The sequence below is a fragment of the Astatotilapia calliptera genome, chromosome 22 (genome assembly GCF_900246225.1).
Source record: "Astatotilapia calliptera chromosome 22, fAstCal1.2, whole genome shotgun sequence".
Classification (NCBI taxonomy): domain Eukaryota; kingdom Metazoa; phylum Chordata; class Actinopteri; order Cichliformes; family Cichlidae; genus Astatotilapia; species Astatotilapia calliptera.
The window spans coordinates 16,024,410-16,159,922 of NC_039322.1; the positions used below are offsets into that span (position 1 = coordinate 16,024,410).

A 135,513-nucleotide genomic window follows, 5' to 3' on the forward strand; every position below is an offset into this window, starting at 1 on the left:
AGCATCATGAGGTGGACTGCAGACACATGTGTCTTGTGCGCCTAGTCATGCTTGATGATTTTAAACATGTCTACATGCTGCAAAGTTTTGTGTTTTTAAATTAGTCATGTGACTCAGTGAGCGGTTCTCAAACCTCTTCTGGCGTGCCCCGCGCTCATTTTCTAATCTGTCATTGAGGTGGGAAAAAAAGGTTAAGAGAAGTTTTAGTCAACTAAAAGTCAGCACCACAGCATCAGCAAATTATGTATATTTTAAATTTTCACACCATGGTTGCAGCAGCTCTCTGCCGCAACAACAACAAGCAGACTGCAGGTGTCAAATAAGATTAATGTTAAGCATCATGTGCTGAAAATGCACCAGGGTGAGAGAACATGCACTGAAGTGTATGAAGATTCATTCATATTAAAAGCATCTTCACTTGGCTGCAGGCTGAGATCGCTCCTGGTTTGTGTTGGTCTTATCTTAAAGGGCCAAACAACATCATTACACTTGTTATTCTTTGCTGATAGTTGATGCATTTGATGACAGATGGCTACGATTCACTTTCCCTCTAAAAATCTCATCAGAAGGAAAGCTTGTCTGACACAGTGAGCGACGGCTGTCTGCCAACGCTCTAGTCTGTTTGATCAGGCCTGATGGTGAATGTTTAATTGAAACAACATCTGTGTCGATTGTGTAAGATCAGATTGTAGGAATGAAAAGGATGCAATGCGACACCCTTGTGGCCAGGCTGAGCAGATTTGATGGCGTTTTATTCGGTTTGCATGTTGTTTGCAAAGCTGAACGTCTGCAGACTTTTCTGTGCCTTTGTAGAAAAAGTTGCTTGTTGTGCAATGGGTGTGTATAGTGTGACATGCATACATACCACTGAAATGGAGTGCATGCCCAGAGATGGCGATTGCACCTAAACTGGCTAATCATGCTCACTTCCAGCTACATTAATTTGATTCTTGGACTGTACTAAATAAGTAATTTATTTGAATTTCATGAGCGGGATCACTCTTTATACCCTCCTCTTCCAATTCTCTTGACTATATATGACCCCACATACTGTCTTTTTGTGCCCTCACTGTCCTTGCCTGTTTCAATGAATTCATCTCTCATTAGTACATGGGGATCTGTTCAGCCTGGAAGCCACCACCAGCACCCTCTGAGGCCCAAACCACAGCCTCAATTGATGCTTACTGCCATTATCTACTAGAAATGAACTCAAACCTCAATGAGGATGTGGTCCTAGCTAGTCAATAAGTATTTATGCAGCCCATCAGTTCCTTCTTTGTGGTGGGGCCAACCCCTGCAGGCAGTTTGAACAGCAGGTGGGTGGGGCCTCTGTGTGCATATTATGCATATCACGTGCTGACATCACATGGCGTATTGGAGTATTAAGAGCAGTCTGAAGCCTTAGCTTGAATCAGTGGTTGTGATGGAAAAGACTTTGAGATGATCATTGAGAGTTCATGTTGTATGGCATTTGTACATTTGTGTTTCATAAAGCCACCAAAACCAATCATATTTTCACAGTTGACTTCTTATAACAGGTTTTATCAGTCTTCTTAGGATTCGTTTTATCAGGAAAATATTCTATAGCTCCATCTTAACAAGGAGTGCTCAGGCAGGCAGCGGTCTGGGTGAGGTGGGGGAAGCAAAGGGAGACCAAAGAGACAGCAAACAGCATAAGAACAAACACTTGATGGAACCAGCGACCCTAGATCAGCAACATTCAGCTCTGCGTGTCAGAGGGGAAATTGAAAAGTTAAAAAATGAAAAGCACTGAACTGCTGCAGTGGATTATTATTATTAAAGATTTGCTCAAAATAAGCTGCCGAACTCGACTCTGCCCTTTCAGCCTTTTCCTGAAATGAAAAACCAAAGTCAGACTTATAAATATGAACAAAATCAACAAAGGTTTCCATCAAGGTCTCACCGTGGAGCTTGGAGTTGAGGAAGCATCGCCACATTTGTGGAGTTTGAAACTAAAGCAAACACGTGATTACATTTAGGTGTTACTGTTTGAGATAAACATGTATAGAAGTCAAAGTCCGCCTTAAAAATGATCATTACTACATTCAGGTTAGACAGAGCACCGATTCCTGCAGGTATTCACTCCCGTTTAACTTACTGAGAACACATTAGTCGAGTTAAATGACATTCGGTATTTTCAGATGTCAAACAGGTAACGTCTCGCCTTTCTAACTGCTGAAGGAGCTGAAACTGAAATGTATCTCAAGTATTGAGCTGTAATTATGGGTCAGAATTTGCTTTGAAACCACACACTAAAAATCTTCTTTTCAAGTGGGACTTAAATTAGTTTTATCTTTTTTTTCCTCCCGCATCTAAGGAAGCACTTGATCAGAACAACGACAGTCAGATCACTTTCTAAATATACTGCCTCTGTTTCTTGGAATAATCTACAGATGGAGCTGAAATTCTCAGACACTTTGAGTTTAAGTTAGTTGTAAAGAACAGCGATTGCTCTTAAAGTGGCACCAAACATGGCTTGAAACTGTTTTGTCTCTGATATTTTATTGCTTATAACCCATTGATAGTCGTCTTTGAGATTGTCTCCTGCTCCCAGGATTCAACGACTCATGAAAGAGATTTTTAATCTGAATTAAACTTTTAGTTATAAGGCGGGGTGGTTTGTGATTATGTATACTGTTAAGATACTTGGAGCTTGCATTCCTTATATTTTGCTCTTAATCAGCTTTGCAGTTGTAACATATACTTTAAAAACAACCTGCATTGCATGAAGCGACCTAATGCAAAGAAACCTCAGCAAAAAAATGTATTGAAAACTCATTCATGTCTTTTTTGTTTTTTAAATTTCTCTTTTAATGTGACTGCCTGCCAGCATCCCCTTTAAACCTGCACTTTAAAGATTATTTCTTACGAGAAGGCTGAGTGGATTTTGCACTGATTAGCTCAGAATTTGTTAACGAGAAGATCTAGAGCAGCGGCCTCGAATGCATGATGGCATTTTTACGCCTATGAGCCTTGAAATAGCTCCGTAAAGCAGAACAGAATTACTTCAAAGTATTGATAAAAATATACGACTTTCATCGGCCTTTTGACTGTGGCTCAGAAATTAAAATAGCAACAGAGGGAAAAGGGAAGTTTAAAAAAAAAAAAGCTACAGCTAACAGGTCATAATGTTCGTACTGATAGTCGAAACGCAAATGTCGACTTCAACAGGCAGCTGGAAGAAATAATGTTCTCCCTGGAGGTTATTGTTCATGAAGCCTTTTTGTTATGTTCGTGCAGCTGAACCACAGTTATAATGAATATGCAGATCATGATAATGCAGCTTTTCACTCTGTCACATTAGAAGTTGTTGTTTTTTTAGTCTCCCACACCTCGGAATTGATGGTAGTTGATTGCATGTAATTGTAGATGGCGATTGTTTACACATTTCTTTTACACAAAATGTTCTGGTACCACTTCCTTTGTTTTTGAGGGGTAGTTGTTCACTGGAGACGGAGTAGTGGGTACTAATGTCGCTGTTCACTGGTGGCTTTAAGTACTTATGAACACTTGTGGGATGACAGTGAATCAGACCTAGTCAGGAGTAAGAAATCTATGGACTGGTGATTTATACATGCACAGGTTACTTCTTCAATTTCAATTCAATTCAGTTCAATTCAATTTTATTTATATAGCGCCAAATCACAACAAAAGTCGCCTCAAGGCGCTTCATATAAATCTATCTTTAAAGCTCGATTCCATATAATGCACAATAATCCCATCTGGACTTCTCCGTCTTTCTAACACAAAAAGATAACTTATCACTTGTCAGTGTGATTAAATAAATAAACCTCTTGCTCATAAAGGAAGCAGAACATTGGGGGTGGCTGTAGCTCAGGAGGTAGAGCAGGTCATTTACTGATTGGAAGGTTGGTGGTTTGATCCCTGCCTGCTTCTGTCTGTCAAAGTGTCCTTGGGCAAGACACCGAACCGATGCAGCCATCAGTGTCAGACAGAGCGCAGTCAGAAACCCTTGTGTAAACGCTGTATGAAGCGCCTTTTGTCCTCAGATATAGTAGAAAAGTGTTATACAAGAACCAGTTTATTTTTTTGTTTTGTTTTTTTCCCTTTCACTGAACTGTTTCTAGTACTGAGCAGTAGGGGGCCTCCACAGTTAGAAAATACGCATGCTTCCCTTTAGCTCACCACAAACATACAGTAGGCCCATGCTGTATGTTCCTATCTTGAGCTTAGAAGGAAGTGAAGCAACAAAAAGGCTGCACCTCTTCTCCATTCAGCAGTGTGTTTCTATTGTCAAGGTTAAAATGCATTGTTCCCCTTTTCTGCCACTGCGCTGAGGTCAACAACGCATCAGCTGTTTGATTTTATGAGTATTGCAGAAGCTGGAAAAATGACTTTCCTCTGATGATGACACACACGCACATGCACACACACTGTGGCCAGTTTATCTGTCAGGCTGTAATTTGTTTTCCTCTAAATGGGCCTGAAGTCATGATGAAGATGATTAAAATAAACCACTTAAGCAGATTGTGTTATTCCGTGACCTGACTCATTCGTGCACTTTCCTCCTTCATTCTGTTGTTGCCACCTCCCCATTTTGCCCCTCTCTGCCCCTCACCTGTGCCCTGCTTGCATTTACTTTATTGCTTCCTTTCCTCCCATCCTCCCTCCTTTCACCGTCCTCATGCCCTGCGACCTCCTTCCCTCTCTTCCAGTTTTCCCCCTTCCTCCCTCCAGATATTCAACCCTCACTCCTCACCACTCCCCGCTCTCTTCTCTCCAATCAGATACATAATGGTGCTCACTCTCTAAAAATCTTCCCACTCCATAGCAACGCGCCTCCTCACCACTGTAACTCTGCTGCTACTGATGCGGGAAGGCGGTGTGATGCAAACTACATCAGAGGGGATTACATATTGCCTCGGCTCATTTTTCCAGCTGTAGCTAGACGTGATTCTCTCTCTTTCACTGCTTGCTCATATTTTATCCCAGTTTTCCTCTTTTTCTCCTCCTGTCACGCTTGTTTTTTCCCCTCTTTCTTCTTTCTTTCCCTCTCATCCATACATTTCTCTGCACTCTGCGCTATCTTTGCAGGAAAATAATTATTTCTACAGGTTACCAGGGAGCGTGTAAATGGAGTCATGTTGGCCCTCTCTCTGTAATTTCACACAATAAAGTCAACAAGCTGGGCTGCTGCGTGGGCTGCTCGTGAACACAGAGAGAAAGAGTTTTAGAAAGAAAGAGAGAGTGAGGGACAGAGAACAAAGTAAAATGTGTTTCCTAAAGAAGAAAATGTACAGGCAACACAGGCGCTCACATGAAGATTGTGTCCTATGCAATATAGTTCAGTATTTTGAGTTCTTGATAATGACGCCTGTAAGCTTAGACATGCAATGAGGCTACTGTTAACATGCAAGTTTTTGTCATCTATAAATCTTTAAAAAAAAAAACAGTAAAATGCATAAACTGTACTTAAAGGATGGACATAGATTCCGGGTAGAAAAAGTGAGACTTGTATTCTTTCTATTAGCCAGCAGGGGGCACCTTAACTGACTGTCTACAGGAAAACAACCCTGAGCTTGTTTGCTGTGTTATCTCACAAAATTGTTGCTTATGAGTTCATAGGCTGAACTGCTACTTTCAGGCAGTACTGGACACCAGTTTTTGTTTGGCTAATGGTGATTGCTAGGCAAAATGATGACATCATAACCTCCATGGGCCTAAGATGTACCTTTGTGCCAAACTTGTTCCTTCTATTCATGATTGTCTGGGAAGAGTTTGCAGACAAAGAAACAAACACACAGATAGAGATTAGAGACACATTGTAGTAAGAATAATTCATCCACCTGGAGGCTGGAGATGAGAGCAAGCCCACATTGACTGAAAGGTGTCCTGACAAAGGCTGCTGGAGCTCATCTATGCTTGCTAGGCCTTATCTCTAACTACGTAGTGTCACTGAGCTGACATCTGTTCACTGTTTGTGCTGTTGGATATTCTCTGACTATTATCGTGGCTTGTTGTTTCATTCAGACCATCCAAGAAGGTTGTGCTTCAGTTCTACTGAGTGAAATTCTAGTATTTCTTTAATCAGTTACTTAGTAACTGATTAAACCACTGAATTGTCAAAATGCTGCATTGAATGTATGACAGTCATGGCGACAATGTATCATCAAGAAGAATAAGCCCCCAGTTGCAAAGGCCTAGAGACCAGTTTCATCGATTTTATCCAGCAACAGCCAAAAAACCTCCTTGACTGCCAACCAGTCAGGGAATACATGAATATATATTTTATATCAGGTACAAAATAGGCAAACAACTATTGCAAACAACATGCGCGACATGAAGTCACACGAGACACGAGAAGCCTTGATTCTGGATCAACTCATCCCCAAGTGGCCATTCAAAGAACTGCAGATGGCTTTAACTTTGCGTCCTCCAGAAGTTGCCCCTTGGTATAAATACACCAACCTGTAAAAGTATTGAGTACAGCCACAGCTCAGGGTGAAGCTCAGCAAACACTCACTGCTGAGTGAGTAATATCAGCCAGTTCTCCAGGGCGTTGCACTCTGACCTCACTCTATAATGGAAAGAGCAAATCGATCAAATATCCTGTTGTTGCTGCTGCTGCTGTTATTATTTATTGTTCTTGTTGTCATTCAGAAGAAGTGAGAGAAAAGTTCACACTGACCTCGCCCTCTGCTTGTTGGACTCTTTTTGTTTCTGATGACTCACAAGGCATCATGTTTGGAAAAAATAGACAATGAAGCGACTTTATGGTTCAAAAATGTAATATCATGAATGTTCCGTTACAATAAAGAGATGTTGTCGTATTTTTCCACACATGCTTCGATTTTGATATTCAGGTGCGGCAAATAACCTTGTAGGAGTCACTTGCTGCATTAAAGAACTTCTTCTTTTCAGAGTTGATCAATGAGTAAACACACCACACACAGCAAACCGCCTCCTACCATATTATTATTTCTGCCTTTTCACTGAGACATGAATGAGAGGTTCTCACAGAAAAGCATCGGTCTGAGTAGTCAAACTTTGAGCCAGCTGAAGCATCTCAAGGCCAAAAACAGGAAGAGCTGGCATCCTCGTGAGCTCACGGTTCCCACGTCACCGGGCTTGGACGGCGCTGACAGTTTCTTCTTTGTGCTTCTCGGTGGAACTGCCGGGTTTCATGGTGGTCAGGATGTGGTGCTATTGAGTGTCCATTCCCCTCAGAAGGATGCCAGACTAACATCATTGTGTGTGTGTTCTTGCTTGCAAGAGACCGAGATGCCAGCGTTACTTAAACGCATGCTGGCTTCAATAATGAGAAGCAACATTCAAATGCTGATGAACTGGAAAGGAGGCATCGGTGTGACTCTGTATTGCTGTGAGAGAGTCTCCTTCTTTCTTTTCCTTAAAAAAAAAACAAATACAAAAAATGTGAAAAACCTAAAGTTATTGCAAATTAAAACTCATATGTGCAAACTGATATTTAATTTCCTTTTCTTTTTTTTATATGTCAGAAGGTCAAACAACCACTTCAGTTTGAAATAGTTCAGGCTTTGCAGGGTTAAATGTACTTACTGTGAATAACAAGGCTGGGTTATACTTTTGGAGTCCCAGCCTAGCTGTGATCTCAGTGCTTCAGTGCCAAGAACTCAGTTTGTTCAGATTAGTTTTGTTTACTTATATTTTGATCAAGCTGTGCTCAGATTAGCTTTGGGAGTGTTGTTGCCGCATTCAGCGTTTTTTGTAGCCAGTGTGTGAAGAATTGTGTATTAATAATGATACCATATATATTTACAACCCTAACCTATGGACTAGCCCATGTGTGATGACTTTAGATCATCTGGAATCTGAATAATGTGACTTTTAAGCTAACTCCTAAATTCAAGCGCCTCTCTTCCGCTCCTTTACAGTGCCTACGGTGAACACCTGAAGATTACAATCACATGATACCATTGTATATCTGCTATATATAGGGCTTTGATCAGAGTACATCAGTCATAACATTACAACCACCCTCATAATCCTGTGTAAGTCTCATTTACTTCTAAGGCTGCTCTCATGTACTGATGCATCAGCGTCACAAGAACTTTGAAGCTGATCCATGGCATCAGACAGCAAGATGTTAACATGAGATCCTGAGCTTTCTTGGGTGATGTCATATGCACATTGCCTGCCATTCTGCAATATTGGATGTGATGCAATCATTTGTCTCAAGGGATAAATGTGTATTTGGTGGACATGTTAGCATGATGGCAATACCTCAATAAGGGTGCTTTTAGTTTAGAAATGGAGTCCACTAAACACTAATGTCAACAAACACACCAACACATAAAATAGAAGCTGATCTGGATGCACAAGGTATTAATACATGTGTATTCTTACTGGACTTCCAGCTGCTATCTCCAGGAGCTAGCCACTCATCAGCTTTATTAGATAAGCCAATCTTACCCAGTAAAAAGTCAGGTTTATCCACTGAAGTCCATCTGGCCTAACTGCAGTCAGACTGCTGGGCGCGGCATCCCCGAGTGCTTGCTCATAGGGGGTCATATTGCTGGGTTTTTCTCTGTACGTATTATTGTAGGGTCTAACTTACAATGTAAAGCACCTTGAGGCGACTGCTGTTGTGATTTGGCGCTGTATAAATAAAGTTGGTATACTGGAGCTGATGTGTTTGAAAATGGCTTTCCAGTGCAGTGCAGGCAAGTTACAGCTTCCTCGTTCTGTGACTGCAGTACTATTTTCCAAATTTATGGGGAAAAAATGGTTTTGTAGAATTTTTTCTTAAAAGTGTTCAGTGGCAGGTATCATTCTGGTGTCTGGATCAATGTCAAATGACAACCAGCATTATTAACAAATCATTCTACCTTCACTGTGTAATTAGTTTCCTTGGCTAAGTTTGATCCATTAATAACACATGAGAAGAATTGCAGGAAATATGTGAAATGTCTTTATATTTAACAGGTAAAAAAACAGTGCCAGGATCATATTGTTTTGTAAGTAGGCCATGCGCGGTTGCTGTTATTAGTCCACGATCATACTTCAGGGAGAAGGACAGATGTGAAGTCAAGGCAGATGTCATCATTCTGGAGTGACCTGATGCAAAGCTAGACTCTGGGAAAGCATGTTTTCATACACATATGCTCACACACACATGCAGAGATTTTTAGTCTGTTTTTAAAAGGCTTTCACGCGTGATGATGTGCTGTCATCACAGTTTCCAGCTCTGCCCCCGTTCCCCTGACCATCAGGGCAGAAAGGCTACAAGTGTAAAACTGTGACCGCTTCTGTCATCCTCTGATTTGGTATACACCCTGAGCCCACTTCCTAATTGTGACACTTTTTATTAGTGCTGTGGTTTGTGTTCATTCTGTACTCTGAGAAATGCAGCTGCAACAGGGAGCTAATGTTATTTTACACACTATTGCCCAACCTTCCTTCCACGTCCCCACCCTAGTTCTCAGAAATTGTGTTACCATATTTTCAACTTGTTTAATCTATAAATCTGTTTGGGGGGTTTTCACCACTGACTTTTAAAATGTTTTATATTTACTGCATTTGTACCTTTTAACCACAGGACTAACACAACCAAAGGCCTCAAAAAGTGGATCTTATTACCGTGGGTAGCACGACCCATTTCGTTTGTCAGTGTCTTCTGTTTTCTCCACTTTTCGATTTTGAAAGTTGACTTCTCCTTTTTGTAGTCAGCAGGTGATGGCTGAAATGTAAACTAGAGGACACAGTGATGTACTGGGAGGCGTGGGAGAGGAAATTGTGGTTTTCAGAACTGTTGCCACCCTGTTACCCCGCCCTGTGGTAACTTTTTTCATTTAGCTTCTGAATCTCCCCAACAGGAAAATGTTTAATGATCTGTTTGAAGCTCGGGCATATCGAGTGTCAGAAATGTGCTAACACACTGAGTGGACTGATGACTGTAACACGTAAAATAAAAAGGCGGGGCTATGTATACATGTGCTGCCTACATGATATCATGCTGCACTGTTTCACTGATCACTTTAAAAGGGATTGGGTTAGACTCCCTTTTACCACTGAATTGATCTGTCTGACTGTAATACAGTCACAGAGGTGTTGCCTGACGGTCTGTTAGACAATCCCAGAAGATTTGTGACATACTGGCAGGCTACACCAAATGGTCACTTTATTAGGTACACCTTGTTAGTAGTATGTTGGCCACCTTTTCCCCCCCAGAATTACCTTAATTCTTCATGGCACAGATTCAACATGAGGTTGGAAACATTCCTCAGAGATTTTGGTCCTTGTTGACATGATGACATCACGCAGTTGCTGCAGATTTCTTGGCTGCACATCCATGATGCGAATCTCCTGTTCCACCTCATCCCAATTGTGCTGTGTTGGATTGAGATCTGGAGACTGTGGAAGCCATTTCAGCACAGTGAACTCATTGTGATGTTCAGGAAACCAGTTTGAGATGATCTGAGCTTGTGACAGACATTGTCCAGCTAGAAGATGGGAACATTGTGGTAATAAAGGGATGGACCTGGTCAGCAACAATACTAGGATACACTATAGTGTTTAAGCAGTGGTCAGTTGGTGCTGAGGGGCCCAAAATGTGCCAAGAAAATATCCCCCACTCCATTACACCACCAGCAGCCTGAGCTGTTGAAGCAAGGCAGGATGGATCCGTGCTTTCATGTTGTTTACACCCAAATTTTGACCCTATGTCACAGGAAAAACTGAGACTCATCAGACAAGGTCTTCTGTTATCCAATTTTGGTGAGTCTGTGTGAGCATTTGCACCTAGAGAACTGCCGCTTCCTGAATATGTTCTCTTTTTCAGACCACTCTCTGTACACCCTAGAAAACCCCACATAGATCAGCAGCATGAACGTGCACCGAGGACATCCGCGTAAATTAAGCACTCAGGGTCACAGACCAAATGCACAGACAGGGTCGAGGTCTGCTGATTCTTTTGCCTGAGCGCTTCAGCCGCCTGTTATCTCTTCCCTCCAGGTGTACCCGGGAGCAGCAGGCCACAGCATGAGTACCGCCATCTCTGCGGTGCCAGCCGGCACAGCCGGCGTGCAGCGGCTGTATTGCGGCCATTGTCTGATGCCCTCTTTGCACTCTGACAGGCACAGAAAGGCAAAGAGTGAATGAGAAAGAGAAGAGGATCCAATTGTGAAGCGGAAAGAATGACAAAATACAATAGCGGCAGGGAGAGACAGGGAGAGAGAGCACAAAAATAGAAAGTGGTGACAGCACAAAAGGAGTAGCAGGCTTCACACTGTTAAGAAGGCATCGCTTTGGATTATCCTCTGGCACAATGCATCGCAGAGTCAAGACATACAACTACATTACGATGAAAAGATATCGATATGCTTACAGTAGGTATCTACTAGTTGTTCTCTTGCAAAGTTACTTCTGTGTGTTTTCATTACCAGCCTCGGATGTTTTCTGCCATCTCACCGAGCTTTCCTGCACACTAAACCACGCAGCGCACTGACGCAATCACAGGCTGCAGGTTTGTCCCAGTGGAAGTCGGTTTATGTGGTTTCTCTTGAATAATGTGAGAGCGGATGATACTTGCAGGATTTCAAAACTCATTTGTTGTTTTAGAAGTTCATTCACTCACATGTTCTCCTGTTTGCAGGCTGATTCATGAAGGATGTAACTCAGCAGTCTGCACTGTTTACATTGTGTTTTATGCACAAGTCATTATATCCACTCTTAGATCCAAAATACGAGTTCTCCTTCTTGGATCTCTCAGATGATTACAACACTATGCCACTACCCTATGCTATAACATATAGATTTTCTCTATAGTTTGCATTCTTGTGGGTTTTAAAGATGTTTCAGGAAGCTGGAGCAGATGTTTTGGCCTGTGTACGTCTGCATGCATGAATATGTGCAGGCTTGGCGGCGGTTTGGTACATCATGGCCGTCTTCCCTTAGTCACATGAAGCCATAATGTGCAAGACACACACTAACTCACACACGTGCACCTCCAATGAGTCAGAAAGTGCCATGGCAAATTGGATTTGCCACGCAGTGCCCTCGTTATTGTTACCCGGGTAACCAGCCACCCATTCACAGTCATCCCATTTTTTCATCTTTCTTATAGAGAGAGAGAAAAGGCCGAGGCCTGGCTAAAGAGAAAAGGAGAAGGAATGAGAGAGGTCTCCTTCCCCCCCCCCCCCGTGTCTTCTTTTTCTCCTCCGCTCCTCATCCTGTCTGGCTCATGCTCACATTAGTCTGTGGGAATGATCAAACGTGAGTTGGCCTGAGGACACTTTTCCACCGTCCTCCAAAAATGATGTGATATTTTTTGCCTTCACCTCATTCCCACCACCTCAGATGAATACCCATCTGTCAGGGTGCAGCAGAGGAAGTCAGGCTGACATCAAGAACTTTTTGGAGGAAAGTTTTCCCATAAGTCTCCTCGTTAAAATGATCAGTCCTGGAGCAGCACAAACTTTACTGCAAAATGCACTTTGTGTATGGCAGTTTGTGTAGTGTCAGCTTATTGTGGGTTGGGCGTATCTTCCTCTTTATTCACATTCTTAGTATTACTGCTTGTTTGTTTATTGCTTTAAGTCGTTATTGCATTATTGAAGAGCTTCTCAGTTAGTGTTATATCAGCAGTTGTTATGCACTGACACCAGATCACAGTTTGGAAATCTTTCACGAGAAAAGCCTGCAAGATGTTTTATTAGCAGCATGTTTGTTCCCTTTAAAATATAGTCTAAAAGAAGAGCTTTCTATAATTTATTTATCCCAATTAGAGCTGCTTAACATTTCTTTTAGAAAGTAATTTTTACACTAATAATAGCAATAATTTGCTAAATTACAGCAATTACAGCACAACTCACGGCCACATCAAGTGTGTTGGGAAAAAATCGTCAGAAGGGAACTTGTTGTGTAACAAGCATTGCTATTTTGCAAAATATCTGTCCTCAAAAATGCCCAACGGAATAGATTGAGTCGACGTCAAGTAACGATGAGCTGGTCCTGATGTCCCTGAAACAGGAAAAAGAAGAAACTGAGATTCTGGGTTCATCTAATTCTCACTAGCAGAAAGCAGCAGGGAGAATTTCATGGTTTGATCCAGGAGATGAAGCTGGATCACGACTGCTATCGTACATATTTCAGGACGTCAGTGAGGCAGTTTGAGCTCTCGTTGGCAGAGTTGGGACCACATCTGAGGAGGAGGAAAATAAATCATTTCAGGGAGGCGATTGACCTGAGTCAGCATCTAACTGTGTGTCTGAGGTAAAATAGTATCATTTTACTATTTGTATGTCACTGTATATTCAATACCTGTGCACATTTTGAGCAACAAGCTGTCACATTGCCAAATACAGTGATCTGATTGGTCAGATCTGTTTATGGTCGTACGTGAGAGTGAAAACTATTTTTGACTCATTAAATTTTCACTCAGATTTAACACATCTGGTGTGCAAAGGCCTTTTCTCTAGTGAGAAAAGTAACTCACAGAAGTAACTTTTTATTTAGCTGGCATGTTGGTTACATGTCCAGGCTTTAACTCATTGCATTTCCTTCATTACATAACCAGCAACAGGCTCGTCAGTTTCCCTCAGAGCAACAGCTAGAAGCTAGCCAAAACTGCTTCAGAGACACAGTCATTCTTGTATTTAACTATTACTGGATTCATTCGACTTGTATGCAGCCGTGTGGAATGTGAGTAACAGTAACAGACCAGTAACAGCTTTCTTGAACAGCAAAACAAACACGTTAAGCTTCTCGCTACAGAAAAAGTTGTTTGCGTATGTGGTGTGCAGTGTTGGTCAAGTTACTTGAAAAAAGTAATCAGTAACTAATTACTGATTACTTCCCCAAAAAAGTAAAATGGCCTGCATTTGTATAGCGCTTTACTCAGTCCCTAAGGACCCCAAAGCGCTTTACACTACATTCAGTCATTCACCCATTCACACGCACATTCACACACTGGCAATGGCAAGCTACATTGTAGCCACAGCTGCCCATTACTTTACTGATTACTTATTTTCAAAAGTAATTAATTACTTAGTTACTTAGTTACTTTTTCTAAACACAATTTACAACCTGAATAGGTGATAAATTGATAGATCTTTCAGCCCAATTCTACTTTTTCTGCATAATCCATCATACAAAATGTAATCAAATGGAAAAGTCTCTTTTTAAAACTTGTTTTATTAGTTTTAATCTTTTAACTTTATCCATCAAGCAAAAATTTAATTATATGCAACATTCGCTGACTGGAAGAAATTTGTTTAATATTTAAACCTATTTTCTGCACATTCCAGCACATAAAAAAATTTTTTTGTGTGTATGTTTACACTCTTTCAAATAGATGCAAGTAAAACACAGCAGAAAATAAATAAAGTCAAAGACTAGCGGTCCTTTTGCTCTATTTTTAGGGTAGGCGGAGGTTTACCTTGGTGCAGGTGTGCTGCGGCGGTCAGTGGAAGAATCCGCGAGTTTCTCTGTGAGTTTCCCATTACATGGTAGCGCACTCGGTGCTTGCTTGGAAGTTTAGGGGTTTTTTTCGCTGTAAAAAGAAGTTTTCTTCCCACGCACAACGGACGCTAATGTTTTTGTCACTTTTTATGGAATCAAACTCAAAGTAAGGTCGGTACTTCCACGCTTTAAACGCTGCACGCTCATACTCTCTCCCGCACTCTATATTAGCCATTGTTGATCTGCACACAGCTGTTGTCACAAACATTGCACTCGTTTACTCACTGTCATGAGACATTCTCGCAAAAAAATCATGGTTTTAGTAACGCGGTATCGCAGCGTTCCTACGGGAAAGTAACAGTAATCTTATTACCATTTTTGCAATAGTAATCCCTTACTTTACTCGTTACTTGAAAAAAGTAATCGGATTACCCATCTCTGGTGGTGTATGCATCAATGGTCCTAACCAGGCTGAACAAAATACCAGAATCTCCAGAAGGAAAGTAAAACTGACCTAAATGCTAACTAAAGGTCTGCAATATAAAGGAAAAAATTTCAATAACAACACTGACTATTTTTGTGAGTATATATGTGTAAGGGGTAGGAATTAGTGCAGTGAATGTATAAGTGGACACTTTCTTTTTTTCTTGTTTTTAATTTAAAACATTAATGTTATCATCTTTGCCAGAGAAGCGTTTAAATGACTGAAACTGGTATAAAAAGACAAAAAAATGGGGTGCATCCATTAAATCTGTCAGTGCAAGCCTCTCAGTGGCCTTTTAAACTTGTGGCCACAGAGACCAGTCACAGCTTTTAATGCTAGCTCAGGGACAATAACAATATAGAAACACACACTCAGTGATGTGCTCTGTTGGAGTCTCCCCACCAGTCCATAAACGTTATTGGTGCAGTTTGTCTTTAATGCAAGAGCTCAGTTGTCAAGCGCCACAGAATTAGCATGGATGCTAAAGAGCTGCTGCTTTCATGCTAATAACTGATATTTTAAGCCGTGGTAACAGGCAACATACTGATGCATATTTTCAGGGCCAGCAGAGCGGCTGTGTAGGAGGCTGAAGCCGCCTATTCAGCCTCCTGGGATACTCATCATCTGGCTCGATTCAGATGCCAAAGAGCTCCATTGTTTGACCCCATTCAAACGGCACCATTGTACAGAGCCGGTCTGATTGTGCGACAGTTACAACTGTGTATGCGTGTTTTTGTGTTCACTTGTCTGTTTGTGTTTTGTTTTGGTGGTATTGTGTGTGTGTGTTCAGTTGTATCATATGTGTGTAAGAGTAATTTGTGCGTATGCGTGGTGTTGTGTATTTGCATTTCCTGAAGCAGGGGCTTTTTCTCTGGTGGTCAGAACAAATAGCCGGCCATTGAAATGCAGCAGGGCAAACGCTGACCCCATTTTCTGGCGCTGCAGGCCGGCAACAGTTCACGGTTACAGAAAGAGAGAGAAGAGAAGCTCCTATATTTTCCGACATCTGCATGTACCATTTTTGCATTGAATAAAGTGAGCCTCGGTTTAAGGGAAAAACAACAACAACAATGTTTTGCACATAATGATGACACAGTCAACAGCAGAACCAGCTCGTTATAGGAGTGCACAGATGGGAGTGGGATGAGTCTGCATAAGACAGTGGGCTTTGCTTTGCATGTGTCACTGTGTTTTCTGTTTACTTGCCTGCCTGACCAGTGACTCTAGCTCCCTGCGACACAGAGCAGCGAGTCAAAATGTCACTGCTGTTAGCCGTGAAGCAGCAGTCTGGTTGGCGAGCATTAATTATGATCCGTCACTTAGTCCGACACTCGAGTTTAACTTGCAGTGTGGTTCTTGTCGCGTTAATCAAAGAGAAAGATCTTTGCAGGGCTGCGTGATTACAAGACAGCATTCAGAAGAAGCCTTTCAGATTGCTCTCATGCACAGTTTTCATCAACATACAGTTACTTAAAATTCTTACTCTTCATTTTATTTGTTTACCGTTTCTCTGAGCATTGCACACTCTGACCTTGGGTGAATTTGCAGGGAAGACTGTGGCACCTGAATGTTGCAGACCTACAAACTATGAAAACATCCACTTTTAAAGAGGTGCTGATATTTACTGGTGCTCAACCTGGATGCTTCCTTACGTCTTAATTCCTATGGAAGCAGCTGACTGCTCTGCATGGAAACGTGGACCCTCAATAAATATAAAGCAATAATTCTGAGTAAAATACAACTAAAATATATCAAATCAAAGGCTTATTTATTCAAATAATTAATTGTAAAGGAAAACATGTTTGGTATGAACTGAATGTATACTAAGTAAAATTCATTTGACATTTAATTTACATTGTATTTACTTAATACAATTACATGCAAAATTTAATGTAATTGAATTGGTTAAAATCAGAATTTGGGGCCAGATTTCTTTGTTTCTCTTTTTTGAATGACTTCATCTTTGGGTTTTGAGTTGCAGCGGCCAGTTTTAGCCATCTTCACAGATTCTGTGTTGCTTCAGATTGGCAGATAAGATTTGAACACATTTCTAACAAACACGACACACTCTGTTCCTCTTATCGACCTCACACAAACAGGAAATACTCTCATAAAGCGAGCCTTTCTCTCAACCCAAAGACGTTCTTAAAACAACTCTTTGGTCTCACATTCTTTGCGCGTCCTTTTGCGATGTGTCCGGATTGTCTGGACTTGCCCCAGTGAAAATGAGTTTATTCCCTCAAGCTTTGGCCTTGAAGGGAGCCAGCGGCTGGGGAGAGGAAGTCTGAAGGAAAAGTGATAATGAACTGACTTTAGGCCTACTTTCTATTTTGGTTTGAAATTGGTTTGTCTAAATGGGGTGAGTCAGAGAAACTGCTTTCTGGCAGATGTAGGCACAGAGTGAGAAAGAGGAAGAAAGTTCTGTCTGCCTGCTATTAAAAAAACAAACCGTTTCCATCTAAGAATAAATTAAAGGTCAAAAAGACACAAAGCCCTGCATGTTAACAGTAATTTAGGAGTGGACATGAAATGCTTGAAAGAGGCTGTTAAAGGGCCTCCTGGGGATGGACCAAAGCTTTTTAAAAAGCTGGAAAACTACTTCAGACTTATAAAGTGCGCTAGAGAGTTTGTCATTATGCAACACAACATGACAGGACTCCAAAAATATATCCAAGCCGTTCTACATGCTTTTGTTTTTCTCTAAAACAGCACAACACATGAGTTCAGTGCCAGTCTGTGCTGTTTAACCCCCTTTATTTCTATTTAGGTCAAGCTGCTAAACATTAGACTACCTGACAAGATTTCTTACAGTTTTAAACAGTTTTTGGGCTTTACTTTGTTAATCTCTTTAAATGATTTGTTTCTTGCATTCTTAATTACTGGATTTAAAGGTATTACATGCTGATACCTGCAGATAAAGACTGAGGATGTCCAGTTGAGGTCAGATGCTCATTTTGGGGTTTGGGGCTTTTAGTGATTTCTTCTGCTTATACCGGAAGTTTGTTGATGGTCACCATAAGCATTTATCTTATATTTCTACTGTATTTCTCATCTGCTGTTTTTACTATTTGTTTTTAATTGTTTTTTGTATTATAATTTATTTTGTTTCTTTAGTTCATATTTAGATTTTTTTTTGTCCTGCAGGGAAACATGTTTCTAACCAATTAAACTTTGAAACTTGAAACTTTTCCACCCAATTATTTTTTTAAAGTCCATTGAAGACGTATGCTGTTTATTCATCTTATCCTGGAAAAACAACAGCTCAAGGAAAACATTAAAAGCCCAAAATTACCACTACATTCATACCTGTGATGAGTGGAGGTGAACGCACAGCTGTATGGTCAATAAGTACCACAGACTTGGAGAGGTGCTAGTATCACTGTAGACTCTAATTCTTGTTCCACCGGAGACATTTACAATGACCATTACATTTGTTTCTGTTCTCTGCGATTTATAGAAAGACCTTAAAACCTTGGCAGTCAGCAAGATTTATCAGATTGTCGTGTATTCAGGTGAAATGAAAAAAATATTCATTTATAAAGGACAAAGAGCTGGAGGCGACATCTCTTTATTCACACGTGCGAACGCCCTGTCTATAAATGCATGATTATATGGAACAGATGACAGAGACCAGGATTAATATCCAGTCCAAAGATAAATTAGTCACTTTTTAGATGCATCACTCAAGTCAAGCATTGCTTCTAAAGAGAAATCTTGTACTAAACAATTGTGTACTGTACTAAAAGTTGACTGAATACTTTAACACTGAGAATGAAAGAATCCGGAGGCTTTACGCTGTTTTAAAGCATATTTGTAAAGGCCAGAAATCTCTGTTTGCGCTTCCTAAACACAGATTTCAAGTGTGTGACTCAGTGTAGTCTTGAGCAAAAGACTGAAATGTAAAAACTACTATTCTGCGAGAGGTTCTCCCACTCTGTCTGAATCTAAATCTGTCTCTTTCAGAGCAGGTGAGTGTGCTTATTTGCTGCATGAGCAGCTCTGTGGAGGCTTTCAGCAACAGCAGATGACAACAGACTTTACCGGCTCTGCCAAGGCCTCCTCACAGCGGGTCACAAAAAAGAAAAAGAAAAAAATAGAGGGAGAGATCAGTGTGGTCCCATGATTCCTAGTGAGCTGTGAAGGAATGACAAGCAGAGCCAGCTTCATGTCTCACACACCATGTCAAACACACACACGCACACGCACACACACACACACAGGGTGTGTTTTCACACCCTCTTTGCATGTCCTTGCTGGCTTAAAATAAAGAATCTAATTATTCTGGTTAAATCACCAGGCGCTTGAGCTGACTCATTGTGGAGAGCCATAATGTGCATATGGACACACACGCACACACATGAAGAAACACATGTACACACTACTGATCCTCCCCGTGCTGTACGCTCGCACACATGCGCACAGTTACTCATACAAGTGCTCTCCAACCGGCACGCTCTCACTTCAGCCTTGCACAGGATGTTATGAAATCAGCACTGTTGCTGAAACTTGGTGAAGGTCGCTGGGAGTCCTCTCTCTCACCCACACACACACACTTCACCTGGCACTTACGCACTCGTTCTCGTGCGGAGAGCTGAAGCTCAGCTCAGTCCCTGTCCCCTCCTGCTTGTGCGAGGAGCCTGCCGGCGATCGGACTGTCGCCTGTAGCGAAGAGGCCGGGCCGGCGTCGATTCAATTTTTACAGCCCAGTCGCTCTCTCTCTCTGAGGCTGAAGGAAGACAAGAGGGTGAGAAGAAGAGAAAGAAGAGGAGGAATAGTGATGGCCGTGACCGACATTGCAGAGGACGACCTGGATGAGAGGATGCGCGAAGAAGCGGAGGACGTCTTCTACGAGGACGGTAGGATTGCCAAGAGTCAAATGTGAAGTGTTTTAAAGCGGGCGTGGGTTTGACAGGTGGGCTGCAGGGCCGAGACAGCTGCCCCAGCGCTGCGGCAAGGTCAGACTGGTTGGTTTGTGAGTTGTGGTTATGATCAGGGTTAAAGAAAGGGTAAAAATGATGGTTGAAGGGCGCCCCAGAGGGCTCTCCCTAGCTGTGTAGGTGGCGTTGTCAACGGCACGGTTGAGTAGCCTTTCCTAAACACAGAGATGGAAAATGAGTAACCTCAAGATAAATAGATTTGTCTCAGTGAAATGAAAAAATCACGGTCAGTGTAATGAATGCTTCAGCTGTGTCTCGAGTTTCCCTTCATCACAGGCGCTCTGTGCAGTTTTTTTTTTAATCGATTTCAAACTTTTACCCTTTTTAGAAAGCCGAGAGGAGCAGTGCCCTCTGCAGCGTGTGGGGGCGTTCTTGTATAACAAGCAGATGTTTTTAACAAGCATTATTCTCCACAAGAAAATCTCTTGTTTGTTTTTGGGTGGGGGTGTTTGCTATTTTAAAACAAAGTGTAATCATAACCTGAGGTGAGCTGGATGCTGGAAGAGTGATGAGCAACAGCAGAACTTTACTGATGATCATTCATGAGAAGGTGAGAAACGTGTCAGCTCGGGTAGTAACTGTTGGAAAAGTAATCTCCAGTATCAGGACTGAGACGACACAATACCAGATATTGATGCTTTATAGTTTCATGTGCATCTCATGACACTTTTTGTCTTTAATGTGCCCCCGTCTATTTAAAGGAACAGCTCGGTATTTTGCAAAAAGCTATTTTTCTGTTTTTCGCATGAAGAAAAATGTTAGTTTTTTAAAAACATATGCTTCATTCCCACGAATGCTGTGATGGTTCTGGTGCAGAATCCTGAACTAGTTTTCAGGCCCTGTAGCTCAGGAGATGGAGTGGGTGGTCCACTAAATGGGAGGAAACACCAACCTTCACATCCTGTAGTCTGAACACAGACGTAACCACGGGCAAGATTCTACACTCTGCTCCGATTCATCCATCAAAGCTTGACTGTGTGAGTTTTAGGTTGAAAGCACTTAGGCGGGAAAAAAATGGCTTGTGTGAATGTGACGGATTGAGGCGTGCAGGAAGAAAGTGTTTCGAGTGCTCAAATAGAGTTTGAAAAGCACTATAAGAACAAGTCCATTTATCATTTCCATCACAAAAAGGCTGGGTCCAGAGCAGGAACCAGTGATGTCAGCGGTTATGGGAAGCGGCTACTGCAAAAATTTAAATGATGCAGAACCTGCAGATTTTGTTGGCCATGAATGCAACTTCTGCTACGTAACATCAGGTTCTCAAACCTGTTGCAATGCAGGCTGGCCAAGGCAGAAGTGGCTCTGCAACATTATCTGCACCGACAGCGGGAAAAAACAGTGTACTTTTGACAGTCTTTACGCTAAGATAAGCTCATCAGACGATGGTGTTTCTTCAAATCTAGATCCTGGCAAGAAAACAAAACACATACTTCCCAAAAACTGTCCCTTTAATTCCAATGAAACTGTTTCCCTTCCTCGTTTTGATAAGCACATCCCTGCATCAGTGGCAAAATGGTCGATTACTCTCATTCACAGAGGCAAACGCCTCACATCAGAGCTTTACAAGTGCTCTCCCATGTTTTGTGTTTACACTGGCTTTTCTTAGCAGTTAAATTACACACTAACTGATTGGATTACACACACTAACACCAGCCCTTTGATACATTAATACATTTATCTTTAGGGTCCGCGCAGGCTTAAAAAGGCTCTTCTGCAGCTTGTCAGATGGCGAGTGGACGGGGCGGAGGAGGATATTCCGAGTTATTTCGTCATTTGGTGTGCGACGTATGTAAATGCCTCCACTGACCCACTTCTGACTGATACTCACCGATGGTAATGTGACGTTCCCTTTGAACAGCGCTGCCAGGAGGTACACATGACTCTGTGCAACAAAGCAGCCAATCACAGCACACGGATTCATGTGCCGCTTGGCCAGCAGGCATGAGTGTGTTTATTCATAGACTCAGAGGAAGGTTGCACAATACGGATCACTAATATTTTCTGTTCTAATTAGCTCTTTGGATTAGCGATGGGCTTATTCTGTTGTTTTGTGTGTGTGTGTGTGTGTGTGTGTGTGTGTGTGTGTGTGTGTGTGTGTGTGTGTGTGTGTGTGTGTGTGTGTGTTTCATTTTTATTGGTGCCAAATGCAAATTTATTACAATTGTCCTATTTCCCTTCTCAGTCAAATCACAGTTAGTGAACTATTTGCATATCTTTCACATCTTTCCTATGCACACATCAGCGTTGTGTTGAATGCGCTCAGCGTAAAGTGTGTGACATTGTTCTGCAGGCTTGTAACGGCCCTCGACACCACAAGGGGTCAAACGGCGAATTCAGGGGGAAAGTAGGAGTTACACTTCTCAAAGCATGAGAAAGACCTTTTTCCTCCTGTAACGTTAAACCTTAATCCTAACCACAACGCAGGAAATAAGATTCGAAGAAGAAATCTGACAAAACACTGGCAAAATTCTTCTTTCTTGGCTCCAGATATGAAGCCTGCTTTCATTCTGCTTCTGTCTAAAAATAAGTGTCCATTCATTTAGAAATAGCTGAGAATTACAAGCATGAAACTCATCACTGTCATCGCTTTGTAGAGTCTAATGAAAAGCATGGTGTGGTGTCTTAAACGCACAGATAAAAGCCAGATGAAGGAAGTAACAGACATCACAGCCCTCGCTACAACAGCTATAACAATACCCCAATGTGGCACTGAACTCAGAATTGCCGTTATAAAAAAGGGAGTGTATGTGAAGTTTTGTTAGCTCTGCGCTTCACAGACGTTTCTGCCTCTGTGCTGAGCTGAATTATGACTAAAGGAGTGCTACTTTTAGCCTGGCAGCAGAAATGTCAGAGTGCCTGAACATAGCAGATACACAGCGACACACACGCACACACTCTCTCTCCTCCTTTTCCTGCCTCTCCTCCCCACTCACACACACTCTGTGACTCCAGTTCACGTCGTATGAATTAACAAAAAGCCTCGGTTAGCTTTGCTCACAGGAACAATGTGTTTCAAAGTACTCTGCCAAAAAGCAGCTGCTTTGTAGGGACGTGATAAGTGTGCTCACAGTGTGCAGATCAGCACATGTTGACCAGATTATACCCACTGTATTCATGAATGTTTGTCTTCTGTAAATCACTTTGTGATAGCTGTCTGTGAAAGATGCTACATAAAGTATGCAAAACTAAATTCTGTGTTTCTGAGTCGGAACACGTGAGAAAGTGTCATGTGGAGGTCTCTTGGCAGATGTTTACAGTGAGATTAAACCTTTGGACTAACTTCACATATATTATCATTGCCACCTATTTTATGTGTTACCCCCCTGTGTTTATTTGTGATACAGTGGCTGAAATGTGCAATCACAAAAATCAACATTAGGAGTTTTAGAGGCGTTTTTTTCACTTCTGTTTAATGTGTCGCAGTATTAGTAGAGAGAAATTTCTCAATCGCCCATTTAAAGAAAGCAGCTACTGCATGAACAGCTATCGCACATGCGTATTTATGTATAATGATTCAAACAGAGTCACGCTCATGAGTCCATGCATAATCACCTCTGCATGAACTCCCACCGGACCTGAGCGTTTCTGCTTAAAGCTCAAAGAAACTACAGTGAAACATCTTAAGTGGTTTTACACAGAGGCTAAGAAACAGTGGGTCCACTTTATACCCTTATCACCTTTTTCTATACATACATTCACACACACATGCGCAATCTACCTTTTTGAAGCCTCTCTGAAAAACAGAAAATTAGATTGCATCAGTAAAAGTGAACAGTAGCTTCTTTGAGACCAGAATAAACTCTTTAACTCCTTCTTTTCCTGTCATGTGAAGTCCAGAGAGTGATTATTGGTCTACTTCTGTGGCTGTGTGCAAAAACAAAGTAGAACAGAGCGGCACGTCTCAAACGGGAGCAGGCATAGCAGGACAGTAAAAATACAGTTGAGCGCTGGATCGATGGCGCCATGGATGGAGTAATGTGTTGGTGTTTGGTATTTAAATAAACCAGTGTTTGACTAACTGGGTCAGCTCAGAAAGCATGAAGAGAGGCTTTCAGTCACAAGTGAGGAGGGTTGTCGGTATCAGGGAGGCCTCAGAGCACCTTGAGTTAAAGTTTAGAGAACCACAAAGGAAGTAAGTCCTTCAAAATATCTAAATCTGTGAAAAAGTTCTTGCTCTCGTGCAGGAATGTTTTTGCATTGTTCCTGCTTCTTGCACAACAGGATTCATCCCTACCCTGACTGCAGACTGCTAATTACATGACAAAACCACTAATTGCTGACCTCACCAGCTATTGTTTGTTTGTTTGTTTTAATGCAGTGCAGTTTTTGAAAGCTGCCCGAAGCACAGTGGATTCTGCAGAATTTCACCGAGGTGAAAGGCAGGTGGAGCTTTGAGCGATAGCGTGAAGTGGCACTACCCCTGAAACCGTTTACGCCTTTGATGTAGTGTTTAAGCCTCCACTCTTTTAAGCCTTTGCCAGGGGGGCTTTTCTTTAAGGTTTGCAGCTAATCAACACCTGAGATTCTAAGGATGAACAAATAAATAGGAGCATGACTCGACACGCAGGCTTCTCTTAAAGGAACAATGTCTCAAGCCCCAGAATTGGGGACTCATTTCCATTGTACAGGAATTTCTCCTGCAACAGGAGGCAGCAGTGGAGGAACTGCATTTCTTTGGTAATAAGGACACGGAAAAGACAGCTGGACTGAGGTGAAAACACTTTTATCCACTGTAAAAGTTGAGGGTTGTGTGTTTTATGCAGCATTAGCTGAATGCACCTCATTGTAATGCGGTTAAGCAACAATATGAGAGTCAGAGGTTTATATATTACCACACAGCCACATGCTTAATTTCATTTCACAAAGTCATAATCAAATCACAGCTTCACATATGAGTACTGATGAGCTCTTATTATGTTATCATTCTGATGACATGAAATCTATCTCGCTTCCACGGTACAAGCTTTTATCTCTTTGCCCTGAGGGTGAGATGAGTGATGCACCCCCACAACACGAGCGCGCACACTTAACACGAGCCATTAGCATAACATACAGAGCTCCAGGAGAAGGCTGTAAGACTAGAAGCCTGGTCGGATTTCATAAATCCATTTTTCCCCTCTTAGCCTCTTGTCTGTACTTGCCTTGTGCAGCAGAGGAAACCAAATCCTTCCCCGCTGACATTGTGCCCGATGACAGTGGATCACGACCAATGAGTGGGGAGCAAAGAGGATATCGAGCCATGATAGCGCAGTGCCTAAAGCTGACTTCAGTTTTAGATAGTTAGCAAATTTTACGTCATTTAAACCAGCACTAGTGCATCAAGTGTTTTTATGATCTACCCCACTTTGTAGAAAGAATAAGATGCCGATAAAATACTGAGTGGTTCCAGGTGAGACTGAAGTGCTTGTGCGATGAGAGAGAACGAGACTGCAGAGAACAAGACCGAAAACTTCTGCAACATATAGTGCGCTGCACTTAGAGTCTGAGCTCTTTGTTGCATTGGAAATCCTTTAAGCCCATTTTAGATCTGAAAAACAGCTGTGCAGTCAAACCTGACTCAGTTAATGACTAGCTTTGTTTGTCAGAACTTGCTCAACTGCTTGTTAATGCAAATGTCTTATCAGCCGATCACATGGTGGCAGCTGAGTGCATTTAGGCATATAGGCATGTTCAAGAGGAGCTGCTAAAATTCAAACTGAGTATCAGACTGGGGCAGAAATTTAAATGCAAAACAGATGGCTGCATCTCCCTGAGCATCCTTTTCAAAGGGAGTTTTTCCTTCCCACTGTCACCAAGTGCGTGCTCCTATGAGACTCATGTCATTCCTGGAGTTTTACCAATCATTTTTCTAGCGATTAGCATCAACCCTTAGCAACCACAAACCAACTGGTCAGGAAACACTCATGTTCCATCATGAAAGGCGGTTTTGGAGCTAACATTAGCTGCTCTCTTTAAATGCCCTCCTTTGCCCTGCTTGTGGCAGGTCTGAGTGAATCACTGCACCTTAGTGCTCTGGTTTAGCTGTACAAACTGAACACTTGATATGTAAGTAACATTTGTTCAGGCCTGTTTAGATAGATTTTTATCATTTGCCTCATGTAAGACAATAATACATATTTTTTAGGTCCAGTCTTTTCGGATGTTCTGATTTCCTCTATGGTTGTTGTTGTTGGCGCTCTTACGTTATGGCTTTGGCATTTACTATTTTGTTATGCTAGTTAAAGTCACCACTACCGTGGAAGTTGAGAATGATTTTGACTTAAAGCACTTTTTTCAAAATGTTTACACACAATATTATCATTTTATCACGGCACCATAATCGCGTAGTGCAAAATCTGATATCTGGGCTAAAGCTTGTCTTGCCAGAGCTTGTTTAAGGCAGTATTTCTGGAGAAATTACACAAGGAATCTCAGTATTTGGTATGATTGTTGCTTATATCGTCTGGCACTAAAATTATATTTGTTTTTGCTTCCCTTTTACTCTTCTTTATAGCATCAGAATCTGTGGCACTGGGGTCTAGCAGACAATACTGTCTTAATAATGAAAACCCTCATACCTGTGACTCACTTCACTGTTAAAGTGTGTAAGCTGCAATTGAAATTCACACCATGATTATATCAGACTTAGATGAAGAGCTTTCCCCGCAGCAAAAACAGAGAGTTCAGTCGGGCAGCACGGTGGTCAGACCAGGCAGTAATTTGGCCGATGTTTGTTGCTGTCTGTCAGCTTGAGCTGAACTTTTATGGGACATAAAGAGACACTCGACCCTCCCATGACTGCCAATCACAAACTGGTTTGTCAGGGATGCTATCAATGGAAATGCATATCTGTTATCAGAGCGAGTACGACAGGGGGAGCGGGCTGAGCTCGAGACTGATGTGAACTAACTCGCCCCGCCGTCAGACACACACATGCACTGAGCCATTCCTGTTTGAAAACTGCCTTGAAAATTCACACACTGGCAGTCCACCCACACACAAAACCTCCAGTGTGTGGCCACAGATGTCGTCTCTGTCCACGGGGATGCAACACGCTAACAGACTAACGTGACAGTCCTGCAGTTCATGCGTCAGCGGCCGCTCTGTGTTGGGGAAAGCTCTGACCTGAGGGGACCTAGTGTAGCTGGCATATTACTGCTCCGCTCTACATCTCCCCTCTTCCTGCTTCTGACAGTTGGCTTCACTGACCTACTTTAGCCAGAAGCCTACAACTATTATTACTACTATTATTTTCTGCAGCTCTCACTGAATGAGAGGCGAGAGAAAAATTAAAAGAGCAACAAAAACAAAGGGGACGTTTGATGGTGCAACATTCAGTAAGCCAGATGATGGAAGAGCAGAAATCTTTCTCTCTCTGCAGACATATCTCAGCCCTTTTGTTGCTCACTGATATTTGCACGTGGTTTATATGAAAGGCGGCAGTTTCACCTTTCGGTTTACAGTTCTCATGCGGTTACCATGGCAGTGTGTGCTGTGGTCAGCACTGGGCGTGCGAGATTTACACTTAGTGGTTTGGAACTACTCTCACAGTGAGGTAACTCTGTTTAGAGCATGGAGCGTAGCAGGCCACCCATGGCTCTTCACAGAGCAGATTAGCGCCTGTTATTTGGCACTGAGTCAGAGTGCATGTAATTTAAATGGACAAGCCACCAGTGAGGGTTAAGCACAAGCATAAATCCTGAGAAAGTTACCTGGATCTTGCAGAGTTCTCTTTCCAGGTATGCCACCCATCAGGAAGAAGTAGTACAAGCTCACATCCACACCTAAGGCCCATTTAGACTCACTAGCTGACCTAACATGAACATCGGCTGGACTGTGGAGGTGGGGGGGATCAGGAGCACCTGCAGAAAATCCATGCAGCTGCAGGAAGCACCTGCAATCATCCAAAAAGGCTCCAGAGGACAAGGAGGTTTGAAACTAGAAACTTCTTGCTGTTAGGCGACAATGTTAACCGAAGTGGTATCATTCCACAGCAACATTTCACTATAAATAACAAATTCCAAACTAAAACAGTTCAAAATGTATTTTAATGAAATGAATTCACCACTTACAGACGTGTTTTAAAACCAGTCAGTCACATTTCTTAACCATTTCTAAAGATGGTTATGTGGTAGTGTCTGCTAAAACCAGTAAGAAGCCTCGCTGCTGAATTCCTTTTCATTTGTGGAGCTTTTTAAATCTATACAGAGTCAGAAACATGCTCTATAACACACATCCACGCCTTGTCGGTTACTCTGACTGTGAGTTGGATGATATTGTTGACACACACATGCATGGGATGCCTCCAAGCCCCAGGGGGGCCAGGAGTCTACCTGCAACAGCCAAGCTGTCATTACAGACCAAAGCAGACAGGAGCCATGGAGCCATGCCTGTACACGGCCTGTAATTGATTCACCTCTGTACAGTACGTCTGACTCAGAGAGACGTACTGAATAATAGGCAGCTTTGTACAAACTTATAGCAGCTTTAAATAAACTTTATTCACAGTAGTGATAATACTTGTCAAAAATAAAGAACAAGATTGTGTTTTAAATAGATTTTATGATATATTTATATGTGTGTAGAAGACATTGAAAATGAGGTATGGGTCCCTCTGATGGGATGCAACCAGTTGCCAAGCCACCCTTGGCCGAGCATATCCCCAGCATGTCGTACAGTGGAACAGATCCAGAAAGACGTGCACTACTGTGGCAGCGCAGAGGTGTGCACAAGAACTGCACAGGAACAGGTTGCAGCACCTCGTTTTGGTGCCTTTGTCCACTTGGATTTCCACCGAGATTCAGACCAGAGATAATTCTCTCATTCACATGCATGCCAGCATCCAGTGTGTCAATACCCTAATGATAGTCTATACACAGAGGGGTTTTTTTGTGCAGTAAACTGAACCAATTCTGAGGTTTATGAGTGTTGCTGATTGTTCCAATCAACCGGAACTGAAAACTAGCCACAGAACATGTTTGATGTACTGAGAAATGGATTTGAAACAAAGACTGAAACATATTTCACAACACAAAGCTTGAGTTTCCCTTTTATATAACTTGCAAAGAGCAGAAGCTTCAGTAATGTTGTGAGTTACACTCGTGGTTACCTATTAAATCTGTGCATTGTTTGGGCAGCAGTAAAAGCAGCTGCATATTTAGAGCACATAAATAAATAGCAAATAATAAAGCGTGGTTTTAATGAAAGTAGAGCTGCTGATGTCGTAATGGGTGTTGGATTCAGAGGAGAAAAATTCAACAATGATTCGACCTAAACGAGGCAAGTAATCTGAGCCTTTCAGTCACACACATATCATCATCAGCTGTGCCTGTACATCCTTTAGCCTTGACCTCCTGGCTCTTCAGTCATGTGGTCTTTTGAAATCATCGTGGCTTTAGCAGTCAAATGCCGTTAAGCAGAGATGAGGGAATATGGGAAAAGGATCAAGAAAAGAGTAAAATGTAAAATAAAAAAGTTTGAATGAAGTAGAATCTGAGCTACAGAGAGAGACAAGAGTTTCAATGCTGCGCTACAGGCCGAGCAGGAGACTGAAGGTGGTGAACAGCAGCAGCGGCGGAGGTTGGTATGGAAGGAAAGGAGCTGTGCTGCTGGGAGGTCAGTGGAAGTTCTTCCATTCATAGTTTGTGTATATGAAAGGGTGTGTAGGTTTATGTGAACAGGGTATGCACCCACGTACGCTTGGCAGCTATACCCACACAGAAACAAGGTTTTAAAGTCAAAGAAGTCAGGAGACGCTGGCAGCCACCATAACAAGTGTGGAACAAGTATGTTTTAAGTGCAGTTTAAATCAGGGAGGGACTGACAGAGCTGGAGCACACCAGAGAAGGAAGGAGAAAGGAAAAAGCACTTCTTTTTTTAAACCTTGATTGAGGGCGTTATGTAACTGTTCCAGCTCATTTGTTTGCTTGTCTGCCTGTTTGTTAGCAAGATGACTCATTAAGTTCTGGACAGGTGCGCACGAGCATTTTACCTGAGGTGTTTTGCTTGGCAGAACTTCGAAGGGACAAACTTTTTAGAGCAAGTTGATTCATTAGCAATATAGGATAATATATTGGACAAAAACTGATTCAGATCCAGATTTTCCTTGATTGTGTAACTCAATTCGCACATGTGGAGGAAATCTTTAGCCTTAGTTTAGGTATGCAGGCTTTTTTTAAAAACATATTGCTAGATGTGTGGTTTTGTTTGTATGTAACTGGTCTGCCTGGTCTATATGTTGTTCTCTTTGTGGTGTGCATGTACACGGAGGTAAATATAGCTGCTGGTCAGGGGCTGTTGATGACAGCCATAATTACAGGCTGGGCTGTCCAACAGCTGAGAGGAAGAGAGAGAGTGTGTGTGTGTTAGTGCTAATCGAGGAGCTCATGGAAACCAACTCTCTGGCTCTACTGGACCTGAGATTTAACAGCAAAATGCACAACACAAAGTACGAGCAAATAAAAATGTACTTGCTGAAAAGATGATTAAAAAATAGGGATGAACCGCTCGGCCACAGTTAGTGTGAAAGACGAAGGCTGAGTAATGATCGTGTTTGAGGTGAGTGGCTGCATTTATCTGGCAGGCTCAGGTGGGGAAAGTTCGCTGACAGCAGAACATATGGAGCTGCTAATGAGGAAGAGATGCCTTAGGGTGATAAAAACAATTCAGAAAGTTAGCATTATGTCGTTAAGCCAAATGGTGGCTTTATGGCTTCCCTTCAGACATAAACACTTTAAATCATCATCTGACTTTTAGCAAGAAATACAATAAGGACATTTCCTCCAAGTCGTTCCTCTAAACCTTTATCCGTCTTTCATTCATCCCTCCTCTCTGTCTGTATCTGTCATCATCGTTATGCAGCCTAATGGCCGGCGTATGCATTTCCCATCAAGTAGAAATTAAATCAAGAATGACTTTGACGATTTGAGTCACTTTGTCAGCTCACTTTACAGATTCACAGTCATCTCATTTCTTCTGTTTCCCTAAAGCTAAGTTACATTCGTGTCATGTCGAAATCACGCTCCACAAAAGCTGTCCGTAAGGTCGATGGCTCAACAGGCTTTGATTTATGACTAAGCTAGCCTACTTTTGTCAGATTATGAGTTCTGTGGATTTCTCTGCCTTTTTATCGATGTTTTAACAAGGAACTAATACACTCGGTGAATCACAGCTGAGCAGTCTGTGGTCACAAGTGAAAGGGTTCCCCTTCCTGCTGTAACTACTGCAGGACGCTGGTGAAATCAGCGATCCGTTCAGTTTAAAATTCTGCTCATAAAGATTGATTTGGGCATGTGTTACACTTTATTGCACACTTATCCAGGAAAGGATTAAAGGACAGCAAACCCAGCTTTCCCTCCAATGCACTGTACAGCTGGCCGATCAGCAGTCCTGAAGACGGAAAGATGTGTTTTAAAGGTGTTTCTAACAATGTTTAACCACCTTATGCATCTCTGTAGCCTCTTCTTGATTCTTTTAGACCTTGTGCCACTTATATCTGATCACAGCTTCTCACCCTAAAGAGCACCTTTGGCCTTTTTTTTAAGAAAAGACAATTAATTTAACACAAAATTAAAGAAACTGACCAATTTCCAACCTGCATGAAAACCTCATGAACCCACCCTCTAAGATTAATCATATCGGTGAGTCTTTTTAAAAGTCCCCCTCTCTACTAAAAACCAAGCTGATGGATTAAAAGGGACAAGCCATTTTCTGCTCCCTTTGCTTCTTGGAAGGGTGAGCTGAATTGGATTTGTATGGACTCAGCGGAACAATGTATCCACTTATGGAGGGCAATTATGTTGGCAGGAGCACTTCACGACGAGTCGCTCTTCATAAGTCGTGCCACAGAAATGTATTTTCCCTCGGCCTCAAATAGCAGCACCTGCGCTTCATGCTGTTTGTAGCTTCTAAAGATGGAAGCGTTTGTCTTCTTCATGGTTCCCTCGCATGTAATTCGGTTAGTTTGCAGCTTGCTTTCCAAGGAAAAGACCTCCCAGCAAACCCCTATTGAGGCAAACAGGCTGACGAGGTGATTTGGAATAATCTGTTGGTGCTAAGATGTACATTCACGGGTAATTATATAATCAGTCGTACAACCTGACAATAAGAGAAATGAAACAGCGAGGCACTGGTGAAATGTTGCAGAATGAGGCATGAAATTATTTTAATTCCTTAAAGCTATGAAAGCTTCCTGAACATGATCCCACTGCTGTCCAGAGCGCACATGGAGATAATTCATAATCTAACTCAATACATTGTTCTATATTTTCTCTAATGTGAGTGTGCATGAACGCATCCCTATTAGTGAATGGTTTATGAAGTGCAGATCATATCCTGTATCTGATAAACCTTTACAAACAGCATGTTTATGAAGGTCTTTCCTTTTAATTGCACATCACTAGCTTGGCACATATTTATTACACATATTTATATATAGAAATAATAAAAATGGTCATTTGGACTATTTATAGATCAAAATAAAAGAGAGACACTCCAAATAATTCCTCAGAGAGGGAAAAATGTTTCCTATTGGCTCCCAGTCTCCCCTTATTATCTGTGCCAAGTTTTTATTATCTACACTGTACACAGCAGATAAAACAGGGCAGCTTCACAGCATGCTGAGACATCAACCAATGCGCGTACAGTGCAGTAACCCTGTCTGATGTCTGTATGAGTGTTAGCTTGTAGATTATAGCCAATAAAAAGCACCAAAAGAAGTCTGCAAAATTGTGCAATAATATGATCTCAGCTGATATTGGCCACCTTTTGCAGGGTTATCAAGGTGAGATATTAAATAACAGAAGTATTCAGTCTTTGAAACTCACGATAATACAGCTCGTTCATTTTCGGAGATGGAGACAAAGGGAGAGACGCGTAAATGAATGCACGTACGGGCACCCCCACCGCCACACGATGGAGTTGGGGGTCATTCTTCAGCCGTGGTTAGGGTACAGAAAAGATCGACCCCGCCCTCCCCGTGACATCCTCCGCCTCTGATTGGCCGTCGCTGTTCAGGAGGAGCGCTGCAAACACAAACTGGAATGTGTGAGTGGGCTCAGTGTTTGCTCTGGTCGGAGCCGCGACGACTGTTCGTCGAGGTGGGGGGGGTGAAAAATACAGCGACGATCATCCATCACTCAACCGGGCAGCTGGTCCGTCTCTCTGGGAATGAGATTTTCTGAACTGTCACTGAATCGGTGCTAAAACCCTCCGCGCAGAAAGCGAGAAATCACTTTTGTGTTTTTTTTATATATATTTTTCTTACGCATGGATGGAGAGGCGCAGGTAGACGGTCGGAGACGCCGCTGAGGAGCCGCTGTCGTGAAGTTTTTCCAGAGGTGGGTTGAAGCATTGTTCGGTGCTACTTCACAGAGGGTTAAACCGGGAACAAAATAGGCTCGTGGTTTGGTGTGGTGCGCTCATTCAGGGGAACTCCTCTTTCCCCACTGTGGAGGAAGGCTGATTCCCCCGGGCACTGGGTTAGTGGATCAAGGCAACGCGTGAATTGATTTCACTGAGGATGGAGCTTAGTGGAGGATAAACGTACGGAAGCCTATAATAATTTCATTTTCAACCCCTTACATAAATCTCTTAGATCACATAATTAAACTTATAGAATAATAATTTGTTTTGGGGGCTTCACGCTTTTCTGAAAATAAACAACTTCAGGAAATTGAACTCCGACACTGTAAAACGGAGAGTATATTTAGCCTCGAACATGTGCGTGCGCGGCTCTTTGTGTCATGTGTCACTCTGTTCTTCTGACAGATGATCCGCTGTGATCAGTGTTGATTGGAAGCATGCAAACTAGGTTTAAAATTGTATTATCGCAGCATCCACACGTGTTGGGACTCAGTGCAAGTGAAATGCCAGAATCAGGCCAGTGATTTTTACAAATGCATCTCCGGGTTTGTTGGGGATGAGGCAGGGTCATAGGGCATCCATTGTCCACTGAAACCACCCACGGTGGATCTTCCAGCTGAACCAGAGCAGATAAATGGAACAGCAGCAGCGCTGAGGAGGAACTGTCTGTGAAGTGAGCCCTGACTGTTCTGTCAGAAGACATTGCCAGTAGTTAGCAGGTTTCTACCTGCCAGATTGCTGCTTCCTGGGCCCTCTAACCCAGAGGGATGCATGAATTTCCTCGAATTTTAAAAATCTAGCCCTGTTTAAAGGCTTTCCAACTGAGCTGACGTTATCTCTTCAGCTGCGTGTCCTCCAAGTTGATCAAAAGGTTCTTCAGGCAATCAGAAGTCTTCAGTTCAAAGCCATCTCCAGCACACATATAAATAACAACAAAACAACATGAAAATCGGCTGCCTATAAAACCACGCAGACGTCCATCCTGGCTGCTCATGCCGTTTCTGAGGAATAGGGCTTTCTTTTTTTTTTCCAGGGCTAAATGCTCTTTCAGTGCAGCGCCAGGCTGACTTTGATATGGTTAAGTGGAAGTGCTTTGCTTCGCTGCCAGGCTGTTTGGGCCGTGGTTAAGCTGTTTGAAGGGGGCTGGAGACGAGGGGTAGGGTGTTTGTGCCAAGCTGAGATGGGCTGCGGGGATGCAGGACCAGCGTCTGTTCCCAGACTCTCACACATGCTCCCCCCCTCACCTTCTCTCCACTTTACCACAACCAGCTTTTCATTCCCCGCATCTGCTGCCTCAACCGTCCCTCCTTTTTCTCCCCCCTCTCTCTCTCCAGCTTTCACTTTCTGAGTCTCACACATGCAGGGGCAAGCACACCCACACGCACTCATTTCCTTCTCTTTCTCTCCAAAAGCCTCATTAAAGGAATTATGACTGTGTGGTTTGGAGGAAATTCAGAGGCTCTGTCATTTTGTTGGGTTTTCCCCTCAACTACCAAAACACAACACTGCAGCGTTGGTGTCAACTAAGTGGGACAGCTGCCAGTTTCACAGAGCCCAGAGATTTATTAGATGTCACTCTTCTTTAAATCTGACCAGAAGTTCAAAACCCAAAGATATTCAGTTCACTATCAGATAAAACAAGGAAGTATGTTTATGGTTTTGAAGCCGTTTCCAAAGAAAGTTTGGCATTGTTGCTTGGAAAAAAATCTAACCATCTCAAGTTAGTGTCGATCATCAACATTATTTTTTTATTGAGCAGCAGCCCTCTAACACCATTTCAAAAATCGAAACCAAGCCCAAACTCTTGGCAAAGTTTTTAATTTAATTGCTGTTAATTTTAGTAAACTGTAATTATCTTGTCAACTTATCAAACCATTCAAATAAGGTTTTGAAGTTTTGTTTGTAGTGCTGCAGAGAATATTTCTTTGTGATGATTTTTTTGTATCGTTATGAAGATACTAAAGAAATATTAGTCATAAAAACCAATAAATCTGATAATAGGTTGTATTTCAAAACCAAAAGAGAGAGCTAGTTTACTACATAGACTGTATATAGATGATGTAACTAACATGACATCACCCATTTGTTTAGAAATACTGTTTTGAAGCTTCAAATTTGAAAATCTGGACGACTCAAACTTGTATTGGTTTGTTTGTTTGTTTGTTTTTATGAGTGTCTGTAAGTGAATGAGAGGCTAAACCTGGCAAGTTATCAGCAACCACTAGCTAGCTGGGCTAACAAAGGCTGCGTGTTACTTACTGTGATCTAAAATAAGAAGTTAGTTTCACTGAGACAACAGCAAACACAGGCTACCCTAAGCATCCACGTTCTGGATAATGCCAAACTTTAAGCTTTATGCAGTAAAAAATAGTCACCCCTGTACAGTTATTAACAAAAGTGATCATTCAAGTGGTCATTTAAGGAACTACATGTTTCGGCACTTGTTCATTGGCTTCTTTTTCAGCTCTGGGATCACTTTCATACTTCAGGGCTAAAAGCAAATCTTCTTTAAATCAACGTATTGGTCACTATGCTGATTTTTCTACCATGGTGTGACCTCACTGACCGCCTCATGTAGATACTTCAACAGAAGCGCATTATGAAGGTTATGCAAATGCCAAAACAGGATAAGCATGACCTGGTAGTCCATTGTGAACACAGTATTTTAGTGCTTTTAAGTCTATCAGCGTCTCACACATGGCGCACTTGACCTTTTTCTTCCTAAGTAGACCCACTTGTACTTCTCAGGAATATTGCTTGTGTGTGTGTGTGTGTGTGTGTGTGTGTGTGTGTGTGTGTGTGTGTGTGTGTGTGTGTGTGTGTGTGTGTGTATTCACTGCATGCACCTACATATGTTTTTCCATCTGTGCGCATATATGTGGGTTTTTTTGGGGGAAACGAAGGCCTTGCATTCTTACAGGAGGAGTGCCTCCTTGAAGTTTTCACAGCTGATAGTTATTTCTTAAGGACCGTAGGCTGCAGAAAGTTAAAGCTCTCCAAGTCCCAGTGGAAGGAAATGAATCCAATTGGAGTCTTTTGACGCTCCGAACGCTCTGAAGAAGTTTGATATTGAGGACGACTTGAAGAATAATGTCTCAAAACTCCTGCTGAGTTCATCCTGACTTCCATTTTTAACCTGCGTCTGGGAAGCTGCTGTGATACAAACCGTGACTTGCAAGAGGCAGATTTTTTTTTCCGGTCCTTTGATGAAACTTGAATGCTCCCTGTGGAGAAAATGGGTCATTCTGATCACTGGTATACTGTAGATGACAGTTGTTTTCAGAGCACATCCAGTCTAGTGTTATTTTAGTAACAGAGTCTCTTTGTAACTTTCCAAAGTTTAGCAGAAATGTCTGTTTGTGTAAAGAGCTTCATCACATGCTGAGCTAACTGAGATAAACCTCCATTTAGGATGTGGAGTGAGATAAAGCTGCCAGCTGTAAGTCAGAGGTTATCTCAGGATGATAGTCTTATTAGGCTGTTCCAACATGCCTGGCCCTACAATCACTGCCTCCTCAGAGGGGGTGTGTGGGAGGTTTTTCATGTTAGCTGGGAACTCTGGTGTCAAGAAGGTGGGTCATAAGCTGTTACACTGGGGTTAAGTGGTATGTGGAGGGAGTGGAGGGTTGACTGAGGCAGAGGGAAGGGATCAGCTGGAAGGAATGAGGAGTGGTGGAGGGTGATGGTATCCTCGGGGAAGGTGGGGGGGGGGGGGGGGGTCAGATGAGATAAGAGAGGAACTTTAAGTTGGACAGGAAGAGTCACTACTGGAGGTCACTTTGATGGTGGTTACACCACGATTAGCAGATAGACTTTTTTTTGAAAAGTCGCTCAGTTATTGATGTCGTATCGCTTTACGTTTATATTTACAATTTCATTTTTGACTAATTATTTATTTTGCAGAACTTAAATACTCACCAGCCTCAGCTGGACGTCCTGCCAGATCAAACATCGTGAGGTAATGATGCCTAAAATGTCACTGACGTCTAGGTCACTCCCTGACAGCTTTGATGGGTGTCCATCCTGGGCTTTCTAGGAAGGGAGAGCTTGTTTAGAAGAATTTCATGTACCACAAGGTGGGATTGTATACTTTCACCTTAAAATGGACCTGCTATACTTTTTCTTTCTTCTGTCATATAAAAGGATGGGTGTCCTTAAGGTTTTGATGGTACTAGTGCTCGGTAGTGTTGGGCGGATCGATCCAAATATCGATTGTATTGATACCAAGTCGGTATCGGTATCAGATTGATACTAGCCTGGTGAGATCGATTTTTTACTTTAGGTTCCGCTCCTGTTTGCAATTCTGTGGTTTCGGCAAAGACTAAACAGCCAGGTCACCGGACTCGCCGCTCCTGTGTCAGCGCAGAGCAGCCCCCCCCCCCCCCCCCTCTTGTGTTTAGATGTTGCCGTCACGTGACGTGACTTAGACGCACAAAGCAAACAAACAAGCAAGTTGCTCGCTCAGGTTCATCAGCACAGAGAAAATGCAACAGAAGAAAGAAGAAGAGTAGCGCCCTGTGGCTGTATTTTTCAAGTCGAAAATGAGACAGCAGCAAAATGTGGGATTTGTAGAAAGCTTGTCAGGTAAACACTACCAATTTATATAAACATAAAAAAACATATAAAATTATTTATGGAAAAGTATTGGTATCGGCGATACTGGCCCATATTTACTTGGTATCGCACCGATACCAAAATATGCAGTATTGCACACCACTACTTATCAGTAGTAAGAAATTAAGAAATTCGTAATTTCTCCAATACCAAATGCCATAAATGGGGGTTAATACTTATACCCATTTAATTCCGCTTTTCGCAACCATAGATGACTTTAAGAAAATCTGATCACAGAGCCGCATTTGTTTGATTTAAAGCACAAGAGGATGATTGTTGGACACCGTGACGGTCTGGAAGCTCATAAAAATATGGAATATAACATCAATATAGTAAAACCTTAATCTTGTGTAGCTTTTAGTCAACTGTATTAAAAGCAGACATGCTGCATTAACCTTTTTATATAAATAATACGATCAGCGTTCATTGGTTTGTGTCTGAGGGCCTGATGGGAGTTTGAGGTGGACACCACGGCCCCTCTGACAGTCTGCTTCATTACAGCGACTCAGTTTTTGCCTCCTGTGACCATTTTCAGTCACAGTGTCACAGCAGCGTTTGTCTTTTCTTTCACTCTGCTTCACTCGTCCCTCTAAGAGAGACACTGAAACCAGTGCTGGCTTATTAATGAGCGGAGCTACAATAAGATTAGCCTATAGAATCGCTACAGAGGACTGAGCTGCCTAAAGACACATCAGAGCTCTTTAGGCCAGTGTTGAGAACAGTGCAGCTTAAACACAATGACTGTGGATAATAGTGCAGAAGCGCCAACCTGTTATATCCCATTAAAGTCACAACACACACACAAACACACAGGCTTGTGTGTACTTTTCTTTGTATGTTTTTGTTTTTGTTTTTCTCCTGACCACACGAGTAAGAAGTGGTGATGTATGAAAAATGGAAAACCGGAACAATTATGTGCCGCTAATGGACCTAATAAGTGTCCAGCTCTGTGTGTGTGTGTGTGTGTGTGTGTGTGTATGTGGGGGGGCATCAATCAGGCTGAGTGCTTGCTCGGCATCCCTTTGGGTTTTCCATCTATATTATTGTGTTTTTCTATCAGTTTCCCTCCATCCCTCCTTTCTCTGGCACTTTCTCCACCCTCCTCCACCACATCTATTTACCCCCCTGTCCTTTCTGTGCCCTCCTGCGTAGATGCAGATGAGGAATTTATGGTAGGGTGTTTGAACCCATTCTCACCCCCTCCTCCTGTTGTTTCTGAGCAGATCAGCTTGGCGTGTGTCTGTCTGAGGTAATCCTCCCCCACATCTGCGTTACTGTTCTGTGAGGTGTGCACCACATGCTGCATGCTCTGCACGACACGTCATGGGAGATCCATGATATCAGACACACTGGCACACACACACACACGCACACACCTCTGGCCGCAGCAGTTGGTAGTAGCAGCGTTATGATTGTCATAAGCGTTTTAGCGTCCTAAGCTGATAATCTGTCTGTTTTGGTGTTTGATGTGCTTCCTCTGCAGCAGTCCAGCAGCTGGATGACACTCTGTTGGTTCACGTCTGTGTGTGTGTCGTGATCTTTTCATGTCTGGGTCTTTGTTTTGACAGCATGACAACATGAGGCTAACAGATTGGTGGCACATCCGGTGCCAGCAGTCCTGACAGTTTTCTTCATAGTTACTGATAGAAAGTCGTGCATGAGCTGTCAGCGTTTCTGGCCTACCAGGGTGATGAATCTCTCAGCTGCACTTGTCTTCTCTGCCTCCTGCCTCCAGTCTTTGCTCGTTGGTGAGCTATCTCGCACCCTTTTTTTCCCGCATGCGTGTGATTACATCTTGTCACAGACATCTTTGCAACTTAAGGCATCCTGAAGTGGGCGTTTCCATTACTCAGCTGCTTGAGGGCATCTGTGACACACAGCTGTGCGGTGACAGATGACTTAAGAAGGTGAAGAAGGGGTTGGAATGTGTAACTCCTTCGTCCTGAGGGGAATCGTTGTAAGGATGACTGAAACCTGCTACTCAAAATACGTTCAGTGTGGTAATGATGTTTTTTTGACATTACAACAGCTGAGAATGCAGTTATCTTTGAACTGATTGTTAAAAATCTATTCAGCATTTTAGGAGAACTGAACTGCACACATGGGGAGGATAGCTATGGTTTTAGGAAGAAAACCAGGCTGGAAGCTGAGGGAAATCAAGTTGGATTATGGGAATTGTGGGATCTGATAATCCCGTGGATGTAAGAAAATACTGGCATTACATACAATATCTTTCTCTGCAATATATATTAGGAGATTTTTTTAACTCTTGCTGCAATAGGACAGGAAAGACGTGCTGTAAATGGCCTCGGGGTGCATTCAAGCCCAAGGCCTCTGCATTAGCTTTATCCATGGCTTTATCACCCGCTCTACCCAGTGAGCTAAACCAGCGCTCCTGCTTTTAGTTTACTTAAAATCATGACTTGCTTTATAGATTTAAAAAATCAATCAGCCTTCAGAGTGTTTCATCTATGCTCATGATTCTTACAAGTCTTTCAGACTGCGATTGTTGCAACTCTAGCTCAGGAGGTTCAGCAGGTTGTCCTCCAGTCTGGTGACTGATCCTCGGCTCCTCCGCTCTGCATGTCTAAGTAGTGTAAAAGTTCTTTAAGTGGTCAGTGGCACCATTTACCATCAATAAATAATCAGCAGCTGAGAAAGGTCAGAGAGTTTTTCCTTCCCTCGTAAATGTTTTGCCTTCTAACTGCGTTGGCTAAAGTGCTAATGTATCAAAGACATAAAATTCGGCGCTGTTGACCTTTAGCGCACGCGCTCACCTCTCTCCTGCTCATCCTCTGCTTCAGGCTGCAGATAAAAGCTGCCGCACTATAATAAAAAAGAAGAAATCATAAAATAAATGTCAGTTATCCGTACAGGAGATCACAGCTGGACCAGATGTGGGCTTTGTGAAACATCTGTGCGTGGAGAGGCTTGGGTGTGAGCAGGTGAGCGAGTTCATGCGATGCCTGGTGCGATGGATGGTGATGCAGCGTCTCTGCTGCCTGTCTGTAGCATCTGCAGCACCATCCACGCGCTTCTCTGTGAGCGTCTGAGTCATCTTTTCGCTTTTGTTGTCATACAGCGACTCTCTGAGCTACACCCAGTACCAAAACTTTAACACGTCACACATCAGCACATAAACGGACCCATGTATTATAGCGTTCACTGGTTGTAAAAGCTGCCCTGCTCCTTACTGAATCTCCTTTATAAGCAGTGCAGAAATCTCCACGTTAACTTGAAGTATCCAACTGTGAAATAACACTTTAGAGGGAAAGGAAAGTTCTCCTCTTCAGTGTGTTTCTGCACCAGAGAAAGTTGCTTTCAGGGACATGATGTTCTTTTTCTGTCATTTTCCATTAGCCTTTTTTTTTTTTTTTTTTTTTTTAAATCCCGCACAGTGTGATTTTTCTCTTTCATTCAGCCGCTGAGTAAGTTTTTGTGTCGTTAACATTATAGTAATGGCTAACTCAAGGCAACAGGAGGAATGAATGGAACAGAAATCCACCATGACTTCTGTTTGTGAAATACACCCACAGATTTGAATGCATTGCTGGTAAGAGAGAGAGAGGGAGAGTATGGGCATATGGTTGTATTATGAAACAAATATAGCCAGAAAGCATGTGCTTTATGGATGTAGGTCATGTTTTGCTTGTTTTCTTAGAGAAAATGTGGTCAGATGTTGCATAAATTTCTTTTTTCTCCTAAGCAATATATCACTGTGTGCAGTTTTTTACCCTATTAAACATTAATAAGCGGTGATAACTCGGGTCAGCAGGCCTGATCTCGGCCCGTTGTTAGTAATAAGTCCAGAGAAATGTTGCACCTCACAGCTGACACAGTGGCAAACCCTGTCGCTGACTGGCTGATTCACACATGGCTGTGCGATACTCTTAGATCGTGTTACCACAGCAGCTGCCAGCGGTGAAAACATTGTTGTCTTTTCCCACTGAAAATAACAAATGGAGCTGAAATAAGCTGAATAATCCTGTTTTGTATGGTAACTGCATTCCAGCGCTGCGGCATAGGTGGCCACTTTCAGTCGGAGCCATCGCATGACGGACAAATCAAAGGACCAGAGGAAGCAGGGAACGGGTTCTCATGCTGACACACATTCAGAGCGCACTGATATGTTAATCAAGCGTACCTTTTTATTTACATGTAGAAGAAGACAACGTGGGGCTTAATCTTCTGCGCTGCTCCCCTTTTTTGATTTCGAGGAAAATGTTTTCGCTCTCTTGCTGTGCCGATAGATCAGTCGGCGTCATGAAGAACAAACACCTGGTTAAAACATATGTAGCCTTTTTTTTCCTTTGTCAGAGCGTAGGGTGATGTTGTTAAGACGCAGCGTTTCCTGTCCGTGCCATCTGTGTCATTTCTGACTAAGCATCACAGATGGGTGGGTTTATTAATACTCTGCAATCAAGTTAGGTGAGCTTGTATGAGCTCAGCAGCAAACGCACTGTGGCTGTGCTGTTGAGGTACTTCATTTTGTTGCAGCATTCAGTGATTTTTGACTGAATCTTCTAGATCATTAATCTGGATGCATTCACTGTTAAGGCTTACAGTGATTGCAGCACGACCCTCCTGCTGAAATGCCTGAATGTAACCTCAGGCCCCACACGCCTCAGTTAATCTGGTCAAATTCCACTTCATATCCTGCTCTTAATTTTTCCCGTGCGCCGTGAGGACCCTGATGACTTATAATTGGAGTGGAGTGACCAAATTCGCATCTTACTGATTTTTTTTGGGCAGATTTTGGCGCACACACTGGTGTCTGAAGCGGCGCAGGTGTCTTTAAATGTTGTGAAAAGGTGGAGAGAAATGATCTTTGACTTTTCTGACAGATATAAATAAATCTATTAATAACTGATTAGTTCACACATCGATAAATCGGGAATAGATCGGGTCGATATGGACTTAAAATACCTGCCAGTGCTGTGTTTCCGTGGTGAGTTTGTGATAGAGCTGACATTGGCCTCCCCCCTCTCTCGCTCTAAAACTCTCTCTCTCTCACACACACACACACACACACACACACACACACACACACACACACACACACAGGCCACCACAGTACCGTCACGTCCCGTCTGCACTGCATCCAGTTCCCAGTCTTTCCCACAATAAAGCGTTTGACTGCATCAGATGACTGAGTCGACTCTCAGCTGATTCTTTTTATTATTTATAGGGTCCAGATCAGTTCAGTGATGACCTGGTAAAGCTTTTTTCTTTTTTTCCCTTTTTTTTTTAAGTAAATCTGTCACCAATTACTAATTAGGTCAGGATTTCAGGCAGAGAGACTATTTTTGGCCAGAAGAAGTGATACGAGTAAAGAGAAGTCAGTCTTTCTTATTGAGAAGGGAAGCATCAGTTTATCATCAGCCATGTTAGCACTGGCTGAAATTCTGTGTGTGTGTGTGTGTGTGTGTGTGTGTGTGTGTGTGTGTGTGTGTGTGTGTGTGTGTGTGTGTGTGTGTGTGTGTGTGTGTGTGTGTGTGTGTGTGTGTGTGTGTGTGTGTGTGTGTGTGACGCTGCAGATAAGATAACATCCACAATTATCAGTGATATCTGTTTTATAACATCAGGTTTACGTTGGCTAAATCTTTAAAAATAGTTTGATGAAGAATCGCTGCACTTTAACATTTTCCTTTAACAAAATAAGGAATAAACAGCAAGAAAAACATGTTGTTATCGTTCCAGCATCCGTAAAAACGGCTTATTTGTTGTTGTCCTGGTATAATTTTGATTTTAAAAGAATCAGTGCGAGCTATCTCCCTAATTGGAGCTCTTGTGGAAGCTTCCTGTTGAATAGTCTCACTGCTCGCTCCAAACAGAAATCGATTCCCTGAACAAACTGAGTTAGTCTGTGTTGTTTTACATGTGTGTTTGGGTGTCATGTTGAACATTTATGTTCTTTCTGGAATTTCCACCATTGTGGCTGTTCAAAGAGATAGCTGAGGGGGGAAAAAGAGCCCTGTGAGCACATGTGGAGACGACTCACCAGGTACCAGCATCACACATGAAGTTTTTGTTTCTTTTCTTTTCTCTGTGTGACGGATTCCTGGACTCACAGGCTGGTGACTCTGAAATGGTGTTTATGATCCTGCACATGATGGTCAGTCATAACAGCGTCAATCTCTCGTTTCAGGTTCAAAGCTTTTTACAAATTCCCATTTGTCCCACAGTCGTGTTATTTACTACACCTTCCTCCTTCTTTCTGGATGTGAGGGTTCGTATAACATGCTGGTAAGATTGGATTACACAAACTAGAGATTTATACCTGTCGTCTACAAGTTTAAATTTCTCTATTATCTCTATATATTTATCATCAGAAAATAAAATAATTGAATATATAAATATTCGTCTTAAGTAAACATTAACATAAAACTTTATAGGGGACCTAATATGTTAATTTCTAGGTAGCAGAATGAGTTCAGATGACTGAATATGAAAACCATATTTATTTTGCTGGCCATATATAAATTACCTCCTCTGCTCTTTTAATCAAAGTTTCTTCTGATTGGCTGCCCCTCTTTTACTTCTTAGTTTTATACATATTGGGCTTTAAATATGTTTTTTTTTGTGTTCATTATGGTAACACCTGGTTTTGGACCCCTTTCACTTTAAGGACATGGACCCTTTAACCAGCTTTCTTGTGATTGGCTGCACTTTGCAAACAAAAGGTCTCAGAAGCGAGTGGTCGGGGCTGCTCTGCTAAAACGGACATATTGGGGACTTGCCTCTATTTGACTGACACCTTGCAGGGCCAAGACAAGAAAAAAAGACTGTCTGAATCAGTGTGAATCCTGAGCTGTGGCTCACACTGATTGCGTGCACAAACACTGGTGGTCTTAACAAAATATATATGGCAGAAAGTAAAGAAAAGCATAAAATATCCTTCTTTTTAAATCTGTAATAACTGTTTTTAGCCACTTAAGGGCACTTGACTGAATGCATTTGCAGCACTTTCCCTTTAACATCACTTTCCCCTCTTCTATGGGAAATTTCTGGCTTTTATGTTGCTGAGTGCTCAACTGTGTTCACCAGTGAGTCTGTATGGAACTCTTTCTCCTGTTTCAGAGCAGACAGCTGTTTTGTGAGATCTTGATTAGCTAAAACATGAGACTGAGAGACTGAGCCGAAACTAAAACTTTAGATTTTGGAATCTAAACAGTGAGCTGGAGGATGTTGAAGTTCAGTGGAGTGGATTCTTACAACCAGACAGTAGTTTAACCCATTGTTTCTTGCTGGTGGGGAAAACTGAAGTGAGAGTCATGCTTAGTAAAAGTGTTTCATCGGCACCTCAAAAGATGACATTTTTCTACTCCACAATGTCATCTTAAAGCACTTTCCTCCCAGCTTTATAGTGAGCTTTGAGAAGCCTTTTCAGTAAAGATGAATAAAACCTTCCTCCTCGGGAGCAACGCACACTCTTTTGCAGCACTGTGGATAATAAGGCTCCCTGTTCCTGAAGTCATTTTTCCTTGTAAAAGTAGCTGTAAATGTGTAAATCCTGAATCGGGTTAAGAAGCAATATCGTGAGATTTGTGCTGTGTAGTAATGTAGATTCACATCTGCATGTGCACCCCGCTCAGGTTCGTAAACATGGCTGTTCTTGTGATTATGCATCGGTGTGTTAAGCACATTTGTCAGTGTCACATATTTTACCTGCAGGGAGTTTTGGATTTAAAACCTGTTCTTTCCGGGACATTCAGTGATAAATGTTCCCTTTCATCATGAAATTAATCTTAACTAACTAATACATGCATGGAATGTACCATATTACTTATAAAGACGTGTCCACGTAGGAAGCGAGCGGCAGCAACGCCGCTGAGATTCAGCGACTGTGAGCAGCGACAGAAGACGAGCATTTGAATTGACTGCCATTGATATGTGGCCTGATTGTAACCGATTGGTCCCTGGCAGATATTCCAGGCTCCGGTTGCCTAGGTAACCCTTGAGCGTAGTTACAAAGTTATTTATTAGATGCAGAAAAGTTTTAGTTTTGTGATAAAGGCTCGATTTAAAAAGATGGGGAGCACTGTTTTTAATCTGCAGTGTGTAGCATTTTGGGAAGTTAATGGCTCATGGTACAAACATGTTAGCTAGCAAGCACGGGTAGCAAGGTGAACTTAAAATCTGTTGTTTTTCATGTCTCATTTAATATAACAGTGATTTACAAATGACCAGTGACAGATGAAGAACTTGGACATCTTGGATCAAATCCTTAATAACTCCACCATTTGCTCAAAGAGTCTTTAAGGTGTAACATCAAGCCTTAATAATTAATCAATAATATCATGATGGGAAGGCGAAGCAAAACTTAAATGTGGTAAACTGTTTATTTGTTCCAGGCTGTAAACACCTCTGCACCTCTGAGATGGCTAAATGTTTCAGCAGCAAAGGTTACTGCTTCATGGATGATTCAGCTGGGCTGAAGGGACACACGTGTACAATTTTGTCACATTTTACTTCCATTTCAGTGATACATCAGGACAGAGACACAGAGAGTCCCAAATTATACAAGGAAAGATGCTGCAACAGCTTGAAATATGGATAAAATATGAACATTTCTTTGTTAAATCATCTCTAAAGATCAAGTTTTTTCTCAGAAGTTTGAGTCATTAAGTTGAAATTTTGAGATTCCTGACCTGAGAGTTTTACTCATTGATGGCAAAAAATGTTGGTGGAATTGATCTTCCGTATTGAAAAAGCTCATTCTTTCTGGAGAAAAATCTGATTGCTTTACTTCCCGTTTTGACTTCTTTCACTCACTGCAATGGAGAACATTGCAGTTTGTCTGGTGCACACTCAGTACTGGAACAAGCACTCAAAATTAGCCAAAACACAGCTAACCCTGAACCTTTTTACCTGTTCTCGATGGGCTGACATGCTCTCGCATATGTGACACACCTGGTTTTTCATTGTGAACAGGAAAAGAAAATCATAGATGGAAACAACATGTTTATTTTTTGGCTCTGGGTTTGCAGCCTGCAGCAAGTTTAGCCCGGCTTGGAGCTAGACCAGCAGTTACCCTCCTCACTGAACCAGTTTATACAAACCTGGACTCATGGATAACTGCGCAGCTTTCAGGCACACGCTTGCAGCCTGCAGGCTGTGTTGGAACATGTTACTTCACTTCCAGTCATCGCCGATCGCTTCAGTTGGTTTTGTTTTATCACAAACTTGACTGTTTCAGCCGGACTGCTGCATCATCTTACATATTTCTGCCTTTCTGCATTGTTATCAGCACCTGCCTTTCTTGTTTTTCTAATATCTTTCTGTTTTTGTACGCACAATGAGATAAAAGAAAAGAAGGAAATAATGACAAGCAGCACAGTCACTTTTAATGATGTATTTATGTGTTGAATGACATTGAAAACAGCATCTTTAAAAGCTCAGGATATACCAAAAAAACAACAGCTTTTTTTCTCCAAATGCAGGTTTGGTGCTTTAAAAGCTTCGGCCCTGTAACACGAGGGTGTGTGTGTGTGTATGTGTGTGTGTCCTACTTCTTGGCAGTTGGCTCATAACTGTTGTTTTACGTAACACACTTCATCCCATTTTGTCTGCTGTTGCCATGGTGAGGCTAATTTATACAGGCATTAAGAATTAGCCCTCTCTCATTAACATGCACTGTGGTTCTGATACTGGTTTTTGCACGTAAATACACACTCGTACACGCTCTCACACTCTGAGGGTTATTCAGAAGTTAAATGTTGATGTTTGTGAGTTTGGGTGAGACTGTTGTATAAGAGAGGACGGGGAACGGAGAACAGCGAGCACAGTGAGGGTGCGTTTTGTGCAGTTTACAGCAAACGAGCACAGCGCGAGCAAGTGCTGTGATTATTATTCAGCAACGTTTTAGATGCACAGCAGAGTTTGTTTACATGTACGATTACACCAAATATTAGTTGGTTTTTTTTCTTGATGAATTGCTGCTTATTTTTGCAGTGCCATATTTTAACACCTTGTCTCCCTTTATTTATGGTTTTACCTCATTCATGCTCTTCATGGGGAGAGAAAAGTGCCCCCTCATGCTTCACCATTGACAGATTTGGCTGCACAGACTGAGGATGAGGGAGTCAGAGCAGAGTGAGATGAATATAAAGGGAGCAAAACAAGAGAAAGAAGAGTCACACTGTCAGTGAAGAAAAGACCATTCTGGGTGAAATCACTTCAGATATCTGAGTCACTCGAGTGAAACCTCACAAACATGAATGAAGGGTGGGGGGGTAAATGATTAAGAGGAACAGCTGCCTCACATGTTCCTGTGGGGGATGTTAGAAAACTGCTGATGCTGAAATGCAGAGGAAGGAAAGGATGACATTGTGAAATGGTTGCATTAAGTGTTCTTTTGTTGACTCTCGGTGGAAGACTACTACATCAAAGGCAAGGATGGATTTAAAGCCAAGTGTTTCGAAGCTAGCGCTCATTTTATTGAAAATTGATAGACTGTATATAAAAGAAGGCCTTAACCATTAGTTTCCAAAGTTCCATTTTGAAGCTTCATTGTTGCTTCCTTTCAGTGCTTTCTAATGAAATTCCGAATTCATTTTTTAAATTAATATGTACTAATTACATGCAAAGCACAACATGAACAGGCTAAAGTTTATACAGCAGAGCTGCTGAGACCTTATATCTTCAGCTGGCCTGTCCGATCATCTGATCAGGTGTTCCACACTCTTATTTTGAAAGCAGAGGTGATCATGCTTTTGAGGTTGTATCATATGCATATATGAATCTTTTTAACCTCCTAAGACTCGAACTCTTTCATGGCATGCATTTTTAATTTCTCTTTGCTATTTGGGCTGATTGGGACCTGGTGAATGTAAAAACAAAGAATAACCTGATTTTTGTTTTTGACAAAAATAAGATTTTGATTTTAAATTTCGATAGAACAGTGGCAGCATAATGTCCTCGTAAGTGGATATCAGGCCCTTGTAGAGCAAAATGCAGTATTTTGGTCTAGACAACTGTGGACGCCAGGTCCTAGGAGGTTAATGTGTTTTTATCCAAACTGTGAAGCACTTTATAACTTTAAAAAGTGCTTGTGGTGGAATTAAGGCACGACGGGACCACAAATCCGTGTTATGAGCCATCTTTATTTAACATTTGCATCACACCACCACAACAAACCCCAACCCCTGAGTCCCTGTGTTTATAACTCGGCAGGCGTGATTAAGGATGCCGTGCAGATGCGTCCACCCTCCCTGCACGGGACCGCAGACCACGCCCCACCACAGTGCTAGACAAAGTTTTGAAAGTAGATAAGCGACATGGAGATCTGACTGAGAAACCAAGAGCTCTGAGTGCTAATGGTGGCATTTCCTCCTAATCATATCCTGCTTGAGCATCTGTTTTGTTCTATTAGTGACCATAAGTCATAAAATCAACATCATGCTGTGTTAAATAAGACTTTAAACGAGCTGTTAAGATCAGAAATTTGTCAGGAAAGTGTTTACTGAGGTTAAAGATAAAGAAAGCAGTAGGTTTGTCCTCGTATCCGTGTCTATGTGGTCTGGTGGTTTATAAACACCTATTAGTGAGCTGGAAAGGCACATGCTGGAAAATGACCATGCTAGCAATCATACTAGCAATCATGCTAGCTCAGCTGATGATGTCAACCACGTGACTCTTGCCAAAACATATCCCACTTTGCTTGAAGAAGCTCTTTTGTATTTGCAGTTGGCTCTCACTATTAGTTTTGAGGCTCTCTCGACCCTCATTAACTCAGTAGGGCTGTCTCTCTCCCTCACACAGAATCACTCAGTGATGGTGCTAATACGCTAATGTACGTGAACATTGCAGAGCTAACAGCAACTGCTCTCTCCAGCCACCTCTCCTTTGCTAATTGCATATTTGTAATTTGTCCAGTCTTGCCAAGGCGCAGCTAAGAGTACTGATTAATGTGATGCTTACAAGACCCTCCAAAAAAAAAACCACAGTCACACAAACACACTCATGAGGGTGTTTAAGGCTGCGATGAAAGACCATTGAATGGCCTGACTGGCAGCTGTATTCAGCATGGGTAACGCCTGGCACCAAACCAGGACGCACTGCAAGTGGGTATTGTTGTTCTCGCTCTGAAAGGCTCTTTAGACGAGATGAGCGGTGACACTAAGAGGTGCGGAGGAAAGGTTTTCATGATTCAGTGGTTGAACTCAGCCCTGTGTGTGTGTGTGTGTGTGTGTGTGTGTGTGTGTGTGTGTGTGTGTGTGTGAGAGAGAGAGAAAGAAACATCTATTTAAATGTTGTGGTTTTTTAAGGGGCTTGCTAATACTTTAGAAAAGTTTAGAAAATCCCAAAGCTTGGACTATAGTGTGAACATTTATCACACTACTCACACCAGCTGTCCCCTACAAGAGAGTAAAAGCTTGATAGATTTCCTATTGCTTTGACTAATTAGCCTTTAAACCATTATTAGAGAGGAATTTAAACTGGAATATATTTAATTTGCTTAAGCTTTAACTAAAGAGTTGGATCTCTTTTGTCTTCAGAGGTGCTTTTTTCTTAATGGCATCGATCCAATAACATTCTGGAGACATTCCTCAGAGATTTCCATATTGACATGAGAGCATTACACAGCTGCTGCACATTTGTCGGCTGCACATCCATGATGTGAATCTCCCGTTCCAGCACATCTCAAAGATCTCTGGAGCCCATTCACACTGAGACTTCAATAGAAACCAGTGTGGATGATCTGAGCTTTGAGTACACTCTGGTCATAAAGGGATGGACAAGGTCATCAAGAGTTCTCAGGTAGGCTGTGGTATTTAAATGATACTCGGTTGGTACTAATGTGCCGAAAATGTGCCAAGAAAATATCCACACACATTAACCACCAGCAGCAACCTGAACTTGTCGATACAAGGCTGGGTAGAGCCACGTTCTCAAGTTGTTTACTCCAAATTTTGACCCTATCCTGCTAATGTTACCGTAGAAATCGAGACAAATCAGACCAGGGAACGTTTTACAAATCTTCTATTCTCCAGTTCTGGTGAGTTGTAGCCTCGGTTTCGTGTTCATAGCTGACATGGGTGGCATCAAGTGTGGCCTTCTGCTGCTGTAGCCCATGAGCTTTGAGGTTCAACACACTGTACATTCAGAGATGCTCTTCTGGATACCTTGATTGTTATTTGAGTTATTGTTGCCTTCCTGTCAGCTCAAACCTGTCTGGGTATTCTCCTCTGAACTCTGACATCACGAAGGTATTTTCAACCAGATAATTCTCTATAAACCCCAGAGATGGTTTTGTGGGACAATCACAGCATATCAGGAGTTTGTGAAGTATTCAGACCAACCATGCAATGTTCCACATCACTTAAATCACCTTTTTTTCCCCCATTCTGATGCTCAGTTTGAACTTCAGCGGGTGATTTTGACCGTGTCTCCATGACTGGACTGAATTGATGCCAATTTCTTTGCCAATTAGATACTTGTATTAATGAGCAATTGAACCACTGTACCTAATGACGTGGCCAATGAGTGTATATACAGTTTCCAATCATAACATATTAAAAAGAGTTAGTTTCTCAAATTCAAGAAACTGTAAATGGCTGATCAAATAATGGTGTTGATCAGCAAATCGATTATTTGGCTCATCATCTCATCATGTAACAAACCGCTGATCTTCATTCAGCCTGTTTGTAGCAGCTGGAGAAACTCACAGTCTAGATATAGGTGCAGATAATTTGCTTGATAATTAAAAGTGAGGTATTTACTTTGTTTCTGAGTTCTGAGAGCACGCAGAGACAAGGTGATTACCTTTTATAAAGCACCACATTTATCCAGCAATGTGTGGGCGAGTCCCTGAAAATGAATGTAGGACAAACACTCTTTGAGTTTCACACAGCCTCTGCCTGACAGGCAGTGCCAGAGTTTTAGTGTGCACGCCGTTGTGAAGCTGTTCTGTGTTTGAATCGTGTGAGTACTCTTATTTTACAGCAGTTTTCTCTGATGGCAGGGAGAAGTACTCCGTGTTATTCCCTTGCGTCCTCACCGTAGGCTGTGTGTACATCAGGATACTCGGGGGATAATCTGGTACCATTGTGTATGGAGTTTAGTGAGCACATCTTCTCGTTCTCCATCTTTGTTTGTCTAAATACAGTAGATTTTTCTGAAAGTGCTGTAAACAGTGTCCGGCCTGTTCTGTTATTATCCAGAGAGCATTAGGTAACTGGATGTACCATCATTTCCCTCCCACTGCTCCTCTTTTAGGAGAGTGAGTCAGAAAGTCCGCGAGACATGTACAGAAAGGCAGAAAAGTGTGTTTGTTGAACATCCAGACACCAAAATGGACCAAAAAGCTTCAGAGAATTACAGCAAATTGCAGCTCTCGTGTAACGTCTCTTCCTTTGCTGTGTTTTGGCTAGTAATGGTGATTACCGCCTCTCAGGAGAATCATATCCCGATAATGTGACCACATCACATTATCTAACAAATCTGCTTTCCAATTGTATATTTTAGACCAGAAGCATTACTCTGGGTTTTGTTTTGCACATATCAGTGCGAGTAACAGTAATGAAGTGCAGGTAAGTGGTTCTAATATCACAGATTTTTAGTACTCTTAGCTACATCAAAGTTGAGGTGTGGAGTGTCCTTGTGTCGTGACCATAGACTGTATATATAAGATGGATGTGCTGCCAGCTTCCAAGTCTGAAAAGCGATGCTGCATTCTTTTAACGGCCAGCAGGGGGCAAGTCATCTGGTTTGAAAAAAAAAAAAGACTTCAAGTTGTAAAGAAGTCTATGGGGAAAAATGTCTTTTCTCGGCTCAGTCACTGAATAAAACATTTTATAAATTATGGTCGACGGTATCGTTACAGTCAGAAAGGAGGACTATCCAGGTTTTGTTTACTGGCTAATGAGTTGTAATTGACAAGTCATTATTTAAGCGCTCGCTTGTCACTTCAGGGTTCAAAACACCAAAATGACATCGAGTCTTCACACTGAGACTTCGCTGACCATCTTTAACACCATTTGTGCTCTTGAGAGAAATAAAACTCTTTTGGATCTGTGTTTTTTTTTTCATTGATACAGATGAAAGTGTATGTGGATTCATTCTTGTTCATTTATATATGTAGCAGCAAATAGAGAGGTGAAGATCCAGTGTCGCTTAAGGCAGAGAGAGCAACACTCGTTTTTAGTAAATGTCTTCAGTGAGGCAATGCTGTTGTTCTATGTTGCAAGAAAAGTGCCACAAATAGTTGGGTAACAAATGAAAACAGAGAACCGAAGACTGCAACGCCCTCTTTGTTCTCCGCGCAGCTATACAGTGGTGGTGCAATACGAGCGAAGGGGGTATCTGATGTTCAGACATAGTTTCGACACCAAGACCTGAGTCCTGCTCGAAATGATAGTGCAGGGCGGAAGTATAGAGTCAGTTTATCACTGCTGTACTTATTCTTTAAAAGTTTCTGGAGGGTTCTCAGGCTCAAACTTCAAAGCAGTGAGCAAAAAAAGTCTGCAGATCATTGGTTGGAGGAGAACTGCAAAGGCGTGCAATAGGAGTATCAAGTTTTACATTACGCAGTAATTTGATCGGCTGGTAATGTAAAAATATTGATTTATACACCTTTTAGTACAATTGTGAAAATGGCTTTAGCCACTTTTAAAATATAAAAATAAACATAAAATATTGGGTCTTCTGTCTGTAAAGATATATATTTTATATTTTCTAACTAATCCTGACAAAACTAGGATTGTAACGCCTGTCTATGCAATGGTCCGAATCGCCTATTTACTCGGTCACAGCCACCAGGGTCTTCTGTGTTCTAGGCAGCTAGCTGCTATTAATAGTCGCAGCCGTATCAGTCTCGCTACATTATTGTTGCTTCTCTGCAAAACAAGGATCTAGTCTTTCCTCAGACCGCGTGCTGGTTCTTTGTGTGGTCCTCAGTCCAAAGGAGCTGATATCAGGTTGCTAGTTTGGCCGCCTGTAGTACCACAGACAGAGGCTTAATGTGTGTGCTGCCCTGCTCCACCACCCCACACAGACGTCCTCTGGAGAAATAAAGATGGATCCTGTAGGACAAAAGTGGGGTATGATTACAAGCAGCAGCACAAATCCAGAGTTTTCTTTCATTTGGCAAAGTTGTTTTAACTCGTACGCCTGGGGGATGGTTTGTGTCGCTTGTGAGAGGAGGGGAAGCAGACGCAGAGGAGAGCTGAATACTGAGACAAGCTCCTCTGCTTGTTAGTAAAGTTTAATTTGATGTGACAAATGTGTCTCTCTGTTCTTCTCCTTCAGGCATTTCTGTATTAGGCGAGAAGCAATACAGATTAACAAGACAGATCGAGCCTCCTCTGACTCACACAAAGTTTACAGTTATCATGTTATTGTCACCAACGTTGAGATGTTGTTTGTTACTCGGGCATGTTCCAGGTTGCCGTTTGTCTTGTGATGTTGCAGAGGGAGTTGACATTAAAGCAAGGAATAGCAGCGTGTGCAGGAAAGTTCAGGAAAGCGTTGTAGTATGTGAAGATATGTTTGCACACCTGTGGAGATGGCGGGGTATTGCTCGAGTAACACGGTGCTTTCATCTCAGTATATGAATAGAATTTAACAAGCATGTCCTGGTATTTAAAGGACCTGATTTCAGTCTCTTCTCTCATCCTATCACGGTGTCTTTCTGCAACATCTATAACCTTTTCCAGCTGTTCTGACCCATGCTGACCTCTGACGCACCAAAACAAAAGATTTCACTCTATAAAGACTTTCCTCTATTTTCCTTTCTTTTGCTTTTTCGTGAGGTATGAGGAAGCTTTCCTTGGTTAATTCTTTGAACTTTTTCTAAACTGCGCTTTGAGGTTAAATGTCAGCCTGCTGCCACCGAAGCACAGCGATCTGGACAAATTCTCACACTGCTGTTTGAAACTGTGATCCAGTTATCTCAGTGGATTCCTCCTTTGGGCGCTTGATCTCTGCTACATCATTATCTGACCGCTAAATTTGGCTGTTTCGCCATCTATTTTCAGCTTGCTCCCCAAGTGCCCACGTGAATCATGTTGCACTCCACATCTCCGGCTTAAGGAGAGGCTAAAAGCTGACAGACTGCTGCTGGTAAATATAGGCACAGTGATTTTAAAAAAGGAAGAAAAAGCCTTAACTACAGAAGTGGAAGACAAGACACGCCAAACACTGGGCTGTCTGTGGAATTAATCAGTCAAATGTGGTGATTAGAAGGCAAAAATGGCCCATTGAAGCAGATGTGTGGCGTATGTAGTGACTTCTGCGTGACGTTAAACAGCTGTCAGTCTGATGAATTGCTTATTGTCACATAGTTGATTTGAAGTGACAGACGTCATGATTTGTGACACACACCTGAGGAATAACAGTAACAGTTGAGGTATGTGACAAATAAGTCAGAGGAGTTGAGGCATGTTAGCACAGGCTCCGAGTGCTAAGCATCACCAAGTGTGCCTTCTTTGTGCTCGCGGCACTCCAGGTAACCTCACTGTTGACGATGTTTCATGCATTACTGACCCCGATCCTAAATCCTGCACATGTTGTGCCTTTTCTGCAGGAGTGTCGTCACGAGTCCCGGAGATCATGGCGACCGGAACCCACTCCCCCGGCGGGCCAAATGGCATAATCCGGAGCCAGTCGTTTGCGGGTTTCAGCACACTACAGGAACGGCGCTCACGGTAAGCGGAACTCTGCTAAGCTGTTCAGCAATGATCAGCTGGAGTTACTTATTTCTAAAACTGTAATCTGGGTCACACGGTGAATAAAAGACTGGTTTGAAAATGACACATCATGGTGCTACTTCTTTACTTCTATGTCAGCATTTAATAAATAGGTTATAAACAGTACAAAAGTAAGTACCTCAATACTTCTAAAGCAGGGGTCCCCAACTCCAGGCCTCGAGGGCCAGTGTCCTGCAGTTTTTAGATGTGTCCTCGATCCAACACAGCTGATTCAAATGGCTAAATTACCTCAACATGTCTTGAAGTTCTGCAGAGGCCTGGTAATGAACTAATCATTTGATTCTGGTGTGTAGACCCAGGGTGAGATCAAAAACCTGCAGGACACCGGCCCTCGAGGCCTGGAGTTGGAGACCCCTGTTCTAAAGCATCACCTGGATGTTGTTGTTAGATGTTCTAGTAAAGGAAAGTTTGAGTTTTACTGTTTATAAATTACAATAAAACAAAATAAATGAATGAAAAGATTAAGACAAACTTTACTGAGCTAAAGGATTACACATGCAGATGGCACCATTCAAGAGTCTGTGATGCCGGCATCATCGACGGAGAGGGGATAACAAGGAGAATTTGACAAGTGGAAACAGAAATGGTGAAAGGGAGATTAGACCCACAAAAACAAAACTCTCTATACAGTCTCCATACTAGTGTCTATACACGGAGAAGACGTGTACATCTGTTCGCATCCATGTACGAATCATATTAGTTATCTCTTCTAAAAGACAAAACAAAAGAGCTCATTCAACAAAAGGAATTCAATGACTCAGGGATATGGAGCCAGTCTTCATGGTGATCCACGAGCCAAAGCAAGTCTTGAGACCTGTGAAAGAAGCGAATTCTTAAGCAGTGATCGTCACTCTGTCACATGATGTATTCTCGTTCATAGCCCGGGGTTGGTTTCGAAAAGTTAGAGATGGATAAAGTTCTCGAGAGATAAGAGTTTCTTCTGTGTGCTTTCCTGTTTGACTCATCTATGACGGCGCTCTCCATCATCATCACAAGACAAAGCCTGCTCACAGTCTCAGATATACCATATCTCTTATAATCTCACACTTCTGATTGTCGGTGTCTGGGCTTCTTCAGCAGTCCTGGTCCTGCAGAGAGAAGTGGCTCCTTTCTCTCTGCTCAGACAGTGAATGGAGTAATTGGTTCTAATGAGTCGCTGTGTGGGCGACTGACAGCAACAGACAAGTTATCATCCTGATAATGAGCGAGGTGGAAAGCTGCACAGATATAGCTCCTGAAGCCGCTGGAGTGTGCCAGCATCTGTGCACGCTCCTCTGTTACTGTAATTGAGAAGGGACTTTCCATGTGTGTGTCCATGCGTGAGTTTTGTGTGCACTTCTGCGCGTTTGCATGATGGAGAATTTGCACTTTGTGCGCGCACAAGGATAAATTCATCATTATGCATGATTTCCTGTATGGAAGTGTTGACATGTATGCTTCTGTATATGTCCCTGCCAAGAAACCCTACTGCACCAGAGCTCGCATGACCCCACGGCTATGCAGCGCTCTCGTTCGGTGTTGCCCTACATTTGTGGCAGCTATAAGCTTCACTTGTGCCGCTGCTGGCACACAGCAAAACGCGGCACGTTCCAGCTCGTCTAGTGCTGGAATTGGTTGTCGCTGCGTCCCTGGAATGACTCTCAGATCATTTCATTAAGACTGGGAAAATGTCATTTGTCAGCTAAATCCGTAATGGTTTTAAAAGCTGAGATGTGCATGCGTGGGAGAGATGAGTGTGACCTAAAATGGATTAATGTGAGGAGAAAGAGACTCGTGAGGTGGTTCTGCCACTTAGAAAACTCTGCCCCCTTTTTTTCAGCCGCAGATATGAGGCTTAGAAATGGTAAAGTCTTACCCATGAAGACTAACTGAAAACACATTCAGCTTATCAGTTTGTTCCCAAAAGCTTGTTTCAAATCGAACGGAGGCAGTTGAGGTGGTTCGGGCATCTGGGATTCCTCCTGGATGCCACTGTGAGTGAGGTGTTCTGGTCTAATCCAAGACCCAGGAGACCCCTGAGAGATTACATGTCATACAGCTGATTTGGGAACACCTTGGTGTCACCCTTGGAAAATCTGGATGATGTAACCATGGAAAGGGAGATCTGGGCATCTTTGCTTTGACTCCTGACCTCAATACTTGGACTTGGATAAGCGACAGATGGATGTGTGGATGGGAGAAACCTTCCTTGGTTGCTGGAAAAATCTTTCTTAAAGGCTTCAACCTGAATGCATACAGAGGGTTGTACCTACAACCTGTCGTATACGGTTATGTCCCCTATGGCAAAGGTCAGTCAATGAAAAACCATACAGACTTTTCAGCCAATCAGGGCTAAGCTCTCTATCTCTAATATAATAACATCTGCCCCAGCACTCCTTTCACTCTGCTTGGTTGCAGTGAATTATCACGAAACACAAAAGGCTACCATTTGTGGCACAGTCAGTCATTTGTATATTCATCTGTTATCCCTAATATAATAACAACTTGCAGTTAAGCACAATAATTACTGAGAAATAATACTAATGGGCCTCTTCTTCATCATCAGTTTAAATGAGCGAAGAAGCTTCACATGAAGCTTCGTCTGTGTGGTTTCTCTGGCTGATGGAGGGCAGCTGCCTGTGAAGCTTTTACTGGTGATTATTTGTCTAGTTATTTATTGTTATTAGTGGATCTAAAATGCTCACGCTCAAAGCATCGCGCTTTAACATGAAAGTCAGCAAAACATCCACACAACTTGGGTTGCTGATTATTTTTACGTACGGTGGCCCTGAGAGGTCAAATGCAAAGCAACTTAAGAAAAGCAGCAAATACAAAAATGCCGCAGAAGCACACAAAACATGTTGGAAGGGTTTCTGGGGACATGATAAAATGATAGACGGCGTGTGGAAGTGACAGAAACAAAAACATGCGACCGATCTGTGTTTTTAGGGAGAAACAGACGCAGGCAATGTGTGTTTTAGTCACATGATTAAATAAAACTGTAGACACACGTCTGCTGTTAGCCGTTTGCCGTTTGTCACTTCCTGCAGCTGGGCTGTCACGTTATTGTCCGTTTGGCCTCTCGGGGGCCACCGTGGATGGGACATGAAAACTTTTTCGAAATTCGCATTCAAAGACGTCACACGAACACTTCTGACATCTCTGATATATCAGTTAGCTTCAAGTCCACAAAATGCAGACATTTATAGCTTTAAACCAGGCCTTCTCCATTAGATTCGGTGCATCCAAAGTAGGAATGTTTTGAAAATGCCTCCCTTTTCAAAGATGGTCTTTTACTGCTGGATTAATCCTGGAAGGCTGCTAATATCTCAAGTTCCTCCTTATGTCAGTAATGACTGCGATTGTCTGATCAGGGAAAATTAAATTGAATAAGAGCATATCTACATAATAATCCACCAATGGACCCCTACTGGTGGTTTACAGAAAACTGTTCCTCCAAATGATTACCTTTAAAAAAATGATGTGTGGTGGTAAAAAAATGAAAGAAAGCTGAAGCTCCACACAAAGTGTCTGAGCCCATTTCACTGCCTTTTATACAAATATGACAACTCTCTGTAACTGGATCACATTTGTTCAATTCTCCCACTTGAGTCGGTCACACATTTGGTCATTTGAGGGAAGAGACTGAAGATCACTTGAATGTCGTTAATCGCCAGGAGGATAAATCTGCTTGTTTGTTTGTAAGTTCACTCCAGCAGAGGATAAACGGCAGCTAGGAGTCGGGGAAGCACATGTTTGCATGTGATTGCACGCCCGCGTTAAATGCTCAGAATGTATGATTGTATTTGTGTCTGAATGTCTGAATAATATGTAGGCTAAATGCGTCGGTCACATCTAAATGTGTATGCGTGCGTGTATGTACGAGTTATTTTGGTGTGAGCAGAGTCAACAAGGTCAATGCATCTGACAGATGAGATGAACTCATGCTGTAACTGGCCCAAGGACGTGTTCAGGATGGTGTAAATAATCTAGAAATATAACTCCTTGCTTTTATTGGCAGCTGGTGGCCTGACACTTGAAGTGCTGCAGAGATCCTGTGATAAATATTAGATAAATATAATATGGAAGGTGGCGCCTTTGGGCCTGTGTGATGAGATTTAGGAAATTCTTGTGAGGCACAATCAGCAAATGGTAACTTATCCCGTGTTTGTGTGTTTGTCTGTGTGTGTGCAGATGTAACTCATTCATGGGGAACTCTGCAGTGCAGAAGAAGCCTCAGTCCAAGCCTAAGAAGCCCCACCTGTCAGGCCACAAGGGAGGCAGCAGCTCCAGAGAGCCGCAGCCCAAGAGACTGGAGGAGGTTTACACAGCACTCAAACAAGGCCTGGAGTGAGTAACTCATCCACTTGTTCTATGCACACAATTACCGTATTTCCCGGACTACAAAGCGCACCTAAATATTAGCCGCACAAGCTAAAATCAGGGGAAAATCCTGTTTTGTACATACATTAGCCGCACCTGACCAAAAGCCGCAGGTGTTTCAATGTTGACTTATCATATGTAAGAGAATATGCACAAAGGGAATTGTCAGGAAAGAGATGGCTGTTTGGAGACATCACTTTTATTAATATTTTGAAAAACAAGTTATGGGTACATATTTGCACATGTAGTACATAACAATAACCTACAGCACACCAGAACAATAGATTCGGCCTACCTTTTAGGCTCAGGTGCAGTGACACAGCTTTAACAAGAAGAAAAGTCAGTCATTCACCACCATCTTTCTCTTCTTCCTACGCACTAAAACCACCAAAGTCCTCTTCTCCAGTGTCGGATACAAACAGGCTCATGATGGCTTCGTCATCCACTCTTCTTCTCTCCTTCGTTGTCACTTTCAAAACCAAAGAAATCCTCGTCAGTGTCAGAGTCGAACACCCTCAGAAGGGCCGTGGCGGTGTCCTCCTCTCCATCATGCAGCAGTCCAGCCCTTCAAAATCCGTTGGTGATCGTGGATGTTTTCACACTTTTCCACGCTGTCAGAATCCACCGGTGGAGTTGGGCATAACTTGCTTTTGTGGGCATAACTTGCAAGTTTATCGCCGCTCATCATCCACGACTCCCGCTGAACGCGTAGCGCTACTTTGAAGTTTGTTTTTCGCGCTACTTCGTACGGCACTAGTTGCCTGGCGGACGGACATGTGACTAACATACCACTCTTGAACCCCGATCCTTCCGCCAGGCAACGTAGTGCCGTACAACAGCGGAACACACAAAACAAATCGTCTTACGATATGACAAAAATCACGGACAATCCATAGAAAAGCCGCACCTGACTAAAAGCCGCAGGGTTCAAAGCTTGTGCAAAAAGTAGCGGCTTATAGCCCCTACATTTACGGTAAGTAGTTAATATGAAGCAAATTCACTTACAGTACACACTATGAAGTCTTCCAGAGTACCTTGAAACCTTGAAATGCTCCATTCTTTTTCGACTTGGAAATATAAAAAGAAAAAAAAAAGCCTCTAGACTAGATACTTGACACAAATTCTGAAACACAAGAAGCCTTTCTATGTTTAATGCCAGACCTTTTAAAGTTAGTAGATATATAGAAGCCATATAGCAGATAGTCAGTAAGTACAATAAGCACTGTGTTGTTCTTGACTACAGATTGATTAAACAGATAGTATTACAGAAGTGCTGCTTACATTTCCCACACGGTGCATGTGTCACTCTTTCTGGCCTTAAAAAAATGTTGATGGTTGTGTTTTTATAATGGATGGAGTCTGGTCTTGTCATGAACTGTATATAAAGAATGTTTATGCAGTGAGTTTTCCTGGTATAGGGGCTTACTGAGTAATTACCAGAAGCTTTAGTTTGTGCATTTACAGCCTGTTTGAGCTTGTTGACGTTTGCCTCTGAATGCATTAACAGACCTCTGTGGATGTTTATGTTCCACATGCATTCTTTGGTGTCATTAAGTGAATTTGTAGCGGTGAACGTAACGTTAGTGAGCGTCTGAACTTCTGCAGTCGTGTTTTAATTTAATTCATTGTATTATGCAAAGACTGAAGTGTTTCTCTGTTTCCCCTGTGAAGTGAATATCTGGAGGTTCATCAGACAGAGCTGGACAAACTCACAGGTCTGATGAAGGACATGAAGAGAAACTCCCGCCTGGTGAGAAGTTACTCTGCATTAACTTACATCGTTCCTCGTAATGTTTACAGCCTGTGAGACTCACAGCTTAAGCCGAAAATGCTTTATAAAGAAAATGAAAAATTCACATATATTACATCAATTTTTAAACTAATGAATAATAATAATAATAATAATAATAATGGATTGGATTTATATAGCGCTTTTCAAGGCACCCAAAGCGCTTTACAATGCCACTATTCGTTCACTCTCACATTCACACACTGGTGGAGGCAGCTACGGTTGTAGCCACAGCTGCCCTGGGGCAGACTGACAGAAGCGAGGCTGCCATGTCGCGCCATCGGCCCCTCTGGCCAACACCAATAGGCGATAGGGTAAAGTGTCTTGCCCAAGGACACAACGACCAGGACAGAGAGCCCGGGGATCGAACCGGCGACCTTCCAGTTACAGATACGCTTCCCAACCCCCTGAGCCACGGTCACCCTGAACGCACACATGGAAATATTTTTCATTGTCTATGCCATCGTGGCTGCCTGATGTGTGCACACAGGAAAAACAGTTTCTTCCTGATGGCAGATAAATGTGATCTTGGATAAGCTGCCCTACCTTTTAGTAACTCTGTAATTTCACGTGTGTGTCTGCGTGTGTTTTCTCTCCAGGGAGTGCTGTATGATCTTGACAAGGTAAGATGATGGGAGGGGAGGGGCTACTGTAACACACGCTCAAGTTTGGAGTTTATCGTGTGAATCTTATAATAACATATTTGTACAGAACATTGTATTTTCTGCACATTTTGCTGTATAATATGTAAGTATTACCTTGTTATAATCTGTGGTGCAAACAAAAAACAGATGAAGCCAAATTCTGACCTGTAAATTTTTGCGCTGTCTTTCTACAGCAAATCAAAACTATCGAGAGGTACATGAGACGTCTGGAGTTTCATATTAGCAAGGTAAGGCTGTTCGGATTTCTTTACAGCCATATTTATTGTTTTGTCAGTCTCTAAACCAAAGAAAGTATTTGAGGCGATCTATATGGGAGTCTTCGGTTGGACTTTTTAATGCAAGTCCGTGGGGCATTTGATTAAGAGCTTATTTTAAGGCCTCATCCCATCCAAGCATTCACCCAGGAAACAGAGTGCTGATGCATATTTTTACCTGTTTCTAAGTAAATGTTTGATAGTTTTAAATGCATCTATTTTATTGGTTTGAAACCGTATCGGTGCGGTATTAACTGTAGCACTCAGCGAGTTGGCTGTTCAAAGGTAACACCTACCTACCATCACATGAAAAGCTCAGAAAAATGACATCTTGCGTTGTTTTGTTTTGTTTTGTTTTTTGAGCTGTGCAAAGACTAAAGTGTGAAAGTAGCTGTTGATCATGACAGAAAGCCAGCTACCTGCACAGCACTAGCATAAACACAGAAATCAGAAACTATTAAGGGCCCATTTTTACTATGGATTTACACACAAGAGAGAGTTTGATACATGTTTAGATGTTGATTCTAGGTGGAAATTGTTATCTATGGACAAAGTTTGGTTGTCATGGTCGCAGACAGTTTGCGTGCACTTGGTAAATCTAGTAAAAAAAAAAAGTGATGCAAACTGGAAACGGAGAATGTTTGCCTTCAGAATGAAAGCTGTGCTTCACCACTACAGCTAAAATGTTTCAAAGTTTTACTTTGAAGGCTATTGTTGTCACATTTTTCCTGTTTTCAGCACCACTCGGAAAGTAGTTTGTTTGCATGCAAGTTCAATGCAAACTATGAGTGACCACAGCAATCTGCTGTCAACCAAAGCAATTGCAAAGAGATTTTTGGTGCAACACTATGTCGAGGTTTCTCATGCACACATTGCTCAAGAGCAGCCTGCCATATTGGGTGCTTTGGTTGCTAGCTACAGTTGCCTGTAGTTTGCCTTATGACCAAGGATTGCATAATGGTCGCAGACCAGTTTCTAGGGCTTGGTAAATGGTGCCTTTTTCAATACTTCCTGTATTGTCACAGTGAGCGTGATGTTAATGACACACAGTTAGTGGTGTTGCATCTACAAAATCTCAGCAGCTCTTTGTGACCAATTTCACCCAGCAACCTCCAGCAACGACTCGCCAACCGATTAGAGAATACACCGCTTTTTATCAACCTTTGGCTCCCAGCATGTGACTGATATTTCTCAGGCCTTTGTGACTGAAGCGTAACTCTTAACAAAAACAGACAGACAGACACATTTCTTAAAATGTTTGTTGTTCTCACAACTTTTCTTTCCACCGGTTTCACGTTGAGTTTATTGAGTGAAGCTGCAGTTTTAGGCGTAACTTCACCTGCTTTTTTGCTGCCAGGCATTAGCTTAGCATTCCTGCTCTTCTAATCTGTTTATATATTAGGGAAGTTTCCAGCTGTTTCCATGGTTGAGGTAAAAACATCCTTTCTGAGGTTGCCAGGTAGGGATTTTTGGCCCCCTGCATCCTCTTTGTAGTCACCTCACAGGTTGCCATTTGGGGACATTAATCCCCTACAAGGTTTTGACTTTTCTTCCACATCGCCTTTTGTAGAGCTTTAATGGTCTTCCTCGCTGTGCGTCAAATCAGATGTGACAGCAGGCAATCAGAGCACACACGCCCAAACAACAGCGCAGCTCCAAAGGTAACCATGGTTACCCGGAGACAGAGCCTTTGAAGTCCCGATGAGCTCGATGGGGCCGTCTGTTGGGTGGCGTTAACCCTTTATGTTCACATGCATCTCGACTACAAAACCCACCTTCAGAACATTTGTCCCAAAAGCATACACAGGTAAACAACAACACAGCAGCATGACTGCGATTCTGCGGGGATGAAGGCGACAGGGAATCTGGGTCAGGGCAGTTTGCAGCGAGGAGCGATTGACACGGCCCTCAAAGATGGGGGGAAAAAATGAGAGGGAACTCAGGAAGTGTATCTGCAGCTTGCTCCACTTTGACTTTGATAAGAGAGATAAAAGAAGTCGGCGCTTGTTCTGTCTTGTGACGGATGATGTTAAGCAAACACGTACTGCTTAGCGTTATTCTTAAGCTCTTCTGTTCTTTCAGGCTTCATGCAAAAATAGATTTGAATGAAAGGGTAAATATTTGAAATAGCAGTGAAGTGTCTGATTTATTGTGCCATGTAAAAAAACTCAAAAGCTGAAGCGTAACTAAAATTAAGCCTAATACTCAATCAGTTTTTATTTATACTCACTATCTGACTTTGTGTAGCTTATCAGAGATAAAATAGTTTAAAGAAAAGACTCAAACTTGTGACTTGACAAATGGTTTGTCTTTATTTTTAAATTAATCAGATGCTAGTTTCTCTTCTAATTAAAAGTAATACAGTTGGTATTAAAGGGCCCAAAGTGTCCAGAGAAAACATCCTCTTGATCCATGTGATTGGCTGATTAGATACTTGCATCAACAAGCAGCTGACCAGGTGTTTCTAATGGAGTGGCCGGTGAGTTTGGAAAAGAAAAGTCATTTTCAGCCCAAACTTTCTTTAATCATCACTCACTTTCACAGAGGTGCATGTGAGAGCACAAATATCTGGTTCACTGGGCGCCATGTGTGCTGCTACCCACTGTAACCAGACTAACAGACATGTCTGCAGGGGACTGTCACCTGCTGTGTGCTACATGTGTTCAAGGGCATCTTTGGCCAATGTCCCGACCTGATTTTTCCTGACACTGGGCAGAATGTGTGAAAATATAATGTAGAAACAACTTCAGCATCACACAGACTGACTTAAACTACGCATCAGTAACCATAAGTAGCTGTAGTGGTAAGGACATAAAGTCTAAGGGACGTGTGACTTGTATGATTGCATTAGAAGGCTTATAACACGCTGGTTATGGTCCAAACAAATCAACAGTATGTAGGACAGGGCAAACAGGAAGTATGCATTTTTTATCAGGCAGCTGATGCTGATTAGTTTTTGTTTTTTTTCTATTTTTTTGCACCAAAAGGGACAGATGAGGACTTCAGAACTAAAAGCAACATATAGGATGGGGAACAATAAACTCATCTGGACTACTCCGCATGTCTTAAACACATGTACGTGATTGGTCAGTGCATGTGTAAACAAAACATTGTTCAGCAAAGACACTGCGAGTGGAAAAAAAGCGAAAGAAATGGCGTTTCAGCAGCTGAGCTACAGTAAGCGTGAACATGTTTGTCAGTGTTTTTGCTCAGGCTCAGGCGTGTCTCTTTGTGTAGGACAGCTGCCGTGAGGGATGACTTAACAATCATCCATCAGCAAGTTGTTAGTTTGTGAGTCACATCAGCTCTGCTCTTTTGTTCCTGCGCTGCCTGCAGATGTCTGAGTAGTAATTGGCACACATGGAGGAAGCAGGTGGCACGATACAACCCGTATGATGTCCTGCATGGGACAGAGACTATATATATCTGTGTGTGGGGGTGGGGGGTGTTTGGGGGAGTGGGTGTTGACCGCTGGTATCAGCAGGGCATCATTAAATAGACTGAAGGTGAGACGATCGTCTGCCAGACGTCTCCTCTTCCCCTGAGAGAGCGCGTGTGTGTTAAACACGTGCCAAATTCAATCCAGAATGAGTGTGCATGCTTTACATGTGATTATTTGTAATATAGGGCATTTTCTGCTTTCCCCACTTCCCTTGAATGCTAATCTTGCCACTGGCACGCGCGCACACACACACCCACAGCTCCCCAGAGAGCTTCATGTGTGTTTGAAGCTGTTTGGTGTGGCCCGCCTGTTTTAATCTGCTTATAATCACTGGTCCCCCGGCACAAAGTGTGTGCACGTGCGCGAGGCGCCATCTATGATCCAGAATAATGGCCATATCTTAAGAGGATTGCTGCCATATCTGAAAGATTCACTGCTAATATCTAAAACCCCACGTTTTTAAATCATACGCACTGATGATAGTGAGATAATCCTTTAAAACGTTCAGCAATTCTTAATCACAGCTGCCTTTCAAACTACCAAGAAAATGTTATTAGGAGTGTTTTAGGAAGGGATGCATTCAAAATGGTTTCAAAATGCAAAATTTTTTTTATTTTACACCAAATACATAAATATGCAATATCGTGCTCACTCTGAGCATAACTGATTCCCCAGTAATTCCAATAATCCCTCGGTCTCTGAGCCGTGCAGGTTATTTGTCATCGCAGCGAGCTGCAATTAGCACAGTCCAATAGAGGACTTAATTTAGAATACATTTCCATTTAATGTCTCTATAGAGAGGTGATTTAAAAAGGTTCAGATGGTCTTTACGGGCGGCCTGTTAAACAGTACTCTTCCTGTGATTAAAGAAGTGCTTTAAATGTTCATATTTTATATTTTTATTTTAATTAATGTTAAAATTACTGTTATTAGCATTGGTGTAACATTTCCAAAAGATTATTTTTATTCCTGAGAAATCTGCAGATTGTTTTTCTTTGTTGATCCACAGTGGGGAAAAAATTGATTTTTACTATTTAGGGAAGCTTCCATTAAAAGAAAATTGATGTAGTGTTTTGTTTTGATTTTTTTTTTTTTTTTTTTACAATTTTTTGTATATTTTCTGCCTTTGTCAAAATTACAACCATGTAATGTTTCAGATGTATTCTTTTTTTAATTTATTTTTTATTTTAGTTATTTATTTTACGGTTCTTGAATGATACATAACCGATGGAGACAAAGGGCAGAAAGGCGGGGAGATCTCCACAGGAGCTGCTATCAGGATGTATAACACATGTCCGTCTGTCTGTGTGTATGCGCGTCCAAAAGAGCATCAGCGCTTCTGCCGGGTGCAGTCCTCTCCTTCCTCCTGTGCTGAGGTTACTCTTGTTTCTTTGTGTTTTGCCTTTCATGTTTCTTTGGTTTTTTTCCTCTGGGCTGAAATGTGCCCAAGGCTCAGCAATATGCTGACGGCCACCCTCTGGAGTGGAGGAGCCTGGCTGACCTTCAAAAGGACGTTTCCTCGAAGGCAGCAAAGGGCTTTTTTGTAATTGGGGACAAAAATTGGCACCATTAAGCTGATAATATGATACGGCTGCTGATTGCCTCTAAAGAATGATGGCTTTTCATTAGGCAATGAATACCTCGTTGTAGTCGTGTCTTTATTTATGTGAGGTGTAAAAAGTTTCCTTGGATCATGCACAAAAACACGTTTTGTGTTTTTCCCCTTCATCGTAAACAAAACCCGTTATTTTCTCCAAGTGCTGAGAATAACAGTTGAGGTTTGAAATTGTTTTCCAGCCGGCTCAGCTCAGCTGCTGCCTCCCCGCCACATACATCACATACCACAGACAGACAGACAGACGGGCTGGGTCCCGGTTGAGGGTGGGGGGTGGTGAAGGCTTAGTTGGTATAAGGTGGAGTGGGTGGGTTTATGCGTATGTGTGTGTCAAAAAGAGTTACACACTCTAATATCCATCCCACCGCAAACCACTTTCACTCTTTTTTATTAGAAGCACTCCTTTGCCCACCCACCGCTTGCAAAAACTCGCTCTCCATGCACATGTCAGCACGTCGGCGCGTGCAAAAAGTCTGCACTCACAAACAGGCTGGCAGCGTTCGGCTGATGCACAAAAGATACACAAACAAACAGTTAGATAAGCTGTTGGGACGACAGGAGCCAGAATAGCCCATTTTCTCCTGCTTCTCCCTAATGAGTGCCATAAAGAGCGCGAGGCATCAATATTTCAGCGCTCTCGTCAGGCGGCCGGAGATATTTCCCTTTGATGAGGCTCACCAGAGGTGTTTTGTTTTTTGCTCGCCTGCCGCTTCATCACATGTGAATTTTAGTTCAAAATAAGCCAAAAGATTCAAAGGACAGGACGCTAAAAATCTGGACTGCTGCTAAATGTTGTTGTTGGTACAATGGCTCTGAGTGAGTCAACCGCATCCTCAAAAAGTGCTGGGATTACAGCTCAGTGTTGTTTCATAATGACTCGTGTCTGTTTTTGGAGCCTTTTAAATGTTTGAATTTTAATGAAGTATGTGAAAAATTTAGGAAATACAAATATTGATGAGGAGAACTTGATTTTTATAGAGTAGGGTTGGTTAAGGAGCACTTGTGTTTGTGAAACAATTAAAAACGTTTGAAACAGCGTTATTATAAAGAATTATAATGACTTCATTACCAAAGCTTTGCTCATAATAAAATCATCTAAATCTGCTGTGCCTGTGGCTTCACGGTGGAGTGAATCTGTTGAGCTGAGCTTTTTGCTTCAGCATCATCGTGATTTGATTTCAGCTGAAACGCTGACATTTTAGCTCACACTGAGACAGCAGGATGTTGATGGAGTCGTTCCCTCTCCCTGCGGGTTTGGGTTAGGTCAGGCTAGTGCTGCAAACTGCAGTCGGGCAGACAAATGAGCTCTAAACCCCGTCTGCTGCTGCCTCGCCGTGGGAGTGTCCCACTGGGCTCGCAGACTGGGACAGTGCAGGCGTCGGGTTAGAGTTACACAGATATACAGCAGCTGCATGTGCCAGCTTACTTCAGGACATTTTTATCCATTCTTAGTTTATCCATTTGTCTCTCCTGTCGGTCTTGATGACTGTCTTTCTGTCTGTGTGTGCAATGTCAGCCTTTTTACTGTGTTTACTTCTGCAGGCCTTTTCTGTTTTGGACTTCCTGTACAGTCTTATTGACCATGTGACCAGATGTGTATCTGAAATAAAGTGTAAAGCAAAAGTTAATCATGTCTGTGCTTATTTCTGCTCTCATTGCACAAGCCTGAAGCTGTGCCATCCGTGAATGAAACCCAGTGGGAAGCAAACACAGAAAAATTCACATGGCAGTTGGAAGTTTTTGGGAATTTGCTCCTTGCCCGGGGATGTTTTCATGTATATGGAAGTTTATAACTTTATTTCATAACTGCACAAGTTTCTGTCTCGTGTGTGTTACCCCGCCTACAAATTCGTGAGGGCCGATTAAAGATGGAGGGGACTGTGTGTGTGTGTGTGTGTGTGTGTGTGTGTGTGTGTGTGTGTGTGTGTGTGTGTGTGCGCAGGTTGATGAGCTATACGAGGCCTTCTGCATCCAGAGCCGTCTCAGAGAGGGTGCCATCCGGATGAAGCAGGCCTTTTCGTCCTCGCCCTCCACCAAAGGCACCAAAGAGAGTATCGTGGAGGTTAATCGTCGGTACAAGGAATACACCGAGGTACTCAGAGCTGTCAGCTGCAGACTCTTAGTCCTGTAAAGCGAATGGAGCTGTAAAAAGTAACTGTAATTGTAGGGTTACAATAATTATTATGACATTTAAACAGAGATATTTGCAGATTATATATAAACGCAGAACAGGGCGCATTAAACGTAGTCACGTCTGACAGCACCCACTCTAAGTATATGATACAGATTACTGCTTACAGGGATTTGTAAACACTAACCTGCAAAGCCAGATACTTACCTTTAAATCCCAATAACAAGCGCACCTGTCGCCACCTGTGCCGAGGGCTTAGACCCGCCCTCCCGTCTCCTCTGTAGTTTGGTGTTGACCGGCTTTGTCAGAGCCTGCAGAGATAACTTGATTACTGTTGTTGTTCTCGTTTTTGTGAGGGCCGTTTGTGTGATGAGTCTTATCTCTCTCGTTCCGTCCTCCAGAACATGAGCGCATTTGAGAGCGAACTGGAGAACCTGCTCGGGGAGTTTCATATCAAAATGAAAGGTGGGACGTGAATGATTTACATGAGAAGTTAATGCAAGTTTAGTCATTTACACACTGGGATTATTTAGAATCCAGATGTTTTGGTGATGATTTTATATTCATTGGAGCAAAAATCCTAAGATTTCTCACTCATGGACCAAGTTAGAAACCCTGAATCCCTGAAAAGTCATGACAAAAATATGCTTGACAGTTAAAAGCAGCTTGTTTCATTGTGCAATAATTCATTCTGAATAAGAAAGTGAGCTAACGTTGCTTAACTCATTGTAAACCCCCCCTGTCACTTCTATCTGACAGGTTTGGCAGGATTTGCTCGACTCTGTCCTGGAGACCAATATGAGGCAAGTTTATTTTCTTTGCCCTAACTGCTGACTCTTGGGTCTACTTTTAACAGGATTGAGACAGATAGACACAAGTGACTCTTTCAGCTGGAAACCGCTGTAATGATATTTATGTAGCAACAGCTTTGGCCATCTTTCAGTGAAACACCACTGTACACTCCACCCAGCTCCAAAGTTAGCACTTAGCTGGTTGGTTTAGTGAGACAAACAGTGAGCAGTTAAAAAAAATTAGCTTATTAGTTCAGCCATTATAAAGTTATGTGGTTAAATTTTTTTTTTTTGCTCCTTCCTTTAGATCTTCATGCGTTACGGTCGCCAGCGGTGGAAGCTGAAGGGGAGGATTGAAGTAAACTCCAGGCAAAGCTGGGATGGAGACGAGATGGTCTTCATGCCCCTCATTACTGACCTTATTAACATCAAGGTCTGTACAAACCCAGATAGCCTCGTGTCTAACACGTTGCGCTGTGGCACTGAAATGAGAAACAAACATAAGTTTGTGCCCATCAGGTGACGGAGCTGAAGGGTTTGGCCACACACATGCTGGTGGGCAGCGTCATCTGTGAGACCAAGGAGCTATTCACTGCCGTGCCTCAGGTGGTGGCTGTGGACGTCAACGACCTCGGGACCATCAAACTCAACCTGGAAGTCACATGGTAGTAAGTAGAAGCTCGCTGAATCTAACCGGTGTTGCACGAATTAGGGTACATAATGAGTTGGCAGCTGCCAGATGGTATCACTGCTGGGTAGCAGGATTGTTCAGAGGTAGTCCAGAACTATTTTAGTCTTGTTGCTGGACCGGCCATATGTTTGGAGCATCTACAACGGTTGTTAGTGTCACAGCATTAAAGTCGGGGTCTGCATGCCTTGTGGGGTCCTGCCATCTGCTGGTGAAACATCATAGTAACACCCACTTCATACTTTGTTTTTACACAACCGAGATGCCTTGCTGTGCACACCTGTGGTCAGAGGTCTCCAAACACAGCTCCAGTGCCAGCACCAAATGTTTCAGTACTGATTTTCAAAAAGGAGCACCTCATCAATGATGTTTTTACCAGCCCATGTTGAAAACCCATCATGAAATATTGTTGTTTACACTGCAACAGACCACCTCAGGAAGTGGCTTGAGTGACTGCATCACAGTGAATCTTTGTGGTTGTTTACACCACATTTTTAGGGCTGCCCATTTGTAGGTTTTTGAAACCAAATGTAAGCAGTGTCATTAAGAGCTTTGTCTTTTTTTATCCTCCTCTCCAGCCCCTTCGACGTGGAGGACCTGACTCTGTCGTCTGGCAATGTGAGCAAAGCTGCAGCTCTCCAGAGACGAGTGTCCGTCTACAGCCAGGGCACACCGGAGACCCCCACCTTCCAGGACACCTCCTTTTTTGTGAGTCAAGCAAGTTGTTAGCATATTCTGTGATCCATAACACACTAACCCATGCACTGTCTGCACCGTGATGTAAATCATGCCCCATGTTATTTTTTCCAGTTGATGCTTAAGCCGTGCAGGCACCACCCTTAAACTAACCCTCGCCCGTTTCCCTCCTTTTCTTTGTATATTCCCATTATACCCACACTCTGCCCCCATCTTGTATATCCTACATTTCACCCACCTGCCCTCAAATACCCAACACCCTGTCTTATTTCCCTGCCTTTACTGTGTAAAGAAGTGGCAGCCCTACCCCGTGGAGCGCCAGCGCTTCTCCTTCCTGCACATGCTCCGAGACACCCTGCTAGAGAAGCTAAGGCGCAGTCGTTCGTTTGGTGACCTGGCCTCACTGCGGCCAAGGCCCAAATCCAGTCTGGAGGTTTATGTGAGTGTGTTGTGGCCCCTGTGACCCTCCTAACCCGACTCTGTGTGCCCTCTTACCCCCACTGACATGATGGGGATGTAGTTCTCTGCTCTTGTGGACACACTTGGGTTCACCTTGTCCCTTTGTTTAAGGACTACAGAACGCCATGTGTGGCTCTTTGCACGTCTGTTTGCATGTTCGTTAAGCTGTTCCTATGTTTTCTGTTTATATTTACCTCACTGTTCGATTCAATTTGGGTTCAGATCTGATCACAAGTATAGTATCAGTATAGTGTGCCGTCGCTTTTTCTATCTTGGAAAACAAGAGGAGCTTTCTTCTGAACTTTTCTGTCCTTCATTCACTGATTTCAGCCAGATCTCAGTCCTTTATCTTGTTTGCAGCACAGATTTATTCTCCTGTCTCTATTTTCAGTCCACACTGCCCGACGATGTCTTCGAGAACGGCGGCTGCGGTGTGGCTGAGTGCAAGCGTCTGTCCTTCACCTTCTCTGATACGTCTGGTTCTACGCCCAGCCCCAGCCCTGCCCTGAGCTCCTACTCCCCGGGCCAGTCCAACCCTGAGATTACTGTAACTCCTCCGGAAACAGAACCATTACCTACGCAAATCTTCCCAACTAGGGAGGACTCCATCGCAGAGGAGCATTTAGTGGAGGAAGAGGAGGAGGAAGAGTATGAGGAGGATGGGGAGACGGGCAGTAGAGGAAGCAGGGGCAGCAGGAACAGTGCCAGCATTGCCAGCGATGAAGCCGAAGCGGCCGAAGACTCTGAGTGGGAGCGCACAGAGTCTCAGCGTAATTCTAGCTCCAACTGTGGTTCAGCTGCCCCGTCCTTGTGTTCAGATGGACAGCTGTCCGCAGTGGCTCCCGAGGATGTCTTCCTGGATCACGCCGATGAGCTGAAACCTGTGGAACTGGACACAGAGGAGGCGGGCAGCCTGACGAAGCAGCTCGTGAAGAGGCTGACTTCCTCAGAAATGATGCCGCCCAGTGGGAGCGCTGCTGAGGGTGAGGGAAGTCTGAGCTGGGCAGGAGAGGGAAGCAGGGCTTTCCTGGAGAGCAGCCTGGAGGAGGCCATCCACAGCCTGCTGACCAGATTAGAGTCGCTGACTCATCGCTGCAGAGAGCTGCAGGACCTGGAGCAGGAAGTGATGCGTCTGGAAGACCTACTGAAGGTAAACTCCATCTCATTAACATCTACAGAACCTCTTGTGCACTAAAATTTTCAGAGAAACTGCCATCCTAGGGTTCATTTAAACTTTATTGTCTTGTTTTTATACTCTTTGGATGCCCATCATCCTGTCTTTTCCCCCCAGTGCCGTCTCCCGGGTCACAGGAGTCGATCCTCTAGCCTCAGTCTGACTGTGGAGAGTGCCCTGGAGAGCTTTGACTTCCTCAACACCTCTGACTTTGACGACGATGATACCGGAGACGATAACGCCGTCATCAGCATTCCCCCACAGAGGTCTCCGATCTTTGATGCAGATGGAGAGAGGATCGGGTGAGTGTAATATTTTGCATTGGCTAAAACATTACAGTTTCATTTATTTATATATACACGTGCAGGTTTTTTTAAGGTCCCATACCAAAACTTTTGTGAGAACTTTGAAGTGCTTGGCAGCAAATGAAGAGTTTAATTCTTAGGATTCTTAGGATGACTGGACTCTTTAAAAACAAACTCACTACACGTACAGTCGGTGTGTTACCGCTGCCCCTCGGTGGTGACTCTTGTATGTTGCTGCTCAGGGCTCAGCATCCAGAAGCCAGAGGACACCTGAGCGAAGCCCTGACAGAGGACACCGGGGTGGGCAACAGTGTGGCAGGAAGCCCCCTCCCACTTACCACTGGAAATGAGAATCTGGACGTGGCTATTGTCATCCACCTTCAGTACTGCATTCACCTCATACAGGTAGAGCTCCTTCTGATAGTTGATATCATAATTACCATTCATCCTGCTTAAGTAAAACACCAGCTACCTTCTGGAAATTTTAGCATCTGACATGTTTTCATTTTTTCTTGGTAACATGGCAGATGTTGACCAGTGGGGTCAGTGTCTGGCAGCGTCGCAGTGTCCTCCTTAAATTGTCAGGACAGACCCAGCTGCTAGAGGAGTTAGCAGAGATCAGCGTGGACAAACTGGGAGCAATAACATCTGCTGCTGATGGTGGGTATCTAAACACGTAGACCAGATTTCCTCCATTTTTCCTTTCTTTTCTCATGCTTCACCCCTCCAAGGTTGGCTCTGTAGTTTTTGCATAATCTGGAAACTTATCCCAAACAGCAACATACATCTTATACTTTAAAGCAGAAAAACAAATCGTTACGGTGCATGAAGGAGGTTTGAGGGTTTGTGGTCTGACCTCGTGCTCTGCCCTGTTTTCCTCAGTCCTCCCGGGCCTCGTGGAGCGCCCCCAGCTGATGACTCTGTGGTCAGAGTGCAGCGGCTCTGAGGGACTTTTCCACACCACGCTGGACAGAGTGTTCAAACACATGAATCAGCGCTACACGGCGGTGCTGCAGGAGAACCGCCCACACGGCGCCGATACAGGTTCGCTCGTCCCTTCTTTGTTTCTGCAAACAGACCACGGGTTATACTTAAAATTTCATCTTCAGTCAGGGCTTCAACTGACTCACGTATTCAGGGTGTAAACAGGTTTTAATGTGCTCCTGAGGGGGAAACGAGACATCTGCATTTAACTGAGAATATAATGCAGCTGATGAAAATGGATAGAAACAAACTGCTTTATGTTATGAGGTAAACTGTGACTGCAGGCTGTGTGAACACGGCATTGTGATTTTGTTTTCTTTGGTTTTTGTTGTATAGCTGAAACTAAATAATGTTATGCCGTTATCTTGGAACAATACACCGATCTCTTCTCTCCTCTCCAGCGATTAGCATGGTAGTGGGTGAGATGGTGGACAGGAGCGACTTGCTGGCGGCACAGAGTGCTCCCGCTGCTGCGCTCTCTCAGGACGTCCTGACTGTGTTTCAGTTCTACAGCTACATCTTACAACATGAAGTCCAGGACATGGAGACGCACCTGCTGCACCTGGCCAGAGAGGGTGCGCAAAAGCTGTGATGCTTACATCATGACACGAATTCCTCTGTTGTTGGCTGCGTCCTGTAATAATCGAATTATTTTCTTAACCTAAGTCGCAAAATTGGGATATTTTGTGCTACGTGGCATATACGGCCACCTGTGCAAGTCCAAGATTTCTCCAAGTTAATCCAAATATTAGAGCTAACATTTTGATGCTTTATCCACAACTTGGGGAAGAGCAGCGTTTCATGATTTATGAGATGAATCATCAGCAATTTGCAAATTCTGAGCTAAATCACTGTGACCTTTGCTTTCCACAATAATTAGTTAACACAGAAAAACGCAGCTTTCAGCTTTTCGTGTGTTTTGAAGCTGTGTGTTTTTTTTCCTTTTGTTTTTTTTAATGTAATGTAAATGTGCCAGTCTCTAAAGCACTCTGGGTCAGTTTCTGTTGTTTAAATGTGCTATAGGCTATAAATAAAATTGACGTGACTGCCAACAGTATTGATGCTATCATGCTAGTATCAATCCAATAGTAATACCAGCGTTTGCATCGATGTATCTGGATCGATCACCTCACCTCTAATCAGGATTTAGTAGAAGTTTGTGTGTAGATAAGGCCTGTGAGTGTTACAGCTGGCCCTATCCTTGGTTTAATCTGCGTGTGTCTGCGTTGGCTTCCTCCTCAGAGGTGTTTGCAGAGGTCCTGTGCAGCGGAGACTATCCTCGCTGTCTCGCAGAACTGGAGGAGGTGCCTTTGTCATCTCTCTGGCCTGGAAGCAGAACCCTAAGGGCCCTGGCATCCCTCCTCACTGCAGAGGACCCTCAGGTCAACAAGGCAGCCGCCGACTACCTCTCTTCTGGAGCGTCAAACAAGCACTTCAGGACCAGGGTGAGTAATGCTCAAGAGAAAACGGTAGGCGCACCATTTCTGCTTTTTGAGCCACATTTTTAATGGTTGTTTGTGTGTCTGCAGGCAGTGGAGTGCTACACCCAGGCACTGTCGGAGGCTGGAGTGCAGAGTCAGAGGGCAGCCTGCTCAGCTCTCAGCTGTCTGGAGGTCAGTAGTTGTTTACTAAACTGTGCAAACAGCAGTTTTATGCAATAAAGAGAAACATGTCCTTTGGATTTTTACATTTTTATCTTGTTTGTGTGCGCAGGCAGTCGAGAGCATCAGAGCAGTGGTAGCGCTGTGCGATTCAGCCGACGAAGAGCTGCGTCACGTGGCCATAGAAACCCTGCTCACGTTCGGTGCGTAACAAATCCACTGCATTTTATACACAACTGCCATGAGGTCATTTACACACTATAGTGCTATTAAGATGTGTTTAATTGCAGTGTTGACGGTAAATTCCAAGAAAAACACGTTTTCTCTTGCTTGTTTTCTGGGGCAGATGTTTGAGCTTCAACACTTTCTCTGCAGACGCTTTAAAATCTTACATTGAAGGCAACTTTTCTCAAACGCCGAGGGTTTTAACTCAGCATGCAGATTCTTATATTTTCTTTTGTCAATTTGTTACGTCCTTCCGTTGCCTTCTTTCTGCCATAATCTTGATTGTGGGGATACGAATACTGCCATCTGAGAAGTAGGTGGTCATTACTAACAGAAGCTACTTTTAGCTGCTCCTTCACCACAAGAGATCGCCTCAGCAGGCAACGCTGCACGTTTGGTTTGGCAAAGCCCTTCCTGACGCAAATTCAAACCAGCGACCTTTCATTTGCCAAGTGATTTATTCTCACTAATATTTTTAGAAGATTCTGTTGCTCCTTCTGGCCTTCGTCCAAAGTTTCATTCTTAACCCTTGTCAACCAGTTTTACCCGATTCCCAGCAAAATATGCAGGCATCTTGCTGGAGACACCAGTAAGTTCAGCGCCGAGTTTGATGCCATTTCAGTGAACATTGTGTGAAACAGTCTTTGTGAAAGTTAGACAATCTGTGACAGTCCCACACACACTTAGTGAATGTATCTGTAAAGCTGTCCTCTCTGCAAAACATTCACTTTTTAACTAACTGCGCATGAGGCGTTTGTGTACCATCAGTAAATTGTAGCTTTTCCCCGTTCTCCCCTTCAGTAGTTATGTGAAAGGTGACTATGGACACATTATTTCTAATAATCTCTTTTTGCTGCTTGCAGGTGAGGAGGGGCGCCTGGCGTACGAGCAGCTGGACACTGTGCCGGGGGAGATGATCCGTCTGGGCACACGGCGAGGAAACACCGTCACCACTGCCTTCTGAGCCATCACTGAAAAGATAAAAGGACTGCACCCGGACCTCCGAGGACAGCACTTGCCTCCTTAGCTCAACCCACACAGCACACCTCACAGGGCCGTTAACGACTAATCTGTTCATCGATCTGCTTTCTAGCAACAACAAACGTTTTCACTTAAACTGCAGTTAATCACTGTTACTCACTGCCTCCTGAAAGGAAGTAACACCAAACAAGTTGTCTTAACCACAAGGACACACAACCTAGACCCCTCCTGACGCACGCTTACACTCCTCCTCCTCACCCTGCTGTCTGAGCCAGGCACACACCGGTCACGTTAAGTTGAATTGAAAAGCACAAATTTTGACTGGACACAAAGCGGCTGAGAGCTGCTCCAAAGACTGTGGAAATCAAGCACCGGGTCTTCACCCTCCTGTCAAAAAGGCTTCCGAGAACACCCGTCTCACGCACTCTCTGAATAATCTCAAGTTTTACAGATTTATTGTACCACGCAATATACTATGATCTTTGTATAATCACTGTTAACATGCGTTCACCTAGATTAGAAGTGCTTTCTGACGCTTTCGGAAGACCTGCACTGTTGTAAGGCGTGTAAATACGGCTTAGTTTACGCGTGATACACGTGGTTGTGTTCAAGACGTAATTTTCAGGGATCCTCGTGTGGTTGAAAGACCTGTGTGTTTTTTGGCAGGGAGGAACATTAATAAGATGAGGTCACAGCGGTCCAGGGGAGACGGGGGTTTAGCACAGTGCCCAGTGTTCACTCACGCAGCAGTTTGCGTCTGAGATTTCTCCTACTTGCAGTTTAACAAGTGCAATTTTTTCTGTACATATGTGATTTTTTTTTTTTTTTTCCTTTTTTTTTGCACCTGGCTGACACGTGAAGCCCATTTGATATCGTCAGCTTTTGACCTTTTGAGCCTCGTTGTGGCTGAGCTGGCACATTACACAAATACTCTTTGTAAATGTATGTTTTGTTTGTTTTTCCTACAAGGTCAGGAGCCAGTCGAGGGCAATAAACTAGGCAGAGGACCTCATGAGAATGCACTTTCTTGGCAGTTGTGCAGAGAGGATCAGTTGAGGCAGCACGCGAGCTGATAGCAGGATAAGACATTAAGCTTTTGGCCTGCTCCATGCGAACGGTTTAATGGGAACACTGACCCAGGGGAGGCATCTATCTCCAGCTTTTCTCATTGTAACTGTACTACTGAGTCTGGTGCTGCTGCACAGTGACAAAACTTAGAAGCTCACATGTCATATATTTATTATTTACTCCTTGTTATTCTAATATTCTGTCAAGTTATTTTGTATTAGAGCAGACCACATTGTTATGTAAATGATTGTATATTTATGCTCTACTTTCAGGTCTGGTATTTGAATTAATGTCTTTTGTTTAAAAAGGCCTCTGTGTTTTTACCATACGACTCGTGTTTGATTATAATTGGAGTTTATTTTCAATTTAATTATATTAGATTGTTATTTTGGAGAATATTAAGATTTGCTAATAGTAATTATAGATTTTGTTTTCCCTAAAAGGTCCCCAAACTAACGGGGCATTTATATGATAGAGATGTTACTTTATTAAGTAGATTTACTATAACCAAAGGAAAAATCTTGGGATTTTAAAACGGTCTTTTAATAAGAGCTCATCCAGGAGAATGTATTTTCAATACAGCGTGTACATTTGGACCAGAACCCTCAGACTTATCTTTGGAAGCACAAAAAGGAAAAAAAGGCAAACCCGTAATATGAGGATCTCATTACATCTGGTTGTAACTGCACAATCCAAAAGCCATATTAAAAAGCAAGCGGTTAGTATTTTTATGAAAGGTATTCTTTTTGTAATATAATCTGTAAATGCGTGAAGTTGATACTAAAAGTTGTTTCTTTTTTACTTTCATGCAGCCTTTTGCAAAACGTGGTCCAAATTTAAATTCCTTTTCGAGATGTGAACAGCATTACAGTATTTTGGTCCAGTAACTCACTCTGTCTAATTTTCTCTCTTCACAAACTCGCTGTTGACCTGTTTAACAAGTTAATTGGTGGACTGTTCAGTTCCTTAGCACCGTATATAATACAAGGTGGCGAAATGTGCACGTTTAATTTAGGTTTTAATAATAACTGCTGAAACTGAACTTCATCCATCTTCTTGGTCAATAGCTTCAGTACTGATTCATGTGGTTGCACACTGCTCTTCTCCGTCGTGGTTCCTCTGCTCATCAAGAAGTTGCAATAAAGTTTATTTTTGCATAATTAAAAACTGGATTTCTCTTTCCCCACACGGAGTCCATCCATTCTCTTCTGCTTATCCTTGTCAGGGTTGTGAGGGGGCTGGAGCCCATTCAGTCTTAAATAGAATGTTTTGTTTTTTTTAAGTCCTACTGCTGTTTTAAATTAATACTAATGAGTATATGCAAATCCATACGTAATCGGACTGTTACAACTACACAGCAGCTAGATTTTATACGGAAAAGTGGGCATACAAGCTTAACACACCAAAAAAAAAAAAAAAAAAAAGTTTTAGTTGAGTGTAGATTTGACACCCCATATGGAAAAGATATATAAATCTTATAAAGTTTGTATCTGTCTTGTGTGAAACTTGTATGAAAAGCATGAGTGAAAACATAAGATCCCTTGAAAAATTATATAACGAAACTTGTATGTTTTGGATACTTACTAAGACAATATATGAAAGTAATGAGAACGTGGCCACTTTCATGAGTAATCACATAAGTTTACCATTTCTTTTCCATATGGGACAGCCTAAGCCAGCGATGTCAAACTCATTTTACATTGTGAGCCACATACAGCATATTCTGATCCTAAATGGGCCGGAGCACCAGTGCAAGTCAGTTTTTCCTTCCATAGCACAGTAACAAAGACATCTCTAGTTGAGGTCAGTTGTGTGTCACTTTGCTGTAGTATGACAGGCTATCGAGGAGGTCTTTATCAGTGAGAAAAGCTGCAACGCTTCTCAAAATACAGATAAAAGAATCAAGATTTATCCCAACACCACCAAGTGGACCGACTGGAGTCTTCACCCCCCCCCCAGCATACCCATTTATAATTTTCTCATTTCTGTAGCAACTTCACCCTTTAGGTTCAGCAAGAACTACAAGCTTCAATAAGTGTCAAGATTTAAAATATAAAGTTTATTTACACCAACTTCAAAATTTTACAGTGAATGCAACATTTCAGGGTCATGCTCTTTGCCACATCTGGCAGTAAATAACTGACCAACAGTGCACATTTAACTTATCACAACAGGGAAAAACAGGTGTTCAAGTAAAATTTGTAAACACTGTCGCTCAACAGGAGCCACAAGACAAATCAAGTGCCAAAAGAAGCACGTTGGACAAGCATTTTAGTTTCACCTGGCCAAGGTAAACTTCTTTTAGACTAATGGTTGTGGACACCCTGACATGGAAGTCTTTCAGGTTCCAGCAGCTTAGTTCACATCTGTACTTTTCTTACTATGACACATCAAGGGGTCTTCTGTTAAAGGAAACCGTCACTGGCTTAGTTTCTTAAGACCCTTAAACTTGAGCAATGATGAAAAATATATTTAAAAAAAATAAAAATTGCAGGCTGAATTTAGAGTACATACACATCTTTAAAGCTCATCTCCTTCAAACGAAGTACTCGTTGCAGTCAAAGCTTACTCAGTCATGCAGTATTAGTTCTGGAGTCCTGAGGGTCCTGGTTCTTCATCATCCGATAGCTCTTCTGCAGAGCCGTAACTGTAGTCTGGATAGTTTTCACTCTGATCTGCCAAGTCGTCGCCTTCATGTTCAGCCTCATCTTCATCAAAGGCAATCCCTCTGAGCTCATCCAGATTGTCAGGAGATTTCCCAGTCAGTCTCTAAAAAGAGAGTACACCAAGTTTAATTTACCAACAGACCCATCTGTGCAGTCCTGTCCAGTTTATCCATGCAGCTCTCCACCTGGTTAAGTACTCTGCTCAGGGAATTTGGGTTTAGCTCAAAAGGCTGAAATTTTTACCACCAAGTTACTACTTTGTGCCCACTGATTAAACAGAATGAGTCCAAAATTGTAATTGCAATGCTGCAGCAAGTAGCCAGATTTGTAAAACTTGATCAGACGCATATAGTGTTAAGATTTAATTATGCAAAGCATCTCTAGACAGGATGGGCAGTTTATTTTCCCCCGAGTGGAAAAAAGAAGACACTGAAACGGTTGAGGCTGCACCAATAAACTGAACTCCAATCTGTTTAAAGTTTGTTTAGCCATACATTTTAAGCTTCCTGGTGCATCCCTCCAGTTCCACTTTCTCAAAACTGTCCACAGTAATGTTGGTACACAACTGATAAGATTAACATATAGTTTTTCGCCACAACTCAATGTGCAGTCAAATTTTAATACTTACCTCAATCATGTCAGCCATGTACTGGACATGTTGAGCGAGCTCCTGCAGCTCTTCATTTTCACTCTGAAGCTTCGTTAGCTGCTCATCTCTGGCCTCTATGCTTTTGTGGAGCTGAAACAACAAATGCAAACACAAAGTTAAGACAACCTCCTACACATGGAAGGTCTAAACCAGAAAACTGCTTCACGTTAATACACTGTACAGGCAATCTAGCCAAACAATTTAGGAGTTACAGGAATCGTGAAGTAGTGAATGCAGAAAAATGCCAGCATCAGCACCTTTTATATAGAGGAGAATTCAGTGAGCTTCAGAGCTACTCAAGTGCCAGCTGGTCAGTAGCCAAAGGTCAAGTGTGTCAGTGGGAGCGTGGGAACAGCTCAGTTTGCAGCTAAACATTAGCAGAATCTCAGTGATTAACTCACCTTCTCATTCTCCTGTAGAACATTGTACAGTGCTTTCCGTCGCTCCTCTGCTACCTCTTTCCAGTAGGTGGAAGGTGGAGTTTCTACAACAGCAGCAGAGGGTTTAGATCAGAGTTTGAGATAAAGTGAAAATTTGTGACCATCTAGCGCACCGTGCTGCCTTCTCTACCTTTGACCATGAGCTCATATGCTTCTTTGGACATGCCATCTATTAACCCATCAGCTGCTTCTGTTTGAGTGGATTTGACTTCCATCTTGACCCTCTTTGATCCTCTGATTTGCTCAGCTGTCCAATTCTTCCGCTTTGGACCAACCTTTCCGGCCTAAAAAAAAAAAACAAATCATTTCCAAAATTTAGGCTTGAAAGATGCAATTTTCATGAGTGATTCAACATCTACAAGTCTTAATCTTATGCAAGCCAATTTGGACAGCTACTACAAACCTTAGCTGACCTCCCCAGGTCTGAGTTAACCTGACGAACTTGCAGGGTTTGCCTGGCAGGTCCCATAGTCTTTTGAGAAGGTGTGAGAAGGCTCTGAAAGGCATCCAACACAAGTAACCGTTACTGTATATCTGATTAGATTACAACATGCTAACAAAACAGAAGGTAGACTCCCCCTCCCCCTGATTAGCCTTTAGAAACTAAAGATTGAATCACATGGGAAAGTAGCAGAACCCATGTTCTCATTCTCAAAGCTTCTATTCAGCAAGGATTAGCATCACTTCACAAGCTTTACTTTAGTTACACTGTCACCAGGAGAAAGGGCATAAGTGAGGTGCCACAACAGCAATGCCATGTGCAACAGACCTACAGGTGTGCAAAGCGCGGGTAGGGCACAAATTCTTAACAGCCGTGGGAAAGTCTCTCCAATGATCGTTACAGAGCAGCCAGAAAACATAATTTGTTAATGTTTGGCCACAGCTTCACAAGACTGCTGGGGTGTTTTGTATAATGGGTGATTAAGTTGTGAGTGGGCCTTTTCCTTAAGGAACAGCAAAGTAGAAACCAAAACAAATGTAATTTTGTTTAAGTGTAAGCAATAAGACACCGAGCTGCTCAGCAATATGACGAATTTAAATACCACTTTACAGGAAATACCACATTTAAGCGCCTTTCCACACAACCCAACCCTGAAGTGTCCTTTAGGACTGACCTTCAAGCCACTTACAGTAGATGGCTTTGTTCTGTTGAGACTACATGTCCAGAGACTGCTGCAGCTGGATTATACATGTTAATATAAAAGAATTAAGACAACAATAAATGGAAGAGGCAATCTTGGCCTTCTATATTTACATGGAAGTTTTTGGTTTTGGAGTTTAAATAAAAATACTGACCCTCACCCGAAAAAAATAAGAATTTCATGAGAAGCTCTCTAAAATGATACCAGTCACCCAAGAAAGGTAGTATAGGAGATATTTGAGCACTACTAGGGAAATAATTACCACCAATGTTTACACTTGAAAGACAAAATGACGAAACAACTTAAAAGTCTTTGTACTTACCTTTATGTTCTCATTGGACTTCTGGTGGCTCTGCTTTACTTTTCCACTGACGTTCATTTTTTTTCTCGAAACCTGAGCCAGGACAAGTAGTAGACAAAGAACTTGATTTTTAATTAGCAAAAATTATATTTAAAAAAAAATTAAACCTCTAGCTGTCTAGCTTACCATTGACTAGTGATTCTACCCACTTAGAAACGCTACTCTATAAGGAAAGGATCATATGGTCTAAGTTTCCCCACTTTTAAAATAAGCCATGGTAAGAAGGCCTCGAGTCAGCTGAATCTTAAGGAAAACCAATCAGCCACGTTTAAAGAAGGCAAATTAGCCGACGTGAACTATACTTAATGTGATATAACTGTAGATAAAAAAAATTAATTAATTAAAAACATTACCCGAACTTACCCTGCCTGCTTTTTCTTAACCTCGGTTTCCCGTTCGCTCGACTCTTCTCCGATACTCCCGCGCCAGAGGCTTAAATACGCCCACTCCGTCACGTGAGCAAGAGGCCAGTGAGGCGCATGCTCACAAAGAATTATTTTTTTTGCACCGTTGTTTTTTTCCCCTCGTGCGGTCACATGTCAAGGCACGTCATATCTTTGTAGTTGACTGTGCAGCCATTTTGGGGGAGGCTGTAGACCGTCTAGCTTGTATGTGCCATTATTAGCTACCTAAAAAAAACACGCAAACAAAGAAACCAAACGGAAAAAACGTTGGACGACACGTCGTTAAATATGGGCCCGCCGGGAGACAGAAAACTCCACATGTCGACTGAAAGAACGGAGGACTTGAGCTGGATTGTCGATTTATCTTGACATGGCATGCGGCAGGGCGAGCCGGAGGTTGTGACGACTGAAGAAAAGGAGAGAAAGAAAACAAGCGCAGCAAACACCTCGAAACTTCAGACGTGGAAAGCGGGGGGTTGATTTTTTTTGTTTAGCTAACAATTATTTCGCCATTCAACTGCTGTCGTTGATTGGCTATAATTGATTCCCCTGGGCTGATTCTGTTTTTTTGTCGATGAAGTAGTTAACAAGGCACGACTGAAGCGCATTACATTTAGCGAAAATGGTGTAAACGGTTAGTGAGTGAAGCCCGCTGGTTTCTTAGCCTCAAACAGCACTGGCAGTCACATTGAGCCGAGGAGGTGGGGGAAATGTAAACGCGTTTAAAGATGACTGTACGCTAAGCTAGGTGATCACACATAGGCCTCAATTAAGCCAATCAGTCAGATGATAAGATGTAGCTATATCGCTGGCTCACTACTAGTTAGTGTCGGAAGTGAATGCCTAGATTAGCCTGCTAGCTCACCTTAGCTAGTGTGCTAAAAATACGCCCACATCATGACTATCGGCAGTGGCAGCAACGACACAGGCTCTGGGCCAAATGAGTGGCAGTAAAAGTCACGGAAATGTCAAGTTACTTTCGCAGTAGTCTTCGATGTTACCCGGTGCCAATATCTCCTGGCATCTGTGTTTACCTGCCATCTTCGTCTGTATCCCCAGTCCGTCTATAACACGCACATAACAGTGTCTGCACGGAAGCAAAAAGACAGCCATGGATGAGGGACTTTGAAATGACCCAAACGATAGAATATTTGTCTGCTTGCTGTAGTCCACAATCTCAATTGCAGAAAACTAGCGATATGGGTTTTTGCAGCAGCGCTTTCTGCTGATTTCAGTACCATCTATAGGAGGGAAAAGTTGAGTCATTTGAGTTGCTGTTTTAATTTAAATCTTTGTTGTAATCCCTCCATGGCAGGTTGAAAAACGAAGCTCACGGTCCTTGAAAGTCATGTCTTAAAACATGGATTTCTGATCAAGCATAAAGGAGATGTAGTCTTAGCTTGTCGACCATTCCCCCCCTCCTCAACACTGCCCTTTTTTTAACAAAACAATCGAAATGACTTAGTTTTGTTTAAGATTTTTATGACCTTTTAAGTTTGTAGTTGGTATACTGAGGATTTAGCCTAGAGTTTTGATGCGTTGTTTCTGCAAAGGGTAGCCAGCTCCATCCTTTATCAAACAGAAAGTAGAGAGTTTAGCCAAAATATACTGCAGAAGAGGAGAAGACACTACCATCGAATTCCAACCATGGGGGACCCAACTTCACGCAGAAATCAAACACGAAATCGACTTCGAGCTCAACTTCGGAAGAAAAGGGAATCTTTGGCTGATCAGTTTGACTTCAAGATTTATATAGCCTTCGTTTTCAAAGAAAAGGTTTGCCAGCACTACAGATCCACTCATGTTTGTTCCTCATTGTACAACCAAAGCAATGCCTTAAAATATCCCCCCTCCAATTTTTTTTCATTACAGAAGAAGAAGTCAGCACTTTTTGAGGTAGCCGAAGTTGTGCCAGTGATGACCAACAACTATGAAGAAAATATCCTACGAGGTGTGCGCGATTCCAGCTACTCTCTCGAGAGTTCAATAGAGCTCCTGCAAAAAGACGTTGTGCAACTACACGCACCCCGATACCAGTCAATGCGAAGGGTGAGACACAATACCATTTGAAAGGGGGAGTGTATGGAAAAGTAAACATTTTGTGTCATGTTAGCTGTCTGTGTTTTTACAGGATGTGATAGGCTGCACTCAGGAAATGGATTTTATCCTATGGCCACGCAACGATATTGAGAAGATCGTCTGTCTGCTGTTCTCCAGATGGAAGGGGGCCGATGATGAACCCTTTAGGCCTGTTCAGGTCAGTCCTTATCACCTTAGGTTTGGTCAGAACTATAGAAAGTTAAAAATATCATCTTTGTGTACACTCTATTTTTTTAAATCATCTTCACAGTGTAGCAATTTTAAATAGTAAAAAAAAAGCATCTTATCAGCAAATTCAATTTTGCAGCCAGTTTCCCAGATATGTATGAAGTTCAGTCCTCAACTAACACGAAACACTGCGAGTTTGTAGCCTGAGACTAGGCTTAATCTGTGTCTGGGAAACTGAGACTTTACATAACAAAACTTTGTCCTTAGTTCTTAAGTCTGTCTTATTTACAGGCCAAGTTTGAATTTCATCATGGAGACTACGAGAAGCAGTGCATGCATGCTTTGGGTCGTAAAGACAAGGCTGGAATGGTCATGAACAACCCAACTCAGTCTGTATTTCTCTTCATGGATAGACAGCACTTACAGGTATGTCGCATCGCTGAAAATAAAATGTAATTCTCCTAAAAAGAGGAGGAAAAAACCCTGAAATGGTCTTGTTAACACACTTTATCACAAATGTTGTCCACATTCTTTCAGACTCCTAAAACCAAGGCCACAGTTTTCAAGTTGTGCAGCCTCTGCCTGTACTTGCCCCAGGACCAGCTGACCTGCTGGGGTGTGGGAGACATCGAGGATCACCTCCGCCCTTATATGCCTGATTAAGGCTTCTTGCTCCACCCAGCCACACGGAGGGGGAATGAAAAAGAAAAAAAAAAAGCCTTTTTCCCTTCCTCTTGCCTAAGCCTTCAGAAGCAAATTGATGTACTCATCTCCATCCTTTTTTCCCTTTAAGATGTGAACTTATGCTTGGATCTCCTTTTTTGTTTCTACTCGTTCTACCTTCCCTGACCTGAATCTGATTGAGTTCCCATCCTTCATTTTTTTTCTGCCTCATGCTCCCAGTGTGCCCCCACCCCTCTTCTCCCTACCATTTTTGGATTTATCCCTCACCTTTTTTTCCACTTCCTCCTCATTCCCTGCTTCTCACTCACCTATTTTTGTTCATTTGAACCTGCACGAACATTGATTTTGAGTGGTTGGTTGTTCTCTTGGAGCTGCACTGTCAACAGCACCGGTCATTGAAGGAACTCTTTATGTTGCATCAGAACAGGAACAAACAATACACAGGTCATCATGGTGGTTCTCACATGGACGCGTTTTATATCCTTGTTGTCATAAGAAATGATTGTTAAAGTTTGTAATGTCACGCAGGTGTCTAGAACAACTTTACGCAGTCTTGTGACCGAGGACAGGTGTGGAGAGGTGTTTAAACACCCGTGTAAGCAAAGAGATAATGAGATGAACAGTATTTGTCAAATCATATGGTGTAGGTATCGCTTCTTTTAAACAGCCTTAGTTATTTTGCTGGACTTTCAAAGATGGTTTGGTGTCATTTGCTTTCCTCTGAAACATGCTAGGCAAGCCTTCGCTAAAACCTTGAGTGACTTGAAAGGTGTTATACACACAAAGTTGGTTAGACGTTGAGGGTCATGTTCACTGTTCAAGCACTATTCCATTGAGCTACTGAAATGATGTTTTTATGTTTGTTTTATTGGGGATGTGGGTTGGTGAGTAACTGAAATGGCGACATTTATTGTTTAACATACCTAACAAAAGTTGCTGAAAGCTAATTCTCTTATTTTTATTTGACCTACTAAAAGTTAGATGATTTGCCACCATGCTCATCAAATTAAATTGGGTTTTGCAGGCTTGCTTGTCAAAGAATATTACGCACATATAATTTTGCTCCTTGTTGATTCAGTGTGTTCACTTTAAAAGGATGTAAGGCGTGTAACTTCTGGAGTTTTTTTTTCTCTGTTGGTTCTCAAATCAATACTGCTGAGCATATCCCAATACAGTGCAAATTCTGAAAGCATCACTCTTTGTCCATTTTCTTTTATTGCATGCGCACAAATCATTGATACAGTCTTTCAATGAAGAGGGGCTCTGATCATACAATAACCACTGGTGTCAATTTAAGTTATTGGCAAATATTTAACAGCAGGAAATAAGCATCAAGTAACCACCAGCTCGTAGCCCAAGCGTTGTGACACCCACCACTGAAGTACTGATTACAAACTTATTTACAGACAGAGAGAAGCTGTTTACATCGTCACTCTTGCTTTGACACTACAGACAGATACAGAGTGGAGAAGCTTCAGCTGCTGCCAAGATGTTTGGTGTGTCTTCCTTGTGCGATGATCTTCCCTGTAACCTTGTTGGTGAGGTCCACTGTGGCAAACGCCAGACTCCGTCCCTGTTTCAGAACCTGAGCGGTGATGAGAACATCTTCTCCCATCTTGGCAGCGTTCATGTACCTATGACACAGTGACATCTTTTGTAGTTTATCGGGGAAATTATCAGCCAGATTAGGAAAGCCTGCAGGAGGTTAAATTTAATCCTGTGAGGTGTAACTTAACCCTCAGTGCGCTAAGCTGAGTATGTTATTTCTGACTTTCAACATTTATCCTTTAGTCTTGGCAATAAGTGAATAAAGCTACTTTCGGCTGCTCCCTGCCCTGCATTAACACATCGGATGAAACCCCAAAGGGATTTGTCTCCTGGGATCAAGCCAGGGACCATTTTCTTACTGGGCAATTCTGTAAACCAAAGCAAATAAAAATTCTAATCAACAAGGGGGAAAAAAACTACCGGTGTATATATATTTTAAAGTACTTTTCTCTCAAATGTGGGGTCATGACTCATCACTCTTCATGACTTTGACCTCACAGAGAGGCCGAACACTACAGTTTAAGTGGTATTAAATATCCTCATTTCTGAGTGCAAAGCTCTTCCTATTCTGGCTGCTCCCTTCAGGAGTTGCCATCTTTCTCCATGTCATCCTATCCCTAGCATCACACCAACCCTCTGCATCATCCCCTTTATGCTTGTTCCTCTTCTGCAGTTCTAAGCTAGATGCTGAAATACAGTGACCACAGCTTATTAAGAAAAAACACAGTTCTGAATGTCACCTTAACCCCCTGAGTATAGTGCTATAAATGATACGCAGGTAATTTTTTTTTTCCTTTTTCATCTTGTGTGCGATAAGCCCAGCTGATGGATACACCAGTAGGACTGTCTTGTATGTGTTACTATTCCTTTAATTTAGGTTCAAATTGGTTTGCTGTTTGAAGGTGCACAGCGATGAGAAATAAAAACTTAATGTGTTAAACATAAAGGAACAAGCCTGTTATATTTGTGTGAAAATGCTAAAACCATCTCAGCCTCTCCAAACCACTCAACCTGACCTGTCCCTAGCCCTGGTCACTCCACAAACTGGTGTCTATCCTGAGCACAGATAAATAGAATAAAGATAGTAAAGTAATTTTGGACTAAGTGTTCACATTTACCCATTTATGAGGAAAACAAAAATAGTATAATGTACAAAAGGTGACAGATAAAAGTAAAAATATTTAGTTTTTGCATGAAAATAACCCTACACGAGCACAAGTCTGGTTGGTGGCTGGGTCCGTGTTGTAGGACCCTGTGAAGGTTCATTTTACATATTTCAATTGAACCTTGAACCCTGCTTGCTACTTTTTACAGGCAGATCTGCCTTATGCCAGAGTTTTGAGGGGTAGAACCTGTTCCCAGAAAGGCTTACAATAGTTATGGACTCACGTTATATTCATATCCACGCTGACCCCCGGTGCCCCCCTCTCACTGTGCATGATAGCTATGGTGGAGACGATATCAACCAGTGTGGCTGTTAGCCCACCGTGCAGCGTCCCTCCCCGGTTTGTGTGCTCTTCTTCTACCCGCATCTCACACACCACTTTACCGGGGCTGGCAGACAAAATGTCCACCTGAAGAAAACACAGAGTTGTTTTTATGTCAGCGCAACAATACAGACACGATCCGGCTTTTTTCTGCGCTTAAACCAAAAAACTAATTTGCACAAACTGTCCATATTTACCTTGCTAAGTACCCTGTCGAAGCCTGGGCTATCCACCATAGCTCTCATTACATGTTTTAAGGAATTTAAAGTAAGCGAAGCCATTGTTAACGACAAGGTGTGTGTATTTAACACCTTTTCATGCAGCCAATGTCAAACTTCTGTTTATCTTACACCGCCGGAAACTGGGCGTGCCGCAAAACGGTCCGGGTGAAACTTTAACTGGCCAGCCACAGTAAAGAAGGTAAACAGCGCCGCGTGCGTATAAAATTTTAATGCTAATAGTTTTTTTCCAAGCCTTCTTTTAGTTAAATATTTTTTATAATAAAAAGTATATTTTAATGGTATGGAGTCTTATGAAATGGTATATCAACCCTAAAAAGTCTTATTTAAAGCTTCAATTTATCCGAATTAGAAACTGTTTAGCAAGTTCACCCGGACGTATTTCATGGGTACACCTTAGAGAACTTGCAGAGAGCAAAGATGGGCTAATGTTTGGTTTTAATTCTTTATTTCAGATGTACTTGTGCAAAACTGGTGTCTAATAAAGATGGCTTCTACCTCGGAGTCGGACACACCGTCAGTTTCTAACTTGGAGGAAAAAAGAAGCCGCCTCTGTGACGAGTTTGCAGCCATAGCGGGAACTGAAAGCGCCGTGGCTCAGTGCTACCTGGCTGAGAATGACTGGGAGATGGAGGTACATACACCAGCTGAGTGTAACTCTGGTGTTGTAGCCGGAGTCCAAATGGGCACTTTTAATTGCACTCAGCACAGCTGCGGGTTATTTTACTGATTAAATGAGAGCCTGTAGCTAAAAACATTACATTGATGCTGATGCTGGAATACGGATGTATATACAGCCAAGTCCTGATATTTATTTTATTTTTTAGTCCTGTGATAAGCAGCACATTCCTGTCTCTTTTCCTTCAGAGAGCCTTGAACTCATTCTTTGAGGCAGACATGGAGAGAGTGTTTGATGTTGAGGAGCTTCCAGAGAAAGACACCACCCCCAAAGCTAAGAGGCAGAAGGTTGAAGATGCCCCTGCTGCAAACTGGTGAGTCTGCTGTCTTTTCTGTGTATGGTGACGTTTACTTATGACTCTGTTCATTTTAGCCAAACTGTCTGTGGAAACATTTGCAGCATAGATTTGACTGCAGACAGTCCTGCTACCACACGGAAACCTTCAGAAGAAGATGATGGTAAACTGTCCATGATCACCTGGAACGTGGACGGACTTGATACGGACAACATTGCAGAGCGTGCCAGAGGCCTGTGTTCATATTTAGTCTTGTAAGCATGTGCTACAGTTGTTGCACAGTTTTAGGCATCATTTGGAGGAAATTTTACATTTTGCTCAAAGTTCTATATATTTGATAGTTAATGTAAGTAAAGTAATTGTTTTTACTTTAATTGTTTTATTTTTTTTGTTTCATAGATACACTCCTGACGTGGTGTTCCTGCAGGAGCTCATTCCCCCGTATGTCCAGTACTTGAAGAAACGGGCTGTCAGCTACCTGATGATTGAAGGTACAGTATGTTAGATACAGTTAGGCAAAGCACTCATGTGAACGATAAAATGGTCATTAATGGCTGAATGCAGTTGAACTGCTTTGGTTTCCCTCAGTGTCGCATTAGCAGAGCCATTAGAGACATTTGTAGATATTAGTGACATCTGTGTTCTTCTTTCACTGCGTTTATAAATTCTGACTGTTGTACTAATATGGGGATTATACTTCTGCGGGAACTGTGACAGGAAGCTCATTTTAAGCCCACGAGGTAACCGTCTGCATAACCTAACGTGGACCTCCAGAGAAATGTAACTGCACATCGGGTCAACACTGACTTGAATAGGCATGGAAGGTTGCAGAGTAGGAGTAAAAGGGGTGTCTCATGGTAATTTTAGGGCTTTTATTGACTTGTACAGTTAAGACATTTTAGTCTTCAGCACCACTTATTAAAACATTCAAGTCAGAGTGTATATGTTTATTTGAGTCTGTAAGCATACTTTTGACTCTGTGTGGATTAGAGAAAATCTCAAATGAATTCAGACTTTCAATTTTTTTTCACTCATTGAAGATGTAAGCTTTACAATCATTGCACACTGGAAATAGGACAGTTCAAAGTAGTCATTAAAAGCGCCCATATTACCACGACATTGATACATACAATGACTAAATGTAAACTGACCACAACCGTTAAGTATCTCTGTACACATACAGTTTGCACATGATATTGATACTTATGTGTATCAGCATACCTTGACTAAAGATTTGATGTGAAGGGGAACCAAAGCTTAAAAGTCTCCATCTTCCTCTTGACTTGTGTTGACCAGGTGGTGAGGAAGGTTACTTCACAGGGATGTTGCTGAAAAAGTCACGAGTCAAATTTGTGGAGCGTGAGATAGTAGCTTATCCCACCACTCAGATGATGAGGAACCTGCTTGTTGCTCAGGTGTGTGCAAAATCATCTCTGATATTTTCTTCATGTGCATAAGTTCTGCGGAACGGGATACTTAGGACCATTTTCCTTTCCAAAAATCAGGTGATCGTCAACAGCCAGAAGCTGTGCCTGATGACATCCCACTTTGAGAGCTGTAAGGGATATGCTGCAGAGCGGATGAAACAGCTGCATGTGGTGATGCAGAGGATGTCAGAGGCACCTGATGATGTCACCGTTGTGTTTGGGGGAGACACAAACCTGAGGGATGCGGAGGTCAGACGCTGCTCCTTCCACTCACATACAGCCAGTAAACTTGTAACAAGTAATCACAGTAATTCTTTTCTCTGGACCCGTCTCAGGTGACCAAGGTGGGCCTGCCTGCAACTGTCTGTGATGTGTGGGAGCGACTGGGCAAACAGGAGCACTGCCGCTACACATGGGATACTAAAGCCAACAACAACAAAACTGTTCCGTATGTCAGTCGCTGCCGCTTTGACAGAATCTACTTCCGCTCGGCTACCAAGGATGGAGTCCCTCGTCTGGCCCCTGATCACATGGCCTTGGTGGGGCTGGAGAAGCTGGACTGTGGCCGCTACACTAGTGATCACTGGGGAATCTACTCCACCTTCACAGCTGAATAGAACTACACAAAACAACCAAAAACATGACAGTTAAGCATTTTATTTTAGATCAGCCGCTCTTTAAATGACAGTAATGCTATGCAGGAAGATGTTCTTATTGCCGGTAAATGATTCACCTTAATTTAATCAGTTTTATACTCTAATGTGTGTCTGCTTAAGTGTTTTATGGGGTTAAAATGACAAATTAAAAAATGAAAAGTACCAATAAATTACAATGTCTTTGTTTTATTATACACTTGCACTGATTGGGGGGGAGAGTCCATTAACAGAAGTCTGACAGCTCTTCAGCTTTTAACCTTGTTACATGATCTTCCTCAGTGGATGGAGTTGGGACTGAAAAACACCACACACAGCATGAGAAACCCTACTGTGATGTCACTCTGTATGTAATACACACATCAGGCCACTAGAGGGCAGTACACAGTTGAGTAGCAACTGTTCAAACACTGACTTACAGGACTGAGAGTAGTGTTATGGGAAGTCCTAACTTTTAAGCACTACATGCATATGACTGAAGCTGTTGAGCCACTGTTTCAACAGCTAGATGCAGTACTATCCATCCACTCTCTTCTGTGTATCCAATTCAGGGGCTGGAGCCTGTTCCAGCTGTTCTAGGGCAGTGATTTTGTGTTTATTATGTAAGTCTTTACTTACTTACTTACCTCCAGCCCAAGAACACGGAATACGGGGGCTCCCCAAGGATGTGTGTTGAGCTCCCTTCTCTTCACTCTGCTGACCCACGACGAGATCTACTACAGGGGTGAAGTTAACCATCTGCCAGAGTGGTACAGCAACAACAACCTGTCCCTGAATGTGGAGAAGACCAACAGTGACTCTACTTCCTCTGCAAACTGAGAAGCACAAGAGATTCAACCCCCATTATGAGCACCTTTTACAGAGGCACAGTTGAGAGTATCGTCACCAGCTGCATCACTGTGTGGTATGACTCCTGCATTGGGTTCTGCAGGAAAAAATGACAACGGGTAGTGAGAGCAGCCGAGAGCATTGTGGGGACCTCTCTTGCCTCCCTCCCCAGGAGATCTACTGCACCTGCCTCATCTGGAAGGTCGTCTCCATTACAGGTGACTCCACTCATCCCTTCAACAGCGTCTTCAGTTTGCTGCCATCAGGAAGGATACTGAAGAGCCTCCGGGCCAGAACCAGCAGACTGAGAGACAGCTTCGTCCATCGGGCTGTCAGGATGCTGACCATCTCTGGATCGAGAAGGGGGGCCCAAGGGTACATCTTTCGCCATCCTACAATGCTGTGATTGTAGCCATTCCCCACTTTCTGTGAATGGTACTCATGGCCATTGATCAATAGGCTTTGATTAGTTGTCATTGATCAATGGTCATAAGAATTTGCATACTAACAATCATGGAATTAACCCCCCGGCACATTGTTCATTCAGTGGCGCTAGTTTCCTTCACTATGCAAATGTACTGTTTATATGGTTGGGGAAACCTACAGTCAGCTGAGACTGAAGAAGTCACTTGGATGATTGACGAAACGTTTCTCCCACTGAATATGTCCAGATGAACAGAATCAACCTTTTGGGATTTACTTACCTGGATGATTAAGCACGCATCAAGACGTTATTTTATTAAACATTTTAAAATGTTAGCAGCACAAACAAACATTTTTGCAGCACAAACCAGCACAAACGTTTGACATCCATTTTGTTTGATTCCATTAATATGGGGGGGCTGGTTGACCTCTAGAAATTTTTGTTAATATCTTTAAAATAATAACGGCACAAACAAAAATTTCTGCAGCACAAACCAGCACAAACGTTTGATACCACTTTTGTTGGATTTGGGTAATGTGGGGGGGCTGGTTGACCTTTTGACCTTTACATTTTCATTAATATCTTTAAAACAGAAGCAGCACAAACGAAAATTTTAGCAGCACAAACCAGCACAAACGTAGCACAGTTGATTGACACCCATTTTGTTTGATTTAATTAATGTGGGGGGGCTGGTTGACCTCTGATGACCTCTAGAAATTGTTATTAATATCTTTAAAATGATAGCAGCACAAACGAAAATCTTTGCAGCACAAACCAGCACAAACGTAGCACAAACGTTTGATACCACTTTTGTTGGATTTGGGTAATATGGGGGGGCTGGTTGACCTTTCCATTTTCATTAATATCTTTAAAACAGAAGCAGCACAAACGCTAATTTTACCTGCACAAACCAGCACAAACGTAGCACTAAAAAAGTAGACCATTTTGGCCCGTTTTGGAGCAGTCTGGGGGGATGGTGACCTTTGAATGACCTATAAAATAAAGTTTAATATCTCGGAAACCGTAGCAGCACAAACGCTAATTTTACCTGCACAAATCTGCACAAACGTAGCACTAACCGCTCCGCCTATTTGCCTTTACGTTTCAAGTGGGTGGGGGGTCAGCTTCACTCTGCTCGTCAAGCGAGGTGTACTGGCAGTCGCGTGACACACACAGATCGAACACATATTTCTGTGTTGCAGGTATGGAGATGTTCTTATGTTTTGGAGATGCAGTCTTTCATTTATTGTTCTTATAAGTTGTTTTGATGTTTTTTCAGTGACATATTATTTATTTTGTGCTTTTTGTTTTTGAGAGCTTAAGTTAATGTTTTAAAACAATTTGTTGTATTTGATTCGTTATATTAATGTAGTATTAATGAAGCTGCAGGCACAGCTCCTTTCAGCATGGCCGGAGGAGAGGTGTACTGGCAGTCGCATGACACACACAGATCGAACACATATTTCTGTGTTGCAGAACACAACGCAGAACAACAGGCGTAACACATGAACGGGTTACACTTACATTTACATATCGTGATACTTTCTGAACCTCTGTTGTTGCTTTCATTGCTTTGTCTGCTCACTGGCCTTTCTCTGTACGTATGTTTATTTAAGGTTGGTATAAAAAATATTAAACCTTGATAGAATGGGTGGAGCTAGAACATGTAAACATACTTTACCAAGGACACGAAAAAAGTTATATACACATACTGGGAAACTGCCTGGGTATATTGAAACCAAACCTGTGTGTGTGTGTGTGTGTGTGTGTGTGTGTGTGTGTGTGTGTTTGTTTTATGACTTAAACAGTGCATAATCTTCCTGTCACCTTTATTTCAGAGAGAGAACTAACTTGTTGAAGCAGACATGGAGAGTGACTCTAAAACACACAGTGGTGATGATACTACTCCAGATGACTGGTAAGTCTGCTGTCAGCTCTTCTATGTATGGTTAAGTTTACATATGACTTTTTGTATTTTAGCTGACTGACTCTGTGAAAAACTTCCAGGATGGATTTGGCTGTAGACAGTCCAGATGGAAGTCCTGCTGCCAGTCCTGCTGCTACACAGAAACCCTCAGAAGAAGAGGATTTTAAACTGTCCCTGATCACCTGGAATGTGGACGGGTTTGATTTGGAAAAACGTCCAGAGCGTGCCAGAGGCCTGGTTAAATATTTAAACTTGTAAGTACCTGTTACACTTTTCACACTTTTAGGCATTGTTTGGAGAAAATGCAACATTTTCCTAAAAGCTGCACATATGTGACATTTAATATTATTAAAGTAAATCTCTGTAAATACAGACACAACCCTGATGTGGTGTTCCTGCAGGAGCTCGTTCCCCCTTATGTCCAGTTCTTGAAGGAACAGCTCGTCAACTACCTGATGATTGAAGGTACAGTATGTCAGATAGATACAGGTAGGAAAGGCACAGGTATGAATGATCAAATGGTGATTAATGGCTGAATGCAGCTGAGCTGCTTTGCTTTGACTTCATGTAACACATGAAGAGAGCTGTTAAGGACTTTAGTCAATATTAGTAACATCTGTGTTCTTCCTTCACTGTTTTTATAAAACCTGACTATAAAACTTTGTACTGAGACTACATGCTTATTACTGTTGTGGGACAGCTGTGTGGCAAACGGTTCGTGCACCCAAATTAAGGACTTGCCAGACAAACTAAACTCAAAGCAGAGCTTTATTAGCTGGCAAAAGGCAACCTTTACAAAAGATAAGGCAGAGTAAAACTTGAACAAACTCTAAGGGCTTAAGTACACATGAGGTAATCAAGGAGATAGGACACACCAGGGAACAAGGGTGAACAAAATCTGACTAACGAGACAGACTGAACAATACACACAAGACAAAAAATCCAGGAAGTAACACAAACACTGAGACACAGATAAGATCAACCAGGGAACAGAACTAGAAACATGGAAGAAGAGCTAGGAACTAATACTCAAAGAATAAACAAATCATTGACTAAAGATTTGATTTGAAGGGGAACCAAAGCTTAAAAGTCTCCATCTTTCTCTTCCTTTTGTGTTGATCAGGTGGTCGGAACGGTTGCTTCACAGGGATGTTGCTGAAAAAGTCACGAGTCAAACTTGTGGAGAGCGAGATGGTAGCTTATCCCACCACTAAGATGAGGAGGAACCTGCTGGTCGCTCAGGTGTGTGCAAAATCATCTCTGATATTTTTTTCATCTCCATAAGTGATGCTCAGGAACATTTTCGTTTCCAAAGCTCAGGTGATCGTCAACGGTCAGAAGCTGTGCCTGATGACATCCCACTTTGAGAGCTGTAAGGAAAATACTGCAGAGCGTCTGAAACAGCTGCATGTGGTGAAGCGGAGGTTGAAACACGCACCTGATGATGTCACCGTTGTGTTTGGGGGAGACACAAACCTGAGGGATGCGGAGGTCAGACGCTGCTCCTTCCACTCACATACAGCCAGTAAACTTGTAACAAGTAATCACAGTAATTCTTTTCTCTGGACCCGTCTCAGGTGACCAAGGTGGGCCTGCCTGCAACTGTCTGTGATGTGTGGGAGCGACTGGGCAAGCAGGAGCACTGCCGCTACACGTGGGACACCTCTGCCAACAACAACAAAACTTTTCCCTTTGTCGCTCGCTGCCGCTTTGATAGAATCTACTTCCGCCCGGCCATCAGACGTGGAATCCCACGTCTGGCCCCTGATCACATGGCCTTGGTGGGGCTGGAGAAGCTGGACTGTGGCCGCTACTCTAGTGATCACTGGGGAATCTACTGCACCTTCTCAGCTGAATAGAACTACACAAAACAACCAAAAACATGACAGTTAAGCATTTTATTTTAGATCAGCCGCTCTTTAAATGACTGTAACACTATGCAGGAAGATGTTCCTCACTTTATTTTAATCAGTTTTATCCTCTAATGTGTGTCTGCTTAAGTGTTTTATGTGGTTAAAATGACAAATTAAAATATGAAAAGTACCAATGAATTATAATGTCTTTGTTTTGATGTACACTTACATTGATGGATGAAAAGTCCAAACAGAAGTCTGACAGCTCCTCAGCTTTTAACCTTATTACATGATCTTCCTCGGTGGATGGAGTTGGGACTGAAAAACACCACACACAGCATGAGAAACCCTACTGTGAAGTCACTCTGTGTGTAATACAAACATTAGACCACTAGAGAGCAGTACACAGTTTAATCGCAACTGTTCAAACACTGACAAACACAAGAAGCAGTGTTATGGGAAGTCGTAATGGTGAGTAGTGATGTGCGATACTACTGATTTCCTTTCCGATCCGATACCAAGTAAAATTCAGGGTGGTATCGGCGATACTGATCCGATACCGATACTCTGTACAAAAACGTAATGTTTCATTGCATTTCATAATACAATATATAATTGTATTATGTAATTGTAATAATAACATAACCATATTGCTTCATAATGATTAGAGGACAGACAACTTGTTTTTATTGTTTAATAATGCAGAATAATCATATAGAAATAAAAAAAACTGACGTGCGCTATTTGAGCATGTTGCCTGCCTGCAGCACTAAAGGACTCTGCGAGAGACGTCTGTCTCGCCCTAGCAGCACCTGTCCCTGTCCTCCTCTTCTGTTCACCTCAACATAAGCTTATCATATTCTGTGATGTGATTTACTCTGAGGTGTTTGACGAGGTCAGTAGTGTTGCCACAACAACGTGTCCACACAGGACTCTGTTTGCGCTCAGCCATTGTTGTGAGTGTGCGCCAGGGGCTGCGACACATTTATACAGCCGTATTCCGCATATGACTATGAAAGGCGTAAGAGGAAGTAGTTCCTTCCAAATTAGACGATCCGAATTGTATAGTTTCTTTCCACTGCGTTCATTTTAATGGAAAAACTACAAATTTACCCCAGAGTACTAAAATATCGATATTATAATATGATAATCGATTCTAGAACATAAATTGCTGGTATCGGAAGAATCGATATTTCAGTATCGATCCGCACACCACTAATGGTGAGTCCAAGTTTTAACCACTACACACACAGTTATGCCTGAAGCTGTTGATCCGCTGTTTTAACAGCTACATGCAATATAGGGCAGATCGCGGGGTGCACCTTAGACGTGGTAAAAAGTAATTTTGTGTTTATGTGTAATGTCTTTACTTACATTTATGTTTTCATGAGCAGGATTTACAAAGAGGTCATACTTTTTTTTTTTTTTTTTTTTTTTAAAGCACGTTATGTGAGAATCTTCATGACCTCGGTATTCTACCTACGTTATTACCAATCCAGCGCTTTTTGGCCGCTTAATAATGTTGTTTTTGGTCAAGATGATATCATTCACGAGGGATACATTTGACATATAATTCACAAATTATAGACCAACAAGTCATTTACTGCAGTTTAAATGCCGGTGTTTTAGGTTAACTGGTTATATTTGTTGAAATTCCTCTGCGTGTTCCAGATGTTGCATCCGTAGATTTGTCATTTTCACTGAATGGTTGTCTCTGTCGGCCAGTGTGCTGTTTAGTCAGGCGGTTTGCTCCTAACTGAACTGTGAGTATCACTAATTTACGTGGGTGTGTTTCCTGAATCAGCTGACCGAGCGAACAGGAGGCATCCAGGTAAACTCGAAACTGTCGAGCTGATCCGTGGCATAGTGGAGAAACTGTCGACTTGTGATTTGCACAGAGGTATGATACTACGCTGAAGAATTTAATTTCTTTTAGTTATTATTGTTATTTAAATCGTTTCAAATATGAAGAGGGTTAAAGAAGAAGAAGAACTAAAGAATTAATGAAACAACATGATTCAAGTGTAGGTTTAGTCTGCCTGCCTTAAAATCCACACGTACAGAATAGGAATTAGGCATTAGGGGGTTTGTAAATATGGATAGAGATTTCAAATAGTTTAGTAATTATTTTTATATTATTTTCTGTATGTTTATTAAAGGTTATGCAAAATTGATAGAATGGGTGGAGCTAGAACATGTCAACATACTTTCAACCACATTTGTGTTGCAACCATACACACAAAGACACAAATAAACATACTGAGAAACTGCCTGGGTGTATTTGCAGCGAAGCTATTTTTTTTTAAGTTATAATAAATGAATAGAAAGCTTAACCTGTTGTGACCTTTCTTTTAGAGATCCTTGAGCTAACTTGTTGAAGCAGACATGGAGAGCGACTCTGAAACACACAGTGGTGAAGATACTACTCCTGATGACTGGTAAGTCTGCTGTCTGTTCTCCTACATGTGGTGAAGTTTGTTTATGACTCTTGTATTTTTCATTGACTGCTTCTATGAAAAATTTGCAGGATGGAATTGGCTGATGACAGTCCTGCTGCCAGTCCTGCTGCCAGTCATGGTGACAGTCATGGTGCCAGTCCTGCTGCCAGTCATGGTGACAGTCATGGTGACAGTCCAGCCAACAGTCCTGCTGTCACACAGGAACCCTCAGAAAAAGAGGATTTTAAACTGTCCCTGATCACCTGGAATGTGGACGGGCTTGATGTGGAAAACCTTCCAGAGCGTGCCAGAGGCCTGGTTAAATATTTAAACTTGTAAGCACGTGTTACATTTTTCACACTTTAAGGCATCGTTTGGGAGAAATTGTTGCTGGAGATGCAACATTTTCCTAAAAGCTGCATATATGTGACAGTTAATATGATTGAAGTAATTTTTTGTAAATGCAGATACAAACCTGATGTGGTGTTCCTGCAGGAGCTCATTGACCCTTATGTCCACTTCTTGAAGAAACGGTTTGTCAGTTACCTGATGATTGAAGGTACAGTATGTCAGATACAGGTAGGAAAAGTCCATGTATGAATGATCAAATGGTGATTAATGGCTGAAGGTAGTTGAACTGCTTTGGTTTCACGTAGTGTCACACATGAGGAGAGCTGTTAGGGACTTTAGTTAATATTAGTAACATCTGTATTCTTCCTTCACTGTTTTTATAAAACCTGACTGTTGTACCAACACTACCAGATTGGCTGATCAGATTTTTGGAAGCAGGATTTTGTAATCAAATTATCACAGAACTCACTATGAGCAGGGGGCTGGTCCAGATGGGAGAAAGAGTGTTTAACAAAATACCTGATTTGTAAGTATCGAAATAAATGAGCAGAGGGAAGCATACATTTTGATTGCAGCTGAGCAAATGAAGCAAAACAAATGTCGATGTAGAGGTCCTTAATAGTGTGAAGAACTCATTCTGACCATCTGAACAGCAGGAACAGCTAAAACATTATTCCAGAAAACCCACGTTCTGGCGTTGTAAACCCATAAATAGTGCCTGAAATCTGGGAGGCCTAATCCACCCTCAGAGGTGGGTTTCTGCAAGTGTGCCTTCACAACTCTATGGGATTTATTTGCTCATAAGAAAGACAATGATAGAGTCAATAGTTTGATTAAAAAAAAAAAAAGTAAGAAAGATGGGAATGTTTTGGAAGAGATGAATACATTTAGGAAGAACAACTATTTTAATTATATTAAAACATCTAAGTAAAGAAAGTGGGAGAAGTGTCCAATTATCTATCTTAGCTTTAATACTATCAACCAGGTCCTGAAAGTTCAATTTAAATAGTAGCCAGAAAGTTGCCCAAATTTATTGATGAGGCAAGCAGGGGAGGCAAAGAGAGCCTGGCATCTGACAGTGTCAGGGCCACATCATCTGCAAGTAAAGTGATGATGGACTCGACTGGACCACTGGATATACCTACAATGTCAGAGTTGTTCCTAACTGTAATGACTAGAGGCTCCATAGGCAAGGCAAGTTTATTTATATAGCACAATTCAACAACAAGGTGATTCAAAGTGCTTTACATAGCTAAAGCAAAGCGCACAGGGGACAAACATCAACCCTGCCTAGTCCCTCAGTGAAGTAGAAACAGATGTGACTTTATTCTGAAGGTCTTTGTGGATGATTCGGCGTCACACAACCCAGACACCAGTGAAAATAAAGCAGGATGTGCAGTGGTCACAGAACATCTTAGCATTAGGCTCATTATCATATCACTAAACAGAATATGGAACTAGACCACAGCATTAACATGAAAACACACTAACTTCATCTCGTTGGAACAAGAGTGAGGGGTGAAAGAGCGCCCTCCTCCAACGTGAGCGTGCCAAGCTTCAACTCAGTGACGTGCAGAGTGAGACTCTGAGTCACCTGGGAGGGATCAGCAATGAAACGTAGATAACACCTGAATAGACAATCAGGCTGGTTTTGCCTGAAAGGTTCAGTATGTTTTTCAGTTGTGGTGGTTATTGATGAGACTTCTCTAATAATTTTACTGATACATCCACATGACTCTCCAAACGTCACAAACACAGGAAAGCTGTATATGAATTGCTGTGTTTCAAACTCTTCTCTAGTCCTGATTTTATTAAAAGTAAATACAGTAATTAAAGTATGCAAATTTCACAGATACTCGACTAACAAATTACTCGTACTCATTCTGTATGGCAGCTAGACTGCTTCCTGACACGTAAGAAAGCTGTGCATTAGATCCTCATTATGCTAGTAAATATAACAACAGCTGTACATTCCTTTGTCATATTTACTGAATTCTGAACATCATCTGAAACCCTAAACTAGACTTTTGTGGTCATTCCACTTCATTAAGGGGTTTCACTGGGCCTCAAACATGCTTTGAGCACCCAAAGGATGAACTTTTTCTTTCGGAGCTAAATGTGACCGACCGCTTTGTTTTCCCCAGTGGCACCAGTGATGTAGGCACAATAATTGCTAATTGTAAATAGCACTGGGATGTTTTAAACTGTTATCACAGTGTTATTGATGCTGTTATGTCAAACCGATTACCTTACAACAGTAAAAATCACAAAGCACTGCATAGATAGAAAAATGCTGATCTGTCGCTCTGCTGCAAAATCCAGATCAAAAGTATTTGATGTACGTTGGCTGTGCGGAAACACATGGCAGCTTCTGGTTTTACCTCAGACTATGAAGGGCATTGGTCTCAAAGTTAGATCATGGTTTGTTGTATTCATTTATCCACCGGTTCAGTCACAGGCACTATCCCCTCATAGTACAGTTCCAAGGACATCTTTGAGGCTGACTCTAAAGTGTTTACGTGCCACGTCATAGGTGGCCCTGGACAGGTCACTGATAAGGATAAAGCACACAACCAAATTCACACCATGGCAACCTTTCTTAGAACATTTGTTAGACACCGACGATAAAGACAGATGGATAAATTACATTTATTATGTTCAGTAAAGGGTTGCTGATTCCACTGTGGACCTAAAGCCACATGAAATCAAATGGATGTAAGAAGAAGTCGCATGACAGGGAAAAAAAGAACGGCACGAAAGCAGGGTGTGTGTGATGTTTGGTGATGAATGTTGTACCTTCATCCCAAACAATATTGCTGCTAATGGATATTTTAATGGATTTAATAATACAGTTTGATAAACATGTCTCACACCAAATGGCTTCCTTATCTCAACAACACTCTCTCATAAATGAACAAATTAATTTAACTAAAGTTTTAAAGCTGTCTTTTTGCAGTTGAACAACCAATGCTGTTTCATATTTCCATGTGTAATCTGATAGCTTTTCCTTTGTATTATTACTGCTATGTTTGCACAAAAATTTAACACTCCAAGAGCAACTGAAAATAAACAGAAGGGTGGAGACTCAGACTAAGAAGAGCGGGTAGGTGGTGAGAATCCAGAGAAAGGTATGCTTAAACGGCATTTTTAAGAGATGTGTATTTTTTGATAAAGCTTCTGTTTAACATTAATTGCAATGTATCAATAAAAGAGTTGATACACTCCTCATTAAGGACATGGAAGTAGAGATATCAGGCGCTTTATGGGCCAATGGGTTGAAGAGGATTAAAGAATGCTCTGTTAATGCCAGATTACAACTTATATGGTTCAAAGTCCTTCATCGTTTGCATTTCTATAAAACAAAGCCAGGCAGTATTTGTCTATTATCTATTTCCTCATTGCGTGATAGATGCAAAGCAGTCGAAGGAACCCTTGGCCCTTGAAATGTTATAAATGCTGTCGTGTATTCTATGAAAACAGTTTTGTCAGTGAGAATTACATACTTATCTTTTGTTAAATACTCAGTTTCCTGTACCTCTGTACTATTTTTTTCTCAAACTGCTCATCAGTTCCCTCTGACCCATGTGCTGTTACATGCAGCGCGTTTGTTTCTATGTAATCAGATGTGTGTGTGTGTGTCATGGTACAAATTTCACATGTTTGTCAGAAACAGGAAAATCAACAGTCTGTTGGAGTCACTGCACTCATTTAATCATCTGCACGATGGAAGATAAATCCCCTTTCCCTGAAATAATGGCAGTCATCTAGTTTACATGTCAAACCTAAACCCACCAAGTTGACAGGACAGCATGACAACAATAGAAATGCAAGTTTAAAAGATTATTTTTAAAGACTATTATAAAAGATCATTTCCTTTATTTAATTAATCTCACGTGTTGTTTAATCATTAGAAAGCATCTTATAATTTTAACATATTATCACTAAATTTGTTGACTGATCACTAATTGGAGGCACCGGTCTATTAAAAAATCAACCTGTTGTCCTGCAAGGTCTCGGTCAGCAGTAAGTGTCTGTTAAGTTTTCCAATTTTAACAGTAATGGGAGATATGGCATGTTTATGAGTATAAGCTGGTCTGCATTACACGCGTGTGTGTGTGTTGTTTGTTAGTAAACGGGTTAATGCATTTGCTGTTAGGATGTGTGTACCTTTTGTTGTGATGCTCAGGACCCTTTCTTAACCTTCACTCTGAGTCAGTCTGCCTTAGTTTTTCCTGGTTTTCCGTAACCCAATCTTCATGTGTGCCCACACTAAAAACAGCCTTCATTGTTCCTCTATGTTCTCTTCTCCCTCCTTCTCACGGCCGCTGCCTGCGTCTCCCACATCCTGCAGCACATCATGGTTATAATGCGCACATTATCAGCAGTTCAGTGGGCAGTTCTTCTTCAGCTTTGTCTTATTTTTCAGTTATTCTGTCAGTCCGGGATCTTCTCCTGTGTGAGGAAACCCCTCCCTACCTTACAGTTGTTACCAGGGATGTTTTATTTTCATGCTGATGTCAGCTTTAACTGACACAATGAAGTCAGTTTTTCTTTCTTGTTGACTAGACCACCCTGTTATCATACACCCAAGAACAAGCAGCCTGTCTGCTCTGTGTTGTGCTCTGTAAGTGTTTAGCAATTTGCCTTCAACACTCAACTCTGTTAACTCCTCTTAGTTAACCCTTCACACCGTGAGATCGAACATTTGACCAGAAACAATTTGACTTGCCCATGTGGAGCATGGGCTTCTTTCTTGGTCAGCACACTCTCAATCGGGTTCACTATGGACAGAGATGCTGGTGTTCCAGCAGTTTCCAGTTCATGCAGGTTTGAACTCCTAAACATTCTAACTAATTTCCTCTCCTACAATTTTGATTGTGACACATTCAAATAACTTGAACGGATGAGATAGAAATGGCTCTAACTCATGTAAATGTGCAATTCCCTTTTCAAATCCCCAGCCCATGATCACTGGTATAAATGAGAACCTACCTGTCAGTGGACTTGTATTAAAATAGTTTTTGTTTTGTCTTCCTCTTGTGTTGACCAGGTGCTGAGGAAGGTTACTTCACAGGGATGTTGCTGAAAAAGTCACGAGTCACATTTGTGGAGAGTGAGATAGTACCTTATCGCACCACTAAGATGAGGAGGAACCTGCTTGTCGCTCAGGTGTGTGCAAAATCATCTCTGATATTTTCTTTGTGTGCATAAGTTCTGCTGAACGTGACGCTCAGAAACATTTTTTTTTGCAAAAATCAGGTGATCGTCGATGGCCAGAAGCTGTGCCTGATGACATCCCACTTTGAGAGCTGTAAGGCCAATGCTAAAGAGCGTATGAATCAGCTGCATGTGGTGAAGTGGAGGTTTAAACATGCACCTGATGATGTCACCGTTGTGTTTGGGGGAGACACAAACCTGAGGGATGCGGAGGTCAGACGCTGCTCCTTCCACTCACATACAGCCAGTAAACTTGTAACAAGTAATCACAGTAATTCTTTTCTCTGGACCCGTCTCAGGTGACCAAGGTGGGCCTGCCTGCAACTGTCTGTGATGTGTGGGAGCGACTGGGCAAGCAGGAGCACTGCCGCTACACGTGGGACACCTCTGCCAACAACAACAAGAAAGCTTCCTACCCTGTTCGCTTCCGCTTTGATAGAATCTACCTCCGCCCGGCCGTCAGACGTGGAGTCCCATGTCTGGCCCCTGATCACATGGCCTTGGTGGGGCTGGAGAAGCTGGACTGTGGACGCTACACTAGTGATCACTGGGGAATCTACTGCACCTTCACAGCTGAATAGAACTACACAAAGCAACCAAAACCATGACAGTTAAGCATTTTATTTTAGATCAGCCGCTCTTTAAATGACTGTAACACTATGCAGGAAGATGTTCCTCACCTTATTTTAATCGGTTTTATACTCTAATGTGTGTCTGCTTAAGTGTTTTATGTGGTTAAAATGACAAATTAAAATATGAAAAGCACCAATAAATTTTATTGATATGCCCTTACATTGATGGATGAAAAGTCCATTAACAGAAGTCTGACAGCTCTTCAGCTTTTAACCTTGTTACATGATCTTCCTCAGTGGATGGAGTTGGGACTGAAAAACACCACACACAGCATGAGAAACCCTACTGTGATGTTACTCTGTGTGTAATATAAGCATCAGGCCACTAGAGAGCAGTACACAGTTGAATAGCAACTGTGTCAACACTGACTTACAGGACTGAAAGTAGTGTTATGAGAAGTCTTAATGGTGAGTCCAACTTGTAACAGCAGCACACGTATGCCTGAAGCTGTTGATCCACGGTTTTAACAGCTACATGCAGTAGCATCCATCCACTCTCTTCCGTTTATCTAATTCAGGGACTGGAGCCTGTCCCGGCTGTTATAGGGCAAGAGGCAGGGTACACCTTAGACGTGGTAAAAAGTGATTTTGCCACATGTGTTTTTGTTTTATGTGACATTAAAAGAAATAAAATTTGGCATATTTTATTAAGGACCGAAAGCCCCCACCCCGGTTAATATTTCTATTTGTTGTAATAAAGTTTGTAATTAATAAATGTAGTTATTTCAAACCCAAATCCGTTTGGAAAAAGCCAGCTTTGTTTGCTTTTCTCTGTTAATTATTCTTTATCTGTATGTACACTGATTAAAGTTTGGGTAAAAACATTGTACAACCTTTATAGAATGGGTGGAGCCAGAACTTCGACCTTAATTTGATTATCACGAGTTTAAGTGGGCGTGTTTCCTAAATCAGCAGTAGTCGTTAATCAGCTGACGGGTGAACAGGTTGTGTGAAGGTAAATTTGAGAATCTGCCGAGCTGGTCTGTGGCGTACTGGAGACAGTGGTTTATTTTACAGAAACACAGAGGTACGATACCAGCCTGAATACTTTCGTTTTTTTTAAATTATTATTGTTATTTAAATAATGTCAATATGAAGAGGTTACACACATATTACAGACTGAAAGTCATTTTGATCAGTAAGACTGGAACAGAGCTTAAAATTTTTAAAAAGTTCCATCAATTGATGGCAGGAAGAGAAGTCAAAAAACTTGTTTAAATTAACAAATTTATAAACAGAACTCTGTCATTCAGGCACAGAGAAACTAATGAGTTATAATCAAGCAGGCTATTCATGTTTAAAGTTGCATAAGACAGTTTTTAGTTTTTATTCTTTCAGCTGTAGTTTGGAGGGTATTTAATGGCCTGAGAGCACATACAGAATGGGGATTAGGCATTAAGGGGTTTGTAAATATAGATGGAGATTGAAAATAGTTTAGTAAAGTGTTTTACACATGTATACAATTATTTATGTATTTATTTTTGTGCGAACACACTTTGAATTGTCTTACGGTGTATTCCTAATAGTATCTAAGCACATGTGGTCTTAGTGTGGTGCTGGTGTTGTTGGGGCTGAGTTGTGTTGGAATCTGTCTGTGGAGGGTGATGGCCAGAAGTGTTTGTCTTGTTGTCTGGTGGAAAAATAAATGTCTTTCACTTTCAAAATGCCTCCTACCTGGGCCCGTCCACACCCAGCTCACACCCAGGAACCACCAAAGCTCAAGCTGCCATCAACTACAACCTGTGGGAACGCCAGCGTCACCGTCTCACTGCTCCAAAATCAACGTCTTCAAGCTCGGCTGAAGTTTGTAGCTGCTCACATAGACAAGCCAAATCCTTATAATTTCAATTAAATTCTGTTTTATTTATACAGTAGAAAATCACAACAACAATCACCTTAAGGCGCTTTATATTGTAAGGTAGACCTTACTATAATACATTCAGACAAAAACCTAACAATCATATGACCACCTATCAGCAAGCACTTTGGCAACTCCCTTTTAACAGGAAGAAACATCCAGCAGAAGCAGGCTCAGGGAGGGGCAGCCATTTGCCGTGACCGGTTGGGGTGAGGGGAGGAAGACAGGACAAAAGACATGCTGTGGAAGAGAGACAGAGATTAATAACAAGTACGATTCAAAGCAGGGAGGTCTATTAACATATAGCGAGTGAGAAAGGTGACTAAAGAAGAAATACTCATTGCATCATGGGAATGTTGCAGCATAACTAAGGGATGATTAATAGTCACCTGATCCAACCCTAACTATGTGCTTTAGCAATCTGGAGGAAGGTTTTATAGTCAAATGAGTCAAAGACTGAGCTTGTTGGACACAATGACAAGAGGCGTATTTGGAGGAGTACAGGTGAGGCTTTCATCTGCTGTCAAGCATAATGGTCGTAGCACCATGCTCTGCTGTGTTTTGTTGCCAGTGCATAAAGTGGATGGCATAATAAAGGAGGACTACCTCCAAATACTTCAACTTCACCTCAAATCAACAGCTAGAGGCTTGAAACTTTGACACAGCTGGGTGTTCCAACAGGACAATGACCCCAAACCCATCAAAACTGGTTTTGAATGCATAAAGCAGTCTAACATGGAGCATCTGGACTGGCCTCCCCAAAGCCCCGACCTTAAACCTATTAAAAACTTTTGGTCTATACTTAAAAGCTGAATCTGAGCCACAAAACCAACCAATTTAAATTAACTTTGTTTCCAAGAAGTGTGGTCAAATATCCAGCCAGATTTATGTCAGAAGCTGATCTCTACCAAAAGAGTCTGGCCGAGACTCGCCATCACCAGTGTGTGAATGTGTGTGTGAATGGGTGAATGACTGAATGTAGTGTAAAGCGCTTTGGGGTCCTTAGGGACTGAGTAAAGCGCTATACAAATACATGCCACTTACCATTTAATCAAATATTATATGGGTTATATGTCATCATTGAAGACGCTGATTTCTGTAATAAACGTTTTCAATTTAAAATATGTTATTAAAGCCCAATCTTTTTGGAAAAATTCAGCTCTCATAACTTTGATTTAATTACACACTTTTGAAATCTGTGGTGGTGTTGTATCAAACCTTTTATTTCTTAGTTTTTGCTTTTTTGCTTGCTTGCATTTATATAGTGTGGTACTTACTGAACCTCTGTTGTTGCTTTGTTTGCTTTTCTCTGTTCACTGGCCTTTCTCTGTTTGGGGAAGGAATTATGCAACGCAGAATGGGTTGGGATAGATACAATGGGAGGAGCTAAAACATGTCAACATACTTTGAACCTTAATTGTTTGCAACCATGGACACAAAAAGTCAAATAAACATACTGAGAAACTGCCTGGGTGCATTTCCAGCAAAGCCATGTTTGTAAAGTTATAGTAAATTATTAGAAAGCATAACCTTCCTGGGACTTTTCCTTCAGAGATCCTTGAGCTAACTTGTTGAAGCAGACATGGAGAGCGACTCTGAAACACACAGTGGTGAAGATACTACTCCAGATGACTGGTAAGTCTGCTGTCTGTTCTCCTATGTATGGTGAAGGTTACCTATGACTCTTTGTATTTTAGCTGACTGACTGTGAAAAACTTCCAGGATGGATTTGGCTGTAGACAGTCCAGATGGAAGTCCTGCTGCCAGTCCTGCTGCTACACAGAAACCCTCAGAAGAAGAGGATTTTAAACTGTCCCTGATCACCTGGAATGTGGACGGGCTTGATTTGGAAAAACGTCCAGAGCGTTCCAGAGGCCTGGTTAAATATTTAAACTTGTAAGTACCTGTTACACTTTTCACACTTTTAGGCATTGTTTGGAGAAAATGCAACATTTTCCTAAAAGCTGCACATATGTGACATTTAATATTATTAAAGTAAATCTCTGTAAATACAGACACAACCCTGATGTGGTGTTCCTGCAGGAGCTCGTTCCCCCTTATGTCCAGTTCTTGAAGGAACAGCTCGTCAACTACCTGATGATTGAAGGTACAGTATGTCAGATAGATACAGGTAGGAAAGGCACAGGTATGAATGATCAAATGGTGATTAATGGCTGAATGCAGCTGAGCTGCTTTGCTTTGACTTCATGTAACACATGAAGAGAGCTGTTAAGGACTTTAGTCAATATTAGTAACATCTGCATTCTTCCTTCACTGTTTTTGAACAAACTCTAAGGGCTTAAGTGCACATGAGGTAATCAAGGAGATAGGACACACCAGGGAACAAGGGTGAACAAAATCTGACTAACGAGACAGACTGAACAACACACACAAGACAAAAAATCCAGGAAGTAACACAAACACTGAGACACAGACTAAGGCGCATGAACTAAAAACTGAGACTGGGAATAAAAAGACATGGAAACACAAAACAGACTGGAGAGGCAAAAGGACAAAACACACAGAGAAAAACATGCGAACAGGACTACAGACATATTAACTAGACAAGACAGGGAACATATGCAGACACAGAGACACAACAGGGAAGGCAGGGATCACTAAGGGAACTAAGATCAACCAGGGAACAGAACTAGAAACATGGATAACAAAACTCAGAAGAGCTAGGAACTAATACTCAAGGAATAAACAAATCATTGACTAAAGATTTGATTTGAAGGGGAACCAAAGCTTAAAAGTCTCCATCTTTCTCTTCCTTTTGTGTTGATCAGGTGGTCGGAATGGTTGCTTCACAGGGATGTTGCTGAAAAAGTCACGAGTCAAACTTGTGGAGAGCGAGATGGTAGCTTTTCCCACCACTAAGATGAGGAGGAACCTGCTGGTCGCTCAGGTGTGTGCAAAATCATCTCTGATATTTTTTTTCATCTCCATAAGTGATGCTCAGGAACATTTTCGTTTCCAAAGCTCAGGTGATCGTCAACGGTCAGAAGCTGTGCCTGATGACATCCCACTTTGAGAGCTGTAAGGAAAATACTGCAGAGCGTCTGAAACAGCTGCATGTGGTGAAGCGGAGGTTGAAACATGCACCTGATGATGTCACCATTGTGTTTGGGGGAGACACAAACCTGAGGGATGCGGAGGTCAGACGCTGCTCCTTCCACTCACATACAGCCAGTAAACTTGTAACAAGAAATCACAGTAACTCTTTTCTCTGGACCCGTCTCAGGTGACCAAGGTGGGCCTGCCTGCAACTGTCTGTGATGTGTGGGAGCGACTGGGCAAACAGGAGCACTGCCGCTACACGTGGGACACCTCTGCCAACAACAACAAAACGTTTCCCTTTGTCGCTCGCTGCCGCTTTGACAGAATCTACCTCCGCCCGGCCATCAAACGTGGAATCCCACGTCTGGCCCCTGATCACATGGCCTTGGTGGGGCTGGAGAAGCTGGACTGTGGACGCTACACTAGTGATCACTGGGGAATCTACTGCACCTTCTCAGCTGAATAGAACTACACAAAACAACCAAAACCATGACAGTTAAGCATTTTATTTTAGATCAGCCTCTCTTTAAATGACTGTAACACTATGCAGGAAGATGTTCTTATTGCCTGTAAATGATTCACCTTAATTTAATCAGTTTTATCCTCTAATGTGTGTCTGCTTAAGTGTTTTATGTGGTTAAAATGACAAATTAAAATATGAAAAGTACTAATGAATTATAATGTCTTTGTTTTGATGTACACTTACATTGATGGATGAAAAGTCCAAATAGAAGTCTGACAGCTCTTCAGCTTTTAACCTTGTTACATGATCTTCCTCAGTGGATGGAGTTGGGACTGAAAAACACCACACACAGCATGAGAAACCCTACTGTGATGTTACTCTGTGTGTAATACACGCATCAGGCCACCAGAGAGCAGTACACAGTTGAATAGCAACTGTGTCAACAGTGACTTACAGGACTGAAAGCATTGTTATGGGAAGCCGTAATGGTGAGTCCAGTTTTAACCACTACACACATATGATGGGGGTAGGGGGACTCTCTCTCTTGTTCACCACACTCCAGGATACGACGACAAGGAGAAACCTCAACCTGCATGCAAGGAGGGCAAGGGTCACTGGGAGAAGCCACAAGGAAACTCTTGAGAAGTCAACTAAGTAAAGAGCCAGGGTTTCACTAACCAAGTAGTTCAACATTCCAGCAATGAGAGAATGTCCATCCATGCCTTAAGTAGGAGCCGTGATTGCTCATCTTCCACAAGTGGGAAACCAGTTTTTCAACCTTGCTCTGGTTCACTCCCACATTCCTGCACACTGCCTTCCACTAAGTCTGCACAAACAACTCTCAATTAATGTGAATATCTAACTTTTCTACTTGTTTTATACTTGAGCAATGCAATTAACCATTAAAGGGATCTAAAACTGGTTACAGTCCCCATACCCCATACCATATATATCACATATTAGCTGTAAATAAAAAGTAATTTACAGCAGATTAAAAGTGAACAGTCACCTTTTGGTCTACACCTCTGTTTCAGGTTAACTCATTATATTTGTTAAAATATTCCACTCTGCGAGTTCCAGATGTTGCATCTGCAGATTCGTCATTTTCACTGAATGGTCGTCTCTGTTGGCCAGTGTGCTGTTTAGTCAGGCTGTTTGCTCCTGACTAAACTGTGACTATCACCAGTTTAAATGGGCGTGTTTCCTAAATCAGCTGACGGAGCGAACGTATGGAAGTAAATCTTTCATCTGTAAATCTTACAGTAAAATCTGTTGAGCTGATAGTGGAGAAACTATCCACTCGTGCTTTATTTTATAAAGCTGTCATTCAGGCAGCTGAATTCAGGCACAGAGAATCTAATGAAATAATAATCAAGCAGTCTATTCATGTTTAGATTTGCATAACACAGTTTTAGTTTTTTATTCTTTCAGCTGTAGTACGGATACTATTTAATGGCCTGAGAGCAAGCAAACAATTAATGCAACAACATGATTCAAATGTAGGCTTAGTCTACCTGCAATTAAATTGGTTGGTTTTGTGGCTCATATTCAGCTTTTAAGTATAGACCAAAAGTTTTTAATAGGGTTGATGTCGGGGCTTTGGGGAGGCCAGTCCAGATGCTCCATGTTAGACTGCTTTATGCATTCAAAACCAGTTTTGATGCGTTTGGGGTCATTGTCCTGTTGGAACGCCCAGCTGTGTCAAAGTTTCAAGCCTCTAGCTGTTGATTTGAGGTGAAGTTGAAGTATTTGGAGGTAGTCCTCCTTTATTATGCCATCCACTTTATGCACTGGCAACAAAACACAGCAGAGCACGATGCTACCACCACCATGCTTGACAGTGCACAGACACTTCTGCGTTCAGTAGTACTTTATTTCCAACTGTGCTTTTCCCCCTGCTGTTTCTGGCATCTGCCCTAGATGCTGCCACTCCGTCATTCCCATTGTATGTATGTGTGTGTGTGTGTCCCGCTCCTTCTCACTGCAAAACATGAGAATGGGTTTTCTCATCAACACAGTTCTGCACACCTGCTCCTTCCCGCCTTCACGCCGCCCCGTGAGCTCACTGTGTCAGCCCTCCTCTGCAGCAGAGGAAATCAGCCACGATACCAGCAGGTTATCCCAGCATTGGGATCCTTCAAGCCACTGTAGCGGGGCGTGGTCTGAACAGAGAGTGACTGGGTGCCCCAGGAGGTAGTAACGAAGGGAGTCGACCGCCCACCGGATTGCCAGGCACGTCTTCTCCACAGTGCTGTAGCGGGTCTCCCGCACCCTGAGCTTGCAGCTGACGAGGAGGATGGGACAGTCGGCTCCCCCTACCTGCTGGAACAAAACGGCCCCCAGCCCTCTGTTCGAGGCGTCTGTCCGCGAAATAAACGGGAGGGAGAAGTTAAGTATGAACAACAGTGGGGATCCGTCTTTACCTGCACAAACAATGCCTGGCACTGCTCCATCCACTGGACCAGATCTGGGGCACCTTTTCGGGTGAGATTTGTTGAGGGACTAGTCAGGTCCGTCCAACTGCATACTTCTTCGGGTTGGCCGTGAGCCCCGACTGCCTCAGGGACTTCAGGAGCGCTGCAACCCGCTGCACATGCTCCGCCCAGGCATCGCTGTAGATGATCACGTCATCTAAATAGGTGGCGGCATACGCAGCTTGCGGCCCTAGCACCCGGTCCATAAGGCGGCCATTTTTTCCTTAGACCCCGCAGACAAGGGAATCTGCCAGTAGCCCTTGGTCAAATCCAGCGACATGAAAAAACGAGCAGTGCCTAACCGGTCCAGGAGTGACCCGAGGCATCAAACCATGACACCTCATTCACCTTGCAGTAGTCCACACAGAACCGTATAGACTCATCTTTCTTCACCACAAGAACTACGGGGCTACACCAAGCACTGTGCAACTCTTCTATTACTCCCAGCCTCAGCATATCGTTCAATTCCCGCTGAACAATTTGTCGCTTATGCTCCGGGAATGCACCGTCATGCCAGGCTGCATCTCAATATCTTCCGGCACTGGCACGTCTGGCTGCCGCTGCTCACCGATTTATTCTCATTTTTATTTGTTCTAAAGTTATTGACAACAACTTGAACCAAGTTGTAATCCTGTTGTTCTCCCTGTCTCTGCCCCACCCTTTCACTCATTTGAATATATACAGCTCCTTGGATCTACTCCCACCATTATATGTACTGTGTACCGGCCACCTAAGCCAAATAAGGATTTTTTTTAATGACTTTGCTGCTCTTCTTACTCATTTCTCGGTACTTTCCCCAAATTTGATAATTTTTGGTGACTTCAATATCCACATGGACAATGATAACATCCCCCTTTCCAGAGATTTTACTTCCTGTTTGGAAAGTTTTGGGCTTCTACAATACATAAAATTTTCTTCTCATTTTAAAGGTCATAGCTTGGATTTGGTCTGCTGTTCTGGCATTACCCCCACTCACTGTAAAGCCCATTTGTTTCCCCAATCTGATCATATGTTTATTTCTTTTAATGTAAATACAAAAGCCTACAAAACCTGTACACCCCGTGACATCACATTTAGGAAAATTAGTAATATTAACCCTGCAGATCTTTCATCTGCCATTTATGACTTTCCATTTATTCACAGCTCCTCATCCCCAGATGAACTTGTTTCTCACTATAATGTCGACCTCCATAACCTTCTTAACATATTTGCTCCACTTAAACACCGAACTGTCTCATTTTCCTGTTCAGCACCACGGTTTACTCTTAACCTGCGCCATCTCAAAGCTAAAGGACGCCAACTGGAACGTCTGTTTAAGAAAACTGGATTTACCATACACAAAGAAATTACAAAACCTCCAGACTCATTCCCCTCTCATATGGACTCTGCTGACTTTTGTAACTCTCTTCTATCTTTTTTCACTCATAAAATCACTGATATTCACCAACAACTTAACTTTGTAGGAGCTTCTAACTGTGAAGTAGACTTTCTGTTTTCCTCGCTGTCTTCCTCTCAGTCATTTTCAAGTTTTATTCCATAGCTGTTGTATCAAATCTTATTAAAAAATCTAAATCATCCACTTGTCAGCTCGACCCTCTTCCCTCTGTGTTAGTTAAAGCTTGTCTTCCCTAATTGGCTCCTCTCATAACTAGTATTATCCACTCTTGCCTTAACACTGGAATTTATCCTCCATCCCTAAAAACTGCTTCCGTCATTCCAATTCTCAAAAAGGCTGGTGCAGATCCCAATAATTTTGATCTCCGCCCTATATCAAACCTCCCCTTTATTTTGAAAATCCTTAAGAAAGTTGTTGCCTCCCAGCTTCACTCATACCTCAATGACCATAATCTCTACAAACAATTTCAGTCTGGTTTCCGCCCCAATCATAGTACAGAAACTGCTTTGTTAAGGATTACTAATGATCTTCTGTTGGCAGCTGATTCTGGTCTTTTAACCATTCTCATCCTTCTCGATCTTAGTGCGGCATTTCACACAATTTCTCATATCCTCCTGAGCAGATTAGCATCCATTGGCATTAGTCACACTCCCCTTGCCTGGTTCACCTCATATCTCTCAGACCGCACTCAGTTTATCCAACTTAAATCACACTCTTCACGTCTCTATCCTGTTTCTGCTGGTGTCCCCCAGGGTTCAGTATTAGGGCCTCTTTTATTCATTATCTACATGCTCCCTCTTGGCCAAATATTCCGAAAATATTATATTAATTTTCATTGTTATGCTGATGACACCCAGCTTTACATTTCCTCCAAACCCAATTCATCCCTTCCACCTACCTTCCTCTCTAACTATCTTATGGAGATCAGATCTTGGTTCTTCTCCAATTTTCTCAAACTTAACAGTTTTACTCATTGGCACAGCCTCTACCTTAACCAAATCTCACAGTTTCTCCATTAATATTGAAAATTCCCCCACCCTTCCTTCCCTGCAGGTAAAGAGTTTGGGTGTCATACTTGACAGTACTCTCCCATCTCAGTCTCACATTAATTACATAACCCGGTCTGCATACTTTTACTTACGCAACATTAACCGACTTCGTCCCTTCCTTACTCCCCATGCTGCTGCCATCCTTGTCCATAGTCTTATTACTTCCCAGATCGATTATTGCAACTCCCTCCTATTTGGTCTTTCCAATAAGTCCCTCCATAAACTTCAACTTCTTCAGAATTCTGCAGCTCGGGTCATAACTCGTACTCTCTTAAGAGACCATATTACCCCAATTCTTCAACAGCTTCACTGGTTGCCCACAGAAGCCACGATAAACTTCAAAATCTTAATTCTCATGTTTATCTCTGTGATCTGATTTCATATCACCACTGTTTCCTGCTCTCTCAGATCTTCATCTGCCACTCATCTTGTTGTTCCTTCTGCTCGCCTTATCACTATGGGGCACAGAGTTCCTTCAGCCTTAAGAAATATAGATTCCCTTCCCTTATTTCAGTCACAACAAACTCAAACTCAGAAACTACTTGTTTAAACTGGCTTACTCACTTTAATACAGATTTTACTTGCTGTCAAATCGTGTGTTTGATTTTTTAAATTATTATTATTTGTTGTTTGTGGTTATATTTTGCTGTTTTTTTTAAATATTTTAATGGATTAGAATCTATTTTAATCTACTGCTTTATTGATGTCTTTTTCTCTTTGTAAGGTGGCCTTGGGTTTTAGAAAGGCGCCTTCAAATAAAATGTATTATTATTAATATTATTATTAATATGGTGCTCTATGAGAGACATAAGGCGGCAGGGGGGAGAATACATCAGCAAAGCGCCGTTGCAATGCAGCAACATCCGCTCTCTGGGTCTGTGTGAGATGATTATTACAATGGAGAGAGGTGGGAATGGTGGAATTTGGCACCTCCAGCACCACCTCATCTCTCTCCTTAACCAGGCTCACCAGAGCAGCGGTTTCAGCCTCTCTCCAGGCTTTAACACTAGATTTACTAAACCTGCGCAAATTTGCGTGACTTCCCTCAACCCAACACCTACTAGAATTACTGGCTTTTTTTATTTTCTGGTGCAAGTCCCGAGGTGTTATTCACCCCTGCTGAGATTTTCACAGGTCGTCAGCTCGTTTCTCCTCCAGCTTTTGTTGTGCAAACCACCCTTGAGGCCTGGCACATTTGCATTTGTTCACTCAGAGTTGCTCAGATCCAAGGCAGGCCAAACCTCTGTGTTACAATCTTCACAAATGTCTGCCGTATCTATACAAAATATCCCACACATTGACTGACCTGTAAATATGAAAGACACACATTCACACCTTCCTTGACTCTCAGCACAGATCTTCCATTGTTCCACTGTGACTGTGTATGTGTAGGAGTGGCATTGCATTACCACAGCACAGTGCTGTGCATAAAAGCAGACCGACCCAGGCGGGAGAATCATTTCTTGTTCGCATTTCTGAGAACGCACATCAGGGTGGCCTCCATATCACTGCCACGCAGGAAGAACCTCTCCGCGCAACAGGCTTTGGCCTTGCTTCAGGAAATGGACGAAGCAGATTCTGATGTAGGAAAGGTTTCATTTGGTTAGCAGGCCACTGATACCTCCTCAGAAGAATCTGAAAAGGAGACGGAACAAGAACCCAACATGCCTCCACGGAAGAGGCCCCATGATACTGGGAAGCCCAGCCAGAGCCAGACGGCAAAAGACGGCACCGTGTGGGTTGAAGAGGACATTGGAATGCCCAGTGCAGTAGCAAATCGGTCGTGCTTCACTGCACAAGCTGGACCCACAAAGTCTGCTAAGGTTTGTCACTGCCATATTACATATGATATTTATATAAACCCATTTAGAGTGAGGTCCATGTAAATTTACCATTCTCTATTTGTTTATCTTCTGACAACGTAAGATTACAAGTGTGCTCCAAAGCTTCCTTTGCCTGTTAGACGTGTGAATGCTGCAGACCATCAGGGAGTGTACGGTCCATCAAGCCCACAGAACAGAGCTGGACTGGAATTTGTCAGTTCATGAACTGATGGTATTCATTTCAATTCTGTTTGTAAGAGCAATCATGTGTCCTGTTGGTGCCATTGTGGATTGCTGGTCATAAAGATTTCTGGTGCCAGTAATCAAAGAGACAATGCCCCGAGATAGATTAATTTCAATTATGCAACACCTTCGATTTGATGACAAGGACACGCGGGCAGAACAGGTGAAAACAGATAAATTTGCGGCGATCTCCGACATCTGGACACGCTTCAACAAGAACTGTGCTAAGAGTTTCACTCCAGGAGAACACATGACCATAGATGAACAGCTGTTCCCTACCAAGGTTCGTTGTCCATTCACACAGTATATCGCAACCAAGCCAGACAAATTTGGGATCAAGTTCTCAATGGCCGTGGACTTGGACATCAAATATGTCTGCAGTGCGTCTCCTTACTTGGGAAAAGACCCCAGTCGTCAGAAGGGAGAGAGGCTGGCAGAGAACGTGGTCATGAAACTGATGGAGCCGTTTTTGGATGATGGGAGAAACGTCACAACAGACAATTTCTTTACTTCACTGTCACTGTCGCACAGACTGCTGCAGCGCAAAACGCCGTTATGGGGCACGGTGAATAAAGTCTGGCGTGAACTTCCTCAACTTGTGTGGATGTATTCCGTAAGAGCAGCAACACGCAGGTGGTCAGTAGCGGTTTTCTACAATATGCTGGACCTGGCGGCGGGGAATGCCTACATTTTGTACAAGGCATGTACAGGGTGGACAGGCAAAAGAAGATTGTTTCTGAGTCTTCTAGCTCAGGAACTTCATTGCCGATTCATGTACTGGACTATAACGGACTATAAACTTACCAGCTTCTTCAATGATGAATGGCGATGCTTCACTGGCTGATGAGCTGAACACGTTTTATGCTCGCTTCGACGCCGCAGCAATTAAAACAACAAACGGCTGCGCGCGCTCGGAGTGCACCAGTGAAGAAAATGCATTCGTCATCACAGAGCATGCCGTGAGGAACACCTTCAGGAGGGTGAACACCAGGAAGGCAGCAGGACCAGATGCAATCCCTGGCCGGGTCCTTAGAGCCTGCGCTGATCAACTAGCACCGGTGTTCACGGAGATCTTCAACCTCTCCCTGGCCCAAGCTGTGGTTCCCACGTGCTTCAAACGGTCCATTATTGTCCCTGTTCCAAAGAAACAACAGCCCGCTTGCCACAATGACTACCGTCCAGTAGCACTGACTTCAATTGTGATGAAGTGTTTTGAAAGACTGATGAGAGATCACATCACTTCTTCACTTCCTCCCACCATCGACTCACTTCAGTTTGCTTACCGGACTAATCGTTCCACAGACGATGCCATATCTCACCTGCTCCACACATCCCCGAGTCACCTGGACACTGGCAGAGGGAATTATGTTAGGATGCTGTTCGTGGACTACAGTTCAGCATTCAACACAATAATTCCCTCTAAGCTTTTCACCAAGTTGACAGATCTAGGACTCAGCTCATCACTGTGTCAGTGGATCCTCAACTTCCTCACAGACAGACCCCAATCAGTGAGGGTAGGAAAACAAGTCTCCCCCTCCATCTCACTCAGCACTGGAGTGCCTCAGGGCTGTGTTTTAAGCCCCCTGCTGTACTCACTGTACACTTATGACTGTGTAGCCACATCAGACACCACCTCCATTGTCAAGTTTGCTGACGACACTGCTGTTGTGGGCCTGATCTCCGACAACATCGAGACGGCCTACCTGGAGGAGATTAGGAACCTGGAGACCTGGTGCCAGGAGAATAACCTCCTCCTAAACATCAGCAAGACTAAGGAGCTGATCGTGGACTTCACTACAAAGCAGGCGAGGAATTACAAACCCCTCATCATCAGTGGCACGCCAGTGGAGAGAGTGGACAGTTTCCGATACCTGGGTGTCCACATCACTCAGGACCTGTCATGGTCCTGTCACATCAACACCCTGGTTAAGAAAGCCCGTCAGCATCTCTTCTTCCTCAGAAGACTTAGAGACTTCCATCTGCCACTGAAGGTGCTCAAGAACTTCTACTCCAGCACCATCGAGAGCGTCCTGACGTCAAACATCTGCACCTGGTTTGGGAACAGCACCAAGCAGGACAGACGAGATCTGCAAAGGGTGGTGCGCTCGGCAGAACGCATCATTCAATCAGAGCTCCCTGACCTGCTGTCCATCTACACCAAGCGGTGCAAGTCCAAAGCTAGGAAGATTATGATGGACCTCTCCCATCCCAACAATGGACTCTTCTCACTGTTGAGGTCTGGGAAGCGCTTCCGCTCCCTTAAGGCCAAAACAGAGAGAATGAAGAGGAGCTTCTTCCCCCAGGCTATTCGGGGCCTGAACCAGGTGTAGGACTGGACTCTCCCAAACACGTCACTATAAGACTGGACTCTCACACACGTCACCACACGCACCACCACACATTTCCTATAATCCTATAATTCCTATAATTTATAATCCTTATCTTTATAATCTCTTCTGCTATTTGCACATTCTTTACTGTAAATTCCTAAGTTAATTTGTAAATTTTTGTAGTAAATTGTAAATATTGTAAAACTTTTCTTCTGTCATTTAATGGTCGGGCATTGTACAGCTACAAGCATTTCACCCCCATGTCATACTGTGTATGTTTGTGTGTGTGTGACAAATAAAATTTGAATTTGAATTTGAAATTTGAATTTGAATGTAGCACAAGGAAATATTAGCTCAGATGCAGGCTGCTGAAGCTGCTGCAGCTGCTGTGCCAGGGAATGTAAAGACAACGCAGTGCCAGTGGAATTTACGCAAATTTGCGCAGGGCTAGTAAATCTAGTAGTAGGGACTCGCACCAGGGGAAAAAAGGCTCAGTAATTCTAGTGTTAAGGTGTGAAACAGCTGTGTACTGCCTTTTGTTCCTGGAGAAGGTATTTAACTGAGAGCCATGCTAGGCTCAGGGAGACTCTGCTGACCGTCTGTCCCGCAGTCATGCAGGGACTTCATCAAGCTTGGTTGTCTGTTCTTTGTGTGTTTTGATTAAAGAATGTTAGCTACCGCTCACCGCTCGTCAGGCTTTATTTAAATGGAAAACTTCCACAACAAAATGGCGTTGTCGACATGATAGTCCATGTGGTCGCTGAACAACGGTTTCGTGGAGGGGCTGATCACCCCTGAGGGAAAAGGTACCTTTGTCCTACCAGCTGTTGAAGCGAAGGAAATGGAAGAGTCACAGAACCGTGTGTTTCAGTCACCACCGAGACCATCAACTTTGAGGGGACTCCTGCAGATGGGTGAGTTGTAGCTAACTTTGTATACAGTCATGAGGAGTTTTTTGTCTGGCCAAGCCGTGAAGTGCTTGCTGCTCCGGAGTTTGAGTCTCCGGGAGGAAAATCCTGGGGTTCGAGTCCCCAGGCTTGTGTTCGGTTCCGGTGTTGTGCAAAGAAAAGCAATCGTCTGCCAGAAAGTAATTGCAAAAACACCGGTCCATCACAGGGAACGGTGGTTCGAGTCCACTGTTGATAACGTCTGCACAATACAGTGTGCGGAGTGACGGTATTTTAGCACTTTTCTGCCGAGAAGGGAAGAAGGCCATTGCAGGGGACGCTCTGAATGTAAATATGGGATCTAGATCCAGTAGCGGCGGATGTTTCACCCAGCGGCCAGAGATAAAACTCAATATTTGACTGTATGGTAAGAAATGTGAGTGCAAGTATGTTGTGAGATGAAAGAGAATGGTTGTGTGGGAAAAGTTGATGTGTGTGTAAAAACAGTGAAAAATGGGGTTAAAAATCTTGAAAATTGGGAACAAAAACAGGAAAAGAAAAAAAAGAGAGGAGTGTAGAAATGTGTGTAAAAGTTGCCTCCAACTAGCGGGAGAAGGTGGTACACCAGCTCCCCTAGGGTGGACACACACACATAAAATTAGCAGAATTGTCGATGAAAATAAGCAATAAAATAGGAAGAGGGTTTGGTGTTCTTCAACGTAGGGCAACTATAATCTCTCTGGGTTTTTAAGAAAGGCGAGTTCAGAACCAGAGAGGGGAGATGTGTTGTTTTAAGGAGGTTAAGGTGGTAAATCTGCAGCGCTCCTCCCCTGTCCGACCGGGCGACCTCATAGTCAATGTCCCCCACCTGCCATGTGACCACAGGGGCCCCTTGCCACTTGGCGAGCAGTTTAGAGCTGGAGGAAGGGAGTAATACAAGCACTTCGTCTCCCGGTGAAAATTGCCTGAGCCTAGCCGCTCTGTTGTACAGGGTTTGCTGACGTTGCTGGGCCTGGAGCAAATTCTCCCATGATAGCCTCCCAAACCTGTCCAACTTTGCTTTCAAGTCCAGCACGTATTGAATTTCATTCTTTGCGGGGCTCGACCCTTCCTCCCAGTTTTCCTTAATCAGGTCGAGTACCCCCCGCGGCTGCCTGCTGTACAGTACCTCAAAGGGAAAAAAACCCTGGGAAGCCTGGGGCACCTCCGGCACTGCACAAACAAAGAAAGAGGAGTGTCCACTGTGAGCGACCATCTTTGAACAGAGGCGGTGGTTTACGACACCAACTGTCTGCCATCTATAATCCAGTTTTGAGATCCCTTCCCAGACGCCTTAACGCCCACTCACATCCTGGGCCATCTGACCTCAGGAATTCGCATGATAAGGTGGGGCCAGGTTTCACAATGAACTCACCCGAAACTCTGGCTGATTGGGACCCACGCCCAGTTTCACACCTTGGCTCAGGCGATTAGAGGATCATCAGGGGGTCCTTTTGTCCCTCTGTGGGGGGTTACTCCCACTAGGTTTATATCTGGGACTCTCCACCATTTGACCTTAGAACTGAAGAAGCTTCTCGGATGAGAGGTGAAACATCTTCAAGCAACTTAAAGAAGTCCAGACGCTTTTCTTTGCAAGCTCCTTTGACATAAGAAAGGTTTCTCTCATTAACACAGTTCTGCACACCTGCTCCTTCCCGCCTCCACGCCGCCCCGCGAGCTCATTGCGTCACCCCTCCTTTGCCAAAGACCACGCCCCCGCCACATACCTTGATAGAATGGGTGGAGCAAGAACTTGTCAACATACTATGAACCATATTTGTTTGCAACCATGGACACAAGTACACAAATAAACATACTGAGAAACTGCCTGGGTGTATTTGCAGCCAAGCCCTTTTTCAGTTATAGTAAATGAATAGAAAGCAAAACCTTCTTGTCACTTTTCTTTCAGAGAGCCTTGAACTAGTTTGTTGAAGCTGACATGGAGAGCGACTCTGAAACACACAGTGGTGAAGATACTACTCCAGATGACTGGTAAGTCTGCTGTCTGTTCTCCTACATATGGTAAAGTTCACCTATGATTCTTTGTGTTTGAGCTGACTGACTGTGTGAAAAATTTGCAGGATGGAATTGGCTGATGACAGTCCTGATGGAAGTCCTGCTTACATTCCGGCCGACACTCCAGGTGCCAGTCCAGCCAACAGTCCTGCTGCCACACAGAAACCCTCAGAAAAAGAGGATTTTAAACTGTCCCTAATCACCTGGAACGTGGACGGGATTAATGGGGAAAAACGTCCAGAGCGCGCCAGAGGCCTGGTTAAATATTTAAACTTGTAAGCACATGCTACACTTTTAGGCATCATTTACGGGAAATGTTGCTAAAGGCTGCATATATGTGAGAGTTAATATTATATCTGAACTCCCCTTTCTTGTTTTCTCTCACATCCAACATACTGTATGTATTGTTACTATGATTCTGCATTTTCAAAGAATAAATTTGAAATTGGAGAAGCTAGGTAAATCCTGGGTGTCAACGCTCAGGCTATAAACACTTGAATTTCGTGTCTTTTGTCTAGAAGTAGTAACTCTAGTAAGTCAGACGTCAGGCTGCTTGAAGGGGGAGGAGCCATAACAGCTTGTTTCAGACAGTTTTGAGTAATGAATCATTCAAAGCTGTCCTAGTAGAGATATAAAACAAACACATGGAGCTGGAGATGAGTGGAATAAATCCCACTATAAGCCCACTATCATAGCAGCAGTGTATTCACTGTGATATTGTGTGCTTTCAGTTATTATGTGCAATTTAGCCCATGATCACCTGACAAAGGATTTCCTTTGAAGGTCTTTGCCTTTAAAAGTCTCCAACTTCCTCCTGACTTGTGTTGACCAGGTGCTGAGGAAGGTTACTTCACAGGGATGTTGCTGAAAAAGTCACGAGTCACATTTGTGGAGAGTGAGATAGTACCTTATCGTACAACTCAGATGATGAGGAACCTGCTTGTTGCTCAGGTGTGTGCAAAATCATCTCTGATATTTTCTTTAGATGCATAAGCTCAGCTGAACGTGACGCTCAGGAACATTTTCCTTTGCAAAAATCAGGTGATCGTCGATGGCCAGAAGCTGTGCCTAATGACATCCCACTTTGAGAGCTTTAAGGCATGTTCTAAAGAGCGTATGAATCAGCTGCATGTGGTGAAGTGGACGTTTAAACATGCACCTGATGATGTCACCGTTGTGTTTGGGGGAGACACAAACCTGAGGGATGCGGAGGTCAGACGCTGCTCCTTCCACTCACATACAGCCAGTAAACTTGTAACAAGTAATCACAGTAACTCTTTTCTCTGGACCCGTCTTAGGTACCCAAGGTGGGCCTGCCTGCAACTGTCTGTGATGTGTGGGAGCGACTGGGCAAGCAGGAGCACTGCCGCTACACGTGGGACACCACTACTAACACCAATCAGAATATTTCTACACCTGCTCGCTTCCGCTTTGATAGAATCTACCTCCGCCCGGCTATCAAACGTGGAGTCCCACGTCTGGCCCCTGATCACATGGCCTTGGTGGGGCTGGAGAAGCTGGACTGTGGACGCTACACTAGTGATCACTGGGGAATCTACTGCACCTTCACAGCTGAATAGAACTACACAAAGCAACCAAAACCATGACAGTTAAGCATTTTATTTTAGATCAGCTGCTCTTTAAACCACTGTAACTCTATGCAGGAAGATATTCTTATTGCCTGTAAATGATTTATCTTAATTTAATCAGTTCAATTTAATTTATTCCTCTAATGTGTGTCTGCTTAAGTGTTTTATGTGGTTAAAATGGCCAATTAAAATATGAAAACCACCAATAAATTATGTCTGCTTTGTTTTGATATACATTTGCATTGACCGATAACAAGATCCATTAGCAGAAGTCTGACAGCTCTTCAGCTTTTAACGTTGTTACATGATCTTCCTCAGTGGATGGAGTTGGGACTGAAAAACACCACACACAGCATGAGAAACCCTACTGGGATGTCACTCTGTGTGTAACACAAGAATCAGGCCACTAGAGGGCAGTACACAGTTGGATAGCAACTGTTCAAGCAGTGAGTTTTTTTATACACTTACGACTGAAGCTCTTGATTAGCAAGACTAGGAAAACGGCCCATGTTTTCGAAGAAGGTGAACTGCTCACATCAGGAAACATCAGACAATCTGCAGTTAACTTAATCTTCCAGATCATTTTCAGGAAGAGCAGACAGATATAAAAATGGGTTGACCTGATCTGTTCATGTGAGGAGTTGTCATGAAATGCAGGACGATAGGACAGACAGACTTGACAAAGCAATAAAAAAAAACAACAACAACAACATATATTTCCTTTATTGTTGCTAATGCAAATCCAGAATATAAAATACCAATGTCCACAAACACAAAGTAGAAATCAGGAGGGAAGGCTCTAGGGTTTAAACACAGCCAAACTGAGGTTACATACACAGACAGAAGGCAAGTGGAAACATCAGGGTAACAAGACATAAAGACTATACCAAAAGCCCTCAAAGCACAAAAGATCAGTGACCACCAGAAAAAAACACAGGAGTTAGTGTAACAGGCACTCACAGAGACAAAGATTTGACAAAGAGAAGGTACAAGGGATGAAATGTGTGTCATTAAAAACACCCTGAAAAAACATTAAAACTGATGCGGCAAATCATATCAAATTAAACATTTGTGTCACTGCCAAAACTTTTAGCTGTGACTGTGTAAGAAATGTGTTTGTGTGCATTCATTCATACATGTATTTGTCAGTGTGGCCTTGCGCACAGGAATTTGCAAATTTTCTAAATTTACTGAAGTCTCCTTTAATGGTGTAATCCCAGTATGAGGATGAGATCGTGATATTTAATTCAACGCGTAAGCTGACTTTTTTACATCCATCTGTAAGACATTTTAACACAGTATGTGTACTTGTTTTTTCACTCACTTTGCTTTAGCAATGTTTAAACCTGCCTCTGCATCCTTGCGAGTTTCTGTTGTCGTTGATTGATCTTGCTCAGTGCCATGATAAAATTGTACCAACGTTTTTTTAATAATTAAACCGTGTCTGCAGCAAATGAGGGCAAAGGTTGTGCTAAACATGACATATTGCTGTCTATTGGTAATTCTTATCAATAACCCACCATAACATAGCAACAGTAGGCAAAAAACCAAAGATGAACAAATTAAATAAGAATTAGTAAAAAAAAAAAAAAAAAATTATAGCATTTATAATTAAAATTGTAATAACATCTGCTTGTTTTTACCTTTTTCCTGTATAAAATAATGTTAAATATCTGATTTGAAAAAGGTGTCTTAAGATGTTATCCTATCTAATGAGTTCCTCCCTCGAGCCAGATGTAATCTGTCTCCTCGCACAGCCTGTGTGGACGCACCCCCCTCACTTCTCCCTGTAATACAGCCTCTGAGTGCATTTCTCATGTTTGTTTGGTGAGCAGTCAGCACAGTTTTTAGATCACTGCCACACACAGCGAGGAAAAGCTGACCTCAGGAGAGGACACAGATGTGACTTTTCCCTGGGAGCAGCCATCATCAGAAAAGGCCTCCCACCCTCATTTGTCCCCTGGTCCCTGATTAACAAGGACACATGGACCAAATACATCCAGCTCTGCTGAGTTCATCTGAAGCCTGAAACACAAATACCTCAAGACTCAACATCCTCTTCTATTGAAGCATTATGCAGATTATATTGGTTTTGGGGTTTCATGTAATCCAAATCTCCTTATCCAACTATTTTTTGTGCAAGTATTTGGGAATTGGTTTGAAACCTAAAATGATGAAAACGTTTCATATTGCTGACCACTTTAATTCCCAAGCAACACTTCATTAGGAACACCTTGTTAGTTCTGGGTTGGACGCCCTTTTCCTTTCACAACTGCTTTAATTCTTAATGGCACACAGTATGATACAGTTGCCACAGATGGTATGAATCTACTGCTCGCCCTCATCACAAAGGTGCTCTGTTGGATTGGGCTCTAATGACTGTGGGGGCCTTTTGGTTACATTGTCAGCATTGTCTACCAGGATGGATCCATACTTGAAGGTTGTTCTGCACCAAATTGTGACCCTATTGTCTGAATGTTGGAGTACAGCTCAAGACTCATCGATCAGGTGAATATTTCCAGTTGTTAATCGTCCAGTTTTAGTGAGCATATGTGAATTATAGATTCCGTTTTTTGCTTCTGCCATCTGGTGTGGTCTTCTGCTGCAGTAGCTCATCTGCTTCAAGGTTCAATATGTTGTATGTTTAAAGATGCTCTTCTGCATACCTTGATTGTAACAAGTGGTTATTTGAGTTACTTACTTTACAGTCACCTCTGATCTCTGGCATCAACAAGGCATTTTCAGCCTTCTTTCAGCTGCTCACTGGATATTTACTCCTTTTTAGGCCATTCTCTGTGAAACCTATTGTTACACACAGCACTTTGGCCTGTGGGACTTGCAATACAAGTAATCTTTATGTGTTTCTATTCATAAACTTAGACCCAACATTCATAATAACATAACAACAATAGAAACGTCAATAGAAACAAATCAAACATTATGCTAAAGACGAGTGGGACCATCAGACCTTGTACCAACATACCGTTTAAATGCCACATGATGGCTGTAGCTATGAAGAACACATCCAGCTTTTGCAGCAAAACACATGCTACAATCCAACAAAACTACATTTAACACATAATAACAGCATGCCTCTCCATAATAAAAGAGTGCGGGGGCTGAACTGACTTGTCACCCACAGAAAACATTTGGAGCATTATGAAATGACGAATGTACAACAACTGGTGCATAGTCCTGTTAAACAGCTGAAATCCTATTTTAAAGCAAACATTTGGATTCCAACATTACAGCAACTGGTCCACAAACAGCAACGATCACGTCCAAACATTTTCTGAAACATCTTTGTGGTGGCTGCAGTTACAGTCACAAACAGTGGGATTATCAACTAAACATCAGTGCTACAATAGAGACTTACACATAACACTATACTATACTTATATTTTTCTTTCTTTAAATATATGGCTTAACTTACAGTGGAATGAAGAATCGGTTTTGGTTTAGAATTAATTTTCTTTACTGTATTCTGAAATAAATGCACTCATTTTAGTTTACACTGTTCTGTGTATGAGTTGATCTTTCTTTGTCTTTTGAGTTATCTCAGTAGCAGCTGCTCCCAGTCTTTTGGTTGATGAGCTAAAAAGGGAGGAAAGGGGCGGAGCAAGTGTGAAGGGGGGGGGGGGGGGGGAGTTGTGTGTTCTACCCCCTTTTGTGTCTTTGTGGGCTGATCAACCACTATTTAAGTTTCTCCTTGGTCTTGTTTAAGTAGTTCAGTTTTTTTGAGTCAGTAGTATTGTTTGTTGACAGCTTTCTGTTACTTTGTTACAGAGTTCTATTACTTTGATCTCTTTTATGGGCCTACGATTAGGGGTTTGGGGGGTTTAAAAAAAACTTTTTTAGGGACTTTAACCTGTGCCTGATGTTCCTTCACTGCTTGGTCCATTATAATATTCCTAACATTAAATTCAAATCAAGCATTTGAGGAAGATATAAGAGCTTGTTTCTAACATTATTAAAGGATATGATCTTTTTTTTTTACTCCTGTGAAATGGTTTTTCTATAAAGTATCAAAATTGATTATTAGACCTGTTCTGGACCAGCAGAAGCACTACTGGGTTAAGTTAATATGATTTAAGCAGCTATTAGGTGAACAGTCTACCCAAAGCTAAATGCAGAAAAGAAGAGCACTGTCAGCTTTTCTATTCTGCAACTACAATGTGCACGGTGCATGAGAGTAGTGCGGTGTCACACTTGAGTACAGAGAAGAAGATCAGCATAAGGTCATCTACTGTACAGATGGAGGCAACAGCTGTCAGCGCCAAGAAAGTGGTCACATGATCTATCCCTCTGCCTCAAGGAGGATCCTTCTGCCAGAGGCCTATCATTTCCCTCCTCCACAAATCCATAAACATCCGCACCATAAGTTTCCCTCTGAAAGCCTGCATGGACGAATTCCAAGATCATCTCACCCACTCTTGTATTTCCTTCCTTGTTGTCGAACACCAACAGCCTCTCAGTATTTTTGGAGCTTTCCCTCTGAAGCGCAGGCCTCGTAGTGAACGAGGCCTTTAATTTGAGGCCCGTCAAATTCAATGTTGTTAGTTTTGTGCAGACGTGTTCGTGCGCTGGCGGAGAGGCTCTGGGATGGGGTTTGTCCTTCGAGGTGGGGTTACATGATGATGGGTCTGACACGGATCTGACCCGAGCCTGGAAAAAACTGCGTGAAGAGCAGCAGACGGACGTGCGCTGCAGCTCCTGATAACAGATGGAGCAATAAAAAGCACGACCTGTCAGACGTGTTGCTGTTTGATTGATAGAGTTTGGCTCAGCTTGTATTCGCTTTTTATATTTTTGTTGAGCTGGGGATGTGAGCAGAAGGCTCTGGGCTGCTTTTCAACTGTATGAAGTTGCATGTGGTTACATGGGCACAGCACTGTTTGCAAGCACAATCTAACTGAAGCACAAACACCCACCTCTGTGCACATGTGCACACAGAGAGAGGTAGTAGATTGTCACAGGCAAGGCAAGGACACGTCTAAGTGGTACTCCAATCTATATCACCACCGCCACCACCACATCCATCACGACTTCACTTCAAAATTGCTGTGACAAACTGCCCCAGAAGCCAGTATTATGCCTGGCCGTACAGTTCTGCTTCTGCTGCTGCTGCTGCATATTTGAGCACTGACGGTTTTTTAGGGGATTGCAAGATAAGGGGAAATCTTCTGAGTAAGAACATTTCCAAGACTCTCAAAGGGTTAGGAGATGAAGCTGGGTCATATTTGGAGAGTCGTGCTCGGATTTAGGATGGAAAAGGCATTTTACTAGGAAAAAAAAAGTGTGGTAGCTCAACAAAGACGGGGACAAGTTTAAAAATGAATCAGCAGCAGAAGCTTTCTGACACATTTCTGTTAAAACACCTGCCATGTAGTCAAGAGTTTTCCACTCAAACCAGTTCCCTTAAAGTGAAAACAAATAAGGACAGTTATTTACTCAGTGTTACATAACACATCCTGACCTGTAACCCATAAAAACAGACAAGGACAACAAGTTTGTGTATTTAAAGTCTCAGTGGTTTAGTGTTACTCTTCTATAAGCGACACAAAAGACAAAAGCAGTGGATGAAATATTCCAGGCTTCAGTCTCTATGGGAGAACTTCAAAAATACTATATCATATATTTCCCATCATGAAACTCTGTGTTGTGTTTTTATTAAACTGCATTTGTAAGTTTGTAAGTTTTTATCACCTGAATGATAGAATAAAATATTTTTTGCCCACTACACTAAAATGAGTTTAAAATCAAACAAACAGCATCCAGTTGAAGTGCAGATGTTCAGGGAGTTTAACATAACTACAGAATCAACTATTTAGGAATAAATGCCCTTTTTAAACAGTCCCCCATTTTCAGAGGCTGAGAAGTAACTGAACCAGCTAACAATGTATGAAAAGCAATGATTGTCTTCAATACTTGGGTAAAAATCCCATCAGGCAGTCACCGATAGAAGTGCAGAACACATGGACCTGACTACATGCTGCGTTTCCTCAAGATGCTCTGCAAGACCTTTACTTGTTTGTGGGTCTCCTTGGCTTCAGTTTTGTGTTCAGTAATGGAATAACATGCTCTGTTGGAGTGATATCAGGTGACTGACTTGGCTATTGATAAATATCACATTTCTTTGTCTTGAGACTCTTGGGTTGCTTTCGCAGAAAGATTTGGATTGATGTGTACAAATAATTTAGCTGAGACCTGTGTGAGCTCCTTTACATGTCTCCTGGTAAAGTTTAGTCTATCTTTGTTTTTGAGTATAACCATTACCAAGGCATCTCTTAATTGCAGGCTTTCACACTGATCTGGCCACTTTCGCAAGTCTGTTCTTGACTTGTGTAGCAGCTGTGAAGTTGTTTTCCTTAAAACATGGAAATAATTGTGTGATCACCCACTTTAATTAACTTTCTGTGGTCTTTCAGGTGTTTTGCTGTTGTCGAGCTGGCCAGTGCATTCATTATTTTTTCAGACTAATGATGACACTTGCACCAAAATCACTTTGGACCTCATTCCAGTGAAAAGCAGCAAAACGCAACTTAAACACTTTGCATGAACAGATCTTTTACCTGTACTGCTTATCAATATGTGCCTAGTTACTTTAGAGCCTCTACAAATGGAGGACTATGCATCAAAATTGCTTTAAGTCCTAAAATTAATTTCATTATTTTTTTTTTTAAATCCCTTGAATTAAAAACTGAAACTTGGCACTTAAAACACTGGCTGACATGAAATCCACTGTGGAAAAAAAAAATTTTGTCCAAATATTTGTGTCTCTACGTAATTATGAACTTCACCTTGGAGGATTAAAAGAGGTCATCTTGCAAGAAAACACAGAAGAAACCTCAACTTAAAATAAATAAATTCAGGTGTTTTAGTTGTGAGGTTTCATGGAAAAAAAAAAAAAAAGAAGCAGAAGGTTATAACAAACTGTCTAGTTTTATTTTCTCTTTCATAAATAACACTGAACAAGCATTGTACAGTGATAAATAACATTTATACACTGTAAAATTCTCTGTATTACAAAATACAGTATATGTGTAATGCACTTGATACAGATGGGGAAGTATTACATTTCATAGCACCACACATGACCTCACGGCCCTTTAGGTTAATGATCCCTCACTCGGTATAACACCTGCATCCCAAACCCAGGTCTTATATGGGTGTCTATGAAACATACTTCCCTTAGGAATCAGTTGTTGCATAACTATATCTAAAGTTAAGTAGAGCCCACGTAGGAAGAACCAAAGCCTTTAAGTGTAAAACTGAATTTTTGCACAATCTGAGTTCCCAGGTGAGACGCTTAAACGTAATGACGTGTCCCCACGGTGGCCAATCGAGCTTCATTTATATGTTTGATTTTTGCATTAAACATGACAAAAACAAAATTTAACACACAGACAAAAAAACCCCAAACAAACCAAAAAAAACAAAAAAACAAAAAAAAAAAACCCACTTCCGAGTAGAACAACTTCATTAATCATGCTACGTTTCAGGAGAGTCTCTGTTAGGGGACATCTAAGACTTTAAAACAAACCACATTTCCGTGCTTTTAAAACATGACTAAGTGTTAAGTGATTTTTTTTTTCACAAGCTATCAGTTGTAAGACATGTTCCCCTCTCTCCCTCTATACGTAAACGGTCAATTCAAGTAAGAAGCTGTAAAAGTGTTTCAATCTGACGATAAAGATGTTCGTGTGATCTGTGTGCAAGCAGTCAGTCATTTCAGGGACTCTCCCAATACCAAACAAGCTGTTCTGATCACAGATACCAGCGTGTCTCGTGACGTCTCTTTCAAATCATAGGCAACTCAGAGATGTCTGTCAAAGAGGCAGCGGGAGGTAAAAGGCAGGCTCAACACTGAAATACAAACCTGGGAAAGGTGATACTCTGGAATATAGATCAAATAACTTAAATGCAGCTTTTTGTTCACGTTATAACCCGACTAAGCGATTCCCCTCACTTGGCTAAAGAGCGTACTGGTACATACTGGTATGGGCTTTTTTGCTTTAAACTGTCAAAATTATTGCTAAATTCAAACCGGAAGGGGCCCTTTAAACCAACATTTAGTGTGAAAGTAACTCTACAGCTTGCCAGTCGACTGACAGCATGGAATGTGTTCGGGTGAAGACAGTTTCTGGCGTTAAGAAGAACAAAAAGGTACAAAAATTAAAATTAAAAACAAAACAAAAAGTTGCACCAGCATCACAAAGCAGGCTTTTTGTGAACAACTACAGGAACATTAAGATGTGTAATTTTTTTTAATCTTTTAAATAGGAGCCCTTAATATTCCTCTATCAGACTTGGTCTGAGGAGCAGCATCACAATAAATGTAAAAAATAAAAAGTAGTATCACATTCATCCCTTGGTGTCAGTGTTGTGTTTGATTGTCAGCTTCTATGACACATCCAGTTTTCCTTTTGACCAACCAAACCCATTTGTAGTTCATCTGTATGAAAATAATGTTTGTCTGTAGTGGACTGTGCAAACAAACCTACAGCATGAGAAGTTACCAGGTCATGTCCATCACCACCAACAAGTAAAAAGTCTTAAGTTGCACTCAGCCTCACCTCAGGCGAGGCCGGGGTCATAACGTCTCATAAGCTTCCTCAATTCACGGCACATTAAAAAAATAAAAGCTTCTTTATCTCATCGAGCTCACATCTCTGTAATCTAAGTAAGATAAACCCCAAATAACACACAGACTTGGGTTTGTGTTATGTCGTATGCATGACAGCATTTCTTATTAGTTTGGTTTCAGCACTGAAATGTGACATTCTTGCAGTTTCGTTCTTAGATGTATTGCACTGATTTATCAAATCAACCATTTTAAAGAAAAGAGAAAAAATAAAAAAAACTATAATTCTCCAGAAAAAGAAAAATCTCACAGCAAAAACAAAAACAAAAGTAAAACGAACATTAACGAAAAA

At 42.4% G+C, this 135,513-nt stretch overlaps 8 protein-coding genes, 1 long non-coding RNA gene and 1 pseudogene across 20 annotated transcripts; 7 read left to right on the plus strand and 3 right to left on the minus strand.

Moving 5' to 3' along the window:
• The first annotated feature begins 11,228 nt into the window (after window positions 1-11,228).
• ripor2 (RHO family interacting cell polarization regulator 2) lies at window positions 11,229-79,924 on the plus strand. Of its 7 annotated transcripts, none has more exons than XM_026155601.1 (23): window positions 11,229-11,348; window positions 55,325-55,445; window positions 59,682-59,837; window positions 61,542-61,620; window positions 62,259-62,282; window positions 62,498-62,551; window positions 69,578-69,727; window positions 70,168-70,231; window positions 70,526-70,569; window positions 70,865-70,990; window positions 71,077-71,225; window positions 71,824-71,953; window positions 72,234-72,380; window positions 72,792-73,550; window positions 73,692-73,876; window positions 74,122-74,284; window positions 74,407-74,539; window positions 74,762-74,923; window positions 75,265-75,438; window positions 76,106-76,308; window positions 76,393-76,476; window positions 76,577-76,667; window positions 77,553-79,924. In XM_026155601.1, exons 1-23 carry the CDS (start codon window positions 11,288-11,290, stop codon window positions 77,651-77,653), a joined length of 3,360 nt encoding a protein of 1,119 aa, XP_026011386.1. In that variant the 5' UTR covers window positions 11,229-11,287; the 3' UTR covers window positions 77,654-79,924. The 7 variants fall into 7 exon arrangements, with proteins under 7 accessions (XP_026011386.1, XP_026011385.1, XP_026011390.1 ...); XM_026155600.1 differs by lacking the exon at window positions 11,229-11,348 and adding an exon at window positions 19,328-19,761 and having other exon boundaries at window positions 77,553-77,653; XM_026155602.1 differs by lacking the exon at window positions 11,229-11,348 and adding an exon at window positions 29,133-29,400.
• An 852-nt stretch (window positions 79,925-80,776) lies between these two features.
• gmnn (geminin DNA replication inhibitor) lies at window positions 80,777-84,426 on the minus strand. 2 transcript variants are annotated; one of them, XM_026155441.1, is made up of 7 exons: window positions 84,360-84,426; window positions 83,958-84,029; window positions 82,897-82,989; window positions 82,624-82,777; window positions 82,455-82,537; window positions 82,033-82,143; window positions 80,777-81,507 (listed from the first exon to the last, which is right to left on the minus strand). In XM_026155441.1, the coding sequence occupies exons 2-7, from the start codon at window positions 84,012-84,014 to the stop codon at window positions 81,322-81,324; spliced, it is 684 nt and encodes a 227-aa protein (XP_026011226.1). In that variant the 5' UTR covers window positions 84,015-84,029; window positions 84,360-84,426; the 3' UTR covers window positions 80,777-81,321. The 2 variants fall into 2 exon arrangements, with proteins under 2 accessions (XP_026011226.1, XP_026011227.1); XM_026155442.1 differs by having other exon boundaries at window positions 84,350-84,412.
• A 198-nt stretch (window positions 84,427-84,624) lies between these two features.
• Window positions 84,625-88,547, plus strand: c22h6orf62 (chromosome 22 C6orf62 homolog). Its single transcript, XM_026155440.1, has 5 exons — window positions 84,625-86,176; window positions 86,273-86,449; window positions 86,532-86,657; window positions 86,960-87,094; window positions 87,206-88,547. Exons 1-5 carry the CDS (start codon window positions 86,048-86,050, stop codon window positions 87,329-87,331), a joined length of 693 nt encoding a protein of 230 aa, XP_026011225.1. The 5' UTR covers window positions 84,625-86,047; the 3' UTR covers window positions 87,332-88,547.
• A 1-nt stretch (window position 88,548) lies between these two features.
• On the minus strand, window positions 88,549-90,746 carry acot13 (acyl-CoA thioesterase 13). Its single transcript, XM_026155444.1, has 3 exons — window positions 90,585-90,746; window positions 90,290-90,474; window positions 88,549-88,986 (listed from the first exon to the last, which is right to left on the minus strand). Exons 1-3 carry the CDS (start codon window positions 90,666-90,668, stop codon window positions 88,827-88,829), a joined length of 429 nt encoding a protein of 142 aa, XP_026011229.1. The 5' UTR covers window positions 90,669-90,746; the 3' UTR covers window positions 88,549-88,826.
• tdp2b (tyrosyl-DNA phosphodiesterase 2b) lies at window positions 90,742-93,853 on the plus strand. Of its 4 annotated transcripts, none has more exons than XM_026155433.1 (8): window positions 90,742-90,807; window positions 91,082-91,260; window positions 91,494-91,618; window positions 91,678-91,854; window positions 92,000-92,091; window positions 92,897-93,015; window positions 93,106-93,276; window positions 93,363-93,853. In XM_026155433.1, exons 2-8 carry the CDS (start codon window positions 91,114-91,116, stop codon window positions 93,642-93,644), a joined length of 1,113 nt encoding a protein of 370 aa, XP_026011218.1. In that variant the 5' UTR covers window positions 90,742-90,807; window positions 91,082-91,113; the 3' UTR covers window positions 93,645-93,853. The 4 variants fall into 4 exon arrangements, with proteins under 4 accessions (XP_026011218.1, XP_026011219.1, XP_026011220.1 ...); XM_026155434.1 differs by having other exon boundaries at window positions 90,804-90,821; XM_026155435.1 differs by lacking the exon at window positions 90,742-90,807 and adding an exon at window positions 90,912-90,927.
• A 2,928-nt stretch (window positions 93,854-96,781) lies between these two features.
• LOC113014126 (tyrosyl-DNA phosphodiesterase 2-like) lies at window positions 96,782-98,907 on the plus strand. Its single transcript, XM_026155439.1, has 6 exons — window positions 96,782-96,850; window positions 96,940-97,113; window positions 97,233-97,324; window positions 97,983-98,101; window positions 98,180-98,350; window positions 98,437-98,907. Exons 1-6 carry the CDS (start codon window positions 96,798-96,800, stop codon window positions 98,716-98,718), a joined length of 891 nt encoding a protein of 296 aa, XP_026011224.1. The 5' UTR covers window positions 96,782-96,797; the 3' UTR covers window positions 98,719-98,907.
• A 1,641-nt stretch (window positions 98,908-100,548) lies between these two features.
• LOC113014124 (tyrosyl-DNA phosphodiesterase 2-like) lies at window positions 100,549-107,405 on the plus strand. Its single transcript, XM_026155437.1, has 7 exons — window positions 100,549-100,612; window positions 101,068-101,150; window positions 101,240-101,485; window positions 101,618-101,709; window positions 106,552-106,670; window positions 106,761-106,931; window positions 107,018-107,405. Exons 2-7 carry the CDS (start codon window positions 101,098-101,100, stop codon window positions 107,297-107,299), a joined length of 963 nt encoding a protein of 320 aa, XP_026011222.1. The 5' UTR covers window positions 100,549-100,612; window positions 101,068-101,097; the 3' UTR covers window positions 107,300-107,405.
• An 858-nt stretch (window positions 107,406-108,263) lies between these two features.
• On the plus strand, window positions 108,264-112,935 carry LOC113014125 (tyrosyl-DNA phosphodiesterase 2-like). The gene is made up of 7 exons (XM_026155438.1): window positions 108,264-108,377; window positions 110,761-110,843; window positions 110,931-111,104; window positions 111,224-111,315; window positions 111,998-112,116; window positions 112,196-112,366; window positions 112,453-112,935. Exons 2-7 carry the CDS (start codon window positions 110,791-110,793, stop codon window positions 112,732-112,734), a joined length of 891 nt encoding a protein of 296 aa, XP_026011223.1. The 5' UTR covers window positions 108,264-108,377; window positions 110,761-110,790; the 3' UTR covers window positions 112,735-112,935.
• A 71-nt stretch (window positions 112,936-113,006) lies between these two features.
• On the minus strand, window positions 113,007-113,907 carry LOC113014132 (uncharacterized). Of its 2 annotated transcripts, XR_003270930.1 has the most exons (4): window positions 113,741-113,907; window positions 113,410-113,557; window positions 113,186-113,320; window positions 113,007-113,063 (listed from the first exon to the last, which is right to left on the minus strand). It is a non-coding gene; the product is annotated as an uncharacterized LOC113014132 (long non-coding RNA). The 2 variants fall into 2 exon arrangements; XR_003270929.1 differs by having other exon boundaries at window positions 113,186-113,557.
• Window positions 113,908-124,546: 10,639 nt separating this feature from the next.
• LOC113014131 (tyrosyl-DNA phosphodiesterase 2-like) lies at window positions 124,547-126,813 on the plus strand (annotated as a pseudogene).
• Window positions 126,814-135,513: the final 8,700 nt, after the last annotated feature.

Excerpts from the sequence above, each read along its gene's own strand:
- ripor2 (XM_026155599.1), top strand. The coding sequence starts at position 29,343 with ATGCTGCGCTACAGGCCGAGCAGGAGACTGAAGGTGGTGAACAGCAGC. Across the intron at positions 59,838-61,541 it reads GCACTCAAACAAGGCCTGGA|TGAATATCTGGAGGTTCATC; the intron begins GTGAGTAACTCA and ends TCCCCTGTGAAG. Across the intron at positions 76,309-76,392 it reads ACAAGCACTTCAGGACCAGG|GCAGTGGAGTGCTACACCCA; the intron begins GTGAGTAATGCT and ends GTGTGTCTGCAG.
- gmnn (XM_026155441.1), bottom strand. The coding sequence starts at position 84,014 with ATGAACGTCAGTGGAAAAGTAAAGCAGAGCCACCAGAAGTCCAATGAG. Across the intron at positions 82,144-82,454 it reads TTCTACAGGAGAATGAGAAG|CTCCACAAAAGCATAGAGGC; the intron begins GTGAGTTAATCA and ends TTGTTGTTTCAG. Across the intron at positions 81,508-82,032 it reads ACATGGCTGACATGATTGAG|AGACTGACTGGGAAATCTCC; the intron begins GTAAGTATTAAA and ends CTCTCTTTTTAG.
- c22h6orf62 (XM_026155440.1), top strand. The coding sequence starts at position 86,048 with ATGGGGGACCCAACTTCACGCAGAAATCAAACACGAAATCGACTTCGA. Across the intron at positions 86,177-86,272 it reads CCTTCGTTTTCAAAGAAAAG|AAGAAGAAGTCAGCACTTTT; the intron begins GTTTGCCAGCAC and ends TTTTCATTACAG. Across the intron at positions 86,658-86,959 it reads AACCCTTTAGGCCTGTTCAG|GCCAAGTTTGAATTTCATCA; the intron begins GTCAGTCCTTAT and ends TCTTATTTACAG.
- acot13 (XM_026155444.1), bottom strand. The coding sequence starts at position 90,668 with ATGGCTTCGCTTACTTTAAATTCCTTAAAACATGTAATGAGAGCTATG. Across the intron at positions 90,475-90,584 it reads TCGACAGGGTACTTAGCAAG|GTGGACATTTTGTCTGCCAG; the intron begins GTAAATATGGAC and ends TGTTTTCTTCAG. Across the intron at positions 88,987-90,289 it reads AGCGTGGATATGAATATAAC|GTACATGAACGCTGCCAAGA; the intron begins GTGAGTCCATAA and ends ACTGTGTCATAG.
- tdp2b (XM_026155433.1), top strand. The coding sequence starts at position 91,114 with ATGGCTTCTACCTCGGAGTCGGACACACCGTCAGTTTCTAACTTGGAG. Across the intron at positions 92,092-92,896 it reads CAGCTACCTGATGATTGAAG|GTGGTGAGGAAGGTTACTTC; the intron begins GTACAGTATGTT and ends TGTGTTGACCAG. Across the intron at positions 93,277-93,362 it reads CAAACCTGAGGGATGCGGAG|GTGACCAAGGTGGGCCTGCC; the intron begins GTCAGACGCTGC and ends GACCCGTCTCAG.
- LOC113014126 (XM_026155439.1), top strand. The coding sequence starts at position 96,798 with ATGGAGAGTGACTCTAAAACACACAGTGGTGATGATACTACTCCAGAT. Across the intron at positions 97,325-97,982 it reads CAACTACCTGATGATTGAAG|GTGGTCGGAACGGTTGCTTC; the intron begins GTACAGTATGTC and ends TGTGTTGATCAG. Across the intron at positions 98,102-98,179 it reads GGAACCTGCTGGTCGCTCAG|GTGATCGTCAACGGTCAGAA; the intron begins GTGTGTGCAAAA and ends TCCAAAGCTCAG.
- LOC113014124 (XM_026155437.1), top strand. The coding sequence starts at position 101,098 with ATGGAGAGCGACTCTGAAACACACAGTGGTGAAGATACTACTCCTGAT. Across the intron at positions 101,710-106,551 it reads CAGTTACCTGATGATTGAAG|GTGCTGAGGAAGGTTACTTC; the intron begins GTACAGTATGTC and ends TGTGTTGACCAG. Across the intron at positions 106,671-106,760 it reads GGAACCTGCTTGTCGCTCAG|GTGATCGTCGATGGCCAGAA; the intron begins GTGTGTGCAAAA and ends TGCAAAAATCAG.
- LOC113014125 (XM_026155438.1), top strand. The coding sequence starts at position 110,791 with ATGGAGAGCGACTCTGAAACACACAGTGGTGAAGATACTACTCCAGAT. Across the intron at positions 110,844-110,930 it reads GATACTACTCCAGATGACTG|GATGGATTTGGCTGTAGACA; the intron begins GTAAGTCTGCTG and ends AAAAACTTCCAG. Across the intron at positions 111,316-111,997 it reads CAACTACCTGATGATTGAAG|GTGGTCGGAATGGTTGCTTC; the intron begins GTACAGTATGTC and ends TGTGTTGATCAG.